This window comes from Dendropsophus ebraccatus, chromosome 13 (assembly GCF_027789765.1).
Source record: "Dendropsophus ebraccatus isolate aDenEbr1 chromosome 13, aDenEbr1.pat, whole genome shotgun sequence".
In the NCBI taxonomy this organism is placed as follows: Eukaryota; Metazoa; Chordata; class Amphibia; order Anura; family Hylidae; genus Dendropsophus; species Dendropsophus ebraccatus.
This window is the reverse complement of record NC_091466.1, coordinates 22330787-22456117: the sequence shown is the minus strand read 5'-3', so window position 1 is coordinate 22456117 and position 125331 is coordinate 22330787. Positions and strand designations below refer to the sequence as shown.

At 42.7% G+C, this 125331-nt stretch overlaps 3 protein-coding genes across 3 annotated transcripts; 1 reads left to right on the top strand and 2 right to left on the bottom strand.

The window, feature by feature from the left end:
- Positions 1 to 13726: 13726 nt before the first annotated feature.
- Positions 13727 to 28154, bottom strand: LOC138770490 (vomeronasal type-2 receptor 26-like). Its single transcript, XM_069949596.1, has 8 exons — positions 28007 to 28154; positions 26594 to 26651; positions 25438 to 25729; positions 24079 to 24670; positions 23891 to 23970; positions 19498 to 19719; positions 16419 to 16542; positions 13727 to 14625 (listed from the first exon to the last, which is right to left on the bottom strand). The coding sequence occupies exons 1-8, from the start codon at positions 28152 to 28154 to the stop codon at positions 13727 to 13729; spliced, it is 2415 nt and encodes an 804-aa protein (XP_069805697.1).
- Positions 28155 to 36818: 8664 nt separating this feature from the next.
- On the bottom strand, positions 36819 to 77983 carry LOC138770489 (vomeronasal type-2 receptor 26-like). Its single transcript, XM_069949595.1, has 6 exons — positions 77799 to 77983; positions 69962 to 70253; positions 61562 to 61948; positions 58651 to 58872; positions 40466 to 40589; positions 36819 to 37720 (listed from the first exon to the last, which is right to left on the bottom strand). Exons 1-6 carry the CDS (start codon positions 77981 to 77983, stop codon positions 36819 to 36821), a joined length of 2112 nt encoding a protein of 703 aa, XP_069805696.1.
- A 1165-nt stretch (positions 77984 to 79148) lies between these two features.
- LOC138770488 (vomeronasal type-2 receptor 26-like) lies at positions 79149 to 100062 on the top strand. Its single transcript, XM_069949594.1, has 8 exons — positions 79149 to 79234; positions 81023 to 81175; positions 86258 to 86320; positions 89709 to 90000; positions 90704 to 91480; positions 94664 to 94885; positions 96653 to 96776; positions 99155 to 100062. The coding sequence occupies exons 1-8, from the start codon at positions 79149 to 79151 to the stop codon at positions 100060 to 100062; spliced, it is 2625 nt and encodes an 874-aa protein (XP_069805695.1).
- The last annotated feature ends 25269 nt before the right edge of the window (positions 100063 to 125331 follow it).

The following is a 125331-nucleotide window of genomic DNA, read 5'->3' as shown; positions in this document are numbered from 1 at the left end:
TCAACAGCAGCAGGACTCAGCAGTAGTCAGGGGGGCCTTTCACAGAGTCTGACCACCTCTGTGGAAGGCAGCCTGTCATCATAGAGTCCAAATACCGGATGCAGACATATGCACCCAGCAATCCTGTAACAGTCAAACTGAACGCCCACCTGGCCAAGTTGCTAGTGCTCCAGGCTCTGCCGTTTAAAGTGGTCCACTCTGCACCTTTCTGTGAACTGATGTTGTGTCCGGAGCCACGGTGGAAGGTGCTGAGTCAACACTACTTTTCCAACACAGCTATTCCGGCCATGTATAGGTATGTTTGCGATAAGGTTTCTGACTCGCTGAGCCATTCAGTGAGAAGACATGTACATTTAACCACATACATCTGGAGCTGTAATTACGGGCAAGGGCAGTATATGTCCATTACTGCTCAGTGGGTAAATGTAACATGGCCGGCGGACCCACAGCAACTTGGTCAGGGAAGGGCGATGACACAACCTCGTTGTCACAGCATGGATCCTGTGTCAAGGTCCTCCTCCACCTCTTCCAGTAGGTCCAAAACTTCCTCAACCGCCAGTGTTCATCTCTTCTACCACTTGGGTGTAGCACAGTGGAGGAATGGTCTTTTTTCAACCATCGTCTCATTTGCGATGTAGCCACGCGGTGGAACTCCACCCTCCACATGCTGCACCGGCTTTATAAGCAGATGAAGGCCTTGACTGATTTCCTCTTGATGCAGGCGGACACGGCGACTCCCCTGTGTAACCTGGAGCTCGGGCAGTGGCAGCTCATGCGTGACACCTGCCGCTTGCTACGACCCTTTGAGGAGGCCACCTTTCTGGTCAGTGGGCAAGACACAGGACTGAGCCCCATCATACCCATGCTTCATGTACTGGAGCTGATGCTGATGAGACTCAGTGGCGAGGGGGAAGAGATCTTGGAACTGTTACAGTCTGGGTCGCTGGAGAAAGGCTTGGCGGAGGAGGAGGGAGAGGAAGTTGAGGAGGACCTGAACGCATAGGAACTCTTAGGGGAGACGGGTGGAAAGGAAGGAGATGAGCCTTCCTGCCGGACCAGAGGGGGGCCAGAGGAGGATATGCAGGGCTATGAGGAGGATGAGGAGGATAGAGGCGGTACCCATTGGCAGTATTCTGTGGAGATGGAGGCAGGGAATCCTTCACACTCCCTGGTGGAAATGGCTAAATGCATGTTGATATGCTTTTGAGCTGACCCACGCTTGCAAAGAATTCGTCAATGGGTCGACTTCTGGCTGGTCACACTACTGGACCCACGGTATCGCAAAAAGCTGTGTGAATTCATTCACCCTTCCCAACGGGAGGAAAAAATGAATTATTATAGAGAGGAGCTGGGTGCACAGTTAGTGGCAGCCTTTGGAACACGGCACTCTCATTCACGCCATTCCCACCAGGGCCACACCAGCAGCGCTGCCTCCTCCACATCTTCTTCTAGCAGCTTGGGTGGCATGAGCAGCGGCACCAGTCTGAGCCTGATGTCCATGATGCATGCTTTCATGCAGCCACAGGCCGGGGTAACAGGAGCACCAGCACAGCAGCAGGACATGCCGGCACACCTCAAACAGCAAGTCCAGGTGTTTTTGGACTCTACGTTGCCACCTAACGTCCCCGAACCCCTGGACTACTGGGTGGGAAAATTAGATGTCTGGCCACAACTCGCTGAATTTGCTTTGGACATACTCTTCTGTCCGGCCATATTGTCAGTCCCAGGAGAACCAAATTGTCCTGTGATAGTGTGTAGCATCTGACTTTCATCAAAATGAATGCCACATGGATAGATAAGGACTTTGTGACACCTGCTCCTGATACCACAGAGTAGGGCCTGTTGTCACCAAGATGTAGGACCTTTTCTGCATCTATTATGGCCTATATGTGAACTAGACCTTACTGGTAATTCCATCATTCCTGCTGCCCTGCTACCTCTCGCCTGTCCATAGACCTAATTATTCTGCTTCTGCTGCGCATGTCACCCCATTACAACTGCCCCTCCTGCCCTGGCATCCATGTTGGCTCCTGCTGCTCCTGCCCTGTCCTCCTTGTTGGCTACTGCTGCTTCTGCCCTGCCCTCCATCTTGGCTACTGCTGGGCCTTTACTGGCCTCCATATTGGCTACTGTTGGGCCTTCACTGGCCTCCATATTGCCTACTGCTGTGCCTGCCCTTGCTTCCATGTTGGCTACTGCTGCGCCTTAACTGGCATCCATGTTGACTACTGCTGTGCCTTCACTGGCCTCTATATTGGCTACTGCTGGGCCTTAACTGGCATACATGTTGACTACTGCTGTGCCTGCCCTTGCCTCCATGTTGACTACTGCTGCTCCTGTACTGGCCTCCACGTTGGCTACTGCTGCTCCTGCCTTGCCTCCATGTTGACTACTGTTGCTCCTGCCCTTGCCTCCTTGTTGGCTACTGCTGGGCCTTAACAAGCATCCATGATGACTACTGCTGTGCCTGCCCTTGCCTCCTAGTTGGCTACTGCTGGGACTTAACAAGCATCCATGTTGACTACTGCTGACTGCTGGTGTGCCTGCCCTTGCCTCCATGTTGGCTACTGCTGGGCCTTAACTGGCATCCATGTTGACTACTGCTGACTACTGGTGTGCCTGCCCTTGCCTCCATGTTGGCTACTGCTGGGCCTTAACTGGCATCCATGTAGACTACTGTTGGGCCTTTAGTGGCATCCATGTTGACTACTGTTGTGCCTGCCCTTGCCTCCATGTTGGCTACTGCTGGGCCTTAACTGGCATCCATATTGACTCTTGCTGGGCCTTAACTGGCATCCATGTTGACTACTGCTGGGCCTTAACTGTCCCGCGTGCCTCTGGACACGCCTCTTCCTCGGAATGCAGTTTTGGGGGCTGCACAGGCCTCCGCAACTCCACAACTTTCGCCGCTGGATGACTCCCCAGGCCAGGTTGGGTCAGTCACTAAGTCGTTGACCGCCTCCTCAACTATATCACTGTCATCCTCATCCTGCCTAACAGACAGACCCATTGTCTCGTCGTCATCGTCATCTATGCAAATTCCACCTGGTGGGTGCCGTTCTCAACAACGACATTACCTGGAGATGGCGGATGCTCCAAACTTTGGGCATCAGTGTATATAAAATCCTGGGATTCTTGCAGTTTCAATGCGAGAAAAGGATCAGAAAACATCCGGGGAATTGGCAAAGGTGACATCAATGTTTTCGGAACATTGGGCAGGTTGGGAGGAAGGAGGGTTACAGCGTGGTTTCTGCAGTCCAGTCCTCTGTGGACATTTGGGTGGAAGCATTATCTGCTATCCATTTGACCACCAGTTCCTGCTGGTCTGGCCTTAACAGCGGTGTACTCTGCCCTATGCCTAGACGGTTAAGGAACTGAGGGATGTTGGAAGAACGTAAACCTGCCTTCCCCTTAGCAGCAGCCGTTGATTGTCTGGATGCTTAAACACGACTTGTGCCTAAACCGCCTCTTCTGCGTCCATGGCCCCGTCCCTTTGCACTACCCTTCTTCATAGTTGTTAAGATGCTCTCAGCGGGCTATAAAAAGACTATGTATCAGGTGCCCATAGTGGGCTATTGGAACAGTGTATATCAGGGGCCCTTAGTGGGCTACTGGAACAGTATATTTAAGGTGCCCTTAGTGGGCTAATGAAACAGTATATATCAGGTGCCCTTAGTGGGATACTGCAACAGTATATATCAGGTGCCCTTAGTGGACTTCTGGAACAGTATATATCAGGTGCCCTTAGTGGGCTACTGCAACAGTATATATCAGGTGCCCTTAGTGGACTACTGCAACAGTATATATCAGGTGCCCTTAGTGGGCTACTGGAACAGTATATATCAGGTTCTCCTTAGTGGGCTACTGGAACAGTATATATCAGGTGCCCTTACTGGGCTACTGGAATATATATCAGGTGCCATTAATGGGCTACTGGAACAGTATATATCATGTGCCTTTTACTGGGCTACTGGAACAGTATATATCAGGTTCTCCTAGGCCACTGGAACAGTATATACCCGGTGCCCTTAGTGGGCTACTGGAATACTATATATCAAGTGCCCTTATTGGGCTACTGGAACAGTATATATCAGGTGCCCTTAGTGGGCTACTGGAACAGTGTATATCAGGTGCCTTTAGTGGGCTACTGGAACAGTATATATCACATGCCTTTTACTGGGCTACTTGAACAGTGTATATAAGGTTCTCCTTAGTGGGCTACTTGAACAGTATATATCAGGTGCCCTTAGTGGGCTACTGGAATATATTTCAGGTGCCCTTAGTGGGCTACTGGAACAGCATATATCAGGTTCTCCTTAGTTGGCTACTGGAACAATATGCATCAGGTGCCTATTACTGGGCTACTGGAGCAATATGCATCAGGAGCCTATTACTGGGCTACTGGAAAAATATGCATCAGGTGCCTATTACTGGGCTACTGGAACAATATGCATCAGGTGCCTATTACTGGGCTACTGGAACAATATGCATCAGGTGCCTATTACTGGGCTACTGGAACAATATGGATCAGGTGCCTATTACTGGGATACTGGAACAATATGGATAAGGTGCCTATTACTGGGCTACTGGAACAATATGGATCAGGTGCCTTTTACTAAGCTACTGGAACAATAAGTATCAGGTGCCCCTAGTGAGCTACTGGAACACTATGTATAACGTGCCCTTAGTGGGTGTAACCGGTTGCTTTTGATAATAGTCGGAGAAGGCTATAACCACACAGATTAATAGAAAAATAAGGTATTTAATACAAAGAACAATACTTAGCTGCAGTTACAGATGGTACAGATGCATAGTTGTTTTATCCACAATGAAATGGGGAGCCCCTTTGTATATTATGGTCTAATATACGCCCATTTCCCTCGATGACCTCCAGGGTGCTGGGCACCTTCCATCCATGGTCCCAGCTGAGGCTGGCTCGAAGCTACATACCCCTGACCTTTATAGTAAGTTTGGGTGGGGGTGATGTGCTTGTATGTCTATGTAGACCACTGATGACCATGAATGGAAGTTATCCGATGTTTCTCCAGCCTTGTACATATTTACCAAGCACAATAGGGACCCAGTTTTACAATTACAGCTATAAGGTTCTTTCAGCCATACAACAATAGCAACAAACAACTGTATCCTCCAATGTTTACACTATTGTGAAGGTATATGGCTGGACAGTTGACATAGGTGTGACAGTATACATACACACACACAACTACAATGACTTCTACACACATAGCCATACGAATAAATATATATATATATATATATATATATATATATACACACACACAAGACATTAAAATAATACATTCCTTCTCATTACATCAATAAGACACTTTAATTTTCTGAAATGAACCCATCCGGTTACAGTGGGCTAAACCAGAGACACTATAAGTCACTTGTACAAACAGGGTACACCTGCTGCTGCTGCTACTACTATCATACATGTTTTAGCACCGAGAAGTGCTTTGGATTCAGAGATGACTTTTTCACTGGATCTTAGACCTAAAAAAGACTTTTGGGTTCAGTAGTAAGCCTGCCTAACCAAAACACTACTAAAACCTGTCTCTCCCTTTCTCGAAGATCTCTCCCTTTCTCGAAGATCTCTCCCTGGCTAGGTTAAAAGCACATCTGGGGTCGAGAGGCGGAAATCAAGTATTAAATATTCGAGGTCATGTGGTTCAGCCATCTAATGAGGGTAAACGCCGTTTTCACGCTGCGTGCGTACTCCCAGGGTCCCTCACGGCCTCACTGCATGGTGATTGGATTAAAAAAAGCGCCAACTGCGATGGGAGGGCTTTTGAATGTTTTCCGCATATTCGCCACACTTTTTGATTGAATTTGAATCTTTCGAATACCGCAATATTCGATTGAATACCATCTCGATCGAATCGTATTCGCTCATCTCTACAAAAGAGTATAATAGATGGGGTGTGGGAGAAAGGGAGGTCATGTGGAGAGGAGGCTGGATATGACTTTCTATTAACTCCGACTTGCTTCATTACAGTCTTTGGAGCAAAAGATTTGCATGTTCAGCCAGCCGGAGATTGAAATGCGCTGTTACGCACTCTCCCAAGCTGCATCTTAGAATCGTGACAATCAATAAGTCTGATGACATGTCAAAAAATACTACAAATGACAATAACACTTTAAAAGCCATTTATACTTTTTATGTAGTGATGGGGCTGTACAGAAAATAATAACCATTCTATTCTTACCTAACCACACTCTCCCAATGTCCTCCTGCTGCACCTTTGGGTCTCTCGCTAAGCGCTCCCACCACCACTTCAGAGTCGGATTTGCCTTGCCAGTGATGGTCAATCGGCAGATCGGGCTGTCATCGGCGAGACGAATCCCTACTGGAAGTGGCAGCAGTGGGGAACCTAAAGAATCAGCTGGTGGACCATGATGGAAAATCATCACAGAGATAGAGAACACACCAAATAGGCCATGACGAACATTCTTGTACATGTGGAAGATGGGGGCCGGACGGGAGGGATAACTGATGACCAAATGATCATTCGTCCAGCAGTTATTGAAGGTGTATGACCATCTTCATTGGTGATGTATGGTGGTTATATCTGGTCCTGGTATATAGTGAGATTATTTGTATGTACATTTGTACAGTTTGTATAGTTGTACTAGGAATACCTGAGAACAAGAGTAATCTCTAGTGACAAGCAGTTCCTGCTGGTCTGGCCTTAACAGCGGTGTACTCTGCCCTATGCCTAGACGGTTAAGGAACTGAGAGATGTTGGAAGAACGTAAACCTGCCTTCCCCTTAGCAGCAGCCGTTCATTGTCTGGATGCTTGCACACGACTTGTGCCTAAACCGCCTCTTCTGCGTCCATGGCCCCGTCCCTTTGCGCTACCCTTCTTCATAGTTGTTAAGATGCCCTCAGCGGGCTATAAAAAGGCTATGTATCAGGTGTCCATAGTGGGCTATTGGAACAGTGTATATCAGGGGCCCTTAGTGGGTTACTGGAACAGTATATTTAAGGTGCCCTTAGTGGGCTAATGAAACAGTATATATCAGTTGCCCTTAGTGGGATACTGCAACAGTATATATCAGGTGCCCTTAGTGGACTTCTGGAACAGTATATATTAGGTGCCCTTAGTGGGCTACTGCAACAGTATATATCAGGTGCCCTTAGTGGGCTACTGGAACAGAATATATATTATGTGCCTTTAATGGGCTACTGGAACAGTAAATATCAGGTTCTCCTTAGAGGGCCACTGGAACAGTATATACCCGGTGCCTTTAGTGGGCTACTGGAACAGTATATATCAGGTGCCCTTTGTGGGCTACTGGAACAGTATATATCAGGTGCCCTTAGTGGGCTACTGGAACCGTATATTTCAGGTGCCCTTAGTCGGTTAATGAAAAAGTATATATCAGGTGCCCTTAGTGGGCTACTGCAACAGTATATATCAGGTGCCCTTAGTGGACTACTGGAACAGTATATATCAGGTTCTCCCTAGTGGGCTACTGGAACAGTATATATCAGGTGCCCTTACTAGGCTACTGGAATATATATCAGGTGCCCTTAGTGGGCTACTGGAACAGTATATATCATGTGCCTTTTACTGGGCTACTGGAACAGTATATATCAGGTTCTCCCAAGAGGCCCACTGGAACAGTATATACCCGATGCCCTTAGTGGGCTACTGGAATACTATATATCAAGTGCCCTTATTGGGCTACTGGAACAGTATATATCAGGTGCCCTTAGTGGGCTACTGGAACAGTGTATATCAGGTGCCCTTAGTGGGCTACTGGAACAGTATATATCACATGCCTTTTACTGGGCTACTTGAACAGTATATATCAGGTTCTCCTTAGTGGGCTACTGGAACAGTATATATCAAGTGCCCTTAGTGGGCTACTGGAATATATTTCAGGTGCCCTTAGTGGGCTACTGGAACAGTATATATCAGGTTCTCCTTAGTTGGCTACTAGAACAATAAGCATCAGGTGCCTATTACTGGGCTACTGGAACAATATGCATCAGGTGCCTATTACTGGGCTACTGGAACAATATGCATCAGGTGCCTATTACTGGGCTACTGGAACAATACGCATCAGGTGCCTATTACTGGGATACTGGAACAATATGCATCAGGTGCCTATTACTGGGCTACTGGAACAATATGCATCAGGTGCCTATTACTGGGATACTGGAACAATATGGATCAGGTGCCTTTTACTAGGCTACTGGAACAATAAGTATCAGGTGCCCCTAGTGGGCTACTGGAACAGTATGTATAATGTGCCCTTAGTGGTCTAAACCAGAGACACTATAAGTCACTTGTACAAACAGGGTACACCTTCTGCTGCTGCTGCTACTATCATACATGTTTTAGCACCGAGAAGTGCTTTGGATTCAGAGATGACTTTTTCACTGGATCTTAGACCTAAAAAAGACTTTTGGGTTCAGTAGTAAGCCTGCCTAACCAAAACACTACTAAAACCTGTCTCTCCCTGCTCGAATATCTCTCCCTGGCTAGGTTAAAAGCGTATCTGGGGTCGAGAGGCGGAAATCAAGTATTAAATATTCGAGGTCATGTGGTTCAGCCATCCAATGAGGGTAGACGCCGTTTTCGCGCTGCTTGCGTACTCCCAGGGTCCCTCACGGCCTCCCTGCATGGTGATTGGATTAAAAAAAGCGCCAACTGCGATGGGAGGGATTTCAAATGTTTTCCGCGTATTCGCCACACTTCTCGATTGTATTCAAATCTTTTGAATACAGCAATGTTTGATTGAATACCATCTCGATCGATTCATATTCGCTCATCTCTAAAAAAGAGTATAATAGATGGGGTGTGGGAGAGAGGGAGTTTATGTGGAGAGGAGGCTGGATATGACTTTCTATTAACTCCGACTTGCTTCATTACAGTCTTTGGAGCAAAAGATTTGCATGTTCAGCCAGCCAGAGATTGAAATGCGCTGTTACGCACTCTCCCAAGCTGCATCTTAGAATCGTGACAATCAATAAGTCTGATGACATGTCAAAAAATACTACAAATGACAATAACACTTTAAAAGCCATTTATACTTTTTATGTAGTGATGGGGCTGCACAGAAAATAATAACCATTCTATTCTTACCTAACCACACTCTCCCAATGTCCTCCTGCTGCATCTTTGGGTCTCTCGCTAAGCGCTCCCACCACCACTTCAGAGTCGGACTCGCCTTGCCAGTGATGGTCAATCGGCAGATCGGGCTGTCATCGACGAGACGAATCCCTACTGGAAGTGGCAGCAGTGGGGAACCTAAAGAATCAGCTGGTGGACCATGATGGAAAATCATCACAGAGATAGAGAACACACCAAATAGGCCATGACGAACATTCTTGTACATGTGGAAGATGGGGGCCGGACGGGAGGGATAACTGATGACCAAATGATCATTCGTCCAGCAGTTATTGAAGGTGTATGACCATCTTCATTGGTGATGTATGGTGGTTATATCTGGTCCTGGTATATAGTGGGATTATTTGTATGTACATTTGTACAGTTTGTATAGTTGTACTGGGAACACCTGAGAACAAGAGTAATCTTTAGTGACAAGGGGCATACCTGACCATTGGGGGCATATCCGGCTCTAGGGGGCATACCTGGTTGTATGGGTCATACCTGGCTACACATGCCAAACCTAGCTGCAGGGGGGATAGCCTGATACAAGATGTACATCCAGCTGCGTAAGGCATATCAGACAGGAGGAGGCATACCCAGCTAGAGGTGGCACATGTCTTTGCAAGGGGACATCCAACATACTTGGCTGTAAGGGTCATTTCTGGCTGCAGGGTGCATACCTGGCTACAAGGAAAATAACTGGCTTAGGGGTAATATCTTAACATAGGGAGCATATCTGGCTATAGGGTGTATACGTGCTTACAGAGGGTATTGTTACTGGGGAAGGGGGCATTTTTAATGGCCACAGGGGGCATTGTTTTATACAGGTGACATTATTACTAACTATGAGGAGCATTATTATTTGACATTACTTGAGCCTTATTACTGGGAAATACAGGTCAGTCGCATTCTTATTGGGGAAGTTGATCTAGGAATCAACTGCTAACAAAGACTATATCTCATCTCATCACATGGGGGTACTTGACTTGAAAAGGTTGAGAAACACTGCTCAAGCACCTAGCAAGTAGTGTCCATTAGAGTCTCCGCATACAATAATCACTAAAAATCATCCTTTATAAGATGTCAGTAGCAATGGCGGCAGTGTTTTTTTTTTTTTTTTTTAATTCTAAATTTTATTCATTTTCAAAATTTTTACAAAGAAATACATGTAAATCATCAGCTGTAGATGTCGGAGTAAGAACAAAGCACCGTTGGGTGCGCAAACTATAAAATAGAACATGGACAAGGAGCCAACATGGCTCAACATCACCAACAGAGGTTATATGAAGTATCTCCCACAACGGGGAGGCCAACCGTAAAATTGAGGGACTTTTCATCATGTAGAGAAGGTAGAGAGCAACCGCTCAGGAAAAGTGAGGGGTGAGAAGCAATGACCTCTGGAGAGGGGGGGGGGAAGGCAAGGGAGGGAAGCTACAGCACCGGGGAGCACACGGGGGGGAGGGGGCAAAGAACACTTACATACACGCCAATGTAGGGAGAAAAAAAAAAAAAAAAAAGGGGGGGGGGCGAAGTGCCTCACTGAGAGATGAGGGTCTTGTACTCGTCAGATTCAGCAAACTGTTCCCAATAGTACCTGAAAGTCTGAAAGAACCTAGAGTTCCGGTCATGCAATTGTGCGGTAAGGTCCTCCATATATTTGAGGTCTTCCACCTTCCGTAACCACATGGAGACAGTAGGAATAGCCTGCTGCCTCCATAGGGCAGGGATACAGGCCCTGGCAGCGTTGACCAGATGGCGGAGGAGTGAGCGGCGGTAGCCTCTCAGTGGGATGTACGACAGGTGCAGGAGAAACAGTGATGGAGAAAAAGGTAGAGGAGATTCCGTAAAGGTCGAGGCAATACGCCAAACCTCTCTCCAAAAGGGGACCAGTTTGGGGCAGCTCCAAAAGGTATGGAGGAGGGTCCCCTCCTCGCCGCAGTTTCTCCAGCACAGGGGGGATACTTCAGGAAAGATTCTGTGAAGGCGGACCGGAACCCGGTACCATCTAGAGAGAATCTTGTAGCCCGCCTCCTGTATGCGGGAGGAGATGGAAGAGGTATGAGTACAAGTATAAATTCGGTCTAATTGTGGGCCTGTAAATGAAACCTCCAAGTCTTGCTCCCACGCAGTGAGGAATGGGGGAGGTGGCTGTTCCGGGGGGGATCCCAGCAAGGCGTATAGGAGGGAGAGAGAATGTCGGAGAGGGCCCGTGCCAAGGCATAACGTCTCTAACTGAGTGAGCGTGCGGGAGAAAGAGGACGGAGCAGGTAAGGAAAGGAGAAAATGGTGCAACTGGAGGGCCCTCCAGAACCCCAGGGGGACCGGGTCTGGGAGATCCGGAAGTTCAGAAAGAGATACCCAGGCCGATCCCCGTAGAAAGCTACGTGCACGGAAGGAGCCAGCTTTGAACCATTCCCGGAACACCGGGTCGGAGGCTCCAGCCGGAAACGAGGGGGAGCCTATGACCGGGAACAAGGGAGATGGGTGAGGAGCCAGAGAGGCCAAGGAGAAGTATTTCTGGCAGAGCTTAAGAGTCGGGACGACTGTCGGGTGGGGCCCGACCAGTCTACTGGAGTCGGGAAGCCAGGGAGCCGCCAACAGGGAGAGGGGTACAAGTGACATTTCAAGGCCGACCCACAATTTTGAAGAGCCGTGTCGGTGCCAGGCGGCAGTGTTTTTAACACATTAATCCATAACATAACAATATGCAGTTTTACTGCAACATACATGGTGTAATCATGTGTGTAGAGCAATGGGGCTGTGACGAAGCGCTGTAAAGCGTGAAACGATTGTCGCCTACCACATTCATGTGCATAGTTGTTATGTCTATGGCTGAATAAAGCAAGTGGAAACTGGAGCGAGTGCCGCATCGTGTGTATTCTTGCTACTATACATGGTGTAATGACCAGGCACATTTCTAAAACTACTTGTCTCCAACATGGCACAACTTTAAAACTTTGGCCAATTGGGCCTGCATAACATAAAGGTAAACTGCCTAAGGGGTGCATAACAGAGTCTCTGGGTGCTGTAACTACTGGACGCCTTGCTTATGCAGGGCCAAGAGATCTGGGCCCTGGGGCATATGAGCATCCTATTACTCCTGATGGTGCACACACATAGTTGGGAGCCTATAAATATAGAAGTGGCAGCCGATATAGTGAAAGATACCCCTCTGGTTATGGGTGAAGGAATGCCACTAAGGTGAGATGGTGTCTGTCGGCTTGGGGACTTCCCCTTTGCAGAAGGTGAGATGGTGTGTCCCAACTTGGTAACTTCTAAAGCAGAATGTGATATTGTGTTTGCCAACTAGGAGACTGGCTCCATAGAAAAAGTTGAGATGGTGTCTGCCAACTTGGGGAATCAGTTGGCTGTAGGCCTATGCAGGCTTTTGTGGCTCGTCCTTCCACACCTCAGGTTCAGATAATGGTGAACAAGGTTCCAAAGGCAACATACCTGTCCAGGTGATAGCAACAGCCAATCATCCTTGTGGCCCCCACATAGACATGTACGCCACCTCTTTACTGGGTTCAAGATTGTGCATGGTGTCTGGAAGGTAGTGCCTCTTGAAAGAGTGCTCCTATAGTTCCCAGGCAGACTGGAGGGAGTAGGTTCTGCCACAGCAACGGGGGTCTTGTCTCTCTGCTAGCGTTCTGGGCTTAAGCGCGGCTCTCTTGCAAATTTCCTGTCCGCTGCCCACAACTGGGCCTGGAAATAATCTTCTGCCACATAGGGGAGGCTCAGGCAAACTTGATGGCTTCTGTGGTACTGCTGTTTGCTCAGTATGGCTTGAAGGCCTCAGTGGGTACGCTGCACACTCAGGCACGCTTGACAGACTCTCTGGGACTGCTTCATGCTCAGGCAAGCTTGACGGCCTCTCTAGTACTACTACACTCCAGTAACTTACTTCATCATCCGTTTCCAATACAGCTTCCCAGTATGATAGTGGTGTTGATCACGTGGAACTGCCTCCTAATCTTAGCTAGACTTTATAACCTCCCAGTAGCTGGGTCATTGTTTCAAGGGAGCCACTTTTCATGGCACCATATCTTCCTACTCCTTAGGCCACCCATAAGCACTCCTTGATGGCTGTTTTCTAGGTAAACACCTGCACCACGCTCCAGAGCACTATTAAGAGCATTAGGTGTCATATGGCCCACCCCTTCTAAGGATAATCAATTAAGGGGCGGGCCAGATGACAAGGCATTGGCCCTAACTGTGCTCCGGAGCGGAGTTTACCATGACCAACATTGCGGGGCCAATATCTTCCTCCTCAGTGTCTTGCTATAGGGGGCTATCTGCAGGTTAGATTTATATAACCTGCTGTTAGTTCCCCTTTAAGAGGTTCAAATTACAATATGTTGTTTTACTAAAGGTAATTGACACCACTGAAAACATTCTTTGTTAATAATCATTATGGTATAAAAAATATTTTTTAATAAGCTAATTTACAATAGAGGTTGAATACATCTGTATTGTATTGTATTTCTAGGTCATCATAGAAACTATATTAACATAACTTTTAATCACAATAATTTTTATTAGATAAATTATAAGAACAGCTAAGACAATTACACAGCCTTCAACTACTTTTACTGTAAGTTATTATTTTATTTTTCTTGGGTTTTATTAATATAATGTAACATTTAGGAAAGAACAAAAAGAACAGTAATGCTCCGTTAGATGCTAAAATAGCAAATATCTCCACAGCGACCATATATTTGCCTTTGGTGCATACATATGTTGGAATAAAGCAAATCCAGACACTACAGAATACCAACATACTAAAGGTAATAAATTGGGCTTCATTGAAAGTGTCTGGAAGCCTTCTAGAAATAAATGCAATAATAAAGCTAAATATGGCCAAAACCCCAATATATGAGACAACAACATAGAAAGCAATGATGGAGCCTTCATTACATTCTACTATGATTATTCCAGGAATTGTCTTAGTGTCAAGTTCAACAAATGGTGGAGCCAAGATCAGCCAAGTTACACATATCATGAATTGACCCATAGAGCACAAAATGACAAGTCCGTTGGGTATTCTAGATCCAACAAATTTTCTTAATTTGCTTCCAGGTTTTGTAGCATTGAAGGCAATGAGAACTGTTGTTGTTTTGCCAAGAACAGAAGAAATGGCAACAGCAAATACAAAGCCAAATGTTGTTTGTCTCATAAGGCAGGTTAGTTCTTTAGGACATCCAATAAACATGAAGGAGAGAAGGAAACATATCATCAAAGACACCAGGAGAACATAGCTCAGGTTCCGGTTGTTGGCTCTGACCAGAGGAGTGTTCCTGTTTTTACCAAAAACCCAGAGCACTGATGTAGTAATTCCGAAGAAGATGGCCGCAATGACCGCCAATGACATCCCTAACTCCTCTTCATAGGAGAGGAAATGTAGAGGACGTTTAATGCATTTATCTCTCGCGGGATTAGACCATTGATCATCAGGGCAAATTTCACAGGACTCCATAGCTAAAACAGATAAACAGAACATATTTAAATGCTGTGTTCTTTTCTTCTTCAAGCAGTCTGCAATTTGTGCTTTACAACTTTTTACTTTTTTTTCTGTAATTATCGTAACTCTCCTTGGACTCCAACAATCTAGTGATAAATAGTAAATAGAGGATGGGGATGATTAGCTTGCTCTTGTTTCTGAGCTCTACCCCCACTCCCTAAATGATGTCACTATCTCTGACCAGCCACTCCAGCCTTTATCCGTACTTCCCTGTCATACACAAAGATATTTATGTATCTTTATTGGAATATTTAGGTAAGAGCGAATAGCATTCTAAACATGCTTAACCCCTTAAGGACTGGGTCTGAAATGGCCTTAAGGACCCGGCCAATTGTCACCTACCTTTGTGTTTTTGTTTTTTCCTCCTCGCCTTCTAAGACCCATAACTCTTCTACAGGGCCATGATAGGTCTTGGTTTTTTTCAGGAACAGGTGTACTTTGCTATGGCCTCTTTCAATTTGCCATAAAATGAATGACAGAGCCCCCAACATATCATTTATGAGGTGAATTTGGGTCAAAAATTTGGGGGGGTTCCATGCTAGCGTAATGCACTTTACAGTAAAACTGACATTTATTGTTTATTCTGTAGGTCAGTCTGAACACAGCGTTATGAATGTTTACTAGGTTTTCTAATTTTTATTAACAGTAAAACTTTTTTTTTTGCAAATAGTTATATTTAAAATGGCCCTGTTGTGACTCTTATAGCGCTTTTATTTCTTCACCTATGGGGTCATATGGGGTGTCATTTTTTGCACCATGATCTCTAGTTTTTATTAGTACAATTTTTTTCTAGATCAGACGTATTGATCACTTTTTATTGATTTTTTATACATAAAATGACATTTAAAAAAGGCAATCCTTTTTTTAACACTGTTTGTTCACAATGTTCACCGGGTAGGAACAATACTGTTTTATTTTAATAGATCGGACGATTAAGCACGCTATGATATATTATATGTTAAATAATTATTTTTTTTTGTGTTTTATGTATAAAATGGGAAGGGGGGTGTTTTTCACTTTTATTGGGAGAGGGGCTTTGGGAAATTTTTTAAAACTTTCATTGATTTCCCCCCCCCCTCCCACTTTTTAAGTCCCATTAGGGGACTTTTACATTAATACATCAGATTTAATACACTGATCACTGCTATGCCACAGCATAGCAGGGATCATTGTAATCTGCGATCGTCTGATAGAGCCTGCCTGTGGCCTGTGGCCTCTGATCAGACTGCACGGAGGTAAGCAGTATACCTCTGGCAGTCAGGCAGTCCAATCGGGACCCCTTGCAGACACGCTGCCCGGGCCCCAATCGGTAAGTGACAGGAGATGCTCCTTTCACTTACACCTAAACGCCAGTTAATGGCTGGCTGCCACCCAATCACAGCGGCCTGCCATTGATGGTGAGGGCCTGGCTGCTGATAGCAGACGGTCCTCAACTGATATGAAGTGAGCTCAGCTCCTGGGCTTGCTCCATAGCCTGGAAACCTGCGGGGCATACATTTTTGCCCTCTTGCGCCAAGGCCCAGGCTGTGGGGATGTAAATGTACGCCCCTGGTCATTAAAGGGTTAACGGTGTGGCAGGTGCTTCTATCCTAAGCAACTGGCATAAGTGCTATAGGAGGGGAGTAGACAGGGTGGGATGATTGTGGGATGGGCTAAGGGAAAGCAATGCATTCTGGAAATTGTAGTAGTAAGGAACTGCTCAACCAGAAATTACAAACATAAAATATAGAAATAAGAGAACACACTTTACCTGTTCCATTTGTAATTTCTCCATCATTACACTGCACACATTCAAAGCAACATTTTAGTTTACCAGTCTCCAGGGATTGTCTATAGCCTGGAGAACAAGGATCTGTGCACATAGATCGTGGAGTCTGAACATAGGGGGGAAAAAAAGATGTATAAAACTCTGTAGAAATGCATTGAAGACAAGTCAAACAAGAGATTAGCAGATTATATCTGACAAAGCACTTGTTAGAACTGGGTTGAGGTTCCTCAGGAATATTGACACAGAGAGACCTTATGTTAATTGTTTATTGTGTCCCACTTGTTAAATTGTAGGATTGCAATCTGTGCAATAAAAGTTCACCATTAGTGGCCAAGTGCTGGCTTGAATTGTAACAGGAACATGATTCTCTGGGAGAGCCAGGGATAGCTAACTGTAAGCTCCGCAGATTTTCTGACAAGGAGAAGTTTACAAGACCTCCTTCTTTGGCCTATGACAAGCTACAACACTGACCAGACTAGTTAGTTCCAACCCTCTGTGGAGAGAGATTTCAAATAAGAACTGTGCTGGAAGGTTCTAGCAACCTGTGTGTGTTAGGGGGAAGGGGGTTGTAGGTCTACAGTGTTACACAGTGGGAGGGAGTTCATTATTTTACCTCTCCAGATTTAGAGGCACTGTATGCTAACTATTTTCCATCTCTTCCTGTGGCCTAAGACTATGTAAGTAAGTTTTCTATGCACTTTCCCTGCCTCAGTGTTAAGGTTCTTTTGGTTCTGCCAAGGTGTTCTCGCATTTGCGTTGCAAGGACATTCCTGTGATCCTGCCCCCTCTCTTGTGTTCCTGTACTTCGTCCGGGTTCTAGGAATGCTGTCTGGTCCTGCACTCCTGATTGATTCCTGGTTCCCATATTCCCATCTGTTTCTACCTTGAAGTCTGAATCCAACCCAACTTGTGTTCATACCAGCAACGAGTCAGCTATTGAGTTGTTGACTAGAGATGAGCGGAGCAGCTGGAAATCCGTCACACAAGCTTCCTAAATTTTGGGTCAAATTTGTTAATATTCACGAATCAAATCTTAATAATCTTCAGTAAAACAGCCAAACTATAGAAGCTACAACTACAACTATTACAGTGGGTGAATTTGTTAATGTATGTTCTTGTAAGGCTATGTTCACACTACATAAAAGTACGGCCGTTGTTTCCATCGGCAACAACGGACGTACTTTGTACAGAGTGGAACACTGCCTATTCTTCTATGGGATCCCGGCCGAAGCATATACACTTAGGGGGAGATGTATCAACGTGAAAATGCTTATTTTTTGTCCGAAATGGGCCCGCTGTGAAAAAATCTATTCGCAAATGGCCGTTTTGCAAATAAATTATTTGCATCAGGCCCATTTTCGACTGATACGCCAGGGGGCGGGGAGGGGGTGTGGAGTGACCGGGGAGGGGGGCGCAGACTTAAGGTCCACTTCATTTATTATTCATTCATCATTCTTTTGGTGTAGAAATAAGCAGGAAACTTACTCCAGCTCTGAGCTGGCGTAGGTCTCCTGCCACGCGCACTGGCGCGCACAGGATTTATATAAAGGCAGTCCACCTCTACATAAATCTCCGTACCGTCCGGCGCAGGAAATGGCAGACTTAATAAATGTCCCCCTTAGTATACACTCTGGCCGGGAAGAACTGACATGTCAAAAGACCTATCAGTTCACACAATGAAGCGAGCAGCTCTGGTTGCTGGCTTAATTATGTGCTATGAGAGTACTGATGCCTGTGCGAGCTGATGCGCCCTCATCAGAACACTGCGGCTGGAAAGATCATACTTAATTACTGGCCGGGATGATCTCTGCAGAGACCGGCCATTCCGTCTCTTATGCCGTGTGAACATAGCCTAAGGCTGGGTTCACACTATGTATATTTGAGGCTGTATTTGGTCCTCATGTCAGGTCCTCATAGCAACCAAAACCAGGAGTGGATTGAAAACACAGAAAGGCTCTGTCCACACAATGTTGAAATTGAGTGGATGGCCGCCATATAACGGTAAATAACTTTCATTATTTCAATACAACAGCCGTTGTTTTAAAATAACAGCACATATTTGCCATTAAATGACGGCCATCCACTCAATTACAACATTATGTGAACAGAGCCTTTCTGTGTTTTCAATCCACTCCTGGTTTTGGTTGCTACTGTATACAGCCTCAAACATACAGCCTCAAATATACGTCATGTGAACATAGCCTTAAAGTGTAAAAAGTCAGAGAATAACAATTAAAAAATATATATATTAATCAGCCAGTCAATCAGCCAATCTTATGAAACCCAACTTGTATAACACAGTAGGAGTAAAGTGCGACCACTAATTATGTAAGGTGCACGCTCCATTCACTGTTCCCAGTAAATTGGTATAACTCAATATGCGTGCCCAGTGAGTGAATAATATGGACTGTGTCTTCACTGTTCCTGGTGAATTACTTGGGTTACTGGGTAAACTGGACACTTGGTTGGCAGCTACAACAAAATATTACCCACAATCAGCCCTCCTATCCTCTCCTCTATGTCCCTATATCGCTCTGTTAGTCTCTCCCTGCTCTGCTCTAACTGCCTGCTGCCATCGTGCTCTCTCCTCCACACACAGCTGACTGGCCACCTCTGTAAATGAACTTCTTTATATAGAGGGTGAGGTACTGACATCACAAAGGGGTCTGCAGCTGATTTAGCAGGCGCTAGGGATTATGGTCAATCCCTTTCTCCCGCCCTGTGACGCTCCAGACCCCATGTGCGGATGCCCTTTAGTGTTTTTTTTTTTTTTCCAAATTTCCTTAATGACTTGACGGTAATTCGACTGGCAGAACGAAGCAAATTGATTCACAGTGAATTTTCATTTGCTAGATTCACTTTGCTCATTTCTATTGTTGACCTTTCAGATACCATCATTATGGGGGATTTATCAAAGGGTGTAAAATATAACTTGGTGTAAACTGTTGACAGCAACCAATCACAGCTCCTCTTTCATTTTACCAGAGCTGAAAGCTGTTAGATAGACAATAGGAACAGCATGAGAACATAACCTAACGTGATTGAGACAGATTTGTCCTACCTGTATGAAGTATGGATTCCAAACAATAGCACTTTCATTTATTTGAAGCTGATTAGAAGCTGATGATGACCAAGAACCAACCAAAGCACTTGTTATTCTACTATCTGACCGTGCAACAAAGTTTAAGACGTCAAAGTTTCCTTCAATGTAACCTTTGTTATTGAAAAATATATCTGCACCAGATGGTGTTTTTAAGGTCACATTTTTCAAGTAACGGTTCAGCTTAAAATGAAGGATAAAAATGAAATCAGTTAATGTGAAGCATGTGTAATATATACTTAAATAACAAAAAGGCCATGTTCACAAAATGTACAAAATAGCAAAAAGGCGGCCGATTTTGCTATTTAAAAAGACATTGGTTTTTGCCAGGATTTGATTGACTTTAATGCAATGCATTGAATCCAATGCACAGCGGACTTCAAAATAATGATCAGGACAAATATTTTCAGACGTCTTTTGCAAATATATTATATTATTAGTTGTTCACACTCACTGTTCTTTCTCCGTTGTTACTATTAAATTAAAGGACAATTAATATTAAAGGAAAATTAGGCCCCACCCAAAGGCCACTTAGTCCACCTAAACTAGAATAATGTACCAACACTAGGGGAGGCCAGGCAACTAAATGACGACCATTATTTTAGACTCAAAATGACGGACATCATTTTAAACGGAGCTGAAACAACGTTGTGTGAACATAGCCAAAAGGGAATATTGGTGATATAAAAATATATTGGTGATATAAAATATATATATATATATATATATATATATATATATATATATATATATATATATATATTATAAACAAGACTTTCCTAAGTACCTTTTTTTTTTTTTTTTAAACCTACAGTTAACCTACATTTAAAATACAGTACACTAACATGCCGGGCAGCACCAATTAATATAGTAAGCAGAAAATGAAGTCCAGTGCTGAAAAGACAAGCTATTTTATTTGGGACAGACAACTAGAATTCACGAGTAACTCCAACGTGTTTCATCCAAAGTCACAGGCCCATGGCCATGAGGCTTGTTCACAGGGATAAGAACTCTGTGTTGTTTAATCCCTAAGAAACAGAGCAAAATTGGCGGAATTAGGTGGCACAGCTCTCCACCGTGGAATCCTCAATTTCCTGCAGTATCTCTATGGAAGGGCATGCACGCCTCCGCTGTCGCTGATCTCCGCTCGAAGAGTTGCTCATTGTGAACTGGGCCTTAGTGCTGCAGCTAGTTTGGCTCTTTATGAACAAGTTAATTTTTAAAATCTGACCTGTATCACTTTAAGCGGTTATAACTGTGTGATATGATTTTTTGATCTCCTTACTTTCATTTTTTTCCTGAGACAGATTGACATAATACAGTAACTCTGATGCTGTTTTCTTTTTCTTTACTTTACAACGTGCACCATGCAGTATAAATAATGATATATTTTTGTGTTGGGTTGGGTTGGATTATGGACGTGGCGATACCAAACTTTTTTTTTTTTTCAGTTTTATGTAACAGTAATTTTTAGTAGGTGATACAATGTAATTGTATTATAGGGGGTGGGACTTTTTTTATTTTATTGTATTTTGTACTTTTTTTCCCCTTTAACTTTTACACTAGTGTGCATTACTGTCGGTGGAGCATCTTCAGAAAACCACCCTTCAGTTTATTAACCCCTAGACGACCCTGAGTTGCCTAGGGGACTTCAGAGCAGAGCCGCGATTTCGGGTGCTGCTTGTAGCCGGGGACCACAGATATAAGGCGGCACAGTCTTATGTCATCGATCTATGCAGTGTAACTATACTGCATAGATATCAATGAGAGATCAGTGAACTTATACTAGAAGTCCCCCATAGAGTGTTAAATAAAAAAGTGTTGTTATAAGTAAAAAGCCCCCTCCCCTACTAAAAGTTTGAATCACCCCCCTTTTCCCATGTTATAAATAAAATAAAATAAATAAACAAACATGTTTGGTATCGCCGCGTGCATAATCGCCCAAAATATTAATTTATTTAATTCCTAATCTCGCACGGTAAACTGCGTAAGCGCCAAAAATCCCAAAATGCAAAATTGCGCATTTTTGGTCACATCATATCCAGAAAAAATGTAATAAAAAAAGTAATAATAATAATCAAAAAGTCACATATGCGCAATCAAGCTACCAATAGAAAGTACAGATCATGGCGCAAAAAATGACACCTCACACAGCCCCATAGACCAAAGGATAAAAGCGCAATAAGCCTGGGAATAGAGCAATTTTAAGGAACATGTATTTGTAAACAATGGTTTGAAATCAAATAAAATAAAAGTTATACATGTTACATATAGTTGTAATCGTAACAACTTGAGGAACATAAATAACAAGTTAGTTTTACCCCAGGGCAAATGGCGTTAAAAAAAATCTGAATTAAAAAAAAAATGCTGTTTTTTTTTTTCCTTTTTCTTTTCACCACACATTTTTTTCTGCTTTTGCAGTGTACTCTATCCTGTCATTGCAAAGTTCAATAAGTAGTACAAAAAATCAGGGCTCATGTGGGTTTCTAGGTGAAAAAATGAAACTGCTATGGCCTCTTAAAGGAAAAGTCAGGGAAATTTTTTATTAAAGTATAGTATTGCCCCCCCAAATTTCATATCCCTGGTGTCTAGTGGGTCGGATCCCCCCCCCGCGATGCGATCACGGGGGGGGGGGGAGATCCATTCTTCTGCCCGTGCCGGGCCTCAGCGTCGCAATGACGGCTCGGCAATAGATCTAATCGATCTTTGCTGTGTATATACACAGCATTGATCTCTATGAGAGATCAGTGCTGTGTATATACAAGTCCCCAGGGGGACTTCTAGTTCATTTAAAAAAAAAAGCAAAATGTGTTTTTATTAATTAAAAATCCCCTCCCCTAATAAAAGTCCAAATCAGCCCCCTTTTCCCATTTTATAAATATAAATTAATAAATAAACAACTAAATAAACATATTTGGTATCACCGCACACGTAATCGCCCGATCTATTAAATTATCATATTCCTGATCTCGCAATTCCAAAATGCAAAATTGCGCATTTTTGGTCGCATCAAATCCAGAAAAATGTAATAAAAACCGATCAAAAAGTTGTATATGCGTAATCAAGGTACCGATAGAAAGAACACATCATGGCACAAAAAAATGACACCTCACACTGCCCCAAAGACCGAAGTATAAAAGCGCTATAAGCCTGGGAATAGAGCGAATTTAGGGAACAAATATTTGTTAACAATGGTTTAAATTTTTTAAAAGCCATCAAATAATATAAAAGTTATACATGTTACATATCGTTGTAATCGTAACGACTTGAGGAACATGCATAACAAGTCAGTTTTTCCATGGGGCGAATGGAGTAAATGCAACACTCCCCGAAATCAAAACAAATTCCTTTTTATTTTTCAATTTGACAGCACAAATGATTTTTTTTTCCGGTTTCACAGCATATGTTATGGAAAAATAATGCCTGTCATTGCAAAGTACAATTGGTTTCGCAAAAAATAAGCACTCATATACGTCTCTAGGTGAAAAAATGCAAGCGCTATGGACTTTCAAACATAAAATGGAAAAAGCAAAAGCACAAAAATGAAAACTGGCTTTGACCTTAAGGGGTTAAGCACAAGGAGGAAAAAATGAAAACCCAAAAATTTAAATTGGCTCGGTCTTCTAAGGGTTAAAAGGAAAACCTCAAATGTCTCTAAATCTGGATGAATCAGGGTAATATCTTTCACTCCAGCCCTCTTAATCTCTTTTGCTCCAGCCCATATACAGTATAATGTGACTTTATTCCCATGTGTTATGCCCTCTCTTTCCAATCTAAGGCTTACTATTTTCTTTAAGTCAGTACAGTAACCACATTACTCAATATTTAGTGTTTAAATAAAATAACTGATGTAATATATCCACCTCATCAGTGCAATCCACTACTTGGCCAGACACTTATTTAGATGATGCAGACCCAGACCTCAGACCCACATTGTCAGAATTAGCTGACCAGGGCATACAGCAGGGAGTGAATCGCAATGCCGTCACTCTTTCCCCAGCTATATGTCCTGATCACAGTGGGTCTGAGCAGTGACTGAGCAGTGAGACCTGCTGAGATCAATAACTTTTGACAATGCCTGATCATATGTCAAAAATTATTTTCAATGACAGCTTGACAGCTCATAAGCTCTCCACATTTGCATCTCAGGGGACAAATCCGCCACCACACTACCAAAGATAGCCATTTGTAATGTTTAAATGCCAAACATTTTTTTCCCCATGTCTATTTGTCTTAGATGTTTCATTTTTTTAGAGCAATTTCTAGGTTGCTGCCCCCCAAAAATGAGACTTTTGGTAGGTATGCTGTTACAGCATATTTATTGACTTATAGTACACAAACCACTATAACTAACTTTGGATTTCAATTTTTCCTTAAAATGTAAGGATGATGGCTCAAAAAGTAGTTCAGCTAAATGCATTTGATGTAAGGCCTCTGCAAGTAAGTAAACGGCATTATAAATTGTAAATGAATGTCGATATAAATGTGTGTCCTCTGAAACAAGCTCCTTCCACATTGTATTATTTGCACAGATCAATTTACCATGTACATCATAACAGCCATAGCTCAACAGCCAGAAATGATTCACAAAAGTATTATCTGGCATATTATTCAACGTTGCCTGAAATAAAAAATTCTTAAAACCTAGAATTTTTCCTTTCTGTATTGTTATTGCCAACGAACCATTGAAGTTAAAATTAAAATTTGGGAATACATCTTTAATTATGCCTTCCATTCCTGATGTTGTTATCCACACTTTCCCTCTCATATTTCTTTCACCAGTTTCCAGAAAGCCAACAAATGGGATTTCTGTGCCAAATAGAATGACAACGTTAACGGAAGAGGTTTCAAGTTTTTTGATTACGTGTAATGACTTCTCTCGAAAGTCTACAGAATCCATGGAAATAAAGCTTATGAAGTCAACACAAATTCCACGTTTCTCCATTTGTTTTTTAAGTTCCACACTGGCTTGTTGGCTGCTGTCATCCTCCGTAGTAATAATTCCAACCCATGTCCAACTAAAGTGGAGCAGAAGTTGAATGATGACATGGAACTGAGATGATTCACTCGGAACGGTTCGGTAGAGCAATGGGAAATTTTCACTAAGCGCAGAATTTAGTGCACCATAACTTATCTGTAAGACATTTACATTTTAAGCTCACACAACTTTTTTTTTGTCTTTTAGGATGGCCGTCATTTTGAAGCCAAATAACGGCCGTAATTTTATAACAACCACTGTAATTATGAAATAATGGCCTCAAAATGACAGATTTTTTTTGTTGTAATTATGCCACCTTAGCCTCATAACATTTCTTGAATCTTCTCTTTTCTCAACTTTAACCCAAAAAACCTGGTAATAAGTTGCCCTCATCATTTACCACTTGAAATAATACAATGTCCTCTTCTGTGACCTTCAACAATACTTTTGCTACCCTCCAATCTATCCTTAACTTTGCTGCCCCAATAATCAACCTTCTCCTTCAGTCCTCCTCTCCCCATTGCCAATCCCTTTACAGGGTATCTATCATAACAATAACATGCAAGGCTGCCCACAACCTTTCCCCTCCATACATCTCCGACCAGTTCTGATAAAATCTCTTATTTTTCATTCCTGCCAAAACTTCAGTTTGTGTTCTCCTCTTGTCTGTTTCTTACTCAAACATCTGTTTGTCGGCAGATGAAGACCACCTGGTTCATCAAGTGTACAGTAGCGCTATATCTTAGGCTCTATAATCTGGTTCCCACCACTACTATATAGTACTGTATGCTCAATGATATGTAAATAGTGATTACATATTTTGAGAATTATTTTGTCATCTAGTAATAACAAATTGTTGTATACAGAGATGTAATGCAATTTAAATAATATCTGCATTTTTTTTGACTAAAATGAAATCCTACCTGAGGATATCCAAACAGCTGAGCTACCCTTGCTATAGTGTAAGTGGAAGATGATAATAAATGTCCAACTACAGCAACTGTCTTTTGACTCCCCTGACACATATAGTTTGGAATCAGTTCTTGAGTCTCAGAAATGACGCTCAGGGCACTTTTTACAGCCAGATTCTCACTGGTACAAGAGTCATAGATCCGAAATCCTAGAGTAATATTTGGAAGAATATCAGTTCTATCGTTAATCTCCTCGATTGCATAAATAAATGCCAAGAAATGCTTTAGGAACTCGTATGATATCCTGTAGGAATTATAATTTGCAGTGTTATTTTAACACTGAAGACTAGAAATGAACTGATCTAATTCAGAGAATACATCTGATTTATTTGGGGTTCAGAGCCCTATTCTAAGTTGGGAGTGCCCTGACTGCCCTTAATTTGCAAAATGTGTACAACAGCATGGAATCCTGTCAAAAGACAGGAGTCCCTGCTTCTGTACAGTATACTGGGCACTGAATTTAGTAAGTGCATACAGCATTGCCATCTAACTCTGAGCTGCTTAATGTACAGGAACAAGGACAAAAAATCCCAATCTTCCAAATCTAACAAATCCAAATTTGTAAGGACATTCAGATCAAATCTGATTTGTACTGATTCACTTTACTCTTCTGTACCCAAGACCATTATTTTGTATAGTTTTGCATAAACTCTAAGATATACTATATACTATATTCTTTACTCATAATAATCCATTTTGATTAAGAGTTGGTGCCACTTTTACATATACTGTACATGTATGTTTAGGCAACATTGCTTGCTTAGCTAGTTATCTAATCTGTGGTTGATACTTGAAAAAACAAACCAACCGGGACCAAAAAAAAAAAAAAAGAAAAAAGAAAGAAACACGATTATAGTCTATGACCAACACAATGAGGGAACTTTTTTTCATGCTGTCAATAATGATGATGCAATGCCAATGGAGTAAATTTTATTGATTTAGTTGCATCTGATTCAATAGGACTTGCTATCCTTGATGGAATATTGAATTTAAAATTTTACCAGCAAATTTTAAAGGAAATTTTAGGACATCTGTCCCTTAGCTGGATCTCAAGAGAAAGTGCAAGACAACATCCCTAAGCACCTAAATCATTCTACAAAAGACTTACCAAGTCCTGACCTTAATCCAATGGAAATGTTGCTGAAGGACATGAAGTGAGCAGTTTACTGAAGGAAACCCACCAACATAACAAATTTTAATCACCAACTCACAGATTAACCATGGCACTCCCTTTAGTGAGCATAGGTCAATGGGGTGATCCATGTACCGTCTTCTGAAACCAATGCCACCGATGGTACTCTCCCAAAACTGCAAACAGTTTCGTCCAGTAGTTCCATTCAAAGAGAGCAGAGGAATACAATAATAAAGTAATTCTATTTTGCCACAATCAGTGAGTGCCTCTGCTATCTGTCGTTGAATAGAATAACATATTTTAAGCTTTTAGCTTTTACCACTTACCAGTATGTTATATTGGATCATTTTCCTCAAACAGTCAATGACTATTTCTAATATTTTTGACTCATTTAATTTGGTTCTCTTTATTTACTTTGAGGATGTGTTTGAAAATCTGATGTAGTTGGAGGTAAATGGTATGTATTAGGTATGTATGCAGATATATAGAAAATTCTGAGGGGTTCATACAGTAAACTTTCAAGCACCACTATATTTTATAGCATCAAGAACTCTTATCAGTCTGTCAAATTATTCCACAGCTGCATACACACAGTACAAAAACCTATCTGTTCTGTAGCCTTAGAACAGGGGGTTACATGTCAGTTAATCTGTGGTCACTGGTGATGAGCGAACATCCCAATGTTCGGATGCCAAACACGAATATAAAAAAAAAAAAAATCGTAATCAGTTTGTGTTCGTGTTCACCGAACATTTACGAAAAATAACGAACATACAGTAGAAGCACAGGTTTCATTCTATGCACATGCGTACAGATTATCAGGCGCAAAGTGTAAACTACGCCGTTGCGTAGGTTTCGTACTAGAGTTACACACATGCATACAGATTATCAGACGCAAAGTATAAATTATGTAGTTGCTTCAGTTTGGTCTACGCACCTGCGTATAGATTATCAGGTCTAGAGTTATAGACGTGTAGAGATTATCAGGTGCAAAGTGTAAATTACGCAGTTGCGTACGTTTTGGTCTAGAGTTACAGACAGTTACAGATTATCAAGTGAAAGGCATAAACTGCACAGTTGCGTACATCGCGAGATAAACGTTCGCATGTTAAAAAATGATCATCATAACATCCCGATTATCAAATTGTTTGTGATCGGCGAACATGAACAATTAGCGTCATGTTCAAACGAACATATGAAGATGTTTGCTCATCACTAGTGGTCACTTCTACAAGAAAGGATAAGTAGAATTTAATGCATTGTAAAAAAAAAAAGTAATTTTTCACACTTACCCCATACAACAGTCATGACATGGAACTTCATTAAAATCTACCGTGTTCTGGGAATGTACCAAAAAAATTTGCAAAATGCCAGCTATAATAACATTACCGTCTCTCAAGTAACCCAGAGGAGATTCATCGCCAGCGACAGGGAGCTGGCATGCAGATTCTTTCTTGGAACATAACGTTGCTGTCAGAAAAAATAAGCTAAAGGCACCGGGCTTAAGAAGCTTAATAACATCAAACAAAGCAGTCATTTCACACCAGACTTTTCTATTCTCATATTTCTTTTTGTAATATCTGCATTGACCAGATGATTCGTCTTTCGAGAAAGTGTGGAAAGCAAACAACCCTGACTAAGGTAACAAAGAGAATTACGTCCTTTATAGACCCATGAAATTCCCTTGCTGTTATACAGATAGAACATTGATTACTGTTTCTGTATTATTTGTATATCAAAAGTAAATTTAATCCAGATTTAAAAGAAAAAATGGATAAACTAGACTTGTTAGTTTGAAACATTTCAGACAAAAATGCTCTTTACCAAAACCAGTTACATTTTTATGGTTACCAAGTCTTCGGAAGGTTCTGGCTTGCCCAGAGGAACCCCCTACACTGCATTCTTTCAGGGAATTTTTTTTCTCTATTCTTGGGATTAGTATTGATCCCACCAATTGGCCCTTTACCAACCAGCTTGTTTATTCCTATCCTATTGATTTGGTATTGGGAATACCCCATTTTATTTGGGGGGGGGGGAATAACAAAATGCATTAAATGTTAAAGCGTCTCTGTACCCACAATCTGCCTTCCCAAACTGTTTGTAACATCGGATAGCTGTTTTTAATCCAAGATCTGTACTGGGGTCCATTCGGCAAGTGATCGAGTTATTGTCCTAAAAACAACTTTAAGGGTACAAACACACTGGGCGTATCCGCAGCGGATTTTTGCAGCAAATTTGCAGCGAGATCCGCTTCAGATCCCTGCCCTTTACACTCTTTGGGCAGACAAACTCGCAGCAGGATGGACATCCTGCTGCGAGTTTATCAGCAACCTGCCCTGTTAACTTCCCGGCCGTCAGAGTGTATACATCACCTGCTCTCCGCTCTGGCTTGCTTTGTGGCTCTCGGCGTCTTCACGTCCCGCTCAGCCAATCAATGCGCTGAGGTGGGGCAGTGCACTGATTTGCCAAGCGGGCCCTTCCGGGAACCCCGAAGCAAGCCGAAATATGGAGAAGTTGATGTATGCGCTCCGGCAATGGGCGTTAACCGGGCGGGCTGCTAACAAACTTACAGTGGGATGTCTATCCTGCTGCGAGTTTGTCTGCCCATAGAGTGTACAGGGAAGGGATCCCCAGCAGCTCTCGCTGCGAATTTGCTGCAAAAATCCGCTGCATGATCAGGAATGTGATACATTAATATTTTGGGTGATTACGCACGCGGCAATACCAAACATGTTTATTTTATTTATTTTTATTTATAACATGGGGAAAGGCAGGTGAATCAAACTTTTTTTTAGGGGAGGGGGCTTTTTATTAATAAAAATACTTTTTTTTTTTTACACTTATGCTAGAAGCCCCCCTGGGGTTAGGGTTATTCCCCCTGGGGGACTTCTAGTATAAGTACACTGATCTCTCATTGAGATCTATGCAGTATAGATATACTGCATAGATCAATGAGATCGGCACTCTGCAGCCGAAAACAACCGAGTGACGAGTCGGGATCAGCGACATTACGGCGAAGACCCTGGCCGGGTGAGGGCACGGGGATCGCCCCTCCGATAACGCGTCGCTGGGGGTGGTGGTGTGATCCCCCCACTAGACACCTGGGAACTGAAACTGACATGTTGTTTTTTTGCAGCGCCGCTCGCGACCCAGGTCTGAGTGTATACTATGTGTATACACTACGGCTGGGATTCCCTCAGGTGCAGCACAGTGTAAGTAAAGTATTAATCACGGCCGTGTTGCAAATCAGTAACAACGGCCGTGATTAATACTTTACTTACATTGTGCGGCCACCAAAGAGTTTAGCAGGGGACTCGAAGATGTCACAGAATGGCCCCAGAGTGTATGTGTGTGTGTGTGGGGGGGGGGGGGGGGCTGGGGGCATGTCAGATGGGTATGGGTTTACTATTATTTTTAAAACAGTTTGCTCTTAATTGACTATTTGAAATAGTGGTGCCAAGCTTAATGTACAGCAATGGTATTACTGCTGGAACATACCTGTGAATAACAAAGTCTTGTGATATTGACGGGCGCTAATAATGGTCATGATTAGGGATGAGTGAACTTTTGAAAAGTTCGTTTCGGTTCGATCCGGCGAACTTTCGTGAAGTTCGGATTCGTACGAACCGAACCTAAAACGAACCTTGCTATAACGGCTGAATAATTGCAGCTACAATAGTGGGAGTCTGATAGGGTATAGTTTTGTTTAGTTGCAAAGTGCAAAAATAGTGAACAAAAAATTAGCCAAGGTGTAAGTGATTACACGGGACATAGGACACAAAGTTTCTTGGACCCAGTAGGGTGGAAAACAGACGTTTGACAGTGGAACCAGCAGCAGTAATAGTACTGTATTGGACCCAGTGTGGAGGAGGGGGAGGAGGAGGCAGTAGCACTTGATTGCAAACAGCCCAGTATGGTTGAAAAGTGACTATTGGAGGCAGTGTCGGACTGGCTACTTGGGGCCCACCAGGGAAAATTATCCTGGGGGCCCACCAATGAAGAACCATTAAGAAGCAACATGCTGACCCATTTCTATGCTGATTGATCCGTGTCCACAACTAGTCAAACTACAACTCTCAGAATGCCCTACACTTATAAAGCTCTCAGGGTATACTGGGAGTTGTAGTTCCAGAGAGGACAATCCTTTAACAAGTGATGGTTGTGTAGAGGCTTCTGGTTGCTGCAATCTGAAACAACCATCAGCCCTAAAGATCCATCAATAAATCTATTTACATCACCAGCTATTATCAGGGGATTTTCCATTCAAATATACTAAAACTCCCACCATATCCTGAGGACTGTAGTAGGAGGATCCTAGGTGCATTGTACACTAGAAGCTTTGTGGGAGTCCAGAATACACAGAATAGTTTTGTGGGGGCTCAGTGTATGGAAGTGACCCCAGCACTAATAGGGAATATAACAAAAAAAGAAAATAAAAAATTACACACACATACAGCAATGTAGTTCTGGCATATACAAGTATATATGTATCCTGTTTGTAGGCTGCATGGTACATATATGCTTATATACAGTACACCAGCACTACGTTGCTGTATGGTTTACACATGTATTGGAGTGGTACATTAGAATTCCCATTTTTCTCTGGTTCGTACTGGTGTTGGTTGGTCTGAGGGGCTGTTTGTTACATCATGGTCTCCTGGTTCTTATCATGTTTAGTGTTTTTTATCTCTTGGTGTTTTTTGCATGTTGTGTACTATTTAAAATGATTTTTTTGGCTACTACATTAGTGGAGCGCTGGTGTCTCTATATGATGGGTCTTTCTCTTTTGATGCAACATATATACACTGCACCCACACACATTATACCTACAGTATACACACACACTGTAGATTCAGACACACAACTACACATATATACCCTCTGCACTACCACACATTATACCTATATATACACACTGTAGATTCAGTCACACACACACACACACACACACACACACACACACACACACACACACACACACACACACACACACATGCCCTCTGCACCCCCACACATTATACCTGTATATACACACACTGTAGATTCAGTCACACACACACATATATACCCTCTGCACCCCCACACATTATACCTGTATATACACTCTGCAGAGTCAGTCACACACACATATATATATATATATATATATATATATATATATATATACCCTCTGCACCCCCACACATTACACCTGTATACACAACCTGCAGTCAGTCACACATACACATGTATACCCTCTGCACCCCCACACATTATATCTGTATAAACACACTGTAGATTTAGTCAAACATACACATATATACACACACTGCACCCCCACACATTATACCTGTATACACACACTGCAGAGTCAGTCACACGCACACACACACACACACACACATATATACCCTCTACACCCCCACACATTATACCTGTATACACACCCTGCAGTCAGTCACACACACACACACACACACACACACACACACACACACACACACACACACACACACACATATATATACCCTCTGCACTCCCACACATTATACCTGTATACACACCCTGCAGTCAGTCACACATACACATGTATACCCTCTGCACTCCCACACATTATATCTGTATAAACACACTGTAGATTTAGTCAAACATACACATATATACACACACTGCACCCCCACACATTATACCTTTATACACACACTGCAGAGTCAGTCACACACACATATATACCCTCTGCACCCCCACACATTATACCTGTATACACACCCTGCAGAGTCAGTCACACATACACACATATATATCCTCTGCACCCCGACACATTAAACCTGTATACACACCCTGCAGAGTGAGTCACACACACACACACACACACACATATATACCCTCTGCACCCCCACACATTATACCTGTATACACACACTGCAGATTCAGTCACACATACACATATATACACTGCACCCACACACATTATACCTATATACACACACTGCAGTCAGTCACACACACATATATACACTCTGCACCCCCACACCTTATACCTATATACACATGCTGCAGTCAGTCACACACACATATACACTCTGCACCCACACACATTATACCTATATACACACACTGCACCCCCCCCACACACATATATATATATATATATATATATATATATATACATACACACTGCACACCACACACTATTATATCTATATACACACACTGCAGATTCAGTCACACATCACACATACAGTATAGTCACCGTGCACCTCCAGTCACATGTCAGACCTCCCATTACCACCATACCTGTGGAGCTTTTTCTCTTCAGACCCCAGGACAGCAAAGGGGGGAGGGGGAGCTGACTGACCTCTGCCTGACTTTTCAGTGGCAGCCACATCTGACCTCCTGGGCGCTGCTGATAAGATCTTCTTTCCCTTCTGTCTAATCAGGACGCTGATGAGGAGAAGAGCAGCCAGTGCTCCTGTCATAGCTGCAGCCTCCTGCTCCTCCTGCACATCCCGACAACGGCATCTATGGGAGGGTGAGGAGAACCTGCCTGCTGAGGCCCACTGAGGGCCCTAGGAGAGCTGCCCACGGATTTGCCTGTAGCAGGGGGCCCTGGAACTTGCTGTCATCTGGCTGGGAAAGATCAACCAGGGCCCAGTCAGATGACAGCAGCACACACTGCCTAACGCTGCTCTGCAGGGGCCCACCAACAGGCAGGAAGGGGGAGGGGCCCACCGGCGAATCCCCCGGCTCCCCGGTGGCCCAGTCCGAGCCTGATTGGAGGAGGCGGCACCACTTGATTGCACCAAGCCCAGTATGATTGGGAACAGACTGTTTGAGGAGGAGGAGGAGGAGGCAGTACCTGATTGCACCCAGGCCAGTATGATTGCGAACAGACTATTCATAGAGGACGATGGTCAGCCTTCGAGTGGTGGCCTGGGATTCCTCGCTGATAATGTTGGTTACCGCAGTTTCCAGAAGACGGATGAGTGGGATGATGTTGTTGTTGCCTGCTCACAGAATCGAGTCCTCAAAAGGGATCAACAATTGGCACGACATGTTCGAAGAAACCTGTGCACTATGAGGTTTGTCACATGTGCCATACAAGGTGTATGACGCAGCCCTCCCTGCTGCACTGCAGAGAAAAGGTTCCTCCCTTTGTGGGCTACAACACTTTCCACCGTTAGTTGACCTTGGCTCAGCCATTCATATATCTCCTACCTGATGGTCCAGAGGAGCTCCTGCCCACTGTGGCTTCTTTCACCCAGGCTCACAAAATGGAGGACAGCCTGAGAGTGCCAGTCCTGACATCATTGGTAAGACACCGGGGCAGGTAGGACTGCAGTCAAAGCAATGGATGGTTGCAAGCTGGTGGAGGCAGAACTTGTGCAGAACTGGCTCCCTAAAGCACCGGGGAGGAGACAGTGGCAAGAATGGGCTAACTTTCTGGTGGTCTTCTGGGGGAATTTTGACCCAATGGGCAGTAACAGACATGTACTGCCCTTGCCCATAATTAAAGGAGCAGACATCAGCACTGGGGTGCACGGTCTTGGACACCAAGATACCCAATGAGTCGCCAACATTTTTCTACACAACTGTGCAGTGATGGGACAGCTGATGGGACTTTTTTTTTGTTTCTGGGAAAGTGATGGGACTTTTTTTTTGGACTTTTTTTTTCAGTGACAATGAGGGGACTTTTTTTGGACTTTTTTTGTTTCTGCGACAGTGATGAGATTTTTTTTTTGGACTTTAAAAAAGAAAAACTTTTTGTTGTTGCAGCTAAACGGGGTTCTTCTATTTTTTTTACCTGATTGTAAACATATGTACTGATTATAGTATAATTTTGCGTCGCCGTTTTACCAGATTCATTACGAACTTTTCCTTAAGTTTGTAACAAAACTGGTTTGTAATGGTTCGGTTCGCTCATCCCTAGTCATGATCAATATTAGCAGATGCCAATAAAGCAAGATGGCAGCCTTTGGCTATGTTCACACAATGTCAAAATTAATGAAAAAGCTTCCGATTTTCATATTTAAAAAAAGCGATTTAACTGACTGCAATGGCAGTGCATTGAAGTCAATGAGAAGACAAACGTTTAATGCAAACAGTGTATTGAATAATGGACGTTTTTGCCGCGGATGTCAAAATAATGAACATGATCATTATTTTCGGGCGTCTTTTGCAAACAGCGGCCGTTTTTATTAGTAGTTCACACACAGTTTTTCTTTTCTCACCGTTCTTTCTCCGTTTTTACTATTAAATTTAATGGACTTTTTAATTAAGCCGCATCCAAAGGCCAATTAGCAACTGCAAACTAGAATAATGTACCAGCAGCCGTCATTGCACTAAGAAGAGGCCAGGCAGCTAAATAATGTTGGTTGAATTTTAGGGAAATATTTGATTATAAGGGTTTTCAATACAAATTGTCCATTACTGTTTCTTGCACTAAATCAATAAAAGAGCCCCTACTTACCCCAATGGCTTCCACTGTCCCATCATGTTTAAACAGGTGAAAGGTAATATAGGTTCCTTGGGCAGGGGACATTTAACAGTACTGTATGCTAGAGATGCAAAAAGTGTCCCTAGCTTACCATCCCTATACTACTTTCAGCCCTTTCTGCCCCTACTCTAATAACATAGGACACCATGGCAAGAGAAGCACAGAAAAAAGGGAGATGATCACAGCATAGTGCGACCCTGAGCACATAGGGGGTAACGGTCACAGTCGCATGCCATTACAACTGGCCACATCTGAATATCTTTAAAAACATTAGGCACTCAGAAATCCCAGATGATTTTGTCTAGTAGGGAATGGATAAACTGCAAAGTGAACTTTATTGGCATAGAAAGGATCCAACTGCTTAAATCTTGACAAGCCAAAAGTTTTGATCACCAATCATCACCCATCCAGTCAGTACATCTAATAGCTTTTAAAATCTTAGAAAAGGCAGAGACAGAAACGATGAAAACTACCACAACATTTTGCACATAGAGAAAATAGTTAAAATATCTTCTCAAGTTTACTGTTTGTCATATTTTCCCAGATATTAAGGATTTTATTGAATTTCAAATGATAAATGATACTTTCCCTGCCTTAAGCTGAAAAAAAATGAAAAAATAAATAAATCATGATGTACTTGAAAAAAAAAGTTTGGTATTCTTTCCAGTCTGGAGAGCAGTACAGCTGATGGTACTGTCATTTGAACCACTTCCAATCAATGGGACTTATGCTAATTTTGTTACTCTTCATTTTTTATTTATTTATTTTTACTTCCTGACCACCCCCATTCGTCAGAAATAGGCCAGAGGGGCTTGGGAAGCGATTGTTATGAGATAGGAATACCCCTTTAATTATGGAGGGGGGGGGGGGTTGCTGTTCATGCAGGCACAACTTCTGTGACTCAGGCTGGGTTTGCACTACATTTTTGCAATCCGTTTTTTTGTGTGTTGCATTTGTGTGAATCCGTTTTTATAACGGAAAATGCGGTTAACTACATTTCTGTGTTCACTAAAAAAGAACTGTTTTTTTTTTTTTTTTTAAAGAACACAAAAAATGAGGTTGACTACTCTGTGTAAATAAAAAAATGGATCTTTTTTTTGTTTTTTTTTTATAATGGAAGTCAATGGAAAAACTGATCAAAACGGATGCACAGAAATGTATCAATTTTTTTCACAAAACAGATGGCAAAAAGGTAGTGTAAACCCAGCCTGAGTCACAGAAGTTGTGCCTGCATCAACAGCGTAACCCCCCCCCCTTCAACTTCTGTGACTTTGCATTTGTGTGAATCCGTTTTGATATGTTTTCTCTTTGACTTCCATTATAAAAAAAAACAAAACAAAAAAAAAGGATCTTTTTTTTTTTTTTTAACGGACACAAAATGCGGTTAACTACATTTCTGTGTACATTAAAAAGGAACTTTTTTTTTTTTTTAAAGGACACAAAAAATGACGTTGACTACTCTATGTACATTAAAAAAAAAAACGGATCTGTTATCCGGTATGATCCGTTTTTTTTTTTTTTTTTTTTTAATAATGGAAGTCAATGGAAAAACTGATCAAAACGGATGCACACAAATCTATTTTTTTTCACAAAACAGATGGCAAAAATGTAGTGTAAACCCAGCCTGAGTCACAGAAGTTGTGTCTGCATCAACAGCGTAACATGTAACATGTATTTGCATAATAATATGGACAGGTGTTTAAAAAGTCATTTAATAATTTTCAATCACTTGTCATTTCTCTTTAAATGTTTAATAACATTTTGATCCGATCTAATAAGTATAATATAGCATTTAGGTAGAAAAATTAATCCCAGTAATCCAGCACTAGAGGTAAGGATGGCAAATATCTCGACTGCTACAACATATTTCCCTTTGCTGCTTAAATAGGCTGGAATAAAGGACATCCAGACACTGCAAAACACCAACATACTGAATGTAATAAATTTGGCTTCATTGAAAATATCGGGTAGATTTCGAGCTAAAAAGGCAAGGATGAAACTTGCAATGGCCAAAATTCCCATATATCCTAGAACACAATATAGTCCAGCAAAAGAACTGTCCTTACATTCCGCTAATATTTCCCCTATGTTGTCAGCCATGTTATAATATGGAAATGGTGGAGATTTTCCCAGCCAAAAAACGCATATTAAAAATTGAAACATAGTACAAAATAGTACAATACAGTTAGGCCATCGGGATTTAATCCATTGATTTAGTTTGCCTCCTGGTCTAGTGGCATTAAAGGCAATAAAAACTACTATGGTCTTGGCCAAGATGGAGGATACGGCTATGGTGAATGTTATTCCGAAGACTGGGCGCCTAAGTAGACATGCCATATTGGTGGGAAGACCAATGAACAGGAATGGGCACAGAAAACACATCTTGAGAGATAAGAGGAGGATATAACTAAGATCTCTGTTGTTAGCTTTTACAACTGGAGTGTTTCTGTACTTGAGAAAAATTACTGTAACTGAACAAGTCATCATAAACAATGTGACAGATGCCAGAGCCAAACATGTTCCGAGAGGTTCTTCATAGGATAAGTAAGTTACCACCTTAGGAATGCACATGGCCTTTTCTTCATTTGGCCATTCAGTTATAGGACATTTGGAACACACGTCCATGTCTGAAAAGGTATAACTTTGTTAATAAATGACAATAGTGGTGATAAATATAAAACTACAGTATATATTTATAGATAATAATAATAATAATAATAATAATAATAATAATAATAATAATAATAATTATTATTATTAATATTATTATTATTATTATTATTATTATTAATATTATTATTATTATTATTATTATTATTATTATTATTATTATTATATATTTTTTTGCTTCTCTTTAGAAAATAATCCCACTCATGCCTTTTATGTAGACGTAGAAGAGAAGGGACATAGATGGGTTTTTTACAGTGCTAGCAATATAAGGCTATGTTCACACACACACAAAAAAAAAAAATGCTGTTGTTTTCCAGTAAAATAATGAGCGTTGTTTTCATAATGCAATGATATGCATTGAAGTCAATGGAACAAGGACCGTTGTTTTTTTACACAATGTATTGAACGGCGGTCGATCTATTGACTTCAATGCCTATCACTACAGTATGACAAGTTTTAATGGAAAACAATGTCCGTTCTATTAAAAAATAGTACATTGTGTAAAAATAGCCTTATACAGTTGCTAGACTGCAATAAGAGACACGCTCACCTTTTGGCCTGATGAAGGGACAGTTACGTCCCAGAAACTTTATAAAACTTTTTTGTTATATAGCAGCGCCACTCCTGATGTTTTTATTATTATTTTTTTGTATTTGTAAAGGAACAGTATGATTACAAATAGAATCCCATTCATTAGTAAGGCCCCCCAGTCGCTGGCGGGGTGCAACTGGCAAGGAAGGTTTGATAAAAAAAAGTGTTGTATGCTGCATAGACCTCTGTATGAGTCCACCAGTTTTTTGTTCATCTTGTTTGATCTCATGTTTATTCTTATATTCAGTTGCGATCATGAGACAATTTTTGTAAATGTTATGAAATAAGATCAATGATGCAACCATCGTGAGGTTTTGATTTGTGAGGTTTGAGTTAAAATAAAAAAAAACGACAATGAGAGGATATTGGTGTATGCAAACAATTATTATTCAGGAAAAAAAAAAGTATACCTATATCTGATTGTCAGATGGCGGCAAAAGTTGGCAGTTATTTTTCAGGCAGATATGTTTATTATTACAGGTGTAGACAATGGCATAGAAAAGGCTCTCAGGGGCTACTTTGGGTAATGTATCTTCTGGTGAGAGATTGTTGAATGCTAGATACACCTATACGTTAATAAATGAATACTTTATAAATTATGTATGCAGCTTTTTTCACAACTAGAATGCAGTAATTTGGTTGTTAACCCCTTCACGTCATATATATATATATATATATATATATATATATATATATATATGAATGCACGTTCCTGCTGCAGATACCCCGTGCAGCAGGAACATATATATACGTTCCTGATTTTGAGGGGCTTCGATGTGTTCGGGACCGCTGCAGTGTGATCGGCCCCGCACACATCAGTATCCCGGGAGCCGAGGGTAACGACAGGCAGCTGCGATCCCACAACTGCTTGTCATTACTCCCTTAAACGTTGTAATCTTCAGCAATCATGGCGTTTAAGGAATTCAATGACAGGTTAAGCACTTGTGCCAATGGCGGGGGTAAGACACCTACCTCCGTCCTTTCGGATGGAAGCTCTGTGCATAGAGTCTGCTGTCAGGCTGACTCTATGCACATATCGCTGATAATACTGATCTTTGTTATGCTATGGTATAGCATTCATCGGTATATGCAATCCAATGATAGCATGTTTAACTGTAAAATAAAAGTGTGAAAAAAAATATATAAAAAAGTTTTTAAAAGTATTAGAAGAAAACCTTTAAACTCCCCCCCCATTAAAGTTTTAAAAAACCTCCTTGCCCTTATAAAAATATATCAAAAATCACACAATGCATTTTTTTTCTTTTGCAAATAATCTGTATAATCAATAAATTTCACAAAACATCAGGGCATGGCATATTCACCCATATATGTGCTCAATAGTCCAGATGCTGACACAAGAGCGAAATTGTCCATGTGCTCAATATCAAGCTGCAGTAATCTCAATGAAGGTGAACGGTGTCGCGGCTGCGAACACCGAAGATTGCGACGTTTCAAGGAATGAACCTCTTTTTCAAGCAAAAAAGGAGGATCATTCCTTGAAACGTCGCAGTCTTCGGTATTTGCAGCCTCAACATCGTAGATGACTGCAGCTCCATATTGAGCACATGGACAATTTAGCTTTTGTGTCAGCATCTGGACTATTGAGCACATATATGGGTAAATATGGCATGCCCTGATGTTTTGTGAAATTGGTTGAAAATACAGATTATTTCCAAAACAAAAAAATCCGCATTGTGCGATTTTCTGTTTGTTTGACTTACGAGGTGCAAGCCCTTGTTTACATAGCCCCACAAGAGTGCAGCAGTTTTGTTCCTTTTTTGGACCCATTATAAAAATAAGTAAAATAAATAAATGAATAAGCATATTATATATTGTAGCGTGCATAATTGTCAGATCTATTAAAATATAAAAATATTGTTCCTGCATGGTGAATGGCGTAAACGAAAACAAGAGATCATGGTGGAAAAAAGGACACCCAAATCAGCCCTGTAGGTGGAAAATATAAAAGAGATATGGCTCTTAGAAGGCGAGGAGGAACATTGCACTAATTTGACCAAGATATCTGGGCACCAATGACCTTGGTCATGAAAGGGTTAAAGCAGTACAGAAGAAAAAGACATTTGCTACTTCTGTGTTTCTAGTTCACTTACTTGTGTTATTTGAAATCTCACCCTCTGAGCAGGGGACACATATATAACAGCAGGATGAAGATGATTTTTTGGATGATTTTCTATAGCCAGGGAGGCACGTTTCGCTGCATGTTGAATTCGGTGTCTGGGAGTACGAATGAAATGAGAAAAGATTCTTAAAGGGGAACTCCAGGTAGAGGTTAAAAAAATAAAACTTCTGCAGAAGCACAAAGCATTACTTACCTATCTTTCATTTTTGAAACTACCAAAAATCCATTTGTTTGGGGGGTTTTGTTCTGTTTTGTGTTTTTGCACTTCCTGGTTTATCAGTTGTGCACAGTACTACAGGTTCCACAATGCAATGCTTTCCCTCAGCTGTTCATCACAGTCCTCCACCATGTCTATTCCCTGCCCAAAGCTGTTGCAGAACATCTAGGCTTTGTTCACACATTGCAGTTTCATTGTGTTAGTGAATTATCTATGAATTCATTGTGGTCCCACCAACACAGCACACTGTATTCTCTACCTGTAACAACACACAGCACGCTGTATTTTCTACCTGTAACACCACACAGCATGCTGTATTCTCTACCTGTAACACCACACAGCACACTGTATTCTCTACCTGTAACACCACACAGCACGCTGTATTCTCTTCCTGTAACACCACAAAGCACACTGTATTCTCTACCTGTAACATCATACAGCACACTGTATTCTCTACCTGTAACACCACACAGCAGGCTGTATTCTCTACCTGTAACACCACACAGCACGCTGTATTCTCTACCTGTAACACCACACAGCATGCTGTATTCTCTACCTGTAACACCACACAGCACACTGTATTCTCTACCTGTAACACCACAGAGCACGCTGTATTCTCTACCTGTAACACCACACAGCACGCTGTATTCTCTACCTGTAAAACCACACAGCGCACTGTACTCTCTACCTGTAACACAACACAGCGCGCTGTATTCTATACTTGTAACAACACAGAGCACGCTGTATTCTCTACCTGTAACACCACACAGCACGCTATTTTCTCTACCTGTAACACCACACAGCACGCTGTGTTCTCTAACTGTAACACCACACAACACACTGTATTCTCTACCTGTAACACCACACAAAGCGCTGTATTGTCTACCTGTAACACCACACAGAACACTATATTCTCTACCTGTAACACACAGCACGCTGTATTCTCTACCTGTGACATCACACAAAGAGCTGTATTCTCTACCTGTAACACCACACAGCACTCTGTATTCTCTACCTGTAACACCACACAAAGCGCTGTATTCTCTACCTGTAACACCACACAGCACGCTGTATTCTCTACCTGTAACACCACACAGCACGCTGTATTCTCTACCTTTAACACCACACAAAGTGCTGTATTCTCTACCTGTAACACCACACAGCACGCTGTGTGCTTAAGCCATGATTAAGGGACCATGTTCTCAAACGCGTCGGCATGTTTTTTTTTTATTGCTGTTTGGATTTTCAAGAGCATTTCTTAATAAAGACTTTATTTTTTACTTTGGAGCTGTGAATTTCACCTTTTTGCACATTGCCACCGGAAAATGGCCCGAACTCCTTGTCTCCACCTGCTCCAGATCTAATGAGGACCAGCACTACTGGTTGCTGTACACATGGTGAGCTGATCCGTTTACCTACACGCTGTATTTTTTGCCTGTAACACCACACAGAGCACTGTATTCTCTACCTGTAACACCACACAGCACACTGTATTCTCTACCTGTAACACCACACAGCACACTGTATTCTCTACCTGTAACACCACACAGCACGCTGTATTCTCTACCTGTAACACCACACAGCACGCTGTATTCTCTACCTGTAACAGCACACAGCACGCTGTATTCTCTACCTGTAACATCACACAGAACATTGTATTCTCTACCTGTAACACCACACAGCACACTGTATTCTCTACCTGTAACACCACACAGCACACTGTATTCTCTACCTGTAACACCACACAGCACACTGTATTCTCTACCTTAAACACCACAGAGCACACTGCATTCTCTACCTGTACCAACACACAGCACGCTGTATTCTCTACCTCTAACACCACACAGCATGCTGTATTCTCTACCTGTAACACCACACAGCACACTGTATTTTCTACCTGTAACACCACAGAGCACGCTGTATTCTCTACCTGTAACACCACACAGCACGCTGTATTCTCTACCTGTAACACCACACAGCACGCTGTATTCTCTACCTGTAAAACCGTACAGCGCGCTGTACTCTTTACCTGTAACACAACACAGCGCGCTGTATTCTCTACTTGTAACACCACACAGCACACTTTATTCTCTACCTGTAACACCACACAGCACGCTATTTTCTCTACCTGTAACACCACACAGCACGCTGTATTCTCTACCTGTAACACCACACAACACACTGTATTCTCTACCTGTAACACCACACAAAGCGCTGTATTCTCTACCTGTAACACCACACAGAACACTATATTCTCTACCTGTAACACACAGCACGCTGTATTCTCTACCTGTGACACCACACAAAGCGCTGTATTCTCTACCTGTAACACCACACAGCACGCTGTATTCTCTACCTGTAACACCACACAGCACGCTGTGTGCTTAAGCCATGATTAAGGGACCATGTTCTGAAACGCGTCGGCATGTTTTTTTTTTATTGCTGTTTGGATTTTTAAGAGCATTTCTTAATAAAGACATTATTTTTTACTTTGGAGCTGTGGATTTCACCTTTTTGCACATTGCCACCGGAAAATGGCCCGGACTCCTTGTCTCCACCTGCTCCAGATCTAATGAGGACCAGCACTACTGGTTGCTGTACACATGGAGAGCTGATCCGTTTACCTACACGCTGTATTTTTTGCCTGTAACACCACGCAGAGCACTGTATTCTCTACCTGTAACACCACACAGAGCACTGTATTCTTTACCTGTAACACCACACAGCACGCTGTATTCTCTACCTGTAACACCACAAAGCACGCTGTATTCTCTACCTGTAACACCAGACAGCACACTGTATTCTCTACCTGTAACACCACACAGCGCGCTGTATTCTCTACCTGTAACACCAGACAGCACACTGTATTCTCTACCTGTAACACCACCCAGCACACTGTATTCTCTACCTGTAACACCACAGAGCACACTGCATTCTCTACTTGTAACACCACACAGTGCTGTATTCTCTACCTGTAACACCACACAGCATGCTGTATTCTCGACCTGTAACACCACACAGCACGCTGTATTCTCGACCTGTAACACGACATAGCACGCTGTATTCTCTACCTGTAACATAACACAGCGCGCTGTATTCTCTACCTGTAACACCACACAGCACGCTGTATTCTCAAGCTGTAACACCACAGAGCACGCTGTATTCTCTACCTGTAACATAACACAGCGCACTGTATTCTCTACCTGTAACACCACACAGCACACTGTATTCTCTACCTGTAACACCACACAGCACGCTATATTCTCTACCTGTAACACCACACAGCACGCTGTATTCTCTACCTGTAACAGCACACAACACACTGTATTCTCTAACTGTAACACCACACAAAGCGCTGTATTCTCTACTTGTAACACCACACAGAACACTATATTCTCTACCTGTAACACACAGCACGCTGTATTCTCTACCTGTAACATCACACAAAGCACGCTGTATTCTCTACCTGTAACACCACACAGCACGCTGTATTCTCTACCTGTAAAACCACACATCACGCTGTGTGCTTAAGTCATGATTAAGGGACCATGTTCTGAAACGCGTCGGCATGTTTTTTTTTATTGCTGTTTGGATTTTTAGGAGCATTTCTTTATAAAGACTTTATATTTTACTTTGGAGCTGTGGATTTCACCTTTTTGCACAATGCCACCGAAAAATGGCCCGGACTCCTTGTCTCCACCTGCTCCAGATCTAATGAGGACCAGCACTACTGGTTGCTGCACACATGGTGAGCTGATCCATTTACCTACACGCTGTATTCTCTGCCTGTAAAACCACACAGAGCACTGTATTCTCTACCTGTAACACGACACAGATCACTGTATTCTCGACCTGTAACACCACACAGCGCGCTGTATTCTCTACCTGTAACACCAGACAGTGCACTGTATTCTCTACCTGTAACACCACCCAGCACACTGTATTCTCTACCTGTAACAGCACACAGCACTGTATTCTCTACCTGTAACACCAGACAGCACACTGTATTCTCTACCTGTAACACCACCCAGCAAACTGTATTCTCTACTTGTAACACCACAGAACACACTGCATTCTCTACCTGTAACACTACACAGTGCTCTATTCTCTACCTGTACCACCACAAGGCACGCTGTTTTCTCTACCTGTAACACTACACAGCATGCTGTATTCTCTACCTGTTACACCACACAGCACGCTGTGTTCTCTACCTGTAACACCACACAGAACATTGTATTCTCTACCTGTAACACCACACAGCACACTGTATTCTCTAACTGTAACCTCACACAGCACGCTGTATTCTCTACCTGTAACACCACAGAGCACACTGCATTCTCTACCTTTAACACCACACAGTGCTGTATTCTCTACCTGTACCACCACACAGCACGCTGTATTCTCTACCTGTAACACCACACAGCACACTGTATTCTCGACCTGTAACACCACCCAGCACACTGTATTTTCTACCTGTAACAGCACACAGCACTGTATTCTCTACCTGTAACACCACACAGCACACTGTATTCTCTACCTGTAACACCACACAGCACACTGTATTCTCTACCTGTAATACCACACAGCACGCTGTATTCTCTACCTGTAAAACCACACAGCACGCTGTATTCTCTACCTGTAACACCACACAGCACACGGTATTCTCTACCTGTAACACCACACAGCACACTGTATTCTCTACCTGTAACACACAGCACGCTGTATTCTCTACCTGTAACATCACACAAAGCACGCTGTATTCTCTACCTGTAACACCACACAGCACGCTGTATTCTCTACCTGTAACACCACACATCACGCTGTGTGCTTAAGTCATGATTAAGGGACCATGTTCTGAAACGCGTCGGCGTGTTTTTTTTTATTGCTGTTTGGATTTTTAGGAGCATTTCTTTATAAAGACTTTATATTTTACTTTGGAGCTGTGGATTTCACCTTTTTGCACAATGCCACCGAAAAATGGCCCGGACTCCTTGTCTCCACCTGCTCCAGATCTAATGAGGACCAGCACTACTGGTTGCTGCACACATGGTGAGCTGATCCATTTACCTACACGCTGTATTCTCTGCCTGTAAAACCACACAGAGCACTGTATTCTCTACCTGTAACACGACACAGATCACTGTATTCTCGACCTGTAACACCACACAGCGCGCTGTATTCTCTACCTGTAACACCAGACAGTGCACTGTATTCTCTACCTGTAACACCACCCAGCACACTGTATTCTCTACCTGTAACAGCACACAGCACTGTATTCTCTACCTGTAACACCAGACAGCACACTGTATTCTCTACCTGTAACACCACCCAGCAAACTGTATTCTCTACTTGTAACACCACAGAACACACTGCATTCTCTACCTGTAACACTACACAGTGCTCTATTCTCTACCTGTACCACCACAAGGCACGCTGTTTTCTCTACCTGTAACACTACACAGCATGCTGTATTCTCTACCTGTTACACCACACAGCACGCTGTGTTCTCTACCTGTAACACCACACAGAACATTGTATTCTCTACCTGTAACACCACACAGCACACTGTATTCTCTAACTGTAACCTCACACAGCACGCTGTATTCTCTACCTGTAACACCACAGAGCACACTGCATTCTCTACCTTTAACACCACACAGTGCTGTATTCTCTACCTGTACCATCACACAGCACGCTGTATTCTCTACCTGTAACACCACACAGCACACTGTATTCTCGACCTGTAACACCATCCAGCACACTGTATTTTCTACCTGTAACAGCACACAGCACTGTATTCTCTACCTGTAACACCACACAGCACACTGTATTCTCTACCTGTAACACCACACAGCACACTGTATTCTCTACCTGTAATACCACACAGCACGCTGTATTCTCTACCTGTAAAACCACACAGCACGCTGTATTCTCTACCTGTAACACCACACAGCACACGGTATTCTCTACCTGTAACACCACACAGCACACTGTATTCTCTACCTGTAACACCACACAGCATGCTGTATTCTCTACCTGTAACACCACACAGCACTCTGTATTCTCTACCTGTAACACCACACAGCACGCTGTATTCTCTACCTGTAACATCACACAGCACACTGTATTCTCTACCTGTAACACCACACAGCATGCTGTATTCTCTACCTGTAACACCACACAGCACTCTGTATTCTCTACCTGTAACAACCCACGGCACGCTGTATTCTCTACTTGTAACACCACACAGCACGCTGTATTCTCTACCTGTAACACCACACAGCACACTGAATTCTCTACCTGTAACACCACACAGCACTCTGTATTGTCTACCTGTAACACCACACAGAACATTGTATTCTCTACCTGTAAACCAACACAGCGTGCTGTATTCTCTACCTGTAACACCACCCAGCGCACTGTATTCTCTACCTGTAACAGCACACAGCACTGTATTCTCTACCTGTAACACCACACAGCACACTGTATTCTCTACCTGTAACACCACACAGCACACTGTATTCTCTACCTGTAACACCACACAGCACTCTGTATTCTCTACCTGTAACAACCCACGGCACGCTGTATTCTCTACCTGTAACACCACACAGCACGCTGTATTCTCTACCTGTAACACCACACAGCACACTGAATTCTCTACCTGTAACACCACACAACACTCTGTATTGTCTACCTGTAACACCACACAGCATGCTGTATTCTCTACCTGTAACACCATACAGCATGCTGTATTCTCTACCTGTAACACCACACAGCACACTGTATTCTCTACCTGTAACACCACACAAAGTGCTGTATTCTCTACCTGTAACACCACACAGCACGCTGTGTGCTTAAGCCATGATTAAGGGACCATGTACTGAAACGCGTCGGCGTGTTTTTTTTATTGCTGTTTGGATTTTTAAGAGCATTTCTTAATAAAGACTTTATATTCTACTTTGGAGCTGTGGATTTCGACTTTTTGCACATTGCCACCAGAAAATGGCCCGGACTATTTGTCTCCACCTGCTCCAGATCTAATGAGGACCAGCACTACTTGTTGCTGCAAACATGGTGAGCTGATCCGTTTACCTACATGCTGTATTCTCTACCTGTAACACCACACAGAGCACTGTATTCTTTACCTGTAACACCACACAGCACGCTGTATTCTCTACCTGTAACACCACACAGCACACTCTATTCTTTACCTGTAACACCACACAGAACGCTGTATTCTCTACCTGTAACACCACACAGCACGCTGTATTCTCTACCTGTAACACTACGCTGTATTCTCTACTTGTAACACCACACAGCACGCTGTATTCTCTACCTTTAACACCACACAAAGCGCTGTATTCTCTACCTGTAACACCACACAGCACGCTGTATTCTCTACCTGTAACACCACACAGCACACTGTATTCTCTACCTGTAACACCACACAGCACGCTGTATTCTCTACCTGTAACACCACACAAAGCGCTGTATTCTGTACCTGTAACACTACACAGCACACTGTATTCTCTACCTGTAACACCACACAGCACGCTGTATTCTCTACCTTTAACACCACACAAAGTGCTGTATTCTCTACCTGTAACACCACACAAAGTGCTGTATTCTCTACCTGTAACACCACACAGCACGCTGTATTCTCTACCTGTAACACCACACAAAGCGCTGTATTCTCTACCTGTAACACCACACAGCACACTGTATTCTCTACCTGTAACACCACACAGCACGCTGTATTCTCTACCTTTAACACCACACAAAGTGCTGTATTCTCTACCTGTAACAACACACAGCACGCTGTGTGCTTAAGCCATGATTAAGGGACCATGTTCTGAAACGCGTCGGCATGTTTTTTTTTATTGCTGTTTGGATTTTTAAGAGCATTTCTTAATAAAGACTTTATATTCTACTTTGGAGCTGTGGATTTCGACTTTTTGCACATTGCCACCGGAAAATGGCCCGGACTCCTTGTCTCCACCTGCTCCAGATCTAATGAGGACCAGCACTACTGGTTGCTGCACACATGGTGAGCTGATCCGTTTACCTACATGCTGTATTCTCTACCTGTAACACCACACAGAGCACTGTATTCTCTACCTGTAACACCACACAGAGCACTGTATTCTTTACCTGTAACACCACAGAGCACACCATATTCTCTACCTGTAACACCACACAGCACACTCTATTTTTTACCTGTAACACCACACAGAACGCTGTATTCTCTACCTGTAACACCACGCTGTATTCTCTACTTGTAACACCATACAAAGCGCTGTATTCTCTACATGTAACACCACACAGCACGCTGTATTCTCTACCTGTAACATAACACAGCGCGCTGTATTCTCTACCTGTAAGACCACACAGCACGCTGTATTCTCAAGCTGTAACACCACAGAGCACGCTGTATTCTCTACCTGTAACATAACACAGCGCGCTGTATTCTCTACCTGTAACACCACACAGCACACTGTATTCTCTACCTGTAACACCACACAGCACGCTATATTCTCTACCTGTAACACCACACAGCACGCTGTATTCTCTACCTGTAACAGCACACAACACACTGTATTCTCTACCTGTAACACCACACAAAGCGCTGTATTCTCTACTTGTAACACCACACAGAACACTATATTCTCTACCTGTAACACACAGCACGCTGTATTCTCTACCTGTAACATCACACAAAGCACGCTGTATTCTCTACCTGTAACACCAAACAGCACACTGTATTCTCTACCTGTAACACCACACAGCACGCTGTATTCTCTACCTGTAACACCACACAAAGCGCTGTATTCTCTACCTTTAACACCACACAAAGTGCTGTATTCTCTACCTGTAACACCACACATCACGCTGTGTGCTTAAGCCATGATTAAGGGACCATGTTCTGAAACGCGTCGGGGTGTTTTTTTTTATTGCTGTTTGGATTTTTAGGAGCATTTCTTAATAAAGACTTTATATTTTACTTTGGAGCTGTGGATTTCACCTTTTTGCACAATGCCACCGAAAAATGGCCCGGACTCCTTGTCTCCACCTGCTCCAGATCTAATGAGGACCAGCACTACTGGTTGCTGCACACATGGTGAGCTGATCCATTTACCTACACGCTGTATTCTCTGCCTGTAAAACCACACAGAGCACTGTATTCTCTACCTGTAACACGACACAGATCACTGTATTCTCGACCTGTAACACCACACAGCGCGCTGTATTCTCTACCTGTAACACCACAGAGCACTGTATTCTCTACCTGTAACAGCACACAGCACTGTATTCTCTACCTGTAACACCACCCAGCAAACTGTATTCTCTACTTGTAACACCACAGAACACACTGCATTCTCTACCTGTAACACTACACAGTGCTCTATTCTCTACCTGTACCACCACAAGGCACGCTGTTTTCTCTACCTGTAACACTACACAGCATGCTGTATTCTCTACCTGTTACACCACACAGCACGCTGTGTTCTCTACCTGTAACACCACACAGAACATTGTATTCTCTACCTGTAACACCACACAGCACACTGTATTCTCGAACTGTAACCTCACACAGCACGCTGTATTCTCTACCTGTAACACCACAGAGCACACTGCATTCTCTACCTTTAACACCACACAGTGCTGTATTCTCTACCTGTACCACCACACAGCACGCTGTATTCTCTACCTGTAACACCACACAGCACTCTGTATTCTCGACCTGTAACACCACCCAGCACACTGTATTCTCTACCTGTAACACCACAGAGCACACTGCATTCTCTACCTTTAACACCACACAGTGCTGTATTCTCTACCTGTACCACCACACAGCACGCTGTATTCTCTACCTGTAACACCACACAGCACTCTGTATTCTCGACCTGTAACACCACCCAGCACACTGTATTCTCTACCTGTAACAGCACACAGCACTGTATTCTCTACCTGTAACACCACACAGCACACTGTATTCTCTACCTGTAACACCACACAGCACACTGTATTCTCTACCTGTAATACCACACAGCACGCTGTATTCTCTACCTGTAAAACCACACAGCACGCTGTATTCTCTACCTGTAACACCACACAGCACACGGTATTCTCTACCTGTAACACCACACAGCACACTGTATTCTCTACCTGTAACACCACACAGCATGCTGTATTCTCTACCTGTAACACCACACAGCACTCTGTATTCTCTACCTGTAACACCACACAGCACGCTGTATTCTCTACCTGTAACAGCACACAGCACTGTATTCTCTACCTGTAACACCACACAGCATGCTGTATTCTCTACCTGTAACACCACACAGCACTCTGTATTCTCTACCTGTAACAACCCACGGCACGCTGTATTCTCTACCTGTAACACCACACAGCACGCTGTATTCTCTACCTGTAACACCACACAGCACACTGAATTCTCTACCTGTAACACCACACAGCACTCTGTATTGTCTACCTGTAACACCACACAGAACATTGTATTCTCTACCTGTAAACCAACACAGCACACTGTATTCTCTACCTGTAACACCCCACAGTGCTGTATTCTCTACCTGTATCAACACACAGCACGCTGTATTCTCTACCTGTAACACCACACAGCACGCTGTATTCTCTACCTGTAACACCACAGAGCAAGCTGTATTCTCTACCTGTAACACCACACAGCGCGCTGTATTCTCTACCTGTAACACCACACAGCGTGCTGTATTCTCTACCTGTAACACCACCCAGCGCACTGTATTCTCTACCTGTAACAGCACACAGCACTGTATTCTCTACCTGTAACACCACACAGCACACTGTATTCTCTACCTGTAACACCACACAGCACACTGTATTCTCTACCTGTAACACCACACAGCACTCTGTATTCTCTACCTGTAACAACCCACGGCACGCTGTATTCTCTACCTGTAACACCACACAGCACGCTGTATTCTCTACCTGTAACACCACACAGCACACTGAATTCTCTACCTGTAACACCACACAGCACTCTGTATTGTCTACCTGTAACACCACACAGAACATTGTATTCTCTACCTGTAAACCAACACAGCACACTGTATTCTCTACCTGTAACACCACACAGTGCTGTATTCTCTACCTGTACCAACACACAGCACGCTGTATTCTCTACCTGTAACACCACACAGCACGCTGTATTCTCTACCTGTAACACCACAGAGCAAGCTGTATTCTCTACCTGTAACACCACACAGCGCGCTGTATTCTCTACCTGTAACACCACACAGCGTGCTGTATTCTCTACCTGTAACACCACACAGCACACTGTATTCTCTACCTGTAACACCACACAGCACGCTGTATTCTTTACCTGTAACACCACACAGCCTGCTGTATTCTCGAACTGTAACACCACACGAAGCGCTGTATTCTCTACATGTAACACCACACAAAGCGCTGTTTTCTCTACCTGTAACACCACACAGCACGCTGTTTTCTCTACCTGTAACACCACACAAAGCGCTGTATTCTGTACCTGTAACACTACACAGCACGCTGTTTTCTCTACCTGTAACACCACACAAAGCGCTGTATTCTGTACCTGTAACACTACACAGCACGCTGTATTCTCTACCTGTAACACCACATAGCATGCTGTATTCTCTACCTGTAACACCATACAGCATGCTGTATTCTCTACCTGTAACACCACACAGCACACTGTATTCTCTACCTGTAACACCACACAAAGTGCTGTATTCTCTACCTGTAACACCACACAGCACGCTGTGTGCTTAAGCCATGATTAAGGGACCATGTACTGAAACGCGTCGGCGTGTTTTTTTTATTGCTGTTTGGATTTTTAAGAGCATTTCTTAATAAAGACTTTATATTCTACTTTGGAGCTGTGGATTTCGACTTTTTGCACATTGCCACCAGAAAATGGCCCGGACTATTTGTCTCCACCTGCTCCAGATCTAATGAGGACCAGCACTACTTGTTGCTGCAAACATGGTGAGCTGATCCGTTTACCTACATGCTGTATTCTCTACCTGTAACACCACACAGAGCACTGTATTCTTTACCTGTAACACCACACAGCACGCTGTATTCTCTACCTGTAACACCACACAGCACACTCTATTCTTTACCTGTAACACCACACAGAACGCTGTATTCTCTACCTGTAACACCACACAGCACGCTGTATTCTCTACCTGTAACACTACGCTGTATTCTCTACTTGTAACACCACACAGCACGCTGTATTCTCTACCTTTAACACCACACAAAGCGCTGTATTCTCTACCTGTAACACCACACAGCACGCTGTATTCTCTACCTGTAACACCACACAGCACACTGTATTCTCTACCTGTAACACCACACAGCACACTGTATTCTCTACCTGTAACACCACACAGCACGCTGTATTCTCTACCTGTAACTCCACACAAAGCGCTGTATTCTGTACCTGTAACACTACACAGCACACTGTATTCTCTACCTGTAACACCACACAGCACGCGGTATTCTCTACCTTTAACACCACACAAAGTGCTGTATTCTCTACCTGTAACACCACACAAAGTGCTGTATTCTCTACCTGTAACACCACACAGCACGCTGTATTCTCTACCTGTAACACCACACAAAGCGCTGTATTCTCTACCTGTAACACCACACAGCACACTGTATTCTCTACCTGTAACACCACACAGCACGCTGTATTCTCTACCTTTAACACCACACAAAGTGCTGTATTCTTTACCTGTAACAACACACAGCACGCTGTGTGCTTAAGCCATGATTAAGGGACCATGTTCTGAAACGCGTCGGCATGTTTTTTTTTATTGCTGTTTGGATTTTTAAGAGCATTTCTTAATAAAGACTTTATATTCTACTTTGGAGCTGTGGATTTAGACTTTTTGCACATTGCCACCGGAAAATGGCCCGGACTCCTTGTCTCCACCTGCTCCAGATCTAATGAGGACCAGCACTACTTGTTGCTGCACACATGGTGAGCTGATCCGTTTACCTACATGCTGTATTCTCTACCTGTAACACCACACAGAGCACTGTATTCTCTACCTGTAACACCACACAGAGCACTGTATTCTTTACCTGTAACACCACAGAGCACGCCATATTCTCTCCCTGTAACACCACACAGCACACTCTATTTTTTACCTGTAACACCACACAGCACACTCTATTTTTTACCTGTAACACCACACAGAACGCTGTATTCTCTACCTGTAACACCACGCTGTATTCTCTACCTGTAACACCACACAAAGCGCTGTATTCTCTACCTGTAACACCACACAGCACGCTGTATTCTCTACCTGTAACACCACACAAAGCGCTGTATTCTCTACCTGAAACACCACACAGCACGCTGTATTCTCTACCTGTAACACCACACAGCACACTGTATTCTCTACCTGTAACACCACACAGCACACTGTATTCTCTACCTTTAACACCACACAAAGTGTTGTATTTTCTACCTGTAACACTACACAGCACGCTGTGTGCTTAAGCCATGATTAAGGGACCATGTTCTGAAACGCGTCGGCGTGTTTTTTTTTATTGCTGTTTGGATTTTTAAGAGCATTTCTTAATAAAGACTTTATATTCTACTTTGGAGCTGTGGATTTCGACTCTTTGCACATTGCCACCGGAAAATGGCCCGAACTCCTTGTCTCCACCTGCTCCAGATCTAATGAGGACCAGCACTACTGGTTGCTGCACACATGGTGAGCTGATCCGTTTACCTACATGCTGTATTCTCTACCTGTAACACCACACAGAGCACTGTATTCTCTACCTGTAACACCACACAGAGCACTGTATTCTTTACCTGTAACACCAAACATCACGCTGTATTCTCTACCTGTAACACCACAAAGCACACTCTATTTTCTACCTGTAACACCACACAGAACGCTGTATTCTCTACTTGTAACACCACACAGCACGCTGTATTCTCTACCTGTAACACCACACAGCAAGCTGTATTCTCTACCTGTAACACCACACAGCACGCTGTATTCTCTACCTTTAACACCACACAAAGTGCTGTATTCTCTACCTGTAACACCACACAGCACGCTGTATTCTCTACCTGTAACACCAAACAGCACACTGTATTCTCTACCTGTAACAACACACAGCACGCTGTTTTCTCTACCTGTAACACCACACAGCACGCTGTGTGCTTAAGCCATGATTAAGGGACCATGTTCTGAAACGCGTCGGCATGTTTTTTTTATTGCTGTTTGGATTTTTAAGAGCATTTCTTAATAAAGACTTTATATTCTACTTTGGAGTTGTGGATTTCGACTTTTTGCACATTGCCACCGGAAAATGGCCCGGACTCCTTGTCTCCACCTGCTCCAGATCTAATGAGGACCAGCACTACTTGTTGCTGCACACATGGTGAGCTGACCCGTTTACCTACATGCTGTATTCTCTACCTGTAACACCACACAGAGCACTGTATTCTCTACCTGTAACACCACACAGAGCACTGTATTCTTTACCTGTAACACCACAGAGCACGCCATATTCTCTACCTGTAACACCACACAGCACACTCTATTTTTTACCTGTAACACCACACAGAACGCTGTATTCTCTACCTGTAACACCACGCTGTATTCTCTACTTGTAACACCATACAAAGCGCTGTATTCTCTACATGTAACACCACACAGCACGCTGTATTCTCTACCTGTAACACCACACAAAGCGCTGTATTCTCTACCTGAAACACCACACAGCACGCTGTATTCTCTACCTGTAACACCACACAGCACACTGTATTCTCTACCTGTAACACCACAAAGCACACTGTATTCTCTACCTGTAACACCACAAAGCACACTGTATTCTCTACCTTTAACACCACACAAAGTGCTGTATTTTCTACCTGTAACACCACACAGCACGCTGTGTGCTTAAGCCATGATTAAGGGACCATGTTCTGAAACGCGTCGGCGTGTTTTTTTTTTTATTGCTGTTTGGATTTTTAAGAGCATTTCTTAATAAAGACTTTATATTCTACTTTGGAGCTGTGGATTTCGACTCTTTGCACATTGCCACCGGAAAATGGCCCGAACTCCTTGTCTCCACCTGCTCCAGATCTAATGAGGACCAGCACTACTGGTTGCTGCACACATGGTGAGCTGATCCGTTTACCTACATGCTGTATTCTCTACCTGTAACACCACACAGAGCACTGTATTCTCTACCTGTAACACCACACAGAGCACTGTATTCTTTACCTGTAACACCAAACATCACGCTGTATTCTCTACCTGTAACACCACACAGCACACTCTATTTTCTACCTGTAACACCACACAGAACGCTGTATTCTCTACCTGTAACACCACACAGCATGCTGTATTCCTTACCTGTAACACCACACAGCACGCTGTATTCTCTACCTGTAACACCACGCTGTATTCTCTACCTGTAACACCATACAGCACGCTGTATTCTCTACCTGTAACACCACACAGCACACTCTATTCCCAACCTGTAACGCTGATATTGGCATAAAGTAAAGAACTTTTAGATTTCTTTTTTCTTTTCATTTCCACACACATATTAAGATCAAGCATCTGTTATCTTTGAAGTTGAGCCCCACAATAAAGCTGTGATCCTCTCTGCATCATTTACTTGTGTTACTGCATCATTTTTTGAATTTGCTGCAGTACTGCAATGACACTTCATTTCACAGCACACTTCTGCACAATCAGTGAAATCAGTGCAACACCTGCTTCTGGCTGGCCAGAACACCACGCCCTGCCCCCCGTCTGCATCATCAGCTTGATTTCAGCAAACACACACAATGTAAGACAGAGGCATGGAAGATTTGTCTCCTAAGGTGGGAGAGCAGAAGGAGCAGGAGACAATGTGGATTTGCACAGAGGCCATTTTTTTTCACTTCCTGAATTTCTATCAGCTACCAGTGTGGCAGAACCGTACAGATACGGTAATACATTATATAGACACATATACTTAACTTTTAATGTACTTTTAATAGAAAACAAGTTTTTCTTATCCGGAGTTCCCCTTCAAAGGGAAGCTATAAGCAGCTTAGAAGCATCTAACATGCTGATATATCCCTATAGCACAAAAGTCACTGAGGATGAAGGTGTAAGAAATGTAAGAAACATTTTCTTACCTTGATCCTTAGGGTGTGTGCCCACTACGGAATTCCGGTGGATCACCTGCCGCGGATTCCGCAGCTCAGCCGCACACATTTCTGCTGGTCCCATAGGCTTCATTCTATGGTTTACTAGATTCTGTCATCCGCCCGAAGAATGAGCGGAGTCAGTCGTCGGGCAGATGACGGAATCTGCCAAACCATACAATGAAGCTTATGGGATCAGAAGAGATGCGCATGCCACGATCGGGGAAGAGCAGCGGAATCCACAGCAGGTGATTCGCCTGGATTCTGTAGAGTGGACATACCCTAACTTTGTAGATATGTATACTTTGTAGTTTATTAGATGTGTAAGTGTGGTGGTTTGTAGCACTGGGGGCAGGACTACTGCCCTCAGTGCACCAATCTGCCCAGACTCGCTGAACATTGGGGAGGCGCTCTACACTGACATCACTCTGCCACTCATCACTGCAGAGAGCCACATGAATAGTCACCAGGAAGTGTGGGCCTGCCAGGGCAGATTGCTAGGCCCGCCCCCAGTGCACTAAACCATCTCATTTACATATCTTAAAAACAACAAAGTTCCCGAAAATGGCATCAAGGATCAAGGTAAGAAAACGGTCTTATTTTTTTTTTTTTTTATGGGAACCCGTCACCCTGAAAATGCTACCTAAATTATAGGCATCATGTTATAGAGCAGAAGCAGCTGAGCTGATTGATTTATATCTTTATGGGGAAAGATTCAGACCTGCAATTTATTCATTTAAATCTCTGATCTTTCCATACTAAGGAGTCTAGCCCTTTAAGTGACACTGCCCACTGGACTCCTTACCACAGAATGAGCAGAGATTTCAAGTAACATGTTACAGGTTATGCAGATATTTCCCCCCAATTAAAGATATCAATCTGCTCAGCCCTTCCTGCTCTATAACATGGTGTCAATACATCAGCTAGTATTCTTTGAAGAAAGGTTCCCTTTAAGCTGCTTTGGGGTAACATCATCAATCTACTTCAATGTATTAATATTTTGCCCTTTATGTGCGATAATAGCAAAATGTATGATGCAAATTGTTCTGCATATGATATAAACAGGAGTATGGTCCCTTAGAATTGTTGCTTCTGGCAAAACCTATTAAACATTAAAGGACAACTCCGCTGGACCCCTTCCCCCCAAAAAAACACAGACACCATACTCACCATCCCTCCGGTGATGATCGCCACTCCATTCGCCCGCCGTCCGCCTCACCGTCACCGCCGTCCGCCATCCAGCGCTGTCTCTGACTTCCGCACCGGCAGCCTTTTCATTGGCTGGAGCGCATCACATGGCTTCCAGCAACCTCAGCCAATCAGGGCTGAGCAAGCTGGAAGCCATGTGATGCGCTCCAGCCAATGAAAAGGCTGCTGGTGCGCATGTGCACCAGCAGCCTTTTCCATCCCATTCACTCTCTATGAAGACGCCGAGGAGGAAGAAGACCCGGACCGCCCCCCGGCTCTGACGTCGTCGTCACCAGATGCCGCCCGGGAGAAGAGGACCGTGACGACCGTAATAAGTAATGTATACATTCTTTAACTTCCGGGCGGGGGGGTCGGGGGTCCGAAAGTGGGGGAAGGGGGCCAGACCGGGTATTTAACCACATTACAAAGTTATATAACTTTGTAATGTGTGTTAAATAAGCTAAAAGAAAATTCGTCGGACTTGTCCTTTAAAAATGACTGTACAATAAACTGAATTGAAACCATTATTCACCTGATTAAATGTTGGGCTCCATCTTATTAATGTTTTATTAATTAGCAGCTGATTGGAGGAACTTGGATCAAACTGTCCAACCTTAACAGCATGAAGACTCTCATTAGGAAATACTATCCAGTTTAAAACATCAAACCCTAAACGCATGTCTCCGTGTTCATCAAACTGCACGGCACCGCCCACATTGTTTGTGAATGAGATTTTCTTCAAATATTTGTGGAGCTAAAAAAAAAAAAAAAAAGATGTTCATTTAAAGTTAACAATGTCAAAAGTATCAACTGTTACTCAAAAAGTCATCATAACGTCAGTTTTCTTATTTCTCTAGTGCACAGGAATGAGATGGAAGCAGCACATCTTTTCAATTACTAAAAAGAAAAAACAAATTATACCACCTTGACGTCGGCACATAGATCCAGGTGGCGCAGTACATTTTTAAAACTGCTGCACGGTTACCATTATCTGCGACACTTTCTTAAACTGCAATTCTGCCCACTCTAGGCACTTGAAGCGCCCTTCGCCCCCAGTCCACCGATATCTGTGTCATCTGGCTTGTTGCTAAAAAATGTTCTTTATCCCAGGCTGATAGTGTAGCTTAGGTTGGTCAGTAACACTGTCTGCGTCGGCCGCTGCTGTATCTTAGGGCCATCGCCCACCTGCTTTGGCTGTCAATCATTCTGCGGGAGGGGGAAGTCTGTGACCTAAAAAATACAGCTATTTTTTTGTTGTTTTTTTTTTTAGCAACACAGTGGCTCACACAGAAGCGGTGACACTTTGTCATCATTTTTTTTTTTCCGTTTAAGAACCTTTCTAAGAAGTTAAGAAGTGATGATGTTTGTTTGATTAATTTACTACCTGCAAAAACTGTAATGACACGTCATGAGAAACTCTGTGAGTTAACTATAAGGTTGCTAATGGGACTGGGTTTCTATAATGGAAAGCCTACAGGCCCCCCTCACTAAATTAGATGTCACTGCTGATCAGCACAGTAATGTGTACCTGCCTCCTTCACCCCTGCTGCTTGAGAGGGGCAAGAGACTGCATGTGAGGTGGGAGTGAGAGCTGAAGGCCCTCCGGTGATTTCATACCCAAATAATCATCCACGTGGGAAGATTGTCCGACTGTAAGCTGTGGGGTAGTGCGGCGTTTAACATTTGTTCACTAAATAACACACATTACAAAGTTATACAACTTTGTAATGTGTGTTATTTAAGTAAATGGCCCCCTTCCCCGTGTCCCCCCCACCCCGGAAGTATGGTGCAGTATACTTACTGATTTGCCGCTCCAGCCGCCCCTCCCGCCAATCACGGCTGAGCAGCTGATGACGCAGCAGAGGGGGGCTGGCATGAGGGAAGGCTGGGGCGGTCCGGCTGGCCTCCCAAAGATAACGTTGTCGACCCGAGATGGCGGCCGGGGTCGACAGCAATTCAGTAAGTATATCGTACCACGCTTCCGGGGTGGGGGGGCACGGGGAAGGGGGCCATTTACTTAAATAACACACATTACAAAGTTGTATAACTTTGTATTGTGTTTTATTTAGTGAATAATTGTTAAACGCCGCACTACCCCTTTAAACTTACCAGTCCCGCTGCAACAACAGTCACAAGACTACCACTTACAGTCAGCTGCCGGTCTCCTGTATTTCTCAGCCTAGTGACATCATGCCTCTGATCAAAAAATGCCTGCTTAGCCAATCACTGACTGAGGTGGGACGCCTCTGCAGTCACTGATTGGCTAAGTGCATAGTTCCTGTGGGGTGGTGATGACACGAGAACAGGAGATATAGGAGACCAGTGAGTAACGTTGAACATTGGCCCTCCCTCTACGGGAATACTGGTAAAAGGCAAATATAATAAGTATATGATTTTTTTTTGTATGTACTATCCCTTAAATGTTAAAGACATCAGTCTGTCATGGACTATCTGATAGCACTTTACACATTGAGGCTATGTTCACACTACGTATCTTTCCGGCCGTAGTGCGAAACGTGAATATACGCCCGTAGTTTTGAGGTTGATGCGTTCGCTTGAAAGTATACGATATACGGCCGCACAATGCACACTACGTATGAGCTTACGGCCGGATCGTATACAGCGCCGTGAAAAATGAACAAGACCATTGTTTGAGGACGGAAATGTTGAAACTCACGGCCGTGGATTTCAGTGCGGTCCCGTACGGAGTACTTATTTCAGCCAAATTGAACTTGATTTTTCGATCCAAAAGGTTCTGTGAGTTTTATTGGGCTGGGCGAAGATTTCCAAGTAAATGACCTGTTTCAGATCGCTACGAATCAAGCTAGGGAAGCATAACTGTACTACGGACCTATGTTCGCGGTTTGTACGCATCCGGCCGCATGTCGATTTTTCCCACGCCCGTAGTTTCAGCCGCGCATGTATGGCGGCGTACGAAATGCGGCCGGACTCATACGCAGTGTGAACATAGCCTAATATTGATTTCATTATTATATCATTTCTACTAAATACAATGATCATAAATGATACTTCACCCTACAAGCCCCATGATCAAAACGTTTAACCACTTCCGTCGTAACGTGGGATTGCATGTTATGTAACGAATGTGCTAAGGCATACGCGGCATTATACAAGCTGTAACTGTAGGAGGAGATATGTGTGTATATATGCTTATACTCTGAATTCAGAATTGTTTCATTCCCAGTGCAAAACTCTATAGATTTCTGAAATCCATGTACACAATGAAAAAGTTCATTCCAGGCACGATTAATAAAGATATCATTGGGGTATTGTTGAGGATGAACATTTCCTATAAACTCCGAGAGTTCAGCCATATCATTGGCATGAAGAACAAAAGCCAAACTGCCATTGAACGGAATAAAGTTTAAAAATGCTAAATCAAATTCAGCCGAGACTTCCCACTGAGCGGAAATAATCCATACCTTCTCTGGTATGGGAAAAATATACAATATAATCTGCAATGTAAACATGTAGTCTTTATCCCCATAGGCAATAATTACAGTGGCTAGAGTAGTTCTTAAGGTTTCGACAATGTCCAGCTTTTTTCTTTCATTTAAAGAATCATGGTAAGGAAGGAACTCCAGAAATGCTACACATGCATTGCTTTTCGCTAACTCTTTTTGCAGGGCTTGACTGGCTTTCAGACCTGATTCATTGTCTGGCACAAATATACCAATCCAGGTCCATCCAAAATATTGTATCAGCTTAGCTATAGCTTGAAATTGCACATTTTCGTTAGGGACAGTGCGATAGAAAGAGGGAAACTGGGCCTTGTCACTGAGAAGTGAATCCATTGTTGAATAACTAATCTAAGGGGAAATGAAGAATTAGATAGAACATTTTATACATCATAAGACAGTAACAGTTTGGATTTTTTCATAAGAAGGACTCTTGTGCGTCACTCACTTGGTCCTTCATTTGTTTCCCAAATGACATAAGGGGCAAATAAGAAATTAAATAGCATAGGTAGGTTATATGTCAGGGCGGTATTAGTGGTTAGCCAGCAAAAACTTTTTCTTTCAAATAACCAGAAAGTTATATCGATTTGTAATTTACTTCTATTTAACCCTTAGAGGACCGGGCCAATTTCAATTTTTGCGTCTTCGTTTTTTCCTCCTTGTGCTTAAAAGGCCATAGCAGTTGCATTTTTTCACCTAGAAAACCCCATGAGCCCTTATTTTTTCCGAAACTAATTGTATTTTGCAATGACAGGCTGAATTTTTTCATAAAGTACACTGCGAAACCAGAAAAAAATTCAATGTGTGGTGAAAAAAAAAAAAAAAAAAAAAAAATAAAATTTGTTTTATTTTTTTTTTTTTTTTTTTTTTTCGTTTTTACGCCGCTCACCCTGGGGTAAAACTGACTTCTTTTATATGTTCCTTAAGTTGTTACGATTACAATGTTATGTAACATGTAGAATTTTTATTTTATTTGATGGCTTGTAAAAAAATTCAAACCATTGTTAACAAATATATGTTCCTTAAAATTGCTCCATTCCCAGGCTTATAACGCTTTTATCCTTTGGTCTATGGGGCTGTGTGAGGTGTCATTTTTTGCCGCATGATGTGTTCTTTCTATCGGTACCTTGATTGTAAATATGCGACTTTTTGATCGCTTTTTATTACAATTTTTATGGATTTGATGCGACCAAAAATGTGCAATTTTGCACTTTGGGATTTTTTTGCACTTACGCTGTTTACCGTGCGAGATCAGGAGTGTAATAAATTAATAGTTCAGGCGATTACGCATGCGGTGATACTAACATGTTTATTTATTTATTTATTTTTATAACATGGGAAAAGGGGGGGGATTCACACTTTTATTAGATAATTTATTAGATAATTTTATTAAATAAACATACTACATATTGTTTAGTAACAATAACATTATTGTTAAAAAAAAATGTATAAAAAGCAATCGAAATTTTTCTGTTACACAAATATGATATTAATAAAAACTAGAGAACGTGGCGCAAAAAAATGACACCCCAACTAGCCCAGTAGGTGGAAAAATAAAAGCGCTTTGACTCTTAGAAGGCGGAGAGGAACATTGCATTAAAAGGGTAGTGCGGTGCTAGACTTTTATGTAAATCCAGCACCACATTACAATGTTATATAACTCTGTAATGTGATGCTGTTACCTGTTCTGCCGTCTTCACACACTTTTAAGATGTCCCGTCCACCGCCGGAAGTTCTGTAGTTCCTAGGTTTTTCTCAGAGGCCATTTTGTGCCAATTGTCACGTGTTGCGGGCCATCCCGCGCTGTGCTGTGCCGTCCGTCCCCTGTTTCCCCGCCTACAGCTTGTCCCATGGTTCGGCCCCCCTCTCTGAAACCTTGGCTCTTCTCCCATTGGCTAACATGCAGCATCACATGCTGCCACCGCCATCCAATAGATTCCCGTGTACGGCGCATGCGCCGCTCGGAACAGCAGCATCTCCTGTGTACATTCCCAATGTGTCTCCGCTCTGTATTCGCTCATTGCGATTTCTATATAATCGCAAAGAGCGAGTACAGTGTCAGACACCCTGGGATGCTTGTGCCCCTACGCACAATTCATTATCTGGCACTGTCTCTCCGCCCGGCCATCATTGTACAGTTTTAGACAATGGATTCCCTGAATGCTTCCACAAGAGATGTCGGGATTCCCAAAGTGTACTCGCTCTCTGTGATTTGTAGGTAATCGCAGAGAGCGAGAACAGGAAGAGACACTCTTGGATCCTTGTGTCACAAATATAGTGACAGGAGGGAGATGGAGCAGAGTGGTCACGGAGCAGCACTGGTCCGATCCTCGGCCTGAAAACGTCTCCCCTCCTCCTCCTGGTATGTGGTCTGTGTTCATGTGCAACTGCCTGGGGGAGAGAGGCCCTGACCCAGACACTCCGAGGCTGCAGCCCTTCCCCCTAAACTCATTATTTGTGTCAGGGGAGCATCTGTGGCTGTGACAGCGGGCAGACGGGGGGGGGGGGGGGGGGGGGGTTTATAGCAGCAGCAGCTCTACCTTGTGTGGATTACTGACGGTGACTGCAGGGCTACGTCACTGGGATCAAGGACGGGCACTACAGGGCTGGGGGTGTGATCAGAGTAGAGGGGAGCAATATGGATTAGGTGGGCGGGTAGAGGGGACGGCAATATCATGTAATGATGCGAGCTGCAGCCTGGGAGTTGTAGGCATTCAGCAGCGCGCACCACACTGGCTCAGACAGGAAGTGCGGGCTTTTTGAAAAATCAACAGATGGCCGACCGGAGGCTGGGAAAAGGGCGTCTGGGGTCCTGGCAATGCAGAACATTGTAGGTAGGATGAATGAGCAACTAGGGTAATGTTTGGTTAATTTCATGCAGCGCCGCACTACTCCTTCAGGGTACAAACCCACTTGACGTATTTGCTGCGTGAATCAGTCTTAAAAATAAGCAGGCAAAACGCAGGTTGGCTTTATACAATTGTTCTGTGTTAAAATACGCAATTGCGTATTTTTGAAGCATGAAGCTTGTTGTTAGCAAAGCATCAGTTGTTAACAACCTGTGTGAAAAACGCATGTAGCTTCATGCTTCAAAAATACGCAATTGCGTATTTTAACACAGAACAATTGTATAAAGCCAACCTGCGTTTTGCCTGCTTATTTTTAAGACTGATTCACGCAGCAAATACGTCAAGTGGGTTTGTACCCTTAGGCTGGGTTCACACTATGTATATTTCAGTCAGTATTGTGGTCCTCATATTGCAACCAAAACCAGGAGTGGATTAGAAACACAGAAAGGATCTGTCCACACAATGTTGAAATTGAGTGGATGGCCACCATATAACATGTTTTAAATATGCCATATGCCGTTGTTTTAAAATAACAGCAAATATTTGCCATTAAATGGCGACTATCCACTCAATTTCAACATTGTGTGAACAGAGCCTTTCTGTGTGTTTAATCCACTCCTGGTTTTGGTTGCAATATGAGGACCACAATACTGACTGAAATATACGTAGTGTGAACCCAGGCTTAATCTGACCCGGACTTTTGTGCATCAAAGGGATGTGTCCTGAAGGGGTTAAAAATCTCCAGTCTTTCCATACTTATCAGCTGCTGTATGTCCTGCGGGAAATCTTGTTTTCTTTTCAGTCGGGTACAGTGCTCTTTGCTGACATCTCTGGCCAAAACAGGACCTGTTCAGAGCAGCAGTAAATCTCCATAGAAAACCTCTGTTGCTCTAGACAGTTCCTGTCTCGGCCAGAGATGTTAGCAGAGAGCACTGTGTAGCACTGGAAAGAATACTCCACTTTCTGCAGGACATTCAGCAGCTTAAAAGTATGGGAAGACTGAAGACTTAGGGGGACATTTATTAAGTCCAACGTGCGCTCCGGTGCGTACGGCCGAAAACCTATGCCAGCTGAGGACTGGAGAAGGTTTTCGGCGTATCTTTTGGCGGAATGAATGGTGAATCGCGCGGACTCTAAGTCCGCGCTCTCTGTTCCGTCCCCTTCACACCCCTTCCCAGTTCCCCCGACGTAGCTGGCGGAAAGTGCCGATTTGCGAATATTTTATTCGCAAATCGGCCATTTGCGAATAAAATAATGCGCAAATCGCAACTTTCCACCGAAAAAAAAAATGTACGCCCATTGATACATGTCCCCCTTACTCTGTGTACACAATCTCTACTTAATCACTAGCCTCCACAGCCTGTTTTGGCCTTAATGCCCAGGGCTGTTTTTCAAATCTGACCTGTCTCTCTTTATGTATTAATAACTCTGCGATGCTTTTAATTATCAGTTATTCTGAGTTTGTTTTTCCATAAAATATTCCTCTTCATGTTTATGGTATACTGTGGTTGATACATTCAGTAGTTTTTTTTTTGTAAAAAACACATTTGTGTAAAAACGTGAAGCATTTTAAAAATAACCATATTTGGTATTGTCGTGTGCGTAATCACTCCAAACTATTAAATGACTACAATGCTGTAGTAAACGGTGTAAGCGCAAAAACCCGCAAAAGTGCAAAATTGCACGTTTTTGTTTACATTAAATCCAGAATTTTTTTAAATAAAAAGTTATCTAAAAGTCGCATACAGTATACGCAAACAAGGTACCTAAAGAAAGTACAGATTGTGGTTCAAAAAATGACATCTCACACAGCCCCATAGATTAAACAATAAAAGCGTTATAGGGATGGGAATAGAGCAATTTTAAATAAATTCATTTATTTTTCAAAAGGTTTTAATTTTTCAAAAGCCATCAAATGATATAAAAGTTATACAAGTTATATATCGCTGTAATTGTACTGACTTGAATAATATAGATGACATGTCTGTCAGTTTTACCATAGGGCGAACGGCGTAAATACAAAACCCCTCGAAATAAAAGGAATTGCACCTTTATTCCAATTTCACTGCACATATAATTTTTTTCATTTTTTTTTTTTTCAGAATATTTTATACAAAAATTAAGTCTGTATTTGCAAAGTATAATTGGTGTCACAAAAAATAAGGGCTCATGTGGATCTGTAGGGGAAAATATTCAAGCCTAGTGGCCTTTTAAACATGAGGAGGAAAAAACGAAAGCGCAAAAATAAAAACTGGCTCCATCCGGTTAAACCAGGCACCACTCCTCAAGGTTGTGCTGTCCTGCTCTGTAAGCTGATTGGTGATTCTGTTCATAAGATGGCTGAGCATGGAGGAGCAGGTGATTACGCCCGCTTCATAGCAGGTGGGGGCCGGCTGCAATCAGCAGCCGGGACCTCACCGGTAATGACACGCTGCAGTGTGACTGCGGGGGTCCCGATCAGTAAAATGGACCGCCTGAGGTCTCTCACCTTCCTCCCTGCTGTCCGATCAGCAATCTGCTGCACTAAGCCTGCACAGGCAGGCTCAATGAGCAGATCGCCGATAACACTGATCAATGCTATGCCTATGGCATAGGAATGATCAGTGTAAAAATCAAAGTACTGTATGTAAAAGTCCCCCAAAGGGACTTCAAATGTGTAAAAAAGGTTAAAAACACTATTACACTAGCCCAAAACCCCTCCCCCAATAAAAGTTGAAATCACCCCCCTTTCCCATTCTATAAATAAAACATATAAAAATAAATAAACAAATAAACATATAATATACCGTAGCATGCGTAATTGTCAGATCTATTAAAATATAACAAGCGTCATTGTGAACGGTAAACGGCTTAGACGAAAAGAGGGGAAAAAATGCGCGGATTACCGAATTTATGTTACATTATATATAAAAAAAAATAATAAAAAGTGATCAAAACGTCCGATCTTCACAAATATGATATTAAAAAAAACTAGAGATCATGGCGGAAAAAATGACACCCCATACAGCCTCATAGGTGAAAAAAAAACTGTTATAAGCGTCACAATAGGGCCATTTTATTTATAATTAATTGCCAAAAAAAAGGATTTCATAAAAAAAATATATATATAACATTAGAGAATCTGTGTAAACCTGCATATGGTTGTGTTCGGACTGACCTATAGAGTAATAGTATCATGTCGCTTTTACCATATAGTGCATTACGTAGACACAGGAACCCCCCAAACGTTACCATATTGCATTCTTTTTTACGATTTCACCAATTTATATCTTCATAAATATTAATTTTGGAATTCTGTCATACATGTTATGGTAAAATGAAAGACGCCATTACAAAGTACAACTATTCCTGTAACAAATAAGCCCTTACATGGGTTGTAGATAGAAAACTGAAAGTGCTAGAGCTCTAAGAAGGGGAGGAGGGAAAAACAAAAACACTAAGATCAAAATTTGCGCGGTCCACTGGGTCATTTTGGGCCTGGTCCTCAAAGGGTTAATGGGAACCTTTTATCACTTTCATGCTTCCTGAACAACATCAATGGAGTGGTCCATGGTGGCTTCTTATCAAGCTGAAAACTCGATTCTAACAGACCGCGATGCTCAAAAACTCAATCAAATATTGAAACCCATTGGAGGTCATCAAGTCCACAATGACACCTCAGACATTGAAGCAAAAACACCTCTGGAATACAACTGAGAAAGCAAGGAAAGCCTTCTTTACACATAAAGGGGTATGTGTCTCATGAAAACGCTGTAAGGCTATGTGCACACACTGTAAGGGACAGACCGTCCCGTGACCTGGTGGACGCATCCGTGTGCGCCAGCATCAGAACTCCCCACAGCAAACTATGCAGCGAGCGTCCAGAGCTGCTTGCTCCACAGTGTACACTGACATGTTTTTTTGCGGCCGCTATTTAATGAAACTGACATGTCAGTTGTTTGCGGCGCCGCTAGGGGTCCCGGCCGGAGCGTATACCATGTGTATACTCTCTGGCCAGGACCCCAAAGACGGAGAAGTATTGTATATTTTATAATAATCACGGCCGTTGTACAATGGACGTGATTTTATGAAAATATACGTTGTGTGAACATAGCCTAAAAATGGATTTTGAGGCCCTTAGGTTGAGACCTCCAAAAATGGAGCTTGAGCCCCTTGGGTAAGCACTCCAAAAACTAATTTTATGGCCCTTGAGGTTAGCCATCCAAAAATTGTGCTTGAGGTCATTGTGTGTGAGAGTCTGCTGGTGTCCCGCCTTAAAAAATTACTTTAAATGGGAGGAAGTAGAGGAAGAAATTAGTTAAACCATGCACTCCATACACTTTGCTTAGAACATTTACATATGGGGGCAGGCAATACATAACTGATTTTTTTAAATCAACCTTGTGCATGGCGCAATGAACAACTTTTGTCTAACAGGAATTCAACTAAGCCAACACTGGCGTACAGTATATAGTATGCTTAAAAAATTTCACATAGGGCATCAGGCGATACGTAGCAGAGATTTTTTTTTTCTTTTCAACCTTGCACAGAGCGCAATAAACTGTCCTGTGACAATTTTTATCTAACAGGAACTCAACTAAGCCAACACTGGGGTATACAGTATATTTATAATGTTTGATGTACTGTGGCAGCTGGTATGTAACAGAGTCTTTTTTCTTTTTTTTTATGTAGTGCAGAGTGCAATAAGGTGTTAAAGTGTCCTGTGACAGTTTGAATGTAACACAAAATAGGCCAACACAGGTGTATACATGAGAATTATAAAGTGCCATTCTGTCTGTCTAAATAGCTTATGTCTTGGTAGTCTATGCACTGTGTGGACGGAGCTATATGCTGTGCTGTGTAGTATCACTAAGAAGGGCTTTTGGGGTCTTGCCTACCTATAATCGGTGAAAATCCTTACTGTCCCTACTCCAAGATTTCTCCCTCAACTTGCAACAAATAGAATGTACTGTAGAAGCAAAGAGAAGCCTAGTCTTCACAATTAACAGCAGCTTCCTGTCTGCCTGTGAGAATAAGCAGCTGATGTCCTGGAAGCTGTCCTATTTGCTGTCTATTAAGAGCTATATGCTGTGCTGCATATTGTTGTAGCCCTAAGAAGAGCTTTTGGTATCTTACCTGCCTACAATCAGCTAAAATCCTCACTGTCCCTACTCCAGGATCTCTCCCTCACTAGCTTCAAGATGACATCTGATGACGAGTAACAGGAGCCAATTTTTTAAAGTTTTAGGTCACATGAGTAAGCCAGCCAATGTGTGTAGATGCTTTTCTTGTGATGCCTGCATGCTTCTAGGGCCTGTCACACCCTTCCTGCATAGTTATTGGCATGGTGGGAGGAGCATCAAATTTTTACTGTGTTTTTGCTCAGATACTCCATAATTGAAATCGAGTACATCAAATAGTGTAATATTCAAACAAATAGCTAATCGCTACTCACTCATCTCTAATTAATAAAGCAACATGTACATAACGGTGCACAAAGAAAAATCTGTTAATCCTTACCTGCTACTAACATTACCTGTGGAATATTGTAAAATCCAAATATCCTGATCAGCATGATGGAAATTTTAGAGGACATTCCATCAAGAAAGCCAATTAGGTTGGGTATATTTCCGCAACGATAATTTAACACTAGGTCCTCTATCCCCGAAAGAATGTCAAACATGCCAATCAGGGCTTTACCTTCAGTAAAACATGGGTCAATCACTTGGAAGCCAAGACTGATGTTAGGCAGCAAATATGGATTTTCGTTAATTTCTTTTATTGCAAATACAAAGGCTAAGAGATTCTGGTAGGTCCTGAGGTTCATTCTGATACAAACAGGAAAATCAGATATACAATTATCAGTCTGAACAATAAAACTACTGACAGGTGAGTTAGACAAATGGAATCAAAGGGTTGAATAAACATAGTAAAGTTACCAAGAAAAAAAGATGCATCTATAAAAGTGCATTTCCAAAAGCGATTACAAATACTATATTGTATTGAACATGATTAAAACACTGACAGGGGTATTGCACTCAAACATAACTTTGCACATTTAGCTCCCCATGGTGAGCTAAATTTCAAACTTGTAAGTATTTATTCACACCCCATCCACCTTTGTTCTTAGGCAGCTGATGTAAACAAGTCCCTGGCAGGCTGTATCTGCAACTTTGTAGCTATGTTGTAATGCTGTGGAGGGTTAAACTGAGGCCAAGTTGATAATAAATTCACTGTGATTATCCCTCTGTGCATTACAAGGCTTCTACAAAAATGCAGATAGGGACTTATTTACATCAGCAATCTCAGAAGAGAGGGGAAGACTGAGAGAAAAGCTCACACACAGTTTTTTGTGTCTTAAGCAGAAAGCAGCAGCTCAGAATTGTGGAAAGCAGACTGTATAGATAATAAGTATGAAATGCAACATATAAAAAGTTATGTTTGAGTGGAATGCCCCTTTAAACCATGTCAAGATCATATGCTAATCCACATATGACCGCTAAGTGCTGCAGAAGCTCTAATGTAGCTGGACCTAAGGGGACCTGAATGAAAGTATAATCATATATGTAAACAACAACTTGTAAGGCAATCATATAAAACAGCATGTTAAATATAACAGCAAAGTTAATTATCTCTCGTAAAGTATATATCAAATATGTGTCATACAGTTCATGAACAGTAAACACAAAACTTAAAAGAATTTATCAATTTCCAAGAAGTAAATCTGTTAAATAACTGAATGAAACACTAGAGAGATAATCCAAACCACACCTGAACTGAAATAGGGTTGTGTTGTTTCTGAAAGAAAATTGCCATATTTTTTAAAGCTGCATAATCCTTTTAAACCTAGACCTTACACAATGGTATCAAAACACACAGGGCATTACAGCTTACCACATGTGGCTCTGTGTAACCTCAGATTGGAGAGAGTACTCATGGGGTATTCTGTACATCTGTAAAAGTATCTACAATGGGCCCATAAGCACCTTGTCACCTATGTGAGTCAGGCACTACTGGTCACTGTTAAACATTGTGGGAAATAATGTATAACAATGCTTTAATACCATACACCAATATTACAAAAGACTAAAAGACTATAGGTCTATCATTATTAACCCCTTCCCGTCAGTAACATGTATATGTACAGTACGTATATATACGTTCCTGCACTGATGGGGTTACTGATATGTGCGGGATCGCTGCAGTGAGAGCAGTCCCGCACACATAAGTGTGTCCGAGTCCTGAGGTGATGAGAGGCAGTTGCGATCCCGCAGCTGCATCTCATTAACCCCTTAAACGCCGCAATCTATAGCGATTGCAGCGTTTAAGGGGCTCAGTGACAGAACAAGCATCTCTCACTGAGTGATCGGGACCCCCAGAACATGGTCCCTATCGCTTGTGCGAACAGGCGGGGGTAAGTCACTTACCTCTGTCCTGACGGATCGGCGATCCATGTGCTCTCAGACACAGTGTTATCGCCGATAACACTGATCTATGCTATGCTATGGCATAGCATAGATCAGTACATGCAATGTATTGATTGGATGTTTTACTGTAGTAAAAATTGTAAAAAAAATAATAATAATAAAAAAGTTTTTTTAAAGTATTAAAAAACCCTTATAAACCCCCTCCCAATAAAAGTTTCAAATACCCATTCTAAAAATAAAAAAAAAATAAAATAAATTAACATATTATATATGGTAGCATGTGGAATTGTCCGATCTATTAAAATATAACATTATTGTTCCCACACAGTGAACAGCGTAAACGAGAAAAAAAAAAAAAGGATTGCTTATTTTAATAAATTATATAGCAATATGATATTAATAAAAACTAAATATCATAGCGCAAAAAATTACACCTCAACCAGCCCTGTAAGTGGAATAATAAAAGCACTATGGCTCTTGGAAGGTGGGGAGGAATATTGCATTAATCTGACCCGGACTTTTGCGCATTAAAGGGCTCTGCCTATTTTTAGGTGAATCATTGGATTTTTTTTATTGCAAATTTTTGGTCTAAGTTCTATTTATGAACCAGTATATATGTTTATCAATTCTTTATTTCAGGTCTTATAAACAATAGCAGCAAAATTGTATGAGATGTTTACAGTAGTGAAAATATGAAGCTACAGAGCACGGAATGAAATTTAAAAATAGAGTGTAACTGGATTTACGGCGACTAAACATGACAGTATGAATCAGTAGAGCTGTGCTACGTGCTCATACGCTCACTGAAGGGAAAGGGGGAGTCAAAGATCTAGAATAGATCTGAAATTCCTTAAATTCGTTTTTGCGAGGAGTCTCTGTAAGCGAGCCACGGTGCCGACTTTTGTAATAGATTTGTCATGCGTGTGGTTCACTATATTGGTCAGTAGTTCTAATCTACATATTTGGTTGACCTTCTCCACCCACTGGGCTACCGTGGGTGTCTCACTCTGCCAATGCAGGTGTATGAAGAGTTTTGCAGCTGCGAATAGATGCGCATATATGGGGTTTCTGCTCAGTTGAACATCCTTTGAAGGGAGGTCAAGTTAGATCAATTCTGTGCAAAGTGCAATTTCAAAATTATTGTTAATTACAGCCATATATAATGTTGATGTGCCATTACTAATAGATGGCCGTCTTTTAGTGCTAAGAGACGAAGGTCACTCATTCTATGTCTCCATGTGTCTTTTTTGACCCTTTGAATCTACGGTTGTAACTTTACAATAATGACCATCCTTTGTGCAATAACGAAGATAACTGTGAAATGATCTGTTGTTATTTGGACTAAAATGGCCCAAAAAAATGTTGTGGAAATATAGCCTCAATCTGCAAAATTGCTAAAAAAAAAGGTTAATTATGAAAACCATCAAACACTTTAATGAAACTAGCTCTCATGAGCACCATCCCAGATAAAGAAGTCTGAGATACCTCTGCTGAGATACATCTCAATATCAACTGTTCAGAAGATACTGTGATAACCTGACCTTTGTGGTTAAAGTACTGCAAAGAAGCCACTACTGGAACATATCCAGACTGCCAATGGGATGGGATATGTTGGACCACAGAGTGAAGTAAAAGCAGCCAACAAGTTCTCAGCACCTCTGGGAGTCCCTTCAAAAATATTAGAAAACCACTTCAGGTGACTACTTTATGAAGGTTCTTGAAAATGCCAAGTGTGCAAAGCTATAATAAAACCATAAGAGGGGTAATGTTAGGTTTGGGTACAGAAAGACACAAGACAGGTGAAACCTTTGCGATTGCAGCTGCCCCACTGTCCCTGTCTACTTCCTGTAAACTACCCTAGGCGTCAGCTGGTAACTAGGGTTACGATCCCTAACCTTTTTGAGTGTAACGCAAAAATGCTGAGAAGACACATAAATACAATAGTCTCGGGTGAACAAACCATGTTGGTAACAATCCATTGCTGCGGTACAAAGTCAGAAGTCAGGAAAACAGTCAGAAGTCAAGCCAGAAATCAGGAAAACCAGGAAATTCAATCAAGAAACAAATTCTAGCTTAGTTTCTCTCCCAAGGAGGCTCTATCTCAGGCAAGGAGGATACATAGGGGAGTGTGCTTATGGAGACTAGAGTGCCAGCCGCATGCAGTGACTAGGGCTGAGACTCCAGTTCCAGACCACATAACAAAGCTGACTGGCGGTGTCGGCTGCCAGTCAGTCAATACAAATAAATATCACCTGTGCTGATCATCCGGGGCTGGTGAAGCCAAGGCCATGACAACATAAAAAAGGACGCTGCCATGCCCTTAGCAACCGTCAGGGCCGGTCATCAGGGACATGTCGGCATGTTCCCTGCACCCAGTCAGGCCAGAAACAGGGACTCCATCAGAGACGAGAACAGACCGGCCGCATGCTCCAGCAGTGCCAGGAGTGTGACAGCCGGCACCTGACAGCTACTTTGAATAATCTAAAATATAAAGAACATTTTGTGGTTTAATACTTTTTGGTTTAGTATATAAATTAAAAATAAAAACTATATAATATAAATTGTATTAACCCCTTCGTGTCAGCAATCCATATATATACGTTCCTACTGCACATACCCTGTGCAGTAGGAATGTATTTATACGTTCCTACGCTGACAGGGGCTTTATGATGAGAGCGAGATCACTGCAGAGATAACGATCCCGCTCTCATCTGTGTCCAGTGCCGCAGGTAATGAGAGTCAGCTGCGATCCTGCAGCAGACTCTCATTAACCCCTTAAATGCCGTGATCTACAGCGATCGCAGCGTTTAAGGTGCTCAGTGACAGATCATGCATCTGTCACTGAGTGATCGGGACCCCCGCAGCCGTGCTGTGGGGGTCCCGATCGCATGTGCCGACAGGCGGGGGTAAGCTCCTTACCTTCGTTCTGTCGGTTCATCGATCTATGTGTAGAGTCTGCTCTCAGGCAGACTCTATACATAGATCGCCGATAACACTGATCTATGCTATGCTATGGCATAGCATAAACCAGTATATGCAATCTAATGATTGCATGTTTTACAGTTAATAAAAGTGTTAAAAAAATAAAAAAGTGTAATAAAAAAGTTTTGAAAAGTATTAAAAAAAACTTTGCAAACCCCCTCCCAATAAAAGTTTAAAACACCCCCTTGCCCATTATAAAAATAAAAATATAAATAAATAAACAAACATATTACATAGCATAGCGTGCAGAATTATCCGATTTATTAAAATATAACATTATTGTTCCCGCACGGTGAGCGGCGTAAACAGAAAAAAGAAAAAACGCACCAGGATTGCTGATTTTATAAAATTATACATCACAAAAAATGAATAGAGAGCAATCAAAATTTTTCTGTTACACCAATATGATATTAATAAAAACTAGAGATCATGCCGCAAAAAATGAAACATCAAGGTGGAAAAATAGGTGTAGGTGGAAAAATAAAAGCACTATGGGTGGCATGTATCATCCGGCGAACGGATGATTTTCAGCGGAACGTGCCGATTTGCGTATTTTTTTATTCGCAAATCGGCACTTTCCGCTGAGTACGCCAGGGGGGCGGAAAGGGGGCATGTAGTGGGTGGAACGGAGGGCGCGGACTCAGAGTCCGCGCAATTTACCATCCGTTCCGCCCAAATATACGCCGAAAACCTATTCCAGTCCTCAGCTGGCGTAGGTTTTCGGCGGTGCACACCGGCGCGCACGGGATTTATGTAGAGGCAGTCCGCCTCTACATAAATCTCCATAGCGCCGGAGAATGCGGGGGCATTTTTAAGTAAAAAACGCCGGACTTAATAAATGCCCCCCTATGGCTCTTAGAAGACAGGGAGGAACATTGCTTTAATTTGACCTGGACTTTTGTGCATTAAAGGGCTCTGTCTTGAAGGGGTTAAACAAACAATAACAACAACTGTGGAATGAAAAGATGTGTCCAAACTTTTGGTTGGTGGTGTATTATAGTTAAACTACCCTACAAACTGCTGGATGTTACCTACAGCTGCAGGACTAAACATTTAATGATGAATGCAGCAGATTGACATTTTTACAATTATAAAATATCTTAAGGAGATGAATTTGCATTCATGTGATGTAGATAATTTCCATTGACTTTGGGCACTGGACTGTTAATGGATCAAAAGTGTTTATATACACCTTGTGGTCATGTCATGATGTTTACTGTTATTTAAAAAAAAAAAAAAAAAATCAACAAAACAGTCTAATTCTTCAAGGTCAGAGGAAGAAACTCAGGTGACTTCAGCATGCAAATAATCCCCGATAGTAACCCTCAAGCTTTCTTTAAGCTGTGTTCATCACACGTGCTCTAGCACAATGAAAAGGCATCACTTCATTGCAATAATTCATTATTTAATTGCTAATATAATTGATAATAAAATCACCTCAATTCACACAAAAGCACCCATATAGTAAAATCCCATATAGTACATACAGAAAAACACCCAGATGCAACAGCACATAGAAAGATAAACACCTTTACTTGTCTATTTGTATACTGGAATTTTTTTTTATAGTATTTACAATATTGGAATATTCAACAAGATTTTCCCATAATGGACTGAACCGACCGACCGTCTCCATGGTGCCTCAGCATTCAAATTCCTTCTCACTGCAGTAACACAATGACTATAATTACTGTGCTTCACTTGTAGAAACCACCAATACAATGCAGTAACTGGAAATTTCCTACAGGTAAAATATTGCTTTCATGGCTAATTTTCACCTGTAAAAACATATAAAATACCCTGGATGTGGTTTTCATGTACTTTTATCCTGGGATGTAAAACCAGTCAAAACATTTATTTTAAAATAAAAAAGAAAGAAAGGAAACCCCCCAAGACAAGAATTTTTTTATTCACTGGATTCTATTGAAGTTAGTGGGAAAGCAACTCTTTTTTCTCACACAGCTTAATTCTAAAGTCCTAAAGTTAAAGTGTCGCTGTTGTTATAACTTTAAAAACCTAAATCAACAGTTTATGTGAAATAAATCAAGTTTGCAATTTACATTTATTATTATTATTATTATTATTATTATTATTATTATTATTATTATTATTATTATTATTATTATTTTGTTATCAAGCTGTAAAACAGAGCTATATTTCTGTATAACTATACTATACAGAAATCCAAGTCCAGTCTCCTAAAGGCAGCTTTTTTATCTTGTGTTGGTTGAAAAAAAGAGACTAAACACATAAAACCTGACCGACCAATCACATGACTGCCTTCTCTGTCAGCGCTCAGATGGCCCGGGCCTTTCTGTGTTTAGACTCTTTAAAAAAGAGAGAGTCAGAACATAGGGAGTGCCATGTTTTCCATGATTACAAACTTGCTTTATATCACATCCCCTGTTGATTTAGGTTTTACTTGAAATGACAGGGATTTATTTTGCACCCTTTTCATCTTATCTTGTCACCAAATATGGGTCATATTTTGGAATATCCAAAAAAAAGTCTCCTCTACAAAAAGCTTTCTTAGAAGAAAAAAAAAAAAGAAAAAGCCTGAAAATTTGACCAAAAAATGAAAATACTGGTTTTACAAACTGAAAGTTTTTTTTTTCTTCTTTTCTAGAGTGAATCCAAGAGGAAAGAAGAGTACCAGTGTTTCCTTTATATTTTCCATCCATTTGAATCTACTTCTGGATTTGTGAAAACCAGCTAAAAGCTTAAAAGAATCTCAATTTGAATTTTGGAAATTTCTGATGTTATTTCCCTGTAGAAATACATGTCCTTAAGCTCACTCAGTGGATATACCTGCATAAATGTACTGATAGGACAAAGAACAAAGCTCGGCTGCACTACACCGGCACACAGTTGTCAGTTGTGCTACACCTGTAACTTATTCTACTATATATTTGTATGCTATACCTTTATTTTATGCAGTATTGGGTAATATTATTGATTACTTACATGCGGCATTCAAACAGAGTTCCCAGAGGTCTTTTGTCAAACTGAAACTCCATCTGCATTTTTGATCCCATGACAGTGATTATCCCACCAATGAGTAAGTCTCCTTCTTGGTAATAATGCGGAGATAGTGGAGACTGTAAGGAACACGTTGACGTCTTCAGGCTACCAACAGCATGTGGCAGCATGAGGAGAACTAGAAGCGAACTAATAACACTGCACATAGTTCAGAGATATTACTGGTGGGAATGATATCTTAATGTGTCCACAGTTCTATGTGTACCTAATGTTCCTGGCTTCTAGAATGACACAGAAAATCAGCCTGCGACCTTCCCCCATAATGTGCTCTTGGCGTAACCCTAAACTGTCCCGCAGTTTTATGCCTTTTGTATTGTATGCAACCAACACAAGGGGTGTAATTTTCTATACATTATAATTACTGAAAATTATACATTGCAGTCAAAGCTTTTTCTAACCTATTTTTTTTTCTAAAGCTATTTGTGAAAAAGTTTAAGAAAGGATTTAATTTTTTATTTTCTTGTTAACCCCTGACGAACAGGGGTGATTTAGGCCTTTGTGACCAGATCAACATTTCACTTTTTGAATGCTGCATTATAAGGCCATGTTCCCACTGTGTATAACACCGACTGTCCTGTGACCCGGCTGTGTCACAGAATGACCGTTTACCACTGCACACAATGGAGCGCTCCCGAGCCGCATGCTCCATTGTGTGAACTGACATGTCAATATTCAATGACATATTCAATAAATAGCAGCCGCAGAAAACTGACATGTCAGTTTTTCGTTCGGCCGGATGGAATCCCGGCTGAAGCGTATACTATGTGTATACAAGATTTCATTCATTCAAATACAACTTACAGTATGTTTAGCATAAATCATGGCCGTTGTTGCAACGGCCGTGATTTATGCTAAACCTACGTTGTGTGAACATTTGCTTGTATGCCCCAATTTTTTTTCTTTTCTGCAGAGCTGAGACAGGCATGTAGCAGAGCCTATACCCGCACTATGTAGCAGAGCTGAGCCAACCCAACCATGTAGTAGAGATGATACCCACACTACGCAGCAAATTTTACTTCATTAAATAATTCTAGCTGAACCAAGTGAAAAAGAAAGTCTGACTTAAACCAGGTCCATGTGTATTCATGACCTTTTCTGTTTTGTATTGATCCTTAGCCATAGGACAGCGATAGACGTTGGTTAATCAGCTCGATACAATCAGACTTTCTTCCAGGACAACTGCAGCTTCATCAGGGGCAATGTTTTAGTTCTAGAAGGCTCTAGAACAGACAGTTGGAAGTGGCAGAGGCAGAACTCTGACTCTCCTTGACCCTGATGTGCCTAGGACAGACACCAAGAGGTGGTAGTGGCAGCATCCTGACTCTCCTTGACCCTGAGGGGCCTACAACAGACACTGGGAGGTAGCAGAGGCAGCACCAACCCTGAGGCGCCTAGGACAGACACCAGAGGTGGCAAGAGTAATACTCTTACTCTCTTTGACCCTGGGAGACCTACATCAGGAATAGAGAGATGGCATAAGCATCACTGATGCTCTTCGACCTTTAGGTCAAAATCATGCAGAATTCGCTTCACAAAAAGAAGTGAACTGACAGTGAATGTTGATTTGCCAGATTTGCTGTGGTCATCTCTAGTAGTGTAAATAGTTCATTATTATTTTATGGTTAGCAGTAGTTAAAAATGTTGAGTAATATATTGTAGATTAAAAAAAAAATTGGGTTGTTAGTGGAGAGGAATGAGTGTGGACCAGTTTTACCCATATCTTATGGTGTGGTTCATTATATTTTGTTAACCCATAGCTGCACCAGGACGTTACTGAACGTCCTCGTGCTGCTATGGGAGTTCAGAGGGGGGTCGCGCGGCGACCCCCCTCTGAACTGCCGCGATCCCGGGTGCCACATGTAGCCCAGGATCGCGGCTATTAGCGGGCACGGTCCGATCGCCATGCCCGCTAATTAAGTACTTAGAAGCAGCTGTCAAAGTTGACAGCTGCTTCTAAATACTTGCTCATATCCATCCCTGGTGGTCTAGTGGGGGGATCGCCCCCCTGCGGCGCGATTGCAGGGGGGGCGATCCCCGCATCCATCCCGGGCGCTGATCCCAGCTCGGCATTCTATTGCTTTTGGCTGCAGCAGCTAAAAGCAATAGAACACCGATCTCATGGATTCATGCTGTATAACTATACTGCATGGATCTCTATGAGAGATCAGAGTGCATATACTAGAAGTCCCCCAGGGGGGCTTCTAGTATAAGTGTAAAGTAAAAGAAAAATTTATTTTTAATAACACAAAATCCCCTCCCCTAATAAAAGTCTGAATCACTCCCCCTTTCCCCATTTTATAAATAAAAATAAATAAATATATTAATAAACAAACATGTTTGCTATCGCCGCATGCGTAATCGCCCGAACTATTAATTAATCACATTCCTGATCTCACACGGTAAACGGCGTCAGCACAAAAAAATCCCAAAGTGCAAAATTGCGCATTTTTGGTCGCATCAAATCCAGAATAATTGTAATAAAAAGCGATCAAAAAGTCATATATGCGTAATCAAGGTACCGATAGAAAGATCACATCATGGCGCAAAAAATGACACCTCACACAGACCCATAGACCAAAGGATAAAAGCGCTATAAGCCTGGGAATGGAGCGATTTTAAGGAACATATATTTTCTTTAAAAGGTTTTAATTTTTTACAAGCCATCAAATCAAATAAAAGTTATACATGTTACATATCGTTGTAATAGTAACAACTTAAGGAACATATATAACGAGTCAGTTTTACCCCAGGGTGAACAGAGTAAAAACAACCCCCCCCCACCCCCCCAAATAAAAAAAAAAAAAACATTTTTTTTTTTCAATTTCACCACACATATAATTTTTTTCTGGTTTCCCGGCACATTTTAGGCAAAAATTACATCTGCCATAGCAAAGTACAATTAGTTGTGCAAAAAATAAGGGCTCATTTGGGTCTCTAGGTGGAAAAATGCAGGCGCTATGGCCTTATATACACAAGGAGGGAAAAACGAAAACGCAAAAATGAAAACTGGCTGTGTCCCCTAAGGGTTAATTTTAATTATTTTGCTCAATTAAGATATGTTATGTTTTATTTTGTCTGTATTTATTTTTATATTTAGAAATACAGGGCAATCAACTTAGCCAGTTGTCCATATATTATCTTTTCCATAGGGTGGTTGATGGTGGTGGGACTCTAATGAAGTCTCAGCAGTGTCGATGTTTTCCCACTGGTCTAATTGGAGGAGGCAGAGGTAGAAGTGAGGGACTTACTGCTTCCAACCGAGGCTACATAATCCTGACTTGTAGAAATGGGGCTGCTGAATGGTAATGGTACCGTGGGGGCCCAGTTCTTCCAGGGAGTGGGAAGGGGGGATTTCATGTGCTGACCCATAGAAGTAGTACCTGGTTTTTAACCAAACTCTGACCCACTTTATGTTCACAGATACTGCAGAAAGTATCATGTCTTTGCCACCACTAACATGGAAAAACTGCCACACCACTGATTACATAGTGTGGTGCCTTCCTGAACACCAGTTCTGTGACTAGCTGGATCGACAAGGTGTGGATGGAACCTGACACTGGCTCGTTGGAACAAATACATCCTCATCCCCTGGTCATGATGACATCTGGGGACCGAGATTCTATGGGGGATCTGCAACATTATCATTGTAGACTGGGACAAAGTTTTCCTCTCCTAAACTCTCTTCTTCTAGTGGCATGCGGTTCAATCCCATACTTTTATCATAGGTTGCCTCTCCCTTGCTCTCCTGACTGCTTTGTCTCCTACAAACCCCTGGAGTCTTGATTCTGCTTTCCAATCTTTAAAAAGATCTTCAGAGTAGGAGAAGGAGCAAAGGGAACTTCCTGCCCTTTGCACAAATTGGTGTTTGCACTGGTCCCACTCCACCCCAGTCACTGATTGGCTGATTGGGCAGTCACTCAGCAAGGGATGTGACGTTGCAGGTATCAGAGCTACAGAGTATCAGTGCTCAAACAACGTCCAGTATTAGACTAATTCCAAGCTGCACCACTGTCCTAATGTCGGTGGTGCTGCACAAAAAGAAAAATCGGTCTGTAAGTGACATATAGAGAAACACAGGTAAAACTGCACTAAATGACAAGCCTGTCAAGTAAACAGACTCCAGCGCTACTCGCTACTTGCAAAAAAAAAAGTTAGAGTGGAAATTGAGAAGTGCATGTGAACTATGCCTACTACAGATCGGTGAGATACACCCAGTCAATATACACGAATGCAGACTACTGATCTTAAGCCCAAGTTAGGCACAAACCTGCCAATCCTTCTATTTGTGACATTAATCATTTGCACCTACCCTCTTCAGCGTATCAGAACAGTGGTCATTAAAACCTGGGTACCTTGGAGCAATGTCAGAACCCTCAGGGTGAACAGAGACGGTCCACAGGGGGAAGTGTGTGCATATAGTCGTTAGTGATGGTAGATGGCTGGAAGTCTTCTCAAATTAAGTGTAATAGGAGAATATTCAAGGGTGGCTGCTGAATATGAGGTCCTGGTAATGGCACTATTGAGTATAGAGACCCTGACAAAGAAAAATATATTAGTTTCTGAAAGATGTTGGAATTTTGTCTCCTGCGGCCTGCGTACAGTTTGTGGTGTTACAAAGTTCTCTGGGAGAAGTTGGTTGTGCACGCTGCCGGCTGGAGCGTGCCCACACTCTATACTCCGTACCACTATTTCAAGGACCACCTATTCAGCAGCCACCCTTGCATGAACTCTCTCCTACCACACTTACCCAGCTGTATCCAGAGGTACAAATATGAGTTAAAAGGCAGCAGGCTGACAAGTTGACAGCCAAGCCTAGCAAACTGCTTCGCTTTGCTAGTGGTGTAAATTAATTTAACCCTAAACATAAGGCTTCTGCCACTGTACATCTGTATAATGTCATTTGAATTAGTTCTTTTTTGTAGGATAGCAGTAGCAATTACAGTAATAGCGTGTTTTAAAAACATTAAACCCCAAGGAAACTAAACTCTCATTAAAACTATAGGCAGTTTTGCTGTCACAGCCTTGTTTCCACGCATAGGGCCTATCTATTCCCAGGCCTGAAGTACTGGAGGCGGGCCTGTTGTAGTCCAGTGTGACAACCCCCCTTCCTGTGACATGCTTCAGACCAAGCCAGTGCCTGGCTGCGCAAGGGAACTGGGCCGTGGTTCTAAAAAAAAAAAAAAGACTGTGGCACCGGCATCCCTGCGCCAGTCTATTCATATAAAAAACAAAGTGATGTACCTGATGGTACAATTGCTTTAAACACTTTGCCCGAATGGACATACATAACAGAAACAATAACTGTTCAAAGGGTGCGTAACAGAGGCTTTCTTATTATCCCAACTTCGCAAGCCTCTGATGCTTATCTCCCCTAAGACAAGTGAGCATCCTCTCACCCCTGATGGCACACACAGTTGGCACCTGTGGATGGAAGGGGGGGGGGGGACTACGACTATGGGAGAAGGTGAGGCGGTTTTGGCCTCTTGAGGGACTCCATGACTTATAGGAGGAGTTGGCAACTTCTGTGAGGTGGCTTCTATATTCTGGTGTCAGGCTCAAGCCCTCAGGTGTGTCAACAAAGGCTTGACATTGGTGCAGGTGCATCCAAATTCTTTAACTCTGTAGGGACAGCAGAAGGCTCGGGTGGCAATACACCTGGCCGGGTGATTGCTGAAGCCCCCCATCCACGTGACTCTTGTATAGGGGTGTTTTCTATCTCCTCACCGAGTTCCAAGGTTTGTTATGCACAAACTTTGGGAGGTAGCTTATTTTTCCAGAGCTTCTGAAAACAAACAGGGTATGCAGAAGGTCTCTCAGAAATCCATGCCCTTTAACTTTATTAAACTCCTGGACTGTTACCTTCCTCTAGTCAGGACACACTTCACCTGTGTCTGGGTGCTCCAGATGTCTTCTGATGTCCCATTCCTGCACCATCTCCTCTCCAAACCATCTCCAAAAGGACAGTGGTGAAGTAAAAGGTGACTTTCCTTTTCCTAGCCTACATGAGGGCCGTCTACTAAGGATTCTTGAAGGAGGCTCAGGCAAGCATAACTGGCTTAGTAGGACTGCTGCACGCTCATCACATGATAGCCTCAGTGGGACTGCTGCACGTGTGGTGTGAGCCCCCGGTGATGTTGTGGATTTCCCGGTTATTTGCTAGATGGTGAAGTTTGACTCCACTCCAGTGGTGGTTGGCCAAGATACAGCCGGACCTTAAGATGTAACTTTGTGATGCCTGCTTTTATTTTATTAGGCCGGTTGTACCTTGACCCCTGTGGTCAGTGTCCTGCCAGGCTGCTACAGGGTCCCTTGGGTTAGTGTAGTCACGGATGGCCAGAGTGGTATAGTGACCCTCCCGGACTATCGGAACTGCCACGCACAGAAAGGGGAAATGTCCCAAGGTTGCAGTGTATACTGTGTCGGTGTGGGGTAAAGAATCACAGATTCTCTTCAACACAAATAGTCTCGTTTTTACTTGAATTGTACTTGTGTGCAGCAATTTATACAGTTTTACTTTGACTTGATAGTTCCCTTGATAAAGCACTCAATAAGACACTTGATAGTACTCGTAGTAAAATACTTGACAACACAGCAACCAGATCTCTGATAGGAATGTAGCAGAGAATACGGTCATGCTGAATGAGTAGTGTGTTAAGAGACACAAAGAAGCAGAGTAGCAAAGAGGAGGTTGTTGTGAGAGTCCCATGAGGTAGAAGGATGAGGTAGAAGAATGCTTAAAAAAAGAAGAAGAATACTTGTGCCCGTGTATTGACCTTTGGGTCTTCACACCACCTAATGCCCACCAGTGTCAGCTAAACCGTTCTACAAGGCCCCAGACCTTGTTACCTGGAGCTAAATGCTGAGGTTTCCCTGATGACAACCTCGCTGCGAGTTAAAGTTCATAGGTCTTAGCAACTTTGTTCTATCCGGATCAGTTCCTAGCTTTTTGCTGTCTGTGGATTCTGTACTGCTCTGTGACTTTCTAGTCCACGGCGTGGGTTAAGGTTGTCTCTGACTTGTCCTCTCTTGAGGGTATAACACTGCATAGTTTTGTGTAGCGTTCCTGAGAAGAAAACTGTTAGCAGTGTCTTGCATCCTACCCATACGGGGCTCTGACTAAGACTGACCTACTCTTCCTGTCTCCCACGTGACTTCCTTTCTCAGCGTATCTAAAGTGCACTGTGAGTGGGTGAAGAGTGCATTAGAAGAAGTAAAGAGAGATATTATAGGAGAAAGAAAGAACAGATTCCCATAGGTTCACAGATCCATGTGGCATACAAACAAACAATAACCCTTTACATACTTCAGCCGTGCAGCATCTGAATACAAACATCTACAATAGCGACATCTAGTGGCGAAACGTTATCACTACCTTCATCACCACACAATAAGTACAGGCTTTTTCAAAGGGTGTAACCAATAGCAACACTCGTGGTGGAACACCACACACGCTCATCACATGATAGCCTCAGTGGGACAGCTGCAGGCTTATTGCATGTTGGCTTCAATAAGGCTGCTGCATGCGTATCACATGAAGGCCTCTTTGGGACTGCTGCACTTTGGTTGTGTGAAACGTCACTTACAGTTGTGTACTGACTCCTCATTGCCTTTCAGTATGATGGTGGTGGATCTACTGGTACCAACTGCATACCCTAGCTGGACTCCATAGCCTCCCTTTAGCTGGGCAGTCGTGGGAAGGGATCCTCTTGCCAAGGATGCATATACTCCTCATCTTTTCCAGGCTAGCCCATAAGCACTCATGGATACAGGGACTTCTCATCCTAATCAGACAACCTTAAAGCACTTTTGGATGCCAGGGCTCCTCATTATCCCCACGATACCCTATAAACACTTGTAGACTCTGGGCACCACCTTGCTTATGAACACCTGCACCACACTGCTGCCATGTTTTCCTCTACTGCAGTTTCATGCAGAGGAGGAAACACAAGGATGGATACACAGCTATCTAGGGGTAGAAACATAAGGAGATGAAGCAGCAGATTTCTATTGGTCGGCTTTTTTGGCACTGGTTTTGAAGCTTGCTTAGCCTATAGAAAGAAATGTGACATTAAAAAGCACTTTTTTTTTAAGAGAATGGTTTAACTGTAATGGTTTAACTGCTTTATTGCAGTTTGTTTAAGTTCCGGTTTAGACGAACCTGAGTCTTACGCCAAAGTTCGGTGAACCTGCCAGACTGAACTTTTGAAAAGTTTGCTCATCTCTAAACAAAACCAAAAGTTTTCTTTAAGCATCTCTAACATCGATATGTAGCTATATAAAATGGTTTGTATTCTTTTTTTTATAAAAGAGAAATACTATCATCACATTTGCTTACATGCTTCTGGGATTACCATCTTTTTTTTTCTTTTTTCTTTTTTTTTTAGTGTTGTAAGTGTTACATATTTCCGAACATTAGAAATTACAATAATGTTCAGACTGCCCTTTGGGTGAGACTTCCAGTAAACAACAAGGATTTATAAAGAACAGCTCATCTCAGTTGTCATCCAATGAATGCTGCTGTTTTTCATTGATCTCAGAACGTGAGCAATTGGATATACAGTAGAAGATGAAGCTCCAGTATTTAATTTTTAGCTGGTTGTGGTGCATGGCATTCAGGAATTTTTGTGTTTTTTTGGCTTATACTCTGACTAATCAAAATAATAATGAAAAGAAACTTCACAGTTGTATCCTAAAACATTTTCCGGAAGAATGGCCCAAAAACTACTCTAGGGAGGGAGATCTTCTGATTGGTGGCATACTGCAAGTATTAACATTTAATGAAGAATACACACATTCATTTAATTGTTTGCCTTCTGGACCAGTTTGCATTGTGTAAGTACTTTTACAAAAATAAAAATTGTGAATATGCATTTTATATAACAGAGGCCACTGTTTGTATAACCATATGACCACAGAGATTGCATTTGCAAATAGACTATGGTGTTCTAAAGGGACCCAAATACCCTTCTGCCACATAGAGGTTAGCACAGTAGGTATGTAGATAGAGGAGGTTTCTATGATTATTTTCTACATGTAGTAGATGAAACAGCACACTGATGATTCCAGCTAAATCTCATCAATAATAGAGAAAAATACATTTCGTATATTAAGCACTTTGAATATATATATAAATTTGTATTATTAATACATGTAATAAAGGATACATATCTGTCCCACAATGTCATTTGGCTTCAAACAACATCAAAAATATGTTATGGCAAAATACAGTAAAACTGTTTTTTTTTTATTATTATTTTGGTACAAAAAAAGTTTGGCTATGTTCACACAACTACTTTTGAGCTCCGTTTAAAACGATGTCCGTTATTGTGAGTCTAAAATAATGGACGTCATCCAACTGTCTAGCCTTCCCTTAGTACAATGACGGCTGTTTGTACATTATTCTAGTTTGGGATTACTAATTGGACTTTGGGTGTGTCTTAATTGAAAAGTCCATTGAATTAAATTGTAAAAATGGAGAAAGAAAGGTGGAAAAAGAAAAACTGTGTGCGAACAACTAATAAAAAAAAGTCTGATGTTTGCAAAAGATGTCTGAAAATAATGATCATGTTCATCATTTTGAAGTCCCCAGTAAAAAGGTCCGCCAATCAATACATTGTGTGCATTGAACGTCCATCTCTCCATTGACTTCAATGCATTGCCATTCCAGTCAGTTAAATCACGGCAAAAACAGACGTTATTTTAAATATCAAAATACGCCGCCTTTTCTCTATTTTAGACATTGTGTGAACATAGCCTTTCTCCCAAATTCTTTGTTAAATATTTTGTTTACCTTCTACAGCCTCTGCAGTGCCCTGTTATCTAAGTAAATCAGAGAAGCTAATTTGAATAGTATCTGTTAATCCATTAACACCCATCTTCTGTCCTCTTCCGTCTGTTTAAAAACATTTTACCCATCACTATGTATATACTATGAAACATATAAAAGGTAAGGGAAATACAACTTTACAAATTGTTCGTTGTGCAATAAAATTGATATCTGTTCCTCTATTGTTATCTGCATTCCTCAGGTGTGTTAGATTACAATAGTTTTCTTCATGTGTTACTATTTAATAAAACATTAAAAACTGCCCTTAAAAAAAAGCCACAACTTTTTAAATTTTTTATCTATAGAGCGACATCGGGGTTCATGTTAGCATAGACTAAACCACACATTTTTGTGTTATAAGTTGGGTAAACATTAACAAACAAACAAAAAAAATTGCTTTTTTTTGTTGTTTTTTATGCCATTTACCTTGTGCTTTTGAATTTAATAGCTTGGAAATTTAAATACCAAACCATGTTTGATACAAAAAAAAAAATAAAATTGTATCTGTATCGTAGTCAGTGTGTAGTCAGTTGTATTCGTCATGAAGGTGGTGTTTTGATGGCAAACACAATGATTTTTACAATTCCCATTCAGGTATATTTGCCAACATATTTTCAACAATTCTGCTGTTTAACACATGTGACTATATTCTAGTTGTCTCACCATAGATGTAGGTGGAATGGAGCTCAGCTAAGTCTGTTTGATTGGATCTGACTTCTCTTATCCTAAAAGAGTTATCCTAAAAGAATACTAAAGCCTTCTGCTTGCCAGCATTGAAACTTTTTACCCAGCAGCAGGTGGCTCAGTGGTTAGCACTGTGGTGTTGCAGCACTGGAGTCCTGGGTACAAATTCCACCAAGGGCAACATCTGCAAAGAGTTTGTATGTTCTCTCCGTGTTTGCGTGGGTTTCCTCCAGGTACTCCAGTTTCCTTCCACACCCAAAAACATACAGATAGGTGAAGCGCTGCGGAATCTGTGTGCGCTATGCAAATAAAAAACATTAACCCTCCTTTTAAGGTGCGGGAAGCAGCACATATTTGTGATCATCAAGAGCGGGCTGATAGCGGCACAGTGTCTTTGCAATATCAGAGACACTGTGCCGCTATTGTGTGTGGGCCTTGTTTTGATCTTAACCCCCCTGCTATACATTGCAACTCTACCCTCCTCCCCTCAACCACACCCACGTTTTGGCAGGCTTACTTCCACAATATGGAATCTAAAGAAATGAGCACCAGGGAGTAGAAAGCTTCAGGACATTTATGCTCCCTGACTACCCCTTTAACCATTCACTAGAATAAAGTAGCACTTGGGAAGTATTGTGTCACATCATGTTCTGTCAACTGTGCTCGGCAAAGCATTTGCAACAGAATCCTCTACTCCAAAACTGGGTCCAACGAGCGCAGGTCCAGGTAAAAAAGCAAGGCAAAATAAAGTACAAAAAATGTATTAAAAATTGACACAACGCGGTTCAGGATCTCACCGATCCCTTTCTCAAGTGTCTGACCAAGTGTCTTTTAAAAAAAAAAATTGTACTTTATTTTGCCTTGCTCTTTTACCTGGACCTGCGCCCGATGGACCCAGTTGTGGAGTGGAGGATTTTGTTGCTGTTACTATCCCGGTGTGGTTGCCTGGGAGTGGCTGCGGTTCATATACCTGCTGTGGTCGAGTGTTGTGCCTTGTATTTGCACAACACCATCAGGTAAGAATCGCTTTTTCCTGATGCCCTTCTGCCTGATTTCTACACTATGGAGCGCTGTTCATTTTTATTTAATTATTTATACGACATAGCATTTGGACACTCACAATGTGATCTGCAACAATATTGCACTTGTATTCATGAATAAAATTGTACTACTCATATATACTACAAATATAACTTTATTAGGTCTTCCTATCAAAGTACGTAATCATAAATATTATCATTATATTATATTATTTGGCTCTGTTAAAATATATTTTGTTTGGAATGGGTTCACATTGTTTTAAAACACTATTTGATATCCTATAGACCATCACTACGATATCTGAGGCATTTGTTGGTTTTCATCTATGCCATAGAGGAGATTAATAACAGTACAGAACTTTTACCCAATACTACTCTTGGATATCATATTTATGATTCTTGTACCAGTGAAGTTATTGGATTGAAGAGCCTTCTGTCTATATTGTCAGAGGATGAAAAACCAACACCTAACTATATATGTACAAACAGGCAGAAGTTAGTGGCTGTAATTGGACACTTGTTAACATCAACCACTAAGATGATATCGGATATTGTTCAGGTGATTGGATACCCCCAGGTAGGCCAATTCTATCTCTAATTCCCTATAAAGTAAACATTCCCTCTGCAGCATCCCTTTGTTAGCCTGTGTTCACACATTGTTTAACAGCTATGCAACGGATGCTTTCAAACAGCCAGCCACCGGGATGCACTCAGCCCGATACTGCAGCCGATACCTCTGTATCGGCTGTAGAAATGTTCTTTCTTCACAATTGATTTGCGAGCACCGTTGGGTGTGCCCGCAAATCAATTAGCCATTCACCTCAAAGCAATGTACAGCCGCCTCTGCACATTGCATTGTGTGAACAGCTGATGTTTCCGGACGCTGATCATTGAACAGCACCCGGAAATAATTGACAGGCACATTATTCTAATGCCCATTCTAATATGCATATGTATACTATACAATGCATATGCATTAGATGAAATATGAACAGTCCACCACAAGGTAAGCTCACTTTTGTTTAATATCACCTTTTCTCTTCATTAGTAAAATAAGTTTAAGCTTTGAGTAATGTTTGTAACTCACGAGAGTATAGACCACTTTAAATGTTTACAAATATAGGAGGAATGGGTAAACCAGACATGTAATATGTTTTTAGACTGTGATGCAGAATACTGGTGTAATAGCTCTGCTATACTGTATCAATGTCATTTTATGTGTTGTTTTTCCTTTTTTTTATTCTTTTTTATAAAATTTATGATATAAAATTTCTTTCCAGATCAGTTATGGATCGCTTAACCCCTACTTAACCAACTGTGGCAATTTTGCTTCTATCTTTCGGACAGTTCCAAGTGAGTATTCTCAAATAAGTGCTGTCATCCAACTTCTGATCCACTTTGGCTGGACCTGGGTTGGTGTCATAACAGCAGAAGATAGAAATTATAAGTCAAATGAATACCTGCAGCATGAATTTAACAAGAACGGCATTTGTATAGCCTTCAATATTTTAACCACCCAGAGTTTGAGAAACAATTATCTCAGTGTATTTCAAATTAGTCAAGCAATTCAAAATCCTTCTGTCACTGTTATTGTATTGTACTGTAGTATAGTTCCTTTTATAACACTTATGAGGCACTCCTCTAGCTTTTTGTCAAGCAAAGTCTGGGTATCCGCAGTTAGTAAGAATATCATTGGTAACTATGAGTTTAACCATTTTCTGCATCCATTCAATGGGTCGTTATTTGTATCAATACACAGTGGAAACATTCCTGGATTTATAGATTTCTTTAGTCATTCTTTATTGGTAAATAATACAAATAATCATTTTATTAACACATTTAAGGATCAAGTAAAACAATTGTGCAACCTAGACAATGAGGAAATGTGCTATGAAACAGTGTTTGATAAACTTTTATCGAAGGATGAGATAACAACCTTCCGTTTGACGTACACTACTTACATGGCTGTTTATGCCATCGCGAACGTATTAAACAAAATAGAGTTATCAAGAAATGCTTTACACTTAAATGACTGGCCTCAAAGTACAAGGTATAAGGTAAGTATTTTTATGTTACTTTATGAATCGGAGTAAAACTGATTATTTATTCACACCATAAGGAATATTAAAGCTCAGTGTATTCTGCCTTATTCATCTGGAAATTTTAATGTAATGCTATACCATACTTCCTTGTGTAGTTTCCACAGGTATCTACTGTATGCTGTTATTGTAGGGGGCAGTGGAAACGCTAATAGGAACAGTAAAATAGGGATGCTTTATTCAGTACATTTCTGTCCTAACTACTGTACAGCATGCCAAAACCTTCTGCTTATGCCCAGAGTATGAAGCACAGACTATGCAGGAAAGTTTTGTATGTTTTTTTTTTCCGTCTTTCTACAGAAAGATCTGGCTACTTCAAGAAAAAAATACATTTTTCTCACTAAATTGTTTTCTTAATACAGGAGAAAGCTATTTTTTTCCAACAAAATTTCTTAAACTTAAGTGTGTGTTTTTTTTCCCTTACTTACATGTGGTTAACTAGAGGATACCATCTGGTGTACAGCATCCCTTTCTAAGCTGGGGCTTGGCATTAGCCAATAAAATGGCTAATGCTGCCCCCCCCCCTTTTTTTCCCCCAGTATTCCTGGTGGCCGTATTTTCCTGGGATGTTTAAAGGTTGGCTTTAATCATACAATAATTTTCGCACCTTGGTGTTCTCAGGTTGTTACAGCTTAGTTTGTATCTGACTTAATATGGAAAATAGCAAGGTAGTGTAGTTCCCACTATTTTTCCTAACCAGCCAAATACAAACTAAGTAGTAACAGCCTGACAAGACCAGGGTGCTTAGAGCTGCTTATATTGGCCCTCCACAGCCTAATAGTGCCAGTCTGTTGCCACCCCAAGTACAGACCACCATTGTTGATAGAATGCACTTCCCAGTACCCCTGTGGTAAGGGGGTGCTAAGATAATAAGGGTGGTTTAGTGTTAGCAGCTTTATGGATATTCCTAAGCCTCAGTTTGATAATGGACACCATTTACCATACGGTGTCCACTAAAAAACCACATAAAAGAAAAAAAATACACAAACACACACAAGTTTAATAACTATTAGAATAAAAAAAAACCTGAAATCCTTTGTCTGTGCTTAATGCCACAAAATTTCCTGAGCAAAAACAGAATATTTTGGAGCAGGATGCACCAAGAACTAGCACAATGTTCACCACAACTTTCTGCTTTTTCTCCAGGAAACCATGTGTCAGTAAGCAATTCACAGCAAGCCAATGTTGTAAACAGCAGCATTGGCTTGCTGCACTGGAGCTGGCATAAATTTTACCCAATTTTTTTTTTTTTAAAGTAATGGGGAGAATACGTTTATTGATGGAGATAAGGCGGTCGCTGACTATTTAAATAGTTACTTCTGCTCAGTGTTTTCAGAAGGAGGCCTTCACAATCACAGGATGGTTGGACACAGCATTGCCTCCAGCTATATGGGTTCAGCTCCAGTATTTTCAGAGGCTGAAGTTGCAAAGGAACTTGCCCGTTTAAAGCTGAATAAGGTGATAGGTCCAGATGGCGTCCATCCCAGGGTTCTTAAAGAACTTGGATCTGTGATTGTTGCCCCCCTGACAGATCTGTATAACCAATCCCGGCTAACATGAGATGTCCCCGATGATTGGAGAACAGCCAATGTTATATCAATCCACAAGAAGGGGAGAAGAGAAGAGCCCAGTAACTACAGGCCAGTGAGCTGAACATCTGTAGTAGTGAAAATGATGGAAACTCTTCTAAAAAAGAAGATAATGGATCACCTAAGAATCAACAATTTGATGGATCTAAACCAGCATGGCTTTACTGAGGGCCGATCATGTCAGACTAATCTCATTGATTTCTTTGATGATGCCACAAAAGTGCTGGAAGATATGCCGTGCCGTGCTGTGGATATCGCCTATCTGGACTTCAGCAAAGCTTTTGATACAGTTCCCCATAAAGAGCTGATAGAGAAGTTTAAGAAAATTGGACTTAATCCCTGGATAGTTCAGTGGATTTGTGGTTGGCTGAAGGATAGATATCAGAGGGTTGTTGTTAATGGTGTATATTCTGAGCAGAGACTGGTTACAAGTGGTGTGCCACAAGGGTCTGTTCTGGGTCCTTTTCTTTTTAATATGTTTGTAAGTGACATAGGAGAAGGTAAAGTTCATCTGTTTGCTGATGACACAAAAATGTGCAATAGGGTTGATATTCCTGGAGGTGTCAGTAATATGGAAAATGATTTAGCTTTGCTAGATAAGTGGTCCAAACAGTGGAAATTGAAGTTCAACGTTTCCAAATGTAAAATAATGCACTTGGGGAGGAGGAATCCTCTATCCGAGTATCACATCGGCAGTACTGTGTTGGAAAAGACTTCAGAAGAGAAGGATTTAGGGGTAGTGATTTCTGACAGCCTTAAAATGAGTCACCAGTGCAACCAGGTGGTGGGGAAAGCAAATCGTATGCTGGGCCGTATAGCTAGAGGTATAACCAGTAGGAAGCGGGAGATTGTGATCCAGCTGTATAGAGCTCTGATGAGGCCACATCTGGAATACTGTGTCCAGTTCTGGAGACCTCACCTAAAAAAGGACATTGATAAAATAGAATGGGTCCAAAGACGGGCTACAAAAATGGTGGAGGGTGTGAGGCATAAACCATATCAGGAAAGACTTAATAGACTGTATAGTCTGGAGGAAAGAAGGGAAAGGGGGGACATGATTGAAACCTTTAAGTATGTTAAGGGACTAAATAAGGTTCAAGGGCGGAGTGTTTTTAATAAAAAAAACTAAGCTCAAGAACAAGAGGACACAGTGAGAGGTTAGTTGGGGGAAAGATCAGAAGCAATGTGAGAAAATATTATTTTACTGAAAGAGTAGTAGATACCTGGAACAAACTTCCAACAGAGGTGGTTGGTAAATCTACAATAACAGAATTTAAACACGCCTGGTATATACATATATCTATCCTAAGATAATAAGGAAGAAAATACTAAAAGGGCCGACTAGATGGACCCAGTGGTCTTTTTCTGCCGTCAATCTTCTATGTTTCTATGTAAATGCGGACGATGCAGAAGCCATGCGCCCTCTGTGTTACCCCACTGCTTCCCCCTCCCCCCAACCTCTCGGCCTGAGTGGTACAATGAGTTAATATGCACATTATTTAAACATAGAACAAGCATTTTATTTTATTATAAATTATTTTTATTCTAACAGTTAAAATATTTTTTGAGGAAATCGTTCTTACAGTTAAAATCTGGAGAAAATTTATCCTTTGATGATAAAGGTGATGTCCCTGGAAAATTTGACATTGTAAATGCAGTGATTTATGCTAATGATACAGTGAGGGAAAGACTTGTGGGCACCTACTTGGCTACTTCTAAACCTCCATTTTGTATAAATGAAAATCTAATTTCCTGGAGTCCATTATTTAATCAGGTAATATATGTACATCTTTTGTATATTTCTTTATTAAGGTTATTACAAATGATAATTACATAACATAGTAAAAAAAAGCACAAAGGCCCTTAGCAGGAAGATAATACAATTAAAAACTTCAACACAACAACAGGATAAAAACCAACTACATACATAAACCAGATATTGAGTAGTGATGAGCGAACATGTTCATAAATATTTGTATGTTTGTACAAACATGACACTGATTGTTCATGTTCGACGATCACAAACAATTTGTTTGATGATTGGAATGGTTATAATGATCATTTTCGAACATATTTGAACTTGCAAACCCATGCAACCACGTAATTAATCAACGCATGCAACCACGTAATTAATCATCTGTATGCATATGCGTAACCCTAGACCAAAGTGTATGCAATCTGTATGCAGCTGCGTACACAAATAAATGCAAATAAAATGTGACATGGAGAGAAAGGAGCTGTTGCACCTCACACCTATGGCTGACACTAATGCCCCTCGGCTACATCTAAAAACCAACGCCAGGATGTTGGTATATAATTTGATTAAACCATATTGCCCCGTGTACCACGTGCCGGTCTCCTGTCTCACATGGGTCCCTACACTAACTTTACACTGGGTCGGTCAGTGACCATCAACCCCGCAAAGTGTGCACAAACAGGGAAGGGAGGCCATGGAATGGCCCTGCAGTAGTAGTGGGGACGGCACTGCTGCGGTGGTGGTGCTCGTGGTGGGATGGCGTCCCAGACGTAATGTAGAAGAAAGTCCCGGCACTTCACCAATTCAAATATATGCTTATTTATTATGTGCAAAGCATCACACAGTACAGGAGGACGCGTTTCGGCATATTGCCTTCATCAGCTCCCGCAACCCCAATGTCACAGAACCAAACCTAAAGTGCCCCCCAAACCCAGCAAGCACCACCGGCGGAGAAAGCTGCCGCCAAACAACACAAGTGTGAATGTGGTCTTGTACTCACCATTACTGCTGCAGGTAGAATTGGAAAGATAGGAGGTATTTGACATGTGAGCACAGGTGTATCCTGCTAATTTGTGTCAAATTGGTCTTACAAAGAGGAGTGCCAACTGCTCAGAAAAGGGAGAAAAATAAAATACAACATGTCAATACCTCCTATCTTTCCCATTCTATCTACAGCAGTAATGGTGAGTACAAGACCATATACACACTTGTGTTGTTTGGTGGCAGCTTTCTCCACCTGTGGTGCCTGCTGGGTTTGGGGGGGGCACTTTGGGTTTGGTCCTGTGACATTGGGATTGCAGGGCCATTCCATGGCCTCCCTTCCCTGTTTATGCACGCTTTGCGGGGTTGGCGGTTGCTGACCGACACAGTGTGGAGTTAGTGTACGGATCAATTTGAACCAGGAGACCGGCACGTGGTACATGGGGCAATATGGTTTGATCAAATTATACACCAACATCCTGGCATTGTTTTTTTTAAATATAGCCGAGTGGCATTAGTGTCAGCCATAGGTGTGATGTGCAACAGCTCCTTTCTCTCCATGCCGCAAATGAAATGTGTACACAAATGCGTGCGCAAATGCATAATTTACAATTTGCACCTGATAATCTGTATACATGTGCGTAGACAGAAACGTACACTTCTACTGTATGTTCGTTACTTGTTTGTGAAGGTTCAGCGAACAGGAACACGAACTGATCACAATATTTTTTTTTTTTTTGTATCTTCATGTTTGAGATCCAACAGAAAAGTTTTAATTAATAAAATTATGTATTTATTTTAAAGATTCCAACCTCAGTGTGTAGTAAACCTTGTCCTGTTGGCTATAGAAAAGCTCTGAAGAGTGGAAGGAAGCCATGTTGTTTTGATTGCATCCTTTGTTCTGATGGACACATATCAAACAAATCAGGTTGGTAAAAATCAGTTTATGGTAAAGTTTTTCTGCCATCTAAATTTGTATTGGAGAGATCAATAGTAAACACATTAAGAAACCCTGTAATATGTTTTATTAGGCAAAAAAGGCTTTTTCTGTCCTCAAAAAGCTGTAGCCCCCCCCCCCCACCCTCTGACACACACACACACACACACGCTCGCTCATTAGCAGGCAAAACCATCTTCATTAAAGAGGAGTAAGGACAGATTTGCTGAGTCCATTATAACCTATGAAAGGGGGAGGAGCCGAGTCGAATAAGTGAGCAGGAAAGGAGACAAGCAGCTATACAGTCTGGGCACAGAAAACTCTGGAGTTAGAAAGGTCAATGCTTATTTGGGAGCTTGGTGAGAGAAGATTGCTGGATGCTGTTTTTTTTTACAGCCCTGCTCTCTCCTCTCTGTGCTCACTCATCCCCCTCGACCCCTCCCCATAAGCATAATGGACACAGAAATCTGGCTTCTTCTGAAGTGAGTGGGGTAGTAAGAAAACAGTTTGAGTATAGAAGGAAACTCTTTTGTTTAATAAAACCTATTACAGAATTTCTTAAACTCGCTTGCTACTTATTAATTTCTGAAAAGTGACATTTAAATGAAAGTTGTGCATTACGATCACAGACACCTCTGTATTTGCTTAGGTGGAGGACCAGGAGTTCCTCTTATCATTGCAATAATTTTTTTATGGCACCATAGACAGTATTATAACTCATAGAAATCATAGAAATGCCTAAATCTGGTTCCACACCCCAAAAAAAATTATTTATTATTCAGAATAACATGTAAAACAAATAAAACAAACATTCAGATACAGCAGAATATGCAATATTATAAGTTACTGTACAGTTATGGAGAGGATAGGAAACACAAGGACTGACAGAGACTGCAGGGAGCATGAAGGAATGAGCCAGGCAGATGTGAGCACATACATGCAGCACTCTCTGTCTGGGGAGAGAGAGGTTACAGCTATGAAGACATTACCTCCACAGTCCTGTCCCTTGATGCAAGCCCCAGCCTGTAAACCCCGCTATGCAGACCTTACTCCTTCCCCACTCACCATCCCACTCAGTACAGGGATCTCTTAAATCAAAGCAATGCTCTTAAACCAAGTCACAAATTTGATGTATGTGTGTGTGTGTGTAAAAATAAAACTCAAGCAACCCCTGCTGCCACAGCAAGTTTATTTTTTTCACTTTCATCTTTTGAGCCTAATAGTCATACCCAATTTTTCAATTAAAAAAAGTCCCTGTCAATCTAACTATTCAGATAAAAGTACCAAAAGTTTACCGAATAGTAAAACTCTTGTACCTTGGGAACCAAAAGGGGAAGACAGAAGATAAGAACACTGTAAAAATGAGGCTACAAGGTGATATAAAATTACATAAAGATATAAACTTACAAGATAATTTATCAAGATTTATTGCAAAATATAAGTAAGGGAATAAGGAGTTTCTGACAGGTTGGCGCTTGCTTCCTCCTGTAGATCGGGCCATGTAATGTGGCCGTTAGTCTTAGAAGAGGAACCAGGAAGTAGACAGAAGTAACAGTTGGTCACATGATCCTTCTGTTCCTGCCATGTTATTGGGACAGCAAATGGCATTGACTTGTAGGAACCCCTCGGTAAACCTCTAATAACAACAACAACACATCTTGTAGAACAGATATTTTTAATGTGAATAGTGTGAACGCAGCAGAGCCTATGGTTCCTTGAGCCCGAGCACTGACATGCCTCTCTGTGCTATACGTCAAGCGTACCTTGATGATTAAGAGATGTAATGGTGCTAGACCCAAGGGAATAACAGGTTTAAGCTGTCACACTATTCAAAGCTCCAAAAAAGGCGTATTTTTAAGGGGTTAAAAACACGGACAAAGATATGTTCTGAGTGGTGCCGCCAGCTTGGTGGGCAGTTAATGGTTAGGGATGCTCCGAACCTGCCGAGGTTGGGGTTCTTACGAACCTGAACTCTCAGGAATGATTCCCGCTGTCTGCCCGATCTGTGCAGCGGGTGGATACAGCCGGAGGAACGCCTGGAAAACTGGGATACAGCCATAGCCATAGGCTGTATCCCAGTACTCCGGCTGTATCCACCCTCTCCACGGAGGTGGAAGACAATGGGAATCATTGCCGAGAGTTCAGGTTCGTACGAACCTAAACCTCGGCAGGTTCGGACCATCCCTATAAAGGGTGACAGATTCATTTTAATTTCTTAGAAATGATTGTGTTTAATGGATTGCTTTTAAGAACTTCTTTTGGTTTAACAGAGATTTTAGTTTTTATTGTTTTTATTTTACTCATTTCATAGGTGGAAATCTTTTGATACCTTAATATTAATATTTTTATATGTTCTTGTTATACTCCAGATAGTGATACATGTATACAATGCCATCCAGATCATTACTCCAACCCTACCAGAGATAAGTGCATCAAGCGACAACTTGACTTCCTCTCCTATGAAGACTATCTTGGTGCCACAATGGCCAGCCTATCAGTAACCTTAATGGTGACCACGATAGCTGTATTTTATGTTTTTCTGAATTACAGAGATACACCAATCGTGAAGGCCAATAATTGTAACTTGAGTTACATCCTCCTGGTATCTCTTAAGCTGTCTTTCCTCTGTTCTTTGCTATTCATTGGACGTCCAACAGATATAACTTGCCATCTTAGACAAATGGTCTTTTTAGTAATATTCAGCGTTGCAATTTCCTCCATTTTAGGAAAGACTTTAATCGTCATTGCAGCTTTTAACTCCACAAAACCACATGATAATTGGAGATTCTTTATGAATTCCACATTTTCCTTTGGTCTTATTATTGTTTGTACATTAGGAGAATTTCTCATTTGTCTAGCCTGGATAATATGGGCTCCACCATTTGTTGACTATGATACAAGCAGCGTAAAGAAGAAACTTATTTTGAAATGTAATGAGGGATCCACACTTGCTTTCTATATAGCAATATCATATATTGGGCTATTGGCCATTTGTTGTTATACTGTCGCTTTCAGTGCTCGGAAACTTCCGGACAGTTTCAATGAAGCGCGTAACATAACTTTTAGCATGTTGATATTTTGTAGTGTCTGGATCACTTTTATTCCATCTTACATGAGTACAAAAGGAAAAGATGTGGTGGCTGTAGAAATATTTGCTATTTTATCATCAGCTGGAGGGTTGTTGTGTTCTATTTTCTTCCCCAAATGCTATATTTTGTTAATTAATCCTAGTTTTAATGTTAAAAAACAGTTTGCTTCTAAAAATCATAAGATATAATGTAAAATGTCTAGTTTGTGCACCTAAAGATACCTAAAAAATACCTAAAGTCTTAAGATTACCTTTCTGTTAGTTAAGTTATAACTTGCAATTAAAATCCAATGAAAGACTGTGCCTTTAAATGATTATTGGGTGTCAGGCATAGGCAAACACTGCCAGATACACTTTGTGACAGAAAGACTTGAACACATCCTGTAATCATCAATTACCCATTGAGATCAATCCTGTGTATATAATAGAGCAATGATCCATCAGATCGGTGCTCTATTATAATGGTCTGCTGCAGACCATCTAAATAGATTGCCGAGCCGTGAACAGCGTCGGAGCGATGCTGAGCCCCGGCCGGCTCAGTACAATGGATCTCCCCGCCGCGATCGCATCGCGGGGGGGAGATCCCCCACTAGACACCAGGGAGAGGGGCCACATTCACTGTTCAAATGCAGCTGTCAGCTTTGACAGCGGCATTTGAATGGTTAATTAGCCGGCCGCGGCGATCGGCCGCGCCGGCTAATACACGCGGTCCCTGGCTGCACATAGCAACCGGGGACCGCGCGCTGCAGAGAGGGCTCGCGCCCAGAGCCCTCTCTGTTTACCCTTAATGGCCGCATGACGGGTATACCCGTCATGCGTCGTTAAGAGGTTAACCCCTTCAAGACAGAGCCCTTTGATGCACAAAAGTCCGGGTCAAATTAATGCAATGTTCCTCCCTGCCTTCTAAGAACCATAGCGCTTTTATTTTTCCACCTACATGGCTGGTTAAGGTGCTCTCTATTTTTTATTAACCCCTTAACGACATCGGGCGTAAACTTACGCCCTGGCGCCCTGGTACTTAGCGCATCAGGGCGTAAATTTACGCCCGATGTTTCCCCGATCGCTGCGTGTTCACACACAGCGGTCGGGGAAGATGGCCTGCTATAAATCATAGCAGGCCATCATAGCTTCTCGGCACGGGGGGTGGTTAACACCCCCCGTGCTTACGATCGCTGCTATAGGCTGATCAATTCAGATCAGCCAATAGCGCTGATCGGAACCTTTCCGGGTCATCGGTGACCCGATGACCCGGAAAAAAATGGCGGTCGGTGCTGTCCGAGGACGGCACCGACCGCCATTACTGTAAAAAGTAATGTTGATCGCCGTGCCACCGGCCCGATCGCCGTGAACGGCCGGCCGGCCGTTCACGGCGATCGGGCCGGTGGCACGGCGATCAGAGTCCCACAATATAGTAAATACCTGCCCTGGACCCCTCAGCTAGGTAGCGGAGGGGTCAAGAGCAGGTATTTGTACATTACTCACCTGTCCCGGGCTCCTGATCGGCGGCTTCCGGGTTCGCGGCGTCCTCCGTCATTCCGTTCGGTCTTCAGGTCTTTCCGGCGGTCCTCGTCGTCTTCTTTCGGCTATTTTCGGCTCCAGCCTCGTCATTTTCCGGATTTTGCGCTCTGCTGCCCCCTAGCGGCTGATATGTGTAATACACTTATCAGCAGCTACAGGGATATTCAGAATATAGAAAAAAAAATTTTTTTTTTCCCAAATTTTTTTTTTTCTATTTTCCGCACCCTATCGCCGCTGAGTGTTGATCAGCATCGCACGAAAGTGCGCTGCTAATCAGCAACTCCTCCTTTTTGGCGTAGGGTGTTTTTTTTCTCTATCCTACTGCCACGGTCTGCTTATAAGTGCCGCACATAAGTGCGGCATTTATCAGCAACTCCTTTGTTGGCGTAGGTTTTTTTTATACTTACTGTAAAAAAAACACGTAAAAAACACTACATTACACCACACTACATTGAATAAAGTTTGACACTACACCACTACATACCCCATATACTAGTCCCCATATAAAGATGGCCCCCAGGGTGTTTTCGGTGTCAGAGGGATACGTTATTATTGCCTCCGACACCGAAACAGCCAGTGAGGATGAATGGGGGGGATCGTTCTTTCCTCCATTCATCCTCATCCTCCAATGACGTATCTGGGGGTAGCGTAGCGTACGCTGCCCCCCAGACACGTCTTTTCCGCCAGTACCGTCCCAATAAGAGATGGCGGTATGGTGTGAAATTCTACAAACTGTGTGAGCGTACCTCAGGGTACACTTACAGATTTAGGGTACGTGCACACTGCAGAATGGCGAAGGATAACCCTTTGTGCATTCCCCAGCTGGCACCCGCCGGCGGACTGATGCAGGCGCGCGTCTCCACCCGTGTCATAGACTCCATGTTATGCACGGGCGGATTCCGTCGTCCATCCAAAGAATGAACACGTTGGACGGAGAGCGGAATCCGCCTGTGCATAGAATGGAGTCTATGACACGGACGGAGACGTGCGCCTGCATCAGTCTGCCGGCGGGTGTCAACTGCGGAATGCACGAAGGGTTATCTGTCGCGATTCCGCAGTGTGCACGTACCCTTAGAGTGTATGTAGGAAGGGACACCCGAATCCAGCCCCAGATGCCCACTCCCCCCCCCCCATCCTCGGAACAAGTGGGAAGATCGTCCGGGAACTGATCTTCCCACTGCTGGATAAAGGTTACCACCTGTACAGGGATAACTTTTATACCAGCGCCCCCTCTTCCGGTCCCTCGCTGCCCTGTAGCTTGCGGCACGATCCGAACATATCAGAAGTAGTAATAGCGCCCTAATATTTAGCAACCATGGAGCGGACCCAGCGCTTCTGGATATGAAGGACCCCGTATCGCACCAGGACAACATTTTCCAGGTGACGTCCCCCACACTGGAGAACAGGAGACCCCAGAAGAAGTGCAGAGTGTGGCGTAACAGGGGGATCAGGAAGGACAACATTTTCCAGTGTGACACCTGTCCTGATCCCCCCGGCCTCTGCATACTGGATCGCTCCAAGGCGCACCACACGTCACTGGGGTTCTACATTATCTAAATTCTGTCCCTTATTCCTATTTCAGGGGTCACGTTGGTCCGGGGATTATTCTGATCGCCATTATGGAGTCGGGAAGGAATTTTTCCCTGTGATGAGGCTACTGTCGTCTGCCTCACGAGGGGTTTTTGCCTTCCTCTGGATCAACACAGGTTGAATTTGATGGACACCTGTCATTTCCAACCTTATAAACTAATAATTGGCTTAATACCCCCAAATAAATTAGAATTGTCCCTTTTCCCCAGCTAAATAGGTATGGCCGCCATTCCCATTAGAGGATGCCATGATGCAATTACAAAGCCTCTGTGCGGCCAGGACAGTAGAAACCCCCCACAAGTGACCCCATTCTGGAAACTACACCCCATAAGGAATCTAACAAGGGGGGCAGCGGGGATATGGCCCCCTGGTGACGGCCACATTTGGGACGTGAAAATGAAAAAAATGGTATTTTTTATTTTCTCGGCACATGTTCTACGTAAGTGCCTGTCACCAGTGGGGTCCATATGCTCACTGCACCCCTTGTTAGATTCCTTATGGGGTGTAGTTTCCAGAATGGGGTCACTTGTCGGGGGTATCTACTGACCTGGCAGCACAGGAGCTTTGTAATTGCGACATGGCCTCCATCCTCCATTCCAGCCTCTAAATGGCGCTCTGTCCCTTTGGTGGCTTGCCCTGTGCCCATATGGCACATTATGCCCACATATGGGGTATTTTCGTAATCAGGGGAAACTACCCTACACGTTTTGTGTTAATTTTCTTTTTTAACCCCTTGTGGAAATGGAAAAAATCAAGGCTAGACCAACATTTAGTGTAATTTTTGTAAAATTTTTACTCTAAATCATTAATCTTGTCATGATTTTTTCATTTTCACAAGGGGCTAAAAGATAAAAAAAACCACTAAATGTGTAGAGCAATTTCCCCTGAGTACGGAAATACCCCACATGTGTACATAAAGCGCCATGCGGGTGCAGGGTAAGCCTCCGAAGGGAAGGAGCGCCATTTCGTTTTTGAAGGCTGGATTTGGATGGAATGGATTTTAAGGGGCCATGTTGCATTCAAAAGGCCTCTGTGTTGCCAAGACAGTTGAACCCCCCCACAAGTGACCCCATTATGGAAACTACACCCCTCAAGGAATGTAACAAGGGGTGTAGTGAGCATATGGACCCCACTGGTGACGTGCACAATTGTGGAACAATGTGGCGTGAAAATGAAATATTACATTTTTTACACTATAATGTTGGTTTAGCCTTGAATTTATCATTTTCACAAGGGGTTAAAAGAGAAAAAAACACACAATATGTGTAGAGCAATTTCCCCCGAGTCCGTAAATACCCCACATGTGGACATAAAGCGCCATGTGGGCGCAGGGCAAGCCTCCAAAGGGAAGGAGCGCCATTTGGATTTTGGAGGTTGGATTTGGCTAGAATGGATGATGAACGCCATGTCGCATTTACAGAGCCCTCGTGCTGCCAAAACACTGGAAACCCCCCACAAGTGACCCCATTCTGGAAACTGCACCCCTCAAGGAATCTAACAAGGGGTGCAGTGAGGATATGGACCCCTTGATGACGGGCACATTTGTGCCATGAAAGTGAAAAAATCAAATTTTTTACTTTTACGTCACATTGTTCCACATTTGTGCCCGTCACCAGTGGGGTCCATATGCTCACTGTGCCCCTTGTTAGATTCCTTGAGGGGTGTAGTTTCCAGAATGGGGTCACTTGTGGGGGGTTTCCAGTGTCTTGGAAGCACGAGGGCTCTGTAAATGCGACATGGCCCTTGAAATCCTTTCCAGTGAAATTCAGCTTCCAAAAGCCAATTGGCGCTCCTTCCCTTTGGAGGCTCGTCCTGCGCCCCCTTGGCACTTTATCGCCACATGTGGGGTATTTCCGTACTCGGGAGAAACTGCGCTACACATTTTGTGTCTTTTTTTTCCTCTTATCCCTTTAAGAAAATGAAAAATTGAAGGCTAGAACAACGTTTTAGTGTAAAAAATACATTTTTCTTTTTTCACGCCATATTGTTCGGAAAATCTGTGAAGCACCTGTGGGGTCCAAATGCTCACCGCACCCCTTGTTACATTCCTTGAGGGGTGTAGTTTTCTAAATGGTGTCCCTTTAGGGGTGTTTTTTAGGTTTTGGCACCCCAGAGCCTCTGCCAACCTGAAGTGGTACAGTCAGAAATGACCAAATATAACGGAGGCGTTGAAATTCACTAGGCGCTCCTTTGTATCTGAGGCTTGTGGTTGCGTCAAATAGCGCAATAGGGCCACATATGGGGTATTTCTATAAACTTCAGAAACGGGGCAATAATTATTGGGGTGCATTTCTCTGGTAATAGGTTTATAATTATGAAAAATATTGGATTACAATAAAATCTCTGCACAGAAAATTAAAATTTTCAAATTTCTTACACACTTAGCTTTTATTTCTGTGACTCCCCTAAAGGGTTAAAACACTTTATGGATATGCTTTTGCAGAGTGTGGGGGGTGCAGTTTCTGAAATGGGGTGCTTTGTGGGGCTTTCTAACATACAGGCCCCTCAAATACACTTTAAACCTGAACAGGTCCCTAAAAATATCTGATTTTGAAATTTTACTGAAAATTTGGAAATTTGCTGCTAATGTTTTAAGCTTCCTATTGTCTAAAAAAAATTAAAGATCATTTAATAAATGCCGCCAACATAAAGTAGACATGTTGCTAATGCTATTTTATATATAATTTATGTGGTATAACCACTTTCTGTATACGCAAAAAAGTTTCAAAGTTGGAAAAATGCAGTTTTTCACATTTTTTCACATTATTTGGGTTTTTTCATAAAGATTTGTTATGATTATTGACTCCAATTTACCAGAAATGTAAAGTACAATATGTCACGAGAAAACAATCTCAGAATCAGCCGGATAGGTAAAAGCATCCCGAAGTTATTAATGACTAAAGTGACACTGGTCATATTCATAAAATTTGTCTCTGTCATTAAGGCCATTTCAGGCTCTGTCCTTAAGGGGTTAATATCCCATTGGTGAAGTGAAACATTTTTATCGCGTTTTATTATTTTTTTTCTGATATATAATATAAAAAAATCCACAATCCTGTTTTTTGTTTTTTTTTTCCCCGTTTACGCCGTTCACCCTGCGGGAACAATAATGTAATATCTTAATAGATCGGACATAATGTATTATCTTAATAAGTAATATCTTAAAGATCAGACAATTCCGGAGGCATGATGGGAGGCAGGTGAACTTGCTCCTCCCACCCACCCTGGGGTTTGGAGCAGTGAGTTATCTACGGAGCAAGGACTTGGCTCATAGCCCTGGACTGCAGTTAAGAACTAAGCCCTGTTTGTTTTGTTGCTGTGAGTGAGGCATCTAGGGGCTGTCTTTATTGCTCTTACTGTTTTCAACAGCACGAGGCTGTGAATGGACTGTGCTCCTCCCTGGTGTGCCCTCCCCTCTCCTCCTCTCCTTCGGTATTGACTGCTCCTGTCCTGGGAAAGTTTACTAACTGATGTGCTCACTGCACTCTGACTAGTCTGCTAAGTGTTTCCTCTGGTTGCCTCTCTTGAAGATTGCTGCAGTACAGCTAGTCTGTGTCTCAGTGTTACGTCTGGTGCCTGTGATATCCGCACTATTATTCCTACTAATAGCTTGGACCCACATCTTGTCCCTGTCTGAAAAGTTACTTGTGGTTTTGCCATTCAAGCAGACTGAGTCTCTATAACTAACAGAATACAGACTCCTCTGCCTCAGTGTATTCCTCCTGCATGTTTATTGGGCAAAGCCTCTGGTAATCTGAAAACTTAGTAACTGTTGTACTATTCACATTCTATGCTTTTGGATACCTACCTGGAAGCTATTGACTTTCCTGCTTGAGGAGCCATTTACCCTTGCTGCATTTGCTGCTAACCTTACTAAGCATCTGATCAAAGCTCCTCTCCCTGTGAACCCATGTTCTGAGGGATTTAAGCTGTATGGCTGAATTGAGTCTGTCAAGTTTACTCCTTAAAGACTCTGTAATTGTACTCTGTTCGGTTTTACCATTCGGCCTTCTAGTCTGATTAGCTCAGAACTTTGCCGCAGTGAATTTTTATTATTATTTATTTTTTTCTTGATCCACACTCAGTGCGATGAACTATTTAGACTGTTGCTTCTTTGGAGTCTACTAGGTGCTTGTGTGAATTAACTACAGTATATTCATCTGCTTGCATGTTTTTTGCTTGTCACTGTCTGTTGGCGGTTATAATACCTGAAAAATTATCCAAATAGGGTATAAGAACATAGTAGACATTAAGACCTGTCCATTAGTCTGCAAGGAATTGGCTATTGGGACTTACTCTTCTCAAAATTGCCTGCTATAATTGTTCCTTATAATATTATTACACAGTATAAGAACTTCTTGTACTGATACTGTTTCTGGATAGGGAAAAGGAAAGGGGTAAGCTGAAAGGTGGCAGGGGAAAAAGTAAGAAAGAGGAAAGGGAAAGGTTAAAGCAAAGAATTAGTAGTGAGGTGCTCCTCTGGAGAAGAGACATCTAGCCCTGAAAAGATGCCAGTCAAAAAGGCAGTCAGTCCCAATAAAGACAGTTTAAAGGGATCTGGGAAGATAAATACCTTGCCTCGCCAGCAATTAGCAAAAAAGGTGGCAAAAACCCCTCTGGCCACCCCCATGAGAGGAGGGCGGACCAAAGTGGTAGCTCGGACATGAGTGAAAGTTAAGGTCCCTCTCTATCAGCCATCTTTGATGCTATTAATAAATGTGTCTCTTCGGTGGAAGGGCTGTCAGATTAAGGGTGTGGGGGCGGAGGTTTTCCTGATTAGGGAAGACTTAAAGCGTAACTGTCATGTTTTTTTTTATTGCAGAAATCAGTAGTATAAGAGATTTTAAGAAACTCTGTAATAGGTTTCATCAGCCAAAAAAGCCTCCTTCTGTCCTCAAGAAGCAATCTCCCAGCCTCCCCCCCCCTGACTTCTTATCTGTGCATTATCAGGCAAACACGTCTTCATTACAGAGAAGCCAGTGAAGACGGGCTCTGCTCTCTCCATTGTAAGCCTATGAAGAGGGGAGGGGCTGAAGGACATGAGGGAGCAGGAAGAGGTGACATGAAGGTCAGCTGTTTGTAGACTCTCTGGGCACATAAAATGCTAAATTCAGGTGTCAGAAAGGTCAGTGCTTGTCTATGAACTTACTGAGAGAAGATTGCAGGGTGTTTTGCTGTGCAAGACTGCTCCGTGCTCAGTCACTCCTAACAGCCCCTCCCCTCTCTATAGCCACATAATGGAGACAGAAATCCTGCTTCATCTGATGTGAGGGGGGAGGCTGGGAGATTGCTTTTTCAGTACAGAAGGAAACTCTTTTAGTACATAAAACCTATTACAGAGTTTCTTAAAATCGCTTGTATTGTTGATATTTAATGTTTTCAGAAAAATTACCCTGAAATGACAGTTACGCTTTAAGGAAAGTCAGGGACAGATGTTCCGAAGCAGAATCCCGTATTTCTTCTACAGAAGACGAACTTGCAAAAATGAGGAAAGAGCTAGACGAACTACTGATCAGTAACAAAACCCTAAATGATAAGGTGACTGATATGGAGGACAGGGCTAGAAGGTCCAATCTACGACTGATCCGATTCCCCAAGGGGGCTGAGGGCCAAGACACAGGGAGGTTTGTCCAGGAGTGGTTGGGAAAAGCGGTGGGCAATGGGAAACTGTCGTCATTCTATTGTGTTGAGCGTGCCCACCAGATTCCAATGAGGGTACCCCCTCAGGGAGGTAGGCCTAGAGCTATCATTCTGAAGCTGGAAGGGGAGGGTTGGGCCGTGGCTGCGGGGTCTGTTTTTTTTTTGTTTTTTTCTTCTTTTCTCTTTCTCCACATAGATTATGAAGCTTAGAATAATAACATGAAATGTGAGGGGGATGGGGGACCCGACTAAAAGGTGTGCCATTTTTGACCGAATAAGATTTATTGAATAGATCCGGGATGGTTTGGTAGGTGTATATAGGGATTAGTTTAGGTTAAATAATGTATTAAGGCAGATCTCATGTTAAATAAGGGTGGTGTATATCAGTAAACCTGTAAACCTGCAACATAGTTCTTGATATGAATCCTGGAATATGTTCAGTTAGACTGGTAGGATTTGCTAAAAAATTGACAGCAAACGAATAAGATGTTATATGTATGTGGGTGTATTGAAATGTTTATGAATCGCCTTTGTATCCCTTTGGATTTGTATGTATTTTGTGCCACTCCCTAACTTTAACTATTTTATTGTTATATATTTTTTCTCTAAATAAAAACTACTAAAATAAAAAAAAGATCAGACAATTCCGCATGCTATGATATGTAATATGTTTATTCATTTTATTTTTTTTTTAATATTTTTATTTTTATAATGGGCAATATTAAACTTTTATTGGGAGGGGGTTTAAAAGGGTTTTCTAATACTTTTAAAAACTTTTTTTCAACACTTTTTTGGCTCCCCCCCCCGGAACCTCACCCAGCGAGGTTGGTTAGTGTGCCACGCGCCCCTCACCCCCGGACCTACACCTGGCCCAGCCACCGACACACACCGCCATTCCCCTGCTCAGAGTGCGCTCCAGCATCCCGCATCCCGGCTGCATCCTCCCCCAACGCAAATCACCTGCCGCCGCCCCTGCGCTCAGCTCAGCTGGAAAAGTCATGTGTGCTCTGCTCAGCTCAGCTGAGCACACATGACTTTTCCAGGCCGCAGATGCATTTCCCTGGCCTGGGCATCTCTCCCTCCAGCAGGTGCCCTGATATGTCACCATTGCACCTGCTGGAGGATCTGTCTATGCGGTGACAGAGGAGAAGATCCGAAGATAGAGGGACCCTCTCCATGCCAGGATTAGGTGAGTATAATGTTTTGTTTTTTTTGCTGGGCAATGCGGGGGACAGCACAGGGGAAAGCAAAGGGGAACAGTATTATGATGTGGACAGCACAGGGGACAGTATTACAATGGGGACAGCACAGGGGGACAGTAATACAATAGGGACAGCACAGGGGGACAGAATAACAATGGGGACAGCACAGGGGGGGCAGTATTACAATGGGGACAGCCCAGGGGGGCAGTATTATAATGAGGACAGTGCACAGTCATTAATACTATGGGGACAAAGCACAAGGGACAATATTACAATGGAGACAGAGCAAAGGGGGGCAGTATTTAAATGAGGATAGTGCATGGGGCATTAATACTATGGGGACAGTATTACAATGGGGACAGAGCACAGGGGGACAGTATTACAAAGGGGATGGGGCACAGGGGGACAGTATTACAATGGGGACAGAGCACAGGGGAAAGTATTACAATGGGAACAGTATTTAGGTGAGGTCAGTATAACAATGGGACAGATCACAGGACATTATTACTTTGGGTACAGTTTTACAATGGGGAAGAGCACAGGGGATGTTATTACTATATGGATGGCAAAGCAGTAGGCATTAGTATATGGATGCAAAGCATGGAGCATTATTACTATATGGGGTACAGCAGGACAACAGGAGGTATTATTACTATATGGGGGACAGCAGTAGGCATTATTACTATATGGGAGCACAGCAGGAGGCATTATTACTATATGAGGCACAGCAGAGAATCCTATATACAGGGGGCAACCCACATACGTACTGACTGTACTGCACATGACATGTGGAATGAACTTATTGTAAAAGTGCGGAGCCTAAGACGTTTGTCTGGCAGGCTCAGAAGAGATGAATTGTAGCTGCAAGAAATCATGGAGGCCTGGGCTAGATGGAGTGGGAAAGGAAAGCGATGCCTCAGATTAAAGAAGACATCACCTGTGAGTCACTGGATAGTTAGGTTATACTGCTCTGTGCCATAATACACCCACTGCTTCTTTCTACCAACAACCTGATCCAACATCGCAAGTAGCTTCTATCAAGATTCGTCCTTTAGTCAAAATTACCTAGAAACTGCCCTGATTCCTGATGCACATACCCCATGCAGCAGGAACGTATATGCACGTTCCAGACTGTGAGGGGCTTTTGATGAGTGAGGTCCCACACGCATCAGTGTCCGGGGAGCTGAGGATAGTGCAATTGAAGACAGTGCTTCTGAGCGGGAGGCAAGTACAGCCACAGGACTGGTTGGAAGAGGAAGAGGGGTGAACAGAGGGAGAAGCAGAGCCAGAGCAAGTAGATTAGCAAATTTTTCACGGAGTCAAACTCCTGTGGCCAGGCCCAGATGTTCAAAAATCTGGAGGTTTGCGCGGAAGCGCAACTACACTGCCACTCACCCACATGCACAAGCCCTAAACGTGAATATAGGCAAACTGTTGAGCCTGGACATGCTGCCCTATCCGCTGGGAGAGACAGAGGCTTTTAGGAACCTCATGGCAGTGGCTGTCCCTCGGTACTCTGTCACCAGCTGCCACTACTTTTCATGGAGTGCCGTCCCAGCCCTACACATGTCAGATAACATCATCCATGCCCTGACCAAGCGGTCAGTGACAAGGTTCACCTAACCACGGACACATGGACAAGTGCTGGTGGGCAGGGACACTATATCTCTCTGACGGCACATGGGTAAACTTGGTGGAGGCTGGGACAGAGTCTGACCCTGGTTCCGCTCATGTGCTGCCCACAACAAAGATTGCGGGGCCTACCTCGGTCATGGTCTTTCTATAGCTCCTCCTCCAAAACCTCTTTCTCCTCCTCCTCTTCTTCCTCCTCCTATCTATTACGCTCCATGAGCATGTTGCCTCCATTTGGTAGCACTAGAAGCATCAGCACTGTGGTTTGTAAGCGCCAACAGGTGGTATTAAAACTGCTGAGCTTAGGCAACAAGAGGCACACAGCCCAGGAGCTGTTGCAGGGCATCACGGTGCAGACCGATCTTTGGCTTGCGCTGCAGAAACTCAAACCAGGCATGGTTGTGTGTGACAATGGACGGAACCTAGTGGCGGCCCTGCAACTCGACAGCTTTACAGATTTGCCATGCCTGGCCCACGTGTTCAACCTAGTGGTGTAGCGGTTCCTTAAAACCTACCCCAATTTGGCTGACTTGCTCACCAAGGTGCGGGGCATCTGTGCACATTTCCGCATGTCAACCACGGATTCTGCCACCCTTAGGGCAGTGCAAAGGTGCTTGCAACTGCCAGCTCACTGACTGCTGTGCGACGTGCCCACACGGTGGAATTAAACCTTCCACACGGTAGCCAGGGTTTAAAAGCAATGCAGAGCCCTTGTGGAATGCCAGATGTCAACCTTGGCAAGAAGCGGTAGTCACGTCAGTCAGCTTCCTCAAATCTACAATGAGGAGTGGAAGTGGATGTCTGCTATCTGTTAGATACTGGGCCCCTTTGAGGAGCCAACACAGATGGTCAGCAGCGATGCCGCCAATATCAGCTTCACCATTCCGCTGCTGTGTCTACTTCAAACCTACATGCTCAGCCTGAAGTGTGACACTTTGCCTACGTCTCAGGAGATGGGGAAAGAACATCCGCCGCTGGATAGCCACACCACCCTGTCTGTTTCTCAGCACGACATAGAGGAGGAGGAAGAGGAGCAGACTGCTGCTGCGACTGAAGAGGGTACCCATGCTCAATCCTTAGCTGTTGAGCGTGTATGGCCTGAAGAGGGGGAATTGGTGGAGGAGGAGGAAATTGAGAGTCAGTCTATTGAGGAAAGGAAATTCTTGCATGTTGGGGCCCTGGCGCACATGGATGACTTTAGGCTGTCTTTCCCGTGACCCTCGGATTACATTTTTTTTAACAACACCGATTACTGGCTGTTCACCCTCCTGGACCCTCGGTACAAACACAACTTTCCGCTCTCATTCCTGCCGAGGAACGCAGTATGAGAGTGAATCAATATCAACAGTCCCTGGTGCATAAGCTGAAAATTTACTTCCCATCTGACACCACTAGCGCCAGAGGATTTAGTTCTGTGGGCCAAAAAGTGGAGGAGAGGAGGGGTGGAGCAGGCAGCTTGTCAAGGGGCAGGGGAACACTCTCCAAGGCCTTTGGCAGTTTCATGGCACCCCAGCAAGACTATGTCACCAGTCCCCAGTCTAGAGTAGGGGGGAGGCCTTCGGAAAGATGGTGAGGGAGTACCTTGCTGACCATTCCAACGTCCTTCACGATCACTCTTCTACATACAACTCCTGGTTTGCAAAGCAAGATGCGTTGCCCGAACTGGCGCTTTAAGCCTTGGAGGTGCTGAGCTGCCCTGCCGCTAGCGTATTGTCAGAGCGGCTCTTCATCACTGATAAGCCTACCCACCTTTTAACTGACAGTGCTGACAGGCTGACATTTATAAAAATTAACAAAGCCTGGATTTCACCTGAATTCAACTTTCCACCCGGGGGAAAGCAGCTCAACATGAAGATTCTTTGTATCTCCTCCTCTCCTCCTCTTTTTCCTCATCCTTCACTACTCAGCCAACAGCCAATTTTTCTTCCGCCATGCTGTGTCTGGCATAATTTTTGGGAGGCTCACCTGCTACCGCTTCTACCTGGGTCACTCTGTCTTCACCGCCATGCTGTGTCTGGCATAATTTTTTGAAGGCTCTCCCGCTACTGTTTCTACCTTGGTCACTCTGTCCTCACCGCCATGCTGTGTCTGGCATAATTTTTGGAAGGCTCACTTGCTACCTCAGTTTTAAAGGTTCCCTCTGTCCTCACTGCCATGCTGTGTGGCATAATTTTTGGGAAGCACACCTGCTACTGCTTCTACCTTGGTCACTCTGTCCTCACTGCCATGCTGTATCTGGCATAAGTTTTTGGAGGCTCACCTGCTACTGCTTCTACCTTAGTCACTCTTTCATCACTGCCATGCTGTGCCTGGCATAATTTTTGGAAGGCTTACTTGCTACCTCAGTTTTAATGGTTCCCTATGTTCTCACTGCCATGCTGTGTCAGGTTATAATTTGGGGTGGTTCATATGCTACCTCTGTTTTAATGGTTCACTGTGTTCTCACCGCCATGCTGTGTCAGGCTAAGTTTTTGGGTTGTGCATATGCTACCTGTGTTTTAATGGTTCACTGTGTTCTCACCACCATGCTGTATCAGGCTGAATTTTTGAGCATGTTGCCTTCAGCCTCAAGGATTAAGGCTATGTTTACACTACGTAAGTTTCCGGCCGTAGCGCGCTCCGTGAATAAGCGGCCGGAGATTTACGTAGTTTGCGTACAATGGAAAGTATACAATGTACGGCTGCACAGTTCACACTACGTACGAACTTACGCCCGGATCGTACGCGGCGCCGTAAAAAATGAACCAGACCATTGTTTCGGGACGAAAATGCTGTAACTTACGCCCGTAGCGTAACATGCGGTCCCGTATGGAGTGGTGATATCTTCATTTTTACACTTTGATTTGCCGATCCAAAAGGTTCTGTGGGGTGTCCGGGTCTAGCCGAATATATCCAAGTAAAAGACCGCTGTCAGATCGCTACGTACGCTGCTCGGGAAGCGTATGTAGCTTACGGGCGTAAGTTTGCGGATCGTACGTAGCGGCCGGACATATACGTAGTGTGACAATAGCCTAAAAGTGTATCGGTTCAAATTCATAAGAAGACTGTATTGTTATTGTTATTGTCTTGAGGTTGACCACCAGGCTGTTGCCCAGAATTTGGCATAATGGTGCGATAAGGCAGCCTCAGAGGCATCCATGCATGCTGCCCCTCCTGTTTCCTGTCCATTTCCAGGATGTTTCCATCATTTTTTGAGGTTGACAGGTTTTTACACAGCCTTCCCTGGGCCGAGCTTGGGTCCCCTGCAAAAATGCTTGAGTTTCCCATTGGCTGCAATGGGGTTCATTTCTTGAAATGAGCACCCGAACATCGGGAAATATTCGTCTTGAGTATTGAGCACCCGAGCATTTTAGTACTCACTCATCACAAATAATAGTAAAAAAAAAAGTCTCCAAAAAACCTTTCAATCGTACATAGGCGTTGCTTTGTTACATTTATCCTGAGTTGGTAAAAGTTCATTGCTGTCAGTTTTGGGGGTGAAATACTGTTCAAATATACAGTGTTTTATTGTCATAGATAGATAGATAGATAGATAGATAGATAGATACCGTAAAGAGAAGAAGGAGAGGCACCATGGTATGCACGTAGTGTAATTCGCAAATTGGCAAAGAGGGGGTACAGGTGGTGAGAGAATTGCACACCCATCTGAGGCTGTCCGCTGCCCTTCAAACTCTCCGGTCCCCCGGAGCAGACTGTGAATTAAGCAGGTAATACGAGTGGAGGTTCACAAGTAGCAAGAATTCGGGTGCATAGGCGCTGGTACCGCAAGCTGTAGTAGTACTGGTGCAGAGCAAATGATAGGAGTAGTAGATAGTTTAAAACCACGTTAAATATGGACAACGCGTTTCTAGGTTAAACCTCTTTGTCAAGTCTGTTGTTGTATATACTGTGTGTTATTGTCATTCAGATATATATATACCGTGTATTATTGTGACCTCCATAATACTGGCTACTACACAATATGCCAGGAAAGCTTGGTGACCTCCATTATACTGACTACTGTACAAGATGGTAGGAAAGCTGGGTGACCTCTTTTATACAAGATGCTGTGAAAGCTGGATGACCTCCATCATACTGCCTACTATACAAGTTCTGGGAAAACTGGGTGACCCCCATTATACTGACTACTATACAAAATGCTAGGAAAACTGGGTGACCTCCATTACACTGACTACTATACAAGATGCCAGGAAAGCTGAGTGAAATCCATTAAACTGAATATATGGCCCTGACTTTATGGCACAGTCTCCCTGTCTGACAGCAGCCCCCCTGACTGCCCACCACCCTGGAGCTCACCAAATTCTTTGATTGAAGCACATCCCCCCCACCTTACCCGTGGCTGCCCACAGCACCACCTGACTGACCCCCCCCCCTCCGAGCTAATCCATGGCCCCACAGGACTCCTTTGAATAACCCCCTGCCTCAACTCTTTGTCACTGCCAACTCATCTCTGCTACGTCACTGCCACCTCAACTCTGCTATGTCACTGCTGCCTCAACTCTGCTGCGTCACTGCCTTACTACATCAAATATTCTACGTCACTAATGTTAGGGTGGTCTTCAGGTAAGACCTTCAGGTATATTGGATGGTAGCCAGATTGAAGGGGCATCTTGGCCAAGAAGGATGCAGACAACTCGAGATGGTTCTGAGTAGCAGCATGTTTATTGCAACAAAGTCATCTTCTTTTATACCCCTTGCGGGGTGTGCACTTCATTAAACATTAACACAGAATCTTTAGGTATTTTCCATAGATGAAGTCATGTGATTATATCCGGTCATGCGCAGTGTGATCAATATGAGTAAACATCTTATTTGCAGAGTAAGGGAAATTAATAAGAATAACATCCAATCATGGTTGGTTAAAGGTTGGTATCGATCGATTCCCCGCTAATCAGTTTGTTACTGTTTATTCAATCAAGTTATCTTCAATTATGATGTCTCTGTAGCTCTCTATCAATGTTCTGTAGACCAGAACATAGATAAGTGTCCTGAGGATGGGTCAGAGTGACCCAACCTGATGAACAACATCAGCATTTTGTAAATCATGTGTTATTGAGAATCATATTAACACTATCCTCTCTGTGTCCTAAAATTATACTAAAGCCCCTCATCCCTGACAGCTCCCCCTTTTGTGATTAAGTGATGATGTCCTCCATCCCTCCTTCAGGTATCTCACATGCCCTAGCGGCACATGCAAGACTTTCCTAACCTCTTCACTTGATTCCCTTCAGGGGGCGTTAGACATCAACACTTTATTCACAATTTCATGAATTACTGTATGCATGATTTAATATTAGTACTGTCTCTTAAACAAGTTTGCAGTTCTCGTCGTTGCAGGGGGTGATTGTCATATACATGGTTTTGTTGATTGAAGCATCAATCAGCCGTTGGATGAGGCCTCGAATGCAGGGGATACAGCAACATCCGCAAGTTACCAAAATCGCCGCCACGATTGCCACAGAGATGAATAGGCTGGATACGAGGTGGCTCCATTTCCCAAACCACGATTCCAGCCACTCAGTGAAAGGGTTATCGATCCCAGAATTCTCCGCCAGTTCCTCGGATAGGGTTGTGAGGCCAGCAATCGCTTTTGTGACACTTCCATCAAGGGCTGTATTATTGGGAATAAAAGTACAACAGTAAGTCCCGAACATTTTACAAACACCTCCCTTTTCTGCAAGTATCATATCTAGGGCCATTCTGTTCTGCCAAGTCATCAATGAGGTTGGCCCTATTTGCTCAGCCAGTCCTCTAAGTGCGTCTCATGTGAAATTTATGAATCTCTGCTGGTTATAATATATATAGTTTATCCAATCCACATTTTTGTTAACTGTAGACCACCAGAAGAAAACGGATTCAAATCCTGTGGCTATCTGATTTCTGGCCTTAAATTCATCCGGCACCCCTGTAGGAACCCCAATGCTATCTATATAGACCCTTGAATCAAAGGATCCTGCTGGGGACTCTTCACGCTTTCTTATAGATAAGAGATTACGTCTGCGTCTGGCCCGTCTACTGCGTCTTCTAGGGGTTTCGTCGAGGTTGGTTGTACCCAGGCTGTCAATTCTAAACCCGTTTTGCTTCCCTCCCCCGGCCCCTATTGAGGACATTATTTGGAATGGCATCAGTACTTGAGTTAAAGTACAGCTGCCCGTCAAGGCTGAAGGAAGTCTTTGCCGTAGCTTCATGTCGCCACATAACCACCACACGTCAGTTCTGGCTGTCCCTTGATTCACAAACCATTTAGCCTCATATCCATCTGTATTCTGCAATTCTACAAAAGTCAAAACGGAAAGTTGCCGTTGGGTGTGAAGTATTGAACCACATTATCACTCCCTTTTCCACATCATTGGTGATCAGAGAGGTCTTGCTTCTTTGGATCAGGATCACCAACATCATCAGATGGACGATCATCCTTCCGCTCCACCACCTTGCAGTGACTGACATGGATCCAGTTGGGTTTTCCCTCGAGCTTTACTGAAGTGGCCGTAGTCAGGAGGACCTGGAATGGACCGTCTAATCTTGGCTCCAGTGGTCTCCTAGTGTGCCGCTTCACGACCACCCAATCACCTGGTTGGAGGGAATAAGCTCCTTCTCGACTGTCGGGATCTGGAATAGAATCATAGACTTGTTTATGCACAAATGAGAGTCTTTTCTGGAGACTCTGGACATAACTGGTGATACTGTCGCACTATAAGTGTAGTGTTTGGGGGAAGTACAGTCCAAGTCTTGGTGCTGAGCCAAACAGTATTTCAAAGGGGGACAGTTTGGTCTTTCTATTTGGTGTATACCTAATGGAATATAGTGCTACTGGCAAACATTCTGTCCAGGGTTTCCCTAATTCTTCACAGGCCTTCTGGATCTTTAACTTAAGTGTACCATTTAGTCTTTCAACTTTCCCACTGGCTTGTGGGTGATAGGGCGTGTGGAATGCTTGTGTTGCCCCTAGCATCTGCATTGCATTTTGCATTACCTCTCCTGTGAAGTGGGTACCTCTATCGGACTCTATGGTTTCTGGTAGTCCGAACCTGCTGAAGATCTCACTCATCAGTTTTCTAGCAGTCTGTTTTGCATTTGCTCGTGCCATCGGAAAGGCTTCGACCCAACCTGAGAAGAGATCAACACACACAAGGACATATTCATACGTGCTTACCTTTGGCAGCTGTATGAAGTCAATCTGCAGTCGTTGAAACAGGTAGAGGGCTTTTGGTGTGTGTTTTTGTGGTACCTTCACTACACTACCGGGGTTGTGTTGTGTACAGGTGAGACAGGACTGGGCAAGTTTTGCGGCAATAGTTGTGAAACCGGGGGCGAACCACTGTCTGTCTATCAGAGCACACATAGCGTTCTTTGAGAGATGAGTTGGACCGTGAGCAGCTTGTGTCATCATGGGGTATAGGGACCTTGGCAGACACACCCGCGTCTTTATTCTCCACAGACCATCAGCTTCCCGAGCTCCAGCCTTAGACCAGCTCCTTTTCTCTTCCCCGGTGGCTTGCCGGGTTAAAGCCTGCAAGATACTTAAGTCCATCTGGTTATTCTCGGTACTCACCATGGTTAGCAGAGGCGAGGGGGTTTCCCTTTCCCTCGGTTTCCTTGCTGCTTCTTTAGCTGCTCTGTCCGCCTTATCATTCCCTCGCGCTTCTTCGGTGTCAAGTTTTGTGTGTGCTCTGACCTTTATTATGGCCACCTCGTCTGGGAGCATTAAGGCCTCCATTAGTTCTTTAATGAGGTGTCCATGTTTTATGGGGGTACCTGCTGATGTAAGAAAATCTCTTGCCTTCCATATGGGGCCATAGTCATGAGCCACCCCAAACGCATACCTAGAATCAGTGTATATGTTGCCGCGTTTTCCTTCTGCCTCTCTAAGCGCTTCAATGAGTGCCCTCAGCTCCGCCTCTTGTGCAGACACATGAGGGGGAAGTGGTTCCGCTTTTACTACCTCATGCTGTGTGACCACCGCATACCCAGTGTAGAATCGTCCGTCCTCTCCGATGCTCCTTGAGCCATCTACAAAAAACTGAACATCTGGGTTAGTAATGGGTACATCGGAAACATGTGAGAACCCTGATGTTTCTTGGGCCATGAGGGCTATGCAGTCATGTTCGTGGTGTATGTCATAAAGCTCATCTTCCGTCATACCTTGTAGGAACATTGGCTTTTTGGCTGCTGTCCCTGTCCCTTCCCCCTTTGAATCCTCCACGTCAATGGGAATTAGAGTGGCTGGATTCAGAGTCATACAGCGCTTTAGGGTCACATTTGGGGGCATGAGAAGGGCACACTGAAGTCTCAGCTGTCTGGCGACAGATATGTGTTTTACCTGTACTTGGCTTAAAATGTTGTGCAAGTCATGTGGGGTGTAGATTGTAACTGGGTAGGTAAGCACAATCTCTGAAGCTTTATGTAAAAGTAGGGAGACAGCCGCTACCGCTCGTACACATGAAGGGGCGCCTCGTGCAACTGGGTCCAGTCGTGCTGAATAGAAGGCAATAGGCCTATTCTGTTGACCGTGTTTCTGGACTAGGACCGCAGTAGCGTGTCCTGACATTTCAGTGCAGTACAAGGAGAATGGTTTGTCATAGTCAGGGGTGCCTAGTGCGGGGGCTGTCATGATAGCCAGTTTCAAAGAGTGGAAACTTTCTATCGCTTGGTCTGTGAGGTGGAAGGGTTGTGTGTCCAGACAATCATAGAGCGGTTGCATGAGCATGGATGCTGAGCGGATCCATGACCTGCAGTATGACACCAGGCCCAGGAAAGTTCTGAGTTGTCGGATCCCCCTCGGTGGATCCAGCAAGTCAATCGCCTTCTTCCTGTCTTCAGTCAAGTGTCTCACCCCCGCAGATATGCAATGTCCTAGGAACACAACCTTCTCCTCACAGAACTGCAATTTCTCCCTGGACGCCTTACATCCTTTGGAAGAAAGGTGTGTCAGTAGTGAAATGGTACATTCCCTACACACTTGTTTGTTGGGGGCACAAAGAAGGAGGTGATCAACATACTGCAGTAGCACCACCTCTGGGTGTTGAATGACCCAATCCTGCAGCACTTAATGGGTATTGTCTGATCTGAGTTAATCATTACAGGTGGCACAGGCATGCAGCCAATATCAGTTTTGGACGTTGCCCACAGACAGTCAGGCACCTGTACTAGGTCAGGATGGTCTGTGAAAAAGATAGAGTGAGAGTTAGTTACAAGTGTGGAAGCAAAAACTCTACAAAGATCTTCTTCTGGGACACCAGATGTTAATCCTACTGTACCATCTGGGTGATAAACAATATGTGCTTGAATGGCCTGTAACACGTCAGAGCCTAACAGATTTACAGGTGATTTGTCACTAACCATAAGTCTGGTGATACATGTATGGTCGACAAGGCGAAGGGGGAAGGGACCTTAACTTTTTTCTTATACTTAACACCATCTGCAGTCTCTTCTCTCTGCCAACAACCCTCATTGTACATCTCCTTTGCTACCTCAGACCAAGCCTTTGCTTGCATATTCAACCCATTATCATTGATCCACCCTTTACTAGTTGTCATAGCGGAGTACCACTGTGACGGGTCTAGTGGATCACTGCACATACTTAGCCCTTTTAACAACTTACTTGAACCTTTTACTGCCATCTTTCCTTTCCTCTTCTTAACTATTTCTACAGCATCCCACATCTCCTCCTCACCCTGTGGAGCTTCCTTCCTCTTGGCACTAGCTGTATTCCCCATATTGGGTGTGCTGCTACCCCTGTGTCTCTCTGGCTATGGGTATGTCCCCTATCAACTTATTAGAATTATTGTCACCACTCTATGTTCCTAGCCGCTATCTGTGGTGTTTCCAGACCGCCTGTCGCTTCAGCGTGTCTGGATCACCTGGGATTCTGGACCACCTGTCGCTTCAGCGTGTCCAGAATGCCCCCCCCCCCTGTGGTGTCTCTGGACCGCCTGTCGCTTCAGCGTGTCCGGGATACCCTCCCTGTGGTTGACGTGTCTAAGAACGTCAACCTAGTCCTACAACTTATTGCCTAAGTACTGACTATAGTGCACTTATCAGGTATAGGCGTGTGGACTTTATATGATTTAGGACCTGATCAGGCGGACTCCCCCAGAGTCCTGTCACTAAATCCCCTTTTTCCCTGAACCAGATATGGTACATACAAGGTGTTTACTTTAGCATACCCATAGATCTTATACATTAACCAGAGAGCAAAACAAACTATAGCCAAACATACAAGCACAACCCAAACCTTCTCCAGACTTTCTACTATCCTGAACATGACATGTGAGGAGCGTGGTTACGATGCTGACCTCCTAAGCTAAAGTTCAACAGAGGGAAAAGTACAAACAAACACACACACAAACTCCGATCCAATATACCTTTGATTATCACACGGATATTCTACGGTTCTTTGCCAAAACAAAGTTTAGACGTGGCGTACAGAAAGCAAACTATACTTTACCCCAGACCCGGCTGAGTTAGAAGCTTATGAGGGGCACAGAGCATGTAAGTAAGCATCAAATGTCTTACCCTTCACCGGTGAATTGCTCTCTGTGATCCCCGAAGCCTCCTCCTCCTTGCCGGATCCTCAGGTATGTGGAACCTTCTGAGTAGCCACGCCCACCCAGGGACGCCAAAATGTTAGGGTGGTCTTCAGGTAAGACCTTCAGGTATATTGGATGGTAGCCAGATTGAAGGGGCATCTTGGCCAAGAAGGATGCAGACAACTCGAGATGGTTCTGAGTAGCAGCATGTTTATTGCAACAAAGTCATCTTCTTTTATACCCCTTGCGGGGTGTACACTTCATTAAACATTAACACAGAATCTTTAGGTATTTTCCATAGATGAAGTCATGTGATTATATCCGGTCATGCGCAGTGTGATCAATATGAGTAAACATCTTATTTGCAGAGTAAGGGAAATTAATAAGAATAACATCCAATCATGGTTGGTTAAAGGTTGGTATCGATCGATTCCCCGCTAATCAGTTTGTTACTGTTTATTCAATCAAGTTATCTTCAATTATGATGTCTCTGTAGCTCTCTATCAATGTTCTGTAGACCAGAACATAGATAAGTGTCCTGAGGATGGGTCAGAGTGACCCAACCTGATGAACAACATCAGCATTTTGTAAATCATGTGTTATTGAGAATCATATTAACACTATCCTCTCTGTGTCCTAAAATTATACTAAAGCCCCTCATCCCTGACACTACCTTACTACCTCAACTCTGCTATAGCACTACAGTACCTTACTATCTCAACTCTGCTATGTCACTGCCACATCAGCTCTGCTACGTGTTTGCCGCCTCAACTCTCCTATGTCACTGCCGTCTCAACTCTTCTACGTCCCTGCCTTACTACCTTAACTCTGCTACGTCCCTGCCTTACAAACTCAACTATGTTACGTCACTGCCTTACTACCTCAACTCTGCTACGTCCCTGCCTTACTACCTAAAATCTGCTACATCACTACCTTACTACCGCAACTCTGCTATGTTACTACCTTACTACCTCAACTCTACTATGTAACCGCCACCTCAACTCTGCCAAGTCACTGCCCCATCAACTCTGCTACTTCACTGCCGCCTCAATTCTGCTACGTCACTACCTTACTACCTCAACTCTGCTACATCTCTACCTTACTACCTCAACTCGTAAACGGGGGAAAAAACAGGGTTGCTGATTTTTTAAAAATTATATATCAGAAAAAAAATATGAAAAGCAATCAAAAATTTTCTTTTATACCAATATAATACTAATAAAAACTAGAGATCATAACGCAAAATTTACGCCCCCAACCAGCCCTGTATGTGGAAAAATAAGTGTTATGACTGTTAGAAGGTGGCGAGGAACATTGCATTAATTTGACCCAGACATCCGTGCATTAATGGGCTCCGCCTTAAAGGGGGTTAAATAATAAATAAAGAATAAATAATGACAACACTGTAGAATTTGTGATGTGTTGTTTTCATCTGAGGTTCTATTAATCTAACTTTAAACAACTCTGTACCCACAATCTGACCCCCCCCCCCCCCCCCACAAACCACTTGTACCTTTAGATAGCTGCTTTTAATCTAAGATCTTCCCTGGGGTTCGTTCGGCAGGTGATTCAGTTATTGTTCTAAAAAGACAACTTTTAAACTTGCAGCTCCATGCCCAAAGGCCAGGGCTCAGATTGTGTATGCATTAGGCTGGCACAACCTCTCTGACCCCCCTCCCCACCCTCCTCATCATTAGAAATGCTCTAGGCAGATTGCCCCCTATTCATCAGCTGTGTGAATACTGAATATGGGCTGGATCGTTAAGGCACCTGTGCAATTTTCAGACAGGAGAAAATGTTCCAGTGGCATTCTTAATGATGAGGAGGGCTGAGAGGAGGGATAGAGAGGGTGTGCCCGCCTAACGCATACACAATCTAAGCCCCCGCCATTGATGAGGAGGGCGGGGAGGGAGGACAGAGAGGTTGTGCCAGCCTAATCCATACACAATCTAAGCCCGGCCGTTGGGCACGAGGCTGCAAGTTTAAAAGTTGATTTTTAGGACAATAACTGCATCACCTGCAGACCAGGACAGATCTTGGATTAAAAGCAGCTATCTGAAGGTACAAGTGGTTGGGGGAGGGGGGCAGATTGTGGGTACAGAGTCGCTTTAAGGACAAGAAAATTCAAAGATGGTTTCTTTTTCTCATGTTTCTATTAAAGTTTTGTACTTGCATTAAACTTTTTAATATAAAAATACTATCCTCACATTGTGCCCATGCTCTTGGGACTACCATCTGTTTTTTTGACATGATGACATATTTCCAAATGTTCTCTCAAAAAAAAAAATAATAATAATAATTGTTCAGACTCCTCTTTGTGTGACACTTCCAGTAAACAACAAGGATTTAAAAAGAGCAGCTCATCGCAGTTTGCAAATTTATTGCTGTTCCTTGTTTGATTACAGGGCACAGGAGCTGTATTATGAAAAATTTAACTGTTATCCTGGAAGACAATAGAAGATGAAGCTCCGGAATTTAATTATTAGCTGGTTGTGGTGCATGGCTTTAAGGAATTTTTGTGCTTTTTTTTAAACGATTCCCATGAATTTAAATAATGCTAACTCGAAAATCCACGGGTGTAACCTGAAACATTTTATGGAAGAATGGCCCACAAACTACTCCCGGGATGGAGACCTTCTAATTGGTGGAATACTGCAAGTATGCTCAAAAACCAGAGAATGCAAACCTGCATTTACTCATTTTCCATTTGGACCAAAATGTTTTCTGTAAGTACATTCACTAAGTGTGAATTTACAGTAGCTAGAGTTCATGTTTAAAGAAGGGTCCTTTGCTATACAGAAGGTCAGCATTAAAATTTAAAAAATAAAGTACTGTTGGTATGTAGATAAAAGAATCCCTATGATCATTGACTGCATGCTGTACAGTTGGTAGAAAAAAACACTCTTGTGATTTAATAAAAAAAAAAAAAAAAACTCATCAGTAAGGCAAATACCAAATTTTTTGTTTTATAAGATGTACTTTCTAGCAAGAAATTATTTTGCTAATAAATGCCGGCGTCAGACCACCCTAACTGCTCCCCTAAAGTTCATGCACAGTGCTGATTCAGATAGCTGCATAGTCTCCTGCCACACTCCAATCAGTGAGATCAGTGCTGGACAGGAGAGGAATATAGAGATGATATGAATTCCTACATGTAAAGCCCTATAGGAAACTCAGTATTTACAGGCTCCCTGTAAATAATGTAAGCAGGGACAATCTGTATTAAAATTCTGTTTGTCTGTGTGTGGCTATGTTCACACAACGTAATTTTGCATTAAAGGTTGGATGCTGATTGCAATAGCATCAGTGTCTGTTCTTTACTGCAGGGGTGGCATTGCATTGACGTG

Bases quoted from the DNA above. Each gene is read 5' to 3' on its own strand.
- LOC138770488 (XM_069949594.1), top strand. From the start codon at position 79,149: ATGTGCCTAGGACAGACACCAAGAGGTGGTAGTGGCAGCATCCTGACT. The intron at 81,176-86,257 runs GTAATGGTACCG...TTTTTTTTTTAG, and splicing joins AGAAATGGGGCTGCTGAATG to TGTTGTAAGTGTTACATATT. The intron at 90,001-90,703 runs GTAGGCCAATTC...ATTTCTTTCCAG, and splicing joins AGGTGATTGGATACCCCCAG to ATCAGTTATGGATCGCTTAA.
- LOC138770489 (XM_069949595.1), bottom strand. From the start codon at position 77,983: ATGCTGCCACATGCTGTTGGTAGCCTGAAGACGTCAACGTGTTCCTTA. The intron at 61,949-69,961 runs GTAATGTTAGTA...ATTTCCCCTTAG, and splicing joins GATTTTACAATATTCCACAG to ATTAGTTATTCAACAATGGA. The intron at 37,721-40,465 runs GTAAGTGAACTA...ATACCTTTTCAG, and splicing joins TGAGATTTCAAATAACACAA to ACATGGACGTGTGTTCCAAA.
- LOC138770490 (XM_069949596.1), bottom strand. From the start codon at position 28,154: ATGACTGCTTTGTTTGATGTTATTAAGCTTCTTAAGCCCGGTGCCTTT. The intron at 23,971-24,078 runs GTAAATTGATCT...ACTTACTTGCAG, and splicing joins TGGCTGTTATGATGTACATG to AGGCCTTACATCAAATGCAT. The intron at 16,543-19,497 runs GTAGGACAAATC...CCCTATGTTCAG, and splicing joins GGAATCCATACTTCATACAG to ACTCCACGATCTATGTGCAC.